The sequence below is a fragment of the Lepidochelys olivacea genome (assembly GCF_965140295.1).
Source record: "Lepidochelys olivacea isolate rLepOli2 genome assembly, chromosome: 1".
NCBI classification, from domain to species: domain Eukaryota; kingdom Metazoa; phylum Chordata; order Testudines; family Cheloniidae; genus Lepidochelys; species Lepidochelys olivacea.
In genome coordinates, this window is record NC_140411.1 from 246,930,520 (window position 1) to 247,074,698 (window position 144,179).

At 41.6% G+C, this 144,179-nt stretch overlaps 1 protein-coding gene across 1 annotated transcript; it reads right to left on the reverse strand.

Moving 5' to 3' along the window:
* Nucleotides 1–48,168: 48,168 nt before the first annotated feature.
* Nucleotides 48,169–98,859, reverse strand: SYT10 (synaptotagmin 10). Its single transcript, XM_084643858.1, has 7 exons — nucleotides 98,632–98,859; nucleotides 89,414–89,771; nucleotides 81,245–81,809; nucleotides 54,249–54,369; nucleotides 52,882–53,053; nucleotides 50,746–50,875; nucleotides 48,169–48,255 (listed from the first exon to the last, which is right to left on the reverse strand). The coding sequence occupies exons 1-7, from the start codon at nucleotides 98,783–98,785 to the stop codon at nucleotides 48,184–48,186; spliced, it is 1,572 nt and encodes a 523-aa protein (XP_084499984.1). The 5' UTR covers nucleotides 98,786–98,859; the 3' UTR covers nucleotides 48,169–48,183.
* Nucleotides 98,860–144,179: the final 45,320 nt, after the last annotated feature.

Genomic DNA, 144,179 nt, shown 5'->3' on the forward strand with positions numbered 1-144,179 from the left:
TTCTGACATTTGTACTGCGCTCTTCAACAGACACTCACCTCTCTCATCAGCATCTCTGAAACACAATGTATCTCATAAATAAAGTATCCCCTAGGTGCTGTTAACATTTGCAAGTCATTATGCGCCTTTGGAACTCTTCAACTGGAAAGTAGTGGCTTCTCTTTTCAAGGAGAATTCACCAAGGTTCTAGATAGTATGGGTTCAATTGTGTCCAACTCCTCCACTATAAGTGGGGGAAAGATGCAAGGAACTTCTGCCCTTTAGACCTACTGCTCAGAAAGCAGACCTAATGGGAGTCCTTAAATCTAGGGAGTGGAAGAACTTTATAGGGCTAGGACAGCAGTCAACACTAAACCATTCTAATAGGGTGGTAGAAGGGCAGCTGTAGCCATGTCCTTTCTCCACACCAGCCACCTTGAAAGAAGTCTGAAGAGTGACGCCCCCTTTACCCCCGCCAGCACCCTCGAAGGGTTAGCATGTTGTAACTCTACTCTGTGAGTGACGAAGTATCTCAGAAACTCCTGGAGAAGCGGTACAGCTCCGTAGCACCCAAAATACAGGGCTATAGATTAAGGACTTTTTGGCCCTAGTATTATTACACAGTAGCCAGAGTGTCAAAAATTGTTACAGTCCATGACCACATTGGAAATTGACTCCAATACTTTTGAACATTCTTGAAAATCTGTTTCTGCTGAATATACAATATTGGTCATTTACTGTTGCATATTTGTCCTCTAACTAGTTTGATTTAATTAGTTAGTCTCAGAAATCTAAATCTGCAATGCTGCAGCACCAAACCCACTGCTAGGAAATAAGAAATGCTGATGACTTGTAGGTGAAAGTAACAGCCACACAAGGTGAGTCCCATCAAACCAGCAGCATTTAATGAAGGTACTGTTAAATATTGCATTTGCTTACTAAACCACTTGGTGGTGTGTGAGTGTCAGTTGTAGGGAAAGTTAAGCTAGAAAAACTCTTAAAGTAAGCGCAACAGAAAAATCTATGGTGGCTTCTTTGCAGTGAAATATTGTTAGAGTTGGTGACACTGCAAGTGAACTGGTGCAGTAGACAAGGGTAAAATCTAACTATTTAACAGGCAGTCTCTTTATATTTGGTGTTTTTCTTAAGGCGCCAGCTGCTGGAGTTAGGGGACTGATTGAGAATCTCAGCTTTCATTTTTAAAAAGTTTCTAGCCCTCCTGCTTGCAGAGTAAAGTTTGAAAGGATGAAGCAAGTGCTGCCTAAATATTCAGAAACCAGAAAGTAAATAAAAAGAACCCCAACGTTATTAATTAAAAAAGGCTTCATGATTTTTAGTGGCCTGACTCATGATGTTTTGCTATTTGAGATTGTCAATAATGTGTATGAAACCAATGGTAAATACCAACTGTGTGACTATGGGGGTACCTCTCTAACCATAAGTAGCAGCACTCATTTCTACCCACTGCTGATCCATTATCAGCCACATCTTTTGCTTTGCCACATTGTTATTCTGGTAAACACCACATCTGAAAGGTGAGATCAGGAATGGATTCTTGGGGCTAGAAGATGTCAAGTATCCAAACGTCTCTACGTTACCGTCTGAAGTCCAGCTAGTCTATCCTAAAGGTGGCTGCACTTCAGTGATGGATGAAGTGATCCCTGTACAGCTGAAACTTAATTATCTGAATGTCTTGAGGGGGACTCACTCTAAATGTTCTGAGTGTTCAGAACACGATGACAAACACAGTAATTCTGTGGTTTAGAAAAGAAAGTGTAGAGAGATAATGTAACAAATCAGTTTTCAAGAGTCACAGGATGTGTTGACACATGTAGCAGATTGATTTCTCCAACAGAACTGCAACAATATCATTGGATACATTCTCTATTTTTGACTCTGTCAGAATAATTGAGTGGTCTCTGAAAATATTTTTTCTTTATTTTACATTATGAATTTAGATTCATACTTATACATTTGACTAATTTCATATTTTAAACTGGTGCAATACTGTGTGCTCAGTCTTTAAAGAAAGAAGACTGATTAGAGGCATTGACTAGAATCTTCAAAATCTATAATTCACCATTCCACATTTAGAAGAATGGGTGGATTAATGGAATGAGTAAATTGCCAAAACACAAATGTTTATACTCTATACTTTACTTTAATAACATCAACGTTTTAACCTTCCTTACATCCTCCATTAACCCCCCAGATTAGAGATGCACATTACATGTTTATATTGACAGAGAATGATCTTGTAAAGCTTAGTAGTTATCTACTTACAAAAGTGGCTTGGGACAGCACAAATTTGGTTTACCACATAGCCCAGCTAGCTCAAAACAATGACCTGACATGTGTTATCAGCCCCTGGCTCTGCTGTAATCTGGACTTCTTTGCCCCAGAATTTGCATTTTTTCCAAATTTAGTATAGATAGGTACCTACAGAGGCCTGGATTTTTAAGCTGCCTAGAAAACATTCCCACACTTCTCTGTATCTCTGCCTGAACATATGAAAAGAAAAGTCTGCACCTCCTTATAGCTTTGTGTATAACATTACTATAAAATGCCTAGTAAATTTTTGGAGGCTATATAAATAGCAGCATTCCCCTCTGTTTCCTTTTACTGCTGGCATGCAGTTTAAGTAGCTAAAATGTTGATAAAGAGAGAACGGCACATAAATTTCAGGAAAAAGTGGAATGGAGAAAGTGAAGGGGACTGTGAGCATATGGCTTAGGGTCACTCAGTTCAATAATGATTATAAAAAGAATAAAGTAGTTACAAGCCGTGGGCTTTAGCAGTTGGGTATTTCAGTGTGACTGTCAGTGTAAAGAAGATCTCCCAAACAAACACATAGAAAGAGACATGTATATCTTGCTTTGGTACAATGCATAAGAACTATAAGTGAAAACAAGAACAGAACCACGAGGCATACAGGACCAGCTCTAGTCACCAGCAAAGCAAGCACGTGCTTGAGGTGGCACAATTCCAGGGGCAGCATTCTGGCCACCCCCCCCCCCCGCTTTTTCTTTGCTTGGGCAGTTGTGTTCTTGGAGAGGCGAATTTTTTGCTTAGGGCTGCAAAAAACCTAGAGCCAGCCCTGTAGGCATAGCTACAACTATTAAGGAGGATAGGAAAGGAAAGCAATAGGATGTTTTGCTTCAGGGTGCAGCTTTTCACTACTTTATTGATGTCCCCTTTATTGTAGTAGCAGGTTTGGGGCATTTTCACTCTTAGCTCCCCTCCCACAAATGTATTCATGTGGTTTCACCTCTGTAACTAGCAAAATAATGCTAAATAAAACAGGAAGCTTTTTGCCTAAAATACAGGGTATTATCAGTGCTGTATGAGACACCCGCTGTAAGAACTTTATGTCTTGCACTTGTGGGGGGGGCGCGAGAGGGGGAAGAGAGTCTTGGATAATGTGGTTCCCACCCCTTACGATCATAGTTTGTTATTAGGTTTTACAAAAAGTCATATCCATGTAACTTGTTCTATAAATTTAGGCAACTGAAAACATGGTCTGTGATTACTTATTCCTCTGAAGCAAGCCTTTTCTAGGAATTGATCAGATTTGTTCATTGTGTCTGCAACATAGCCAAGTTTCTGAAGACCAGAACAAGAAACTAGCAGGAGTCACTTCAGTGTTTGTGTAAACAAACCAAACATTACCTCTCTTGAACTCCTTGTCTCTAAGGATTCAAGGAAATAGGGATGGAAACCTAGAAGAATACTGGGTTTGTTTCCTAGGTAACTAATTATCACTCAGACTGAAAGCTAGATTGAATTTGGAAGAAAGCCATGTTTCAAGTATTAAGACAGTATTGAAAAGAATCTCAGGGAAAATTAGTTAATATTCCTCCTCCTGATCTCAGAAGAAATGAGGAAGATCTGACTTTGTTAAAGATTCTTTTAAATTGCAACTAAATAGCCCAAAAGAAAAAAAACAGATTTTGCTGTTTAAAACATGGACTCGTTCATTGCTTACAGAATTTTCTCTCACCTATTATCACCTCCCTTAATTAAAAGGATAGACCTTGCTAACATTACTTATTCATTTCCCTCATCATCAGATTTAGTGTTGCAAACTAACATTAGATTATACCTCTAATAACCCTTACAGTTTTCCTGCTAGGACTATGTGAAAACATTAAAACTAATCATATGAATAACAGCTAGAATAATGACAGGTTTCAGAGTAACAGCCGTGTTAGTCTGTATTCACAAAAAGAAAAGGAGGACTTGTGGCACCTTAGAGACTAACCAATTTATTAGAGCATGAGCTTTCGTGAGCTACAGCTCACTTCCTCAGCTAGAATAATGTTGTAGTATGACTACAATTCAGTACATAGCCTTTCTCTAAGAAATCTAACAATCTAGCCAAAAGAGACAGTGCCATTAAATAGAACTAAGTCTCCACCAACCTTATTTCCCACCCCCCCCCATTCTCTCTCACACAAAGAGAATGCGCATGTCTCATCCTTCTGCTTTTATAGGAAACCAGTCTCTACTTCATGAGTTGATCAATTAATGATTGGACAAACCTGCCATGAGCTTCTAAAGCCTGGAGCACCCAGCTGCTATATTAAACTCAGTAGTTCCTGCTTTTTAAAGCTCCAGTGCATATTGATTTGCTTTGAAGGAGCAATGGCACTATTAGCCTAAGGTGGCCAAGGAACAGTGGAAAAATATGGAATCAATAAGAACATCTCCTCCTCAAACTTTCATTTTGCCCTTTAGCTGAACACCATAGGAGACTGATGCCCTCTAAATTATGTAGCGTTAGGTAAAACTTTCCAAAATTATTTAAAGTCTTAAAAAGCCAGAGCTCTGAGACCCAGTAGATAAGCATCCTGCCATTAGCTCAATAGCCCTTTGGTGCCAGAGTCTGATCTCAGTGAAGTCAATAGGAAAACTCCCATTTACTTTAATTGAAAAGAAGGAGTCCATGATGCTATACGAATGCTTAGGATTTGTATACTGCTTTACAACACCACCATGAGTTAGATGGTTAGGTATTCCAACTCTCAATTTTATAGAGAGGGAAGCAGAGACAGAAAGATAAAGTGATTTTGCCCAAAGCCACACAATGAGAAGTAGCAGAGTCAGGATTACAACCTTCTGAGTCCAGAATCTACTGTTCATAGTTCTAAAATAGTCCCTATATGAGGATTTCTAGCTATTTATTTATTCGTTGGGTTTCATTATGTTTCTAGGCTCCTGTAGTGGCAAGAACCATCCAGGACATACAGGGAAAGAGAGGTCATGTACTGGCTAAGTTATGAATTGTGACTTATTCACTGTGCTGTATTACTTGCATTGCATCCTGGTGATAATCACAGTGACTATTTATCTGTGACAGGGGACTGAACCAGAGATCTCCAGACAGTGGTGCTGGAACAATTTTTATAGTGAAGGTGCTGAAGGCAGAAACCAGGTATTCGGGTTATTACTTCTTCATGCCAGGGGGTGTGGCAGCACCCCCAGCACGCCTACTTCCAGCACCTATGTCTCCAGAGCTAACATCGTGCATAGCAGGAGCTAAAGAACCAGGCCCCAGGGCAGAGAGCTGTAACAGAGTCATATCTTCTGTGGATCAGGCACAGAAGAGGATGCATAATACACTGGAAAGTGAAATATGTATTTATCACAGAATTTTGTACAGTGTCCATCACCATAATATGCAAACACTTGAGTTGAGAATTTCCCTGTTCGACTCCATTTTTGAAATACAATTGCATAGCATTTCATCCACAACAGAGGTCAAAACCCTTAATTAAAGTATTCTTTCCTTGATGCATTGCTTACCATATCTATATTACATACTGGAGGAGCAGCATTTTAGGGCCAAAGCCTAAGGTCTTCACTCAATTTTTATTAAGTCTTTATTAGGACTTCAATAGGAGTTTTGCCTATATAAGTACTGAGTAAAACTGAATAAGGAGCTCAGGATTTAACTTGGATGCTTAACTGGGATGCTTTTGGACTTTCAGAAGACCAACATATATTTGTTCTTTCAGTGCAATATAAAGTTGTCAGGAGGAGTCAGACTCAGGTGGCATGCGATGATGATTCAAGAAAGCACAAAAGTTAAGTTTTCTCAATCCCTGCGTTATCAAGAATAGGGTCCGTTAACCAAAGAAATTTAGAGACAAGTCAGTATACAATTATTAACAATGACTAATGGTGCATGTTTATTATTCTATTTGTAGGTATTTTCTTTTCATTTTCTCCTTCACTCAACTCCTTATCCCACAGGGAAGCATTTTATATAACAGCATCTATGAATAATAATGTGATATGTAAGGCTTTCTGCAAACAAACAGGGTAAAGGAGTTCTGAGCATTATATGGAGTATTTTTAGATGCTATTGAGAGCACAACCGCAGGGTTCTAGAGACTGAAAATCTTTTCAGGTTCATTATGCTGCTCCGGTCATCTATAGAGGACAGGAGTGGGAGCAGGGGAAGTTACCAGGAAACAGATGGGGAAGAGAGGAAAGAAAAGGAAAAAAAAGGGATAATAGGAAGAAAAAGGAAGAGATTAAAAAAACAAACACAGAGAAGGTTCAGTCATCCTAGCCATTCGTGGTGACCAAACATGGGAAATGATTAAAGCTAGGCAATGCCTTCCCTTGGAATGGTAGTGATCTCTGCTAAATAATAGAGGTTGCTGTACTCTATATTTGGGCAACGCCAATGGCCCATTGTGCTCAGCTGCACACAGAAAGCAGGTAACCCAGGGAAGGGAGGTGGGGTTCCCTGAAAAGTGGTTCTGGTGACAGGAATTAAACTAGTGTAGCATGAATTTACTAACAATGCACATATAGCATGAGGAAAGTAAAGCAGCCTGAGATATCTTTAAAGTATCTGCCATAGTACCAACAGCCAGCTGAGTATACAAAATGGAAGCAGAGGAGCTGCGTGTCTTGATTTCATGAGCTGCATTTTCTCTCCGCATGTCCAGTGTGTGAATCACACTGGATGACTGTGTTCTGTATGGGGCCATGTTTCTATGGTTTCCACTGTTCATCTGATGGGTGAGACAACAACTATATATTGCTTTAGTGTCACAGCTTTTCTTTTAGGCATCCCCTCCAGACATATTGTCACCACCACCTTTACTGCCACCACCTTCAACTAGCAAGAGTGCTAAAGTATGTTATGAGAAGTGGCGGTGGGGGAAAAAAAGGAAAAAATACCCCCCTTTTTATATAAGCCCCCCACAAAAATGAAATAAATAATTTTCAAAAAGATTTAAATAAAAACATTTTTTTAATTTTGTTTTCGTTTTTTGACCAGCTCTAATTCAATCTCCCATTATGCAAAGTATTGGTCACATCAATGTATCTACAGCAAATGACTACAGCAAACTCTGCATCTTCTAACATAACAAAATACTGTAGCAAACCTCTACAACTAATAATGTCAGAAGGTGACTGTTTGAGGGTTAGTCTCATGTGTTTAGTGGGGGAAGGATGGTTAAGGCTGGTTTTGGAGCCAGCCATTCTGCTTTGTGATCTGTTTTATATGTTAGCTGTTGTAATGGTCCTTGTTTTGTGGGTCAGGTATATATGTAGCAAATGTAGCAATCTCAAAACAAAGTTTTCTTTGAATAAATACATAATAGTTTGGTTAAAATATATGCACATCATCACCTGTATTCTTTTTACTCTCCTACTGATATGAGTGCTTTTGTGGTTTCCTCTTAGCTCTGCTCATCTGTGCTTTTCCTTGTTAATATAAAACACGCAGTACAATGTGTGTGTGTATGTGTACACCCACCCCCAGACTCAATAAAGCAAAACATTATATTTATTCCTAGAATAATGGGATAATAAACTCAAAAAAATAAATAAATGTGCCATTCACAACAGTTAGGGAAATTACAGGTGTACAGAAATTCACAAATATTGGGAAGAAAAGGCTTTTAAAACAGTTAACACTTAACAAAAGGCAGTTGGGCATATCTGTTAACGTAGTCACTTTATAAGAGATGTAAATGCTTGTCTTTGAATCACACATCCAGCTGCACATGTATAGGGATCAAAACCTCAAAGATGATAAAAAGCCTTTAAAGTATTTTATTGTTAAGAAAGAGAGCAGGAAAAATAAAACAAAATAGCTTCTCTACAGGAAAGAGAACCAATCTTACAAGGAGTTACTGAAATGTATTAGTTTTGTGTGTTATCCTCTATTGACATGAAAGGATGAGGTGGAGGAGGGGATGCCTGGGGGCCCACCAAGGTGATATCTATGGAGAGAAGATAGATAGGATGTTCCAGTAGGCCATTGATGCAGTGGTCCAGTGCTGGGACAGCAATATCTCTGCCCAGAGTTCTGACACCCATTTAGGGGCCATTAGTCTATAAGGGTGGACCACTGAAACAGGAGGAAAGGTAAGCTTCTACTTCAGCCTGGAGGAGATAATGATCTGCCCACAGCACAAGTCTAATAAAATACCAGCTGAAATGCAGGTCAGATTCAGTGTCCCCCCCAGGTAAATGATACAATCCAGAAACCACTTGGGAACTGGTTTCCATAGAGCCCAGGAGGTATCAAGTCCTACAAGAATCATTGTCAGACTGGCTACTGAAGTCATAGAATCATAGCATATCAGGGTTGGAAGGGACCTCAGGAGGTCATCTAGTCCAACCCCCTGCTCAAAGCAGGATCAATCTCCAATTAAATCATCCCAGCCAGGGCTTTGTCAAGCCTGACCTTAAAAACTTCTAAGGAAGGAGATTCTACCACCTCCCTAGGTAACGCATTCCAGTATTTCACCACCCTCCTAGTGAAAAAGTTTTTCCTAATATCCAACCTAAACCTCCCCCACTGCAACCTGAGACCATTACTCCTTGTCCTGTCCTCTTCTACCACTGAGAATTAGTCTAGAACCATCCTCTCTGGAACCACCTCTCAGGTAGTTGAAAGCAGCTATCAAATCCCCCCTCATTCTTCTCTTCTGCAGACTAAACAATCCCAGTTCCCTCAGCCTCTCCTCATAAGTCATGTGTTCCAGATCCCTAATCATTTTTGTTGCCCTTCCCTGGACTCTCTCCAATTTATCCACATCCTTCTTGTAGTGTGGGGCCCAAAACTGGACACAGTACTCCAGATGAGGCCTCACCAATGTCAAATAGAGGGGAACGATCACGTCCCTTGATCTGCTCGCTGTTAGGATATAGATATTCAGGCCTGTCTGCAAAGGCCTGTACTTTAAGAATTTAGGTGTATTCTTATCGCTTGGCTAGTTCTAGAGGTATAAAAGAAAGAAATCACTGTCTGCCGGTGTAAGGGCCTTCTCTTACTGTGACAGTTTGTGGCCCTGTGTTTAGGCTCAGGCCTTTGGCTAAGCAGCAGAGGCAGCCATAAGCTGGGAAGCGAACGGTCACATCCTCACATTCCAAACTAGTCACATTGAAATAAGGTGCTATTGGGCTGTTAGGCACTATCAGGACAGGATTGTATTCCTATCACCTCCAGAGAAAGGGAAGTGCCTAGAAAATGTAAAAGGAAACTTAGTTTGATAGCATCCTGTCTGGCAAGAACTCACTTATCAATAGCTGGGATGTGAAACCCTCACTTCTGTATTGTCTTGTCATTATAGTTTCCACTTTGCTATTGTTTGTCTGTATAATCTCTGTCTGGTTCTGTGATTGTTCCTGTCTGCTGTATAATTAATTTTGCTGGATGTAAACTAATTAAGGTGGTGGGATATAATTGGTTACATAATCATGTTACAATATGTTAGGATTGGTTAGTTAAATTTCAGGAAAATGATTGGTTAAGGTATAGCTAAGCAGAACTCAAGTTTTACTATATAATCTGTAGTCAATGAGGAAGTGAGTGGGTGGGGGTGGGCGTGGGCATGGGCATGTGGGTAAGGGAGATGAGAACAGGGAATGGGGGTAAGAAAATTGGAATCATGTTTTGCTAAAGGGGGAAATGGGAACAGGGAATGGGAGTAAGGAAGTTGGAATCATGTTTGGCTAAGGGCAGGAATGGGAACAGGGACACAGGTGTAAGGCTCTGTGGTGTCAGAGCTGGGAAGGAGGATACTAAGGAAGGAAACTGGAATCATGCTTGCTGGAAGTTCACCCCAATAAACATCGAATTGTTTGCACCTTTGGACTTCGGGTATTGTTGCTCTCTGTTCATGCGAGAAGGACCAGGGAAGTAAGTGGGTGAAGGAATAAGCCCCCTAACACTCGCTATGCCCTTACTTATACATCCCAAAATGCCATTGGCCTTCTTGGCAACAAAGGCACACTGCTGACTCATATCCAGCTTCTGGTCCACTGTCACCCCTAAGTCCTTTTCCGCAGAACTGCTGCCTAGCCATTCGGTCCCTAGTCTGTAGCTGTGCATTGGGTTCTTCCGTCCTAAGTGCAGGACCCTGCACTTATCCTTATTGAACCTCATCAGATTTCTTTTGGCCCAATCCTCCAATTTGTCTAGGTCCCTCTGTATCCTATCCCTGCCACTCCTCCCAGTTTAGTATCATCCGCAAATTTGCTGAGAGTGCAATCCACACCATCCTCCAGATCATTTATGAAGATATTGAACAAAACCGGCCCCAGGACCGACCCCTGGGGCACTCCACTTGACACCGGCTGCCAACTAGACATGGAGCCATTGATCACCCGTTGAGCCCGACAATCTAGCCAACTTTCTACCCACCTTATAGTGCATTCATCCAGCCCATACTTCTTTAACTTGCTGACAAGAATACTGGGGGAGACCGTGTCAAAAGCTTTGCTAAAGTCAAGAAACAATACATCCACTGCTTTCCCTTCATCCACAGAACCAGTAATCTCATCATAGAAGGCGATTAGATTAGTCAGGCATGACCTTCCCTTGGTGAATCCATGCTGGCTGTTCCTGATCACTTTCCTCTCATGTAAGTGCTTCAGGATTGATTCTTTGAGGACCTGCTCCATGATTTTTCCGTGGACTGAGGTGAGGTTGACTGGCCTGTAGTTCCCAGGATCCTCCTTCTTCCCTTTTTTAAAGATTGGCACTACATTATCCTTTTTCCAGTCATCTGGGACTTCCCCCGTTCGCCACGAGTTTTCAAAGATAATGGCCAATGGCTCTGCAATCACAGCCGCTAATTCCTTTAGCACTCTCGGATGCAACTCGTCTGGCCCCATGGACTTGTGCAGGTCCAGCTTTTCTAAATAGTCCCTAACCACCTCTTTCTCCACAGAGGGCTGGCCATCTACTCCCCATGTTGTGATGCCCAGCGCAGCAGTCTGGGAGCTGACCTTGTTAGTGAAGACAGAGGCAAAAAAAGCATTGAGTCACTCGGAACAATAAGCTTGGATGACCCTATGACAGGGCAATATCCCACTCCTGTCTTCTGCTCCATCTACACAGACACAGAGACCTTCAGCTGCTAAAAACCGCAGTGCAGTTTATTTATATTTACTCTTCCCACCACCTTACTGAGCCATACACCATATTATTTACATATTATGAGTTTTCCCTCCGTTCTCTGCCCAGGAGAGGGAAGGTCTCTCTCTCTCTCCACTCAGAGCTTTAGTCTGCCTCTCTCCCCCTTGCTCTCCTCCTGTGCCTTCTTATACCTCCAGTGTAAATGGGCCAATTTGTTCATTAGTCCTCCCTCAGCCCATTAGTCGTTCCTCAGCCCATTCTAATGTAGTAACTGGGCTCCATTAAGTCCTCCCTGGGAGGGAATTAATTGGTGTTTAAGTGATGAGAGCACTGGCTCAGCTGTTGATTGCCAGCACCCTGTCACAACCCCAACTCCTGGCTCCAAAAGAGCTCATTTCACTACAGCAGCTGGCCTGGCGAGTAGCAGTTTAGACTGTGTGTCACTCGGATAATGGGACTTCTACATTAGTTTCATTCTGGGACTCACAAATAGATAGGCATGCTGAAATGAATCCCTCTTTGAGGTGGAACACATCCTACATCTGAGATCAAATACAAACAGCACAACTACTATTGATAAGCCTCTGGTGGGCTCATGTTGACAGAGTAACCATCTGGACAAAGCTGCACCAACACAGGGCCAGTTGGTTGGTCAAACCCAGCCTTGAGTATATGACTGAGGTCAACAATCCTCCATGATGAAACCAGTGATGGTGATAGATTAGCAACTGACAGTGCATTGACTCAAAAGCTCTGGCTCACTCTAGTGACTACTATTGACCAGGACTCTCAAGTGAAGATATGAGGTGGGAACTGATAGACAGAAAAGAAATGCCTGCTAGCCAGCCTGTGCTCAAATACTGGTATTTTCCTTCCCAGCTTTCCTGTGCAAATAGTGATCAGAGAAATGGAAGAAACTCTATTTTGGCATGACAGATCCAGAGTAATCAGTAAACGTGCTCCACCATTTCAGCCAGATAAATACGATCATTGAGAGACTGCAGCTATCAATGCTAGGTTTTTTTTTAATGAACCATAGAATGCAGTGCCATAGGCAGAACTCTCTTAATACATCAAACTAAAGTGAATCAAGTTAAATCACCATATACAAATTCACTTTCACCCCATGCCAGTGCATACCCCCACACCTCGTTCCCAATGCAGTTGCTGGACTCTTCTAACCCAGTTCAGACATTCTTTGGAAATACTGTCATTTCATAGTTCACGTATCAAAATATATCAACTATGGAATTTAAATGAAGATGGCACCTAGATATGGGCCACATCCAAAGTCTACTGCAGTCAGTAGGAGTCTATTGACTTTAATGAGCTTTGGCCCTAAATCTGTCCAGTAGCATTTTCTTTAAAAACTAAGATGAAGATATTATGAATATCAATTGTACTGTGCCTCACTTCTCAATTATGTTTCATTTATGTGCATTTCTTGTAGCTTTGCATGTGTGATCATTAAAGAGAATCAATGTATATTTCCCTGCCACCACATTAATGGACCTAATCCACTGAAATACAAGTCAGAAATGTCCAACTGAGAAGGGGAAAATTATAGTTCACAGTTTGCTCTTTAAATATGCCAATTAATTCTAAAGAAATCAATTTAACACCAGAAAACTTCAAAAAAGTCTCCTCAACCTGCAGAAAACATGTTCATAAATTCCAAGGAGGATGGAAAGAGAAAGAAGAAAGTATAAATTCAGTTGATTGTTACAAGATTTTTTCTCTCAAGTGTGTTGTTTTTCCATCTGTGTGTCGATTAAACCACTGTACTTAGAAAATGTTCTTGTTCAAGAAGAAAGTGTTCTCGTTTTAAAAGTGGATTTGCTGTTAGGAATATACCTCATGGGTCTCCTGTTTTAAAGCTTGTTTTTCTGTTATATGAATAGCCAAAGAAACATTGTAAAAGAGCTGTCTGACTTCAGCCATACAGATTCTGTCTACCTTGGGAAAAGCCTATAACTATAAAAGACAAGTAAGAGTACTTTAGCACTGAAAGGTCCTAATGGAAAACTAAACATGAAACCCAAGTAATTTCAAGGCTAATGCATTAACTATGTTAATTGGTAGTGCTCCTCCACCTCAAACACAATTGAATACATAGCTTTCTTTTTGTTTGTTTCCATAGTTTTATAGGCTTAAATTCTCTAGATTTGGAAACTGGTATTTTCAAAAGATGCTAATGGAGCGTGGCTCATCATTTTTATTGAATTTCAGTGGCATTTGGTTGGATCACTCCCTTAGGCTTCTTTGATAACACCAGCCATAAAGAACAGCCTAGTTGCTGGCTAGTTGTGCTATGAGAAAAGTGCTATGCTTGTGTGAATGGATGCAGCTCCACTGACTTCATAGTGGAGTTTTGCTCATATGCACCAGAAGAGAATTTGGCCAAACAGTTCACAGGCTGGGCCACGAAGGCGGTGTCTGAATCCAGATCTAGAATAGGTCAGGCTAGGATTCCAGAGTTAGGTTCACTGTTGAACCAAAGCTAAAGTCTGACTTTGACAAGGCCAGAGTTTTACAGAATTTCAGCCCTAAATGCCAGAAGTCTCATGAGATCAATGGAGCTGGTAAGATTTCCATCAAATCTATTCACCATATTGTGTTATTTCAACCACACTGTAACCCAAACTCTAGGAGTGTGTTCAGATCTAGAAATTAGAATCTGAACATTCATCTCTGAAAGTTTGAATTTGTGACTTTGGTTCTCCTTTAGAGTAAATTATACCCCACTTCGCTACTGTCCTAAAGGCACAGTCTCTGGGCCACATCCAGTGAAGTTATAGACAAGACAGTTTGGTCTTTCAAAAATAACTAAGCATTCCCTAGTAAACCAGGCACCATATGGAACAATCTTTTTCCTGCATTCGCAGAACACTGTTTTGAGCCTAGCCCCAAATGAAGTAAAATAGCATAGCGTAGTGATTTATTTAATAGTGTCTTCTTATTGTTATTAACTTTTTCATGTTTAAATACAAAGGACTAGATTCCTGAGGAGAGTTAGGCCCCTAAAGTGGCAGTTAGGCATCCAAATTCCAGCATCAGGCACCACTAGTATTCACAACCCCCGTCCCCTCCCGGCTGAGTTGCAGCCAAACCCTGAAGGCAACTAAACTCATTCGGCACCTAAGTGTTTGCAGTAAAAGTTCCATATTCATCTATGTTTCTGCCTCTAGCATGCACCTTGCAGGCTTGCTCTAGGTGTCTGGATGCTGAAGCCCCAGTGTAATTCTTGAACTGGAGGAAGAGGTGCTCCTTCTCCTAACTTGCCTGCAGGACCTGATCTGGTAGTCATGCTCATAGACTCATAGATATTAAGGTCATTATGATCATCTAGTCTGACCTCCTGCACAATGCAGGCCACAGAATCTCGCCCACCCACTCCTGCAATAAACCTCTCACCTATGTCTGAGCTATTGAAGTCCTCAGATCATGGTTTAAAGACTTCAAGGTGCAGAGAATCCTCCAGCAAGTGACCCATGCCACAGAGGAAGGTGAAAAACCTGCAGGGCCTCTTCCAATCTGCCCTGGAGGAAAATTCCTTCCCGACCCCAAATATGGTGATCAGCTGAACCCTGAGCATGTGAGCAAGATTCACCAGACAGATACCCAGGAAAGAATTCTCCATAGTAACTCAGATCCCACCCCATCTAACATCCCATCACAGGCCATTGGGCTTATTTACCATGAATAGTTAAAGATCAATTAATTGCCAAAATCATGTTATCCCATCATACCATCTTCTCCATAAACTTAACGAGTTTAATCTTGAAGCCAGATAGGTCTTTTGCCCCCACTGCTTCCCTTGGAAGGCTATTCCAAAACTTCACTCCTCTGATGGTTAGAAACCTTCGTCTAATTTCAAGTCTAAACTTTCCAATGACCAGTTTATATCAATTTGTTCTTGTGTCCACATTGGTACTGAGCTTAAATAATTCCTCTCCCTCTCTGGTATTTATCCCTCTGATATATTTATAGAGAGCAATCATATCTCTCCTCAACCTTCTTTTAGTTAGGCTAAACAAGCCAAGCTCCCTGAGTCTCCTTTCATAAGGCAAGTTTTCCATTCCTTGGATCATCCTAGTAGCCCTTCTCTGTACCTGTTCCAGTTTGAAGTCATCCTTCTTAAACAAGGGAGACCAGAACTGCACATAGTATTCCAGGTGAGGTCTCACCAGTGCCTTGTATAATGGTACTAACACCTCCTTATCTCTACTGGAAATACCTTGCCTGATGCATCCCAAGACCGCATTAGCTTTTTGCATGGCCATATCACATTGGCGGCTCAGTCATCCTGTGGTCAACCAATACTCCAAGGTCCTTCTCCTCCTCCGTTACTTCTAATTGAGCATGTCTAACTCCCCACAAAACAACTGGGGATGGTATATGTGAAGACAACTATCATAACTTTTGGCCCTGTCACAAGGGTGCTCACCCAGAGTGTGGGAGACCCTCCTCAGTTAAAGCCCCTGCTTCCTGCCTGAAGCGGAATAGGAAACTGCTACCATTCAGATGAGTGCCCTAACCATCGGGCTACCCTGATGTGGGGCTCCCTCAATATCGCCTGCTGAAGCTGTTCCACTGTGGATAAATAATTAAAGAGTTATTGGCGCAGGGGTCTGGATCCTGGGTCTTCAGCATCCTGGGTGAGCGCTCTAAGCAGCAGGCTTAGAGTCATTCTTCTGCAAGTGCTTTCTCTTGCTGGAAGAAGGATTCTCCAAAGTGAAATTTAATCCACTGTGAAACAGTTTCAACAGGATAGATTGCAGGAGCCCGCACATCAGAGTATCCCACAGTCCTGTGGTTCTGGCATTCACAGAAAGGTGGCAGAGCCATATTCATATACATTCTCCCCCTTAGGCAGAGGAGGGACTTGAACCAGGGGTCGCCCACTTCCCAAGTGATTACGCTAACCTGGAGCTAAAAGTTCTGAGCGAGTCCTCTCCTGGCTTCTTTCAGAAAATGCCCAGGTGCCTAACTCCCTCCGAGGGGCAGGGCTTTGGACATGCCCCTCTCCCTGTCACTGTGCATTGGCTACCTTAGGCAGGGAGCTGCCTAGTGTGCTGGCTTTTATGAATTCCATTCTGAGGTGCCTATATCTGCCCATTCATTGTGTAGGAAGCCGGAGTACCTAACCCAGGCTTTGTGAAGCTCAGTGATTTTCTAGGCACCTACAAGTTAGGGATGATGATACCCAGCATCATCATGCCTAAGTGTCTTTGTGAACATAGCCTCACATGCTAAAACTTTTGGATTAGACTCTGCCTAGCTGTAATATGGGTCCACAGCAGGGGCTAGAAAGGAGCAAGGAGCCTCTGCTTATCTTTGCACAGCCTATGTAAGGGCTGGACAGACTTTCAGTTTCTGCATTAACAGAGCTGACCAGGTATACATGGGGGAGTGTGTGCTTCAAACTGCATACAGGTGTAGCAGATTGTGCTCTCCCCTGCACACTGGGTTGCTCTTTTTGTTCTGTGTTTGTACAGCACCTAGGGCAATGGAGCCCTGGTCAGTGATGTCCTTGGTACTACCTCAATACAAATAATATAATATAATACAAATAAATAAATACAATACTAATTCTGCCTCCCTGAGGTAGAATGCCACAAGTGCACTCAAGGGAGTGATGTGGCAGCTGTGTACTAATGCAGGGCGAAAAATCAAAAGGTCTGATCAGGCCCGTTCCCGTTAGTGAATAAGAAGAATGCAAAGGATATGTTTTGAGCCTGTGACCTGCAAAAGGGAGCAGAGCATGTGAGCTCTTTGTTGGGAGAGTGCTGGCAAAGTAAAGATTTGCAGGATCAGGTCCTGGATTTGTAAATGCACTTTTTTTTTAACCCTCATATGTTGTTTGTCTATTTCCTAATCCTATTAGCTATCCATTTTTCTAAAAGACATGTTATTTTGGTAATGCACGTCAATTTTAGGTGTTTTTATGTGTTAGCAATTACTCACTATTTATAATGCATGCCGCCTGCTAATTAAGTGGTGAATGTTCAGATTGGTTGTTTACTAATCATATTATTTGACCTCTAACGAAGAAAGCTTTTCCTGGAGCTGTCAAATAGAAACATTTGGAAATAGCAGGTGTCAAGGTTCTTCCCCCACTCTGAACTGTAGGGTACAGATGTGGGGACCTGCATGAAAAACCTCCTAAGCTTATCTTTACCAGCTTAGGTCAAAACTTCCCCAAGGTACAAAATATTCCACCCGTTGTCCTTGGACTGGCCACTACCACCACCAAACTAATACTGGTTACTGGGGAAGAGCTGTTTGGACGCGTCCTTCCCCCCAAAATACTTCCCAAAACCTTGCACCCCACTTCCTGGACAAGGTTTGGTAAAAAGCCTCACCAATTTGCCTAGGTGACTACAGACCCAGACCCTTGGATCTTAAGAACAATGAACAATCCTCCCAACACTTGCACCCCCCCCTTTCCTGGGAAATGTTGGATAAAAAGCCTCACCAATTTGCATAGGTGACCACAGACCCAAACCCTTGGATCTGAGAACAATGAAAAAGCATTCAGTTTCTTACAAGAAGACTTTTAATAAAAATAGAAGTAAATAGAAATGAAGAAATCCCCCCTGTAAAATCAGGATGGTAGATATCTTACAGGGTAATTAGATTCAAAAGCATAGAGAACCCCTCTAGGCAAAACCTTAAGTTACAAAAAAGATACACAGACAGAAATAGTTATTCTATTCAGCACAATTCTTTTCTCAGCCATTTAAAGAAATCATAATCTAACACATACCTAGCTAGATTACTTACTAAAAGTTCTAAGACTCCATTCCTGGTCTATCCCCGACAAAGACCAGCATATAGACAGACACAGACCCTTTGTTTCTCTCCCTCCTCCCAGCTTTTGAAAGTATCTTGTCTCCTCATTGGTCATTTTGGTCAGGTGCCAGCGAGGTTACCGTTAGCTTCTTAACCCTTTACAGGTGAGAGGAGCTTTCCCCTGGCCAGGAGGGATTTCAAAGGGGTTTACCCTTCCCTTTATTTTTATGACAGCAGGTTTCAAGGTGTTTGGGCTAAAATTCAACTTTATGGGCTAAATTCTGCCCTGAGTTGCAGCCTGTGCAACCCCATGGAACTCAGTGGAGTCCAGGGGGATATGAATCACAGCAGAATTTGGCTCTATTGGGCTACGTAAAAAAGAAAAAAAATGCATGATAAAATAGATTATGGAGCACCCTACAGCAATGAGCTGGCTGCAGCCTAGTTTCCTCAGTCTGGGTTTCAAGGGGGCTGGAACTAAGCCATGAATCACCTGACAAGGGACTTGAAGCCACTAGGTGACCTGGCCGAGGGGTTTGGAACTTTATAAAAGGACACATTCTCCTCTGAGCTGGCTCTCACTTACCAGCCGTACACTGGCTGACAACAGGCGTACAGTGCAGGAGGAAGACGGGAGAAGGGGCAAACTTGCCTTACACACTGACTAGACTTAAGGACTCACATAGTCTCAGGGGAGCCGAACATGTAGGTTTACACTGTTTTTACCTAAAAATCTATAACCCTGGCTTGCTTTGAGAATAAAATTAACTGTGGGGTTTTGTCTCGTGTGCAAAGTCTGTGTGTTTTTCTTTGCTTTAACTGCCATGTGTTCCTCAAGGGGTTAAACAAATAATGCAGAGGCTTCACAGCTTCAGAGGAACCCTGCGGAGTAAGCAGTAGCTACTGAGGAGGCTTGGGAGAGCCAGTGTTAGTTTCAATGCCTAGGCAGCATACCTCAGAAAGTGATGCTGGACGGAGGATCTGCACCCTGAGACTGTGCCTAAAACAACATGGGATCCAGTAATTAGGATCCCAACACAACAGGCTGGAATGTGTCCACGAGGGAAACTGGTCTGGGTCGTAAAAGTGGTACTTCTAGAGACGTCATAAAAACATGGCAGTGGGTCCGCTATCCATTCAGCAGGTCAGATCTAAGTGGTTCTGAAGGAGACACTTGCAATTGGATACCCTGGGTTTGGCTCAACTCTAGGTAACATACCGGTTGATAGACAAAATCAAAGTGACTGTAGAGTAAGGACTCTGTGGAATTAAAGGAGAAGTTCTAACCTGGCTTCTGGTTTCGTGTCAACTTTTACTGATCTCACTTTAAAATCCCATCTGGGTAGTGGTGGGACAGCTTTTCATTTCCAATCCAACTCCTTTACTCTATTCGGGTGGTGCAAAAGAGCCAGACTCTGGCTAGAACTACCCCGTGGAGAATTCCCCTGGCAAGGGGTAAGCTCATGTGATATGAGTAGATATGGCTCTTCTCCCAATCACTCCCTCAGTCCTGGCCACTCCCAATCACTCCCCTCGCCTGGGAAAGTGGCAGAGAGACATGGAGTAGGGATGCTGTGCTGATCCTCATCTGTTGTATTGTCCTTTAGGGACCGTGTGCTGATGGCAAAAATTAGAGAAGCCTTAGGCTGCTCTGACACCAAGGCTGGGTCCAGCTAAAACAAGGCCACAGAATCAAGGAGCCATAACCAGCTGCCTGACTCCCACCTCTTACACTGAGCAGAGCTTGGATACAGGAAAGAGTTTTCTCTGACTCACCTACCAGAATAGTGCCCCTTAAACTACAAAATACTGGCTCATAACACACTCAGAAGGAAGAGTGCCACTAAATGAATCACCAACACTGCTTCCTGCAGCATCTGACTTCACTTAGATATCTTTGACTCTACTGTATATAGTCTGTCCAATAAACCGGGCTTTCTACACTCTTTCCTCCTTTCCTTGTTCCCCTGCATTAGAGTCAAGCCTGCTGCTTGGCTGTGGAAAGTATTCATTCTATATGTCTTGAAGCTATTTCTTTGTCCTCCCACATCTGACTCTGTCACCTTTTTAAATTACTGAATGGGAAGCTTCCCAGGCTGTCACTGTAAGAAACAAAGATGCCAGCCATGAAGCTCTTTTTCTGAGTAACACCCATAAGTTCTTTACATTTGTGCATCTGGCTGTAGACTTACACTGCCTTGCAGTTTGCTTCTGTCTCCCTTGAGTAGCTTAACAACAACGGAAACAGCAGCAGCGATCTGCTCTTCAGACTGATGGGCACTGGTGCTAGTTTCCGACAAAATGGAAATACACTGTACTGATCATAATGGTATATGCTTCCCTTGATTTCTCTTCCACTTTAGCCTGTTTTTTCCTGTTTACCTCTGAGGATCTCTTTGATCGATAACATGCAGTAGTCTAACAGAGGTTGAGCACAGATATGGTGACTATCTATTGCTGGGTCCTAAGAAATGCAACTCGTAGCATCTTTTGAAGGTTCTTGCCACTATATTTTTAGCTCAGTTGTTTTTGTTAATAAATAAATAAATAAATAAATGGCATAATGTACTGAGTAAGACTGAAGCTATTTTATTTGTGTGGATATTGGATAGGACTGTTTTATGCTTGCTGAATAACTTCAGGCTCACAGGACTAATAGCTAAGAATAAAGCTGGGCTATGGATTGCTTTATCCAAAGGCTTTGGGAAGAATTGCCTAACACAAACTATGTACCCTTGATAAATCATCAGCCAGCAGATGGAAAGTGATATATAGTTTAAAGAATGACATTTGGAAGCCCTTTATTGAATACATATATAGATATTGCAATGACCTCTGTAATACAGGGATTGTGACTTCCTGAGCAGATTATAAAGAAGTGCACAGGGTTGCAATCACTCTAACATTCCCATATTACTAACTGGGAGGGGGGCGGGGGATGCCTCAGCATGGAAAACCTGGGTTGAGAACCATTGTTTCAATATTTGAGCATAACAGATGCTAGATGACACTTGTTGTGTTGTTGAAAACTGTAAAAATTACAAGCTGTCACTTTAAATTGCAGGGATTTTCCTGCTCCTGCTTGCAGGCTAAGTGGCTCTGTAGGGAAGTGTGCAATCTGGCCCTAACAGCAGCACAATCAGCCTGCAGACAGCTGACGTATAGTAAGGTGGTGTGAGTTGAACCAGTCTGTTTTAGGAGCAGCCTGCTTTGTCTCTCCCTGTTTTGGGTGTGTGTGTGTCTTGCGTGCTATTCTGAATTCTCAGAAATAAAGCAATGTTACATTGCAACCTTCTAGAAAGAGTATTTATGTTTTTATCTAACTTCTCTGATGTGTGCCATGAAACATGACACTTATAAACAGGTGTGCTGAAAGTTAACCTGTGGTACTGTAAATTGGCATCAGATTCACTTGATCACCTAAAAGTATTACTTTGTTTTTGGCTTGTTGAGAAAATCTTTGTGGAGTCTCTAGGCAATATAGGGTGTTTCACACACCTTTAAATGTCTAAACATGTGTTTAGACTACGTACTAGGAAATACTGCAGGGGGGCTGCTTGGGGATTTTATTTTGTACGTGCCTTCAGAATGTTAATTGTCTTAGTTTCTCTTTTTGTGAAGTGCTACTAAATACATATAGGCGTTTCTTAAAGCTTCTGGAGTCAGATGACGGCATGAGCACCCCAGCTTCATTATAAAAAAGAGTCTAGTGCAGGCAAAAGCTTGAAAATGTGAACTCTAAAGGTTCCCAAACCACAGGGCAAATAAAATGAACCCAATGTGCTACTGCTACACTTCTGCAGAGCGTGCAGCATACTGTCTCCATGCTAATCCGGCCGACTGGTTGGCATGTGTGTGTGTGTGTGTGTGAGAGAGAGAGAGAGAGAGTGTGTAGGAGTGAAGCTATGACGCTGCCTCCTCTCCCTCTTATATTCCAAATGCTGTTGGTACTGCAACTGTGCTCAGCTGCTGCACAGGGAAGCAAAGGGTGTGTATGTAGTGGGGGCTGTTTACATCGTTCCCGAAAACAGTTTATTTAATGACAACTAGGACCACGGGGCTCGTTGTACAGTCAGATTTTTTCCTGCATTAGACATGCAGGCTGGAACCCGTAATTTTTGGTATTACCAGCTGAATAGAATCATAACATTTAATAACATACATAAGTACAAACTAAAGAGCACTCTTGACCTGTTTTGAGAAGAAATAGCAGATAATAGCTGTGTCGGTACATGAACCATTACGACAACATAATGTGTTCCAACAAGCTTTCCATGGGCACAAAACAATAATGCACTGACACTTCAAAACACTTCTTCTATGGTTTTTGGATGACATGGTACACTACTGAAATTGTATAAGAGTATTTCATCATTTTAAACCAAAATTTCATCTGTGCGCTCATAACATCTGCAATGAGATTATGAGTTTGACATTTCCCTGAACGTCATAAAGATGAGAACAATGGCAATAACTGGTAAGCATCAATCAAAACTTACTTTTTAAAAAAACTATTTTGTATTGAATTTTCAAACTGAATGAAGGGGCATGTTTTGAATAGCAGATTATACAAGCAACATCGCAGGGGATTCGGTATGTTTGCCGAGACCATAAACATTCCTAAAATGTAGGCTCCAAAACACTGTGCTATCTCACCAGGCAAGTGTAGTGAACCTGAAGAAAATGGTATCAGTTGAAATCATTAACTCTTTTCTTATGGAACAAGATTAAAGACTATTCTGGCTTTTGCACTGTTGCACAAGCTGGGAAGGTACAAGGAGTTTTATGCAATTCTTGTGTCAGGCAAAACGACAGTCCTTGGATTCTGGGGGAGCGGAGGAGAACAACCACCTCATGCCTCTGGGTACAGAAACGAACTCAAAGGGGCTGGGCAGTACTGAACAAGAAGTGCTGCTGAGGCATAAAGAGTGGAGCATACTGCACCATCTTAGTGGTTGATGAAGAGCATGTATCTCACCTGCATGCCCAGGAGGTCTTCTCCATTCCCAGTACTTGCTAGTAGTGGACATATTCTGGTCTACAGTAATGAGGGAGAGGTGAATAGGTTTGGCTGAAATAAAAACAACCTGGATGTTTGCCAAATATCTGAATAAAATCTGGCATACTTTTTGAGGGTTTTAGTCCAGTTATCAACAACCGTGTTGTTTACAGAACAGTCTGGGAAGTGTAAAATGGGTGGGTTAGGAGAACAAAACAATACTCCCAGCACAGGCTCTTCCAACCTTCTTAAGTAGAGCTTGTCAAACATTTTTAGGCAAAAATATTTTTCATCGAAAAATGGGGCTTGGATGACAACGACACTTTTCATAGAAAACATTCATTTTGGTTCAAATGTGTCATTTTTCAATATGGGTTTCTCCCCACATTCTCTCGGGTTTTCTTCTTTCTCCCCACTTTTTCCAGTGTGGAGGAAAAGGGATTTTTTTTTAAAAAAAATAAAATAAAAAATAAAGTGGATTTTTTCCCCACCAAAATTAAATGAGTAATTTTGATTTGTTTTCAAAACAAAAATTCCATTTAGAAAATGTTTATCAAAAAGTGAAAAAAAATCACAAATCATTTCAAAGAAAATTAAAAAAAACCCACTTTTTTCTTCTCCCCCACACACCCAATTTTCATGAAACACAGTAATCTTTTTTCTGTTCTACTCTTGATTCACTTGCCTTGGCCTGCTCCTAGCATGCCACCATCACTTTTCCCTGCATTGGCCTGTGCACTGTTCTGCAGCACTCAGAAGTGCTCATGCCCAGCTGCTGAGCCTAATCCACCCCGTACAGTCCCACAGCAGATTCTACGTGCCATGTAAGTCCTTGTACTGGCTTTTTGCATCACTGGTGAATTTCAACCCATCTGAGAATCTGATGGTCTGATCCAAAACCCATCCAAGAAAAGGCTTCCTGTGCATTCATTGGTCTTTGGACCAAGTCCTTAAAGCACCTTGCACCTTTTAAGATAAACCAAACCATTTCCCCTCTCACACAAGCGAGTTAATTTCCATTGGTTTCCTTTGATTCTCCTGTCCACATGATACTTGACACTGTTTTACTCACCTTTAAAAATATTTGGAAGACCACTCACACACTTATTAAGCTGTACATTTTCTATTCTCCTTTTCTATTTAGCAATTGCAAATACATTACATGAAGACAGAATAGGGCATGAAAGATGAGAGAGGAAAAGATGTTTGCTGTGATCTAGCTGACAGTGGTGCAATTAAACTGCCAGAAAAGAAAATACACGCTTTATTTGCCTAAGAGTGGTTTCAAGCTGAGAACATTTTGTCCTGCACATTTAAGGAAGTAATTAGCATATCTGGCATTGTAATAGCTTAGATGATAGGCATCAGGATATTAGTCACTGCAAATAACTGCAGTATGGAACTAAAGACCATTACAAGGATTGTTGTCTTATATCATTTGTTTGAAGAGTAAAAATATAAATAAATCTAAATAAATTAGAATGTGAAATTACATAGAGTTTTTTTTTTTTTGCAAACAGTCTTTGATTTCCTGTAATGATTTTTCAGTGCCCATTTCACCTCATTGCTCATCCTTTTTGAAAAACGGAAGTTGAATTTAATGGATAACCTCATGTGTCATTGGGTGCAGGAGTGACTTGAGGTTCCCAATCTGAAACTTTGCCTGAAGATGATGCAGATAGTCTTGGTTACAGCTGTAATCAATGCTGTGCTCAAGGCACCATGTTGTTAACATGATTTAAGAACATAAGAATGGCCACACTGGATCAGACCAAAGGTTCATCTAGCCCAGTATCCTGTCTTCTGACAGTGGTCAATGGCAGGTGCCCCAGAGGGAATGAACAGAACAGGTAATCATCAAGTGATCCATTCCTTGTCGCCCATTCCAGCTTCTGGCAAACAGAGGCTAGGGACACCATCTCTGCCCATCCTGGCTAATAGCCATTGATGGACCTATCCTCCAGGAACTTATCTAGTTCTTTTTTTAACACAAGCAATTCTTTAGATTGACTTAATCATAAAAACACAATAAAAATGAAGGCCTTAATCTCAGCTGTGCCAAGAGGAGGGGAATAGGTTTCAGTACATAATCTTCTGGCTTCCCTGATCTGTATGGCATGAGGGGGGAAAGTCAACCCCTGGAATAATTCAAGGCAGCCTCAGGTCATAAATCCCACACTAATTTTTTTCTGGGAACAAACTTCCAGTTACAAATAAACAAAACCAAGAAAACACCAAAAAACAAACCCAAAACAAAAGAACAATAGCAACAAAAACTCCTAACACCTGTTCCCTTTTCCAGACTCCCCCAATATATTCCTTCAATAAAACTCTCATGTAGTGTAATTCATTTGAGCCTTTAAGAATACTTTATTTTCTTGAATTTTCCAAAAGGATGTGCCATTTTCCATCTGAAGTTGCCAATATATGATTGGAATAGCAGATGTGAAACATAATACTAATGATATGCCAGGACAGATGTCTGAGGGTAAAGAATGGGGTGTTATTTAAAACAATTTTTAATTAGCTTTTTTTAAAAAAAACTTTTGTGCATTTAATCTCGTCTTAAGCTGGAACGTTTTCAAACTGTGAAACAAATAATTAAGGAAATGTTCACTGTGGGCCTAATTCTCTTCTCATTTACCGTACCAGTGTGATTCCTTCGACTTCAGTGGAGATATTCCTGATTTCCAGTGGTGCAAGATAGAGGTGAATCCAGTCCTCTATCTCTAGGTTTTGAAATGAAGTCTCCTTCTTTTTTCCCTTGAGTATAAGAATCCAAAATATTGTTGACATAGGGGGTGGAAGGTAGAAACAAAGACATTCATTTTAAGCATGGCACTTGTGCTAATATAACTCAATGCCCAGAAGCTCTAGAGGGGAATGAGCTCTCTGTTTCTTCTACTGAAGGAAAGGGGAAAGTGCTGCCATACATTGCTTCATTTGCATACGCTACCAAACCACAATTTCTCCATTGACACTGGGGAGTCACCGTAACAGTACATGAACTTGGATTTGGGGAGGGAGGGTAGGCTCAGAGAAGGGAACAAGCCCTTACCTTGCAACAATGAGCTCATTTCCAAGCAGCCAGGACTCAGCTCAATGGTCCTAAGTGCTCTTGCCTCCCTTCTGGCATCAGTTTCGCCGTACGAGACAATGCAGACTGAGGATTTTGCTGCAAGGGCTGTGGCAGATGGCAGCAGCAGAGCTGAATGGGCCCTGAGGAGGCCAGGCCCACCCAGCATCTTAATAAAGCTGAATTACTAAGATGGGTTTGGTGATGGCATCTCCTGGTGGGACCAGGCAAGCAGCTCTCTTGAAACTGGAGATGGACCGGCGAAAAGACACTTGGACTACTGCTGATCCAAACTGTGAGCGGGAGCTTAAGGATGGGTGAAGTGGGGTGGCCAAGGAATGGGACTTTCTCACTGGTGGCTGGGAGAGGAGTTAGCCAAAATTACTGCAAGGGGAGGGGGATCAATTGTATGCTTTATTTGCATATAAGTATTCTATGACTGTGTTTTCCCCAGTTAATGACTGTGTTCCCTTTCCCACAATAAAGGTTCTCTTGTTTGTACACAGTCTCAGAGCACTTGTGCCTGGGGACGTTCAGCCTGCTCAGGGCACCCCAGGAGCATGCATTTCGTTTCCATAGTTTCTGGGTACGGACTTGAGCTGGTATAGTTGTTTTTCTAGAGGGACCCTACATATATTGAACCCAGCCCTTTTTTGCTGCTGTGGATCACCTGGCAGAAGGGTTACACTAGATCAGAATGGATTTTAGGAGTCTTACATTTTGGTGATCTCAGTCTAGCCCTCTACTGGCAATCCACCTGTATCACAAAATACCATTTGTTACTGCCTTTCACATCGCTAGAGTTAAATCAGGAGAGTTCAGGTTGCCAAGAGTTATCTACAGTCTGTGTCCTTTCATCAAATAATTTATATGCTGTGGCACTTGTGTGATTTATGCTTTGTAGGGCCCTCAGCTGGGGAAAATTGCGGTAGCTCTGTTGAAATCAGAGGCACCACGGACATTTACACCAGCTGACAAGTGGCTCTCACTGTGCATTGTCCATAAGAGATTTTGTTTTAAATTAAAATTAGTTTGCTACTTTCCAGGGCACAATTATTACCCCAGATTTGTCAAGAAAGAGAAATTAAATGACAAGAAAAATATATTTTTTAAAATAAATAAAGTAAAAAAATGTGGTGGATGATCAAGCCATGTATGTGTGTAGCACTCGATCTGTAAAACTAGCAATGAAATGGAAACTAGAGCATAAAGTGAGTGCCATAGGAAAAGGAAACCCAAACAGATGGTGCTGTTTACCTATTGTACCCAGGCCTACAACTTTCACCCCAACCATTCTGAGATTTATACCATAGATCAGGGGTTCCCACATTTTTTTCCTGTGCCCTCCTTCTCCATGGGATTCACATAACAGCCCCCGCCCCTTCATCTCCTGCCCAGTTGGGGCACAAAGTGACTCACTGAGGCGAGTGGATGGCGCCCGCAATGGGTGGCAGCAAGACCTGGCTGTCGCAATCCCCGAAGCCCATGGCAGTGAAGTGCAGCTCAGCATGGAGCGGATCAGGGTTCATCATCCTCACTTCCCCTGCTCAGAGTGTTTCGCTGCCGCAGGCTCTGGAGAGTTTAAAATATGTGGGGCTGTGGCCGGCCAGGTGTCCGGGTCAGGGGAGTGGGGATACTGGGCGTTGCCTGTGGTCAGTGAGAGGAGGAAGGGGAAAGCAGCAGGCTGCTGCCAGGGCAGGGTGGATCTGTGCTAGGCAGGCCAATCGTGCAGTTTTAAGCCAGACAGCCCTGTTTATGTAAGAACACTGGACGTGGTTTTGTCCACTGTCATTGTGGATGCATGGAGGACGCCATTTTTCAGCGTGCACTGCTCACGCAAGTGGGGGAAGGGAAGGTCAATCTGCAAGATGGCATCCTCTGGGTCGGCCATTCATGCAACTGAAGGGATGTCCAATATTCTGAGGATACACCAGTGTCCACCCTAGAGCACGCTGTCCCCAATCCCAGATCCCTGAAGATTCCCAGCACACTCTCCTCACTGCTGCCTTGCCTTGGCCGGGACACCTGGCCAGCAGCAGCCTCGTGCCCTGCCTTCTGTACCCCTAATAACCTTGTTGTGCTCCCCTTGGGGGGAGGCATGCCCCACAGTCTTCCCTAGGTAGCAGAAATGCAGAAAGTTGCAAATGTTTATTAGCAGAAAGTAGATTGTCATTGTGATAAATGTCCCCAAAACAGGAACTTGAAAAAAATACATCTGTGTGACTCTGACCTATACGAAATGGCCTTCAAAACAGCTACAGGTCACACAGGTCTGTGCCTCAGCATCCTGTTGTTAGAAGCCAACATATAACGATAAATGTAAAGTAATGGGGGGTGGGAGGGGTAAAAAACAAAGCAAAATCAAGTCACTGAAAAGGCATTGCTGAATAAATATCTGCAGAAAATGCTAGTCCAAATACAGCATGAAATCAAAGGTGTGGACAACCCCTGTAAAGGATGGATTCCGGTTCATACTCATTTGGATTCACATGAATTTCATGTATCTGAATTTGCACCTCGCTTCCTGTTGCATGAGAGAATGTACAGTGCACGCAGCCCTGGCCTTAGGGCTCCTGGTCTTTGGAGTGAAGACAGAGGTAAAGGAAGAGGGGTGGTGAAGGTGCATAGAGTTCCTCCTTTTCTGTTAGAAGCAGATGGAGAGCTCCCTCACCTGACTTCCAGGGAAGCTCATGCTTCCTCAGACCTCCCACTTCTCCTTGGCTGGGTGCCATTTTGCAGCCAGAGGACTGTGCAGGGGAAGCAGCAGGAGGGACTGAACGGTTTCTGGAGCTCTCAGTCTTCCCAGCAGGTAAAGCAGCAGCAGCACCCAACAGTACTTCCCCCACACCCCTGAAGGTAGGTGGGAAGTGGTTGGCAAAGGGCAGGAAGCAGGCTAAGCGTGGCTCTGTCCACAATGAAGTACATATCTCTTGTGAAAACAGATCTGTCCCTGTGAATTTTATACAAATCCCTCTTTAGAAATGTCTTAATCTTCTAAAAAGCAGGACATTGGCTGCTCCCCATAGGCTTACCTAGCGGCAGCCTTAGGAAGGCTGAAAGAAACTGTAAACTTCTTTACATTGTAAGCTCAGTATTCTAATCTTCCTAACCCAAAGTGTCCAAAAATCATGATTCAGACCACCATATACCTGAGATTAACTTTAAAATCATCAGATTTTTTTAAAAAAATAATATTAAAACTTGGGTTCTTTTTATGTCTTTGGTTTTGGGGTTTTTTTTTGAGTCTTTAGGGTACACTTGGGGCTGCTTTCAGAGTTTGCTCCACAACCAGGATAAGAAGCTTACTTTTTAAAAAAATGAAAGCTGAGATTCTCATGTATTTGGATGACTCTGGGGACTGAGGCTTCATGAAAACCAACCCAACTCCCACCATCCCAAATATTGCAAGACTCACGATAAAATTGTAAAGGTTGGCAACTGTGTAAATTCCACAGGGTAAGGCCCATGTTTGTTTTGTGTCTTGTAGAGAACTAATCCTACTGTAGGGGTTTAACAAGCAAGGATTACACCAATAATGATAGCTGGTTAGCTCCAAATGTCATTATTGAAAAATGACTTACCAGTCAGTGTATGGTGGCAGACTTGCTCCTGCGAAACCGGAGTCCTGACATGCTAAGTTGGCCTTGCACTATTAGAAGTTAACCTAACTGAGGTCAATAGAATTAAAATAGTGAAAATGAGAAGTGAGTCAGGCCTATTAGTTGGGTGGTTAAAAACTGCTCCATTGAATCCTGTTTGCATAATAAGCCCTCCCGCCTTCCCAAATGTAGCTTTACATGTACAGAGAAGTTATTTGTCTTTGCATTTCTTTTCAGGGTGCTATTTGCTTGTTTGTGAGATTCAGTTGTACTTGAACTAAAATACTCACCATTTGAAGAAGGCCACTGTACACATTCAAGAACCAAATGGGAAAGTAGCTTCCTTGCTGTTTTGGTTTATTAAATCTAAATAATATGAAGTGACACTGAATAGTGAAAGTAATTTATGTGCCTGCTGTCACCCAGCATTACTACAGAAGATGGATGGTAAAACTCACTGTGTTTTTCTCTTTCCCAGGTAAACAGCTGAAGGAACTGTGCCTGTGTTTCTCCATTCTTGCCCAAGAGCATTTTGATTAATATTGTCATCAGCAAACCCCATACTAGTGGGACTCAAGAGGAAAATCACATTCCTGGTGACTAATTCAATACGGACAGCAGCAAGCAGTTTGAATGGAACAGAGAAAAAATATTTTTAGTAGATTTCTCATGAGTCTTTAACTGTAACTGGCACTTCGTAAGAGTTGTCATTTAGTAGACTATTCTCCATTTCTCAGAGAGCTTTCAGAGTGATAAAATGATAGGTTTTTGTCTTTTTCAGCACCTTGCCTTTTATAGTCTCCTGTGAAAAGTGATTTATTTTACGCTCCAACTCATTTGGGAGAAATCTGCTCTTCAGAAGCATCCACTGATCGCCAGGGATAAGGAGTTGAATTTGGATGAAATAAAAAAACAAGATGAACCTTTGACAGATTTGAACTGAACCAAACTCAAACCTTTTTCATGGACTGAACAAGTTTCCTTTCCTTGCCTTCTTTTATTTTAACAGCTCGTTGCTATCTAGTTTAGGTAAGAAATATTGCATCACAAGAGTAGCTAGGCAACGGCAAGCCTTATGTGGACATTTGCAGCTTCCACTGATGTCATGGGGAATTGCAGGTAATGGCACTTTACAGGATTTTGTTGGTGGTATTCATCCCTCAGTGGGAACCAGAAAGGCAATTCTGTGGGATTTGCAGTCTAACAAAGCTTTTGGCTAAGCTTATGTTAAGCAATACTAACGCTAGTACTGACTGTTACTTCCCAAGAATAATTACAGACAAAGAATTGGTTGGAGAATTCTTCTGCAATTTTTTAGCAAATACATTTGAGAGGAGAGGGGGAAAAACCCACCTGTAAACAATTTTCTAACAGCAACAGGTGTAAAATATCTTTAATACATTATTGATTATGAGATAGTTCTTTTTTTAGGGGCCAGGCCATGGCCTTGCCTATGTAGTCACCCAGAAGTGTAAGGGGGAATAAAATTCTACACTTCCTTACCTTATAGCTACTGGCATAGGGAATGGAGTGCGGGTTGCATGCCTTGTTCTTCCCCCCACTCAGTCAAATAAAGGGAAAGGGCAGGGAATGGGCCAAGCCTTGGTTCTGCCTCCCTTTCCCCAAGCAGCAGCCTGTGGAAATGAGTGAGGGTGAGGAGGTAGGAATCTGTTACTGATAAAGGACATAACAGATTATTGCACCTTGGAGCAAATGGGAAACAGGGAAGTAATTGTTACTTCATGAGTCCCAGTTCCTTCCCTTACTTTGTCCTAGGTTGGCATAACTTTGCACCACATTGTACAGGGTTAGATTGATAGGCACAATCTAGCCCTATAAATATTGAACCCAAAGAACTATGGAGAGGTGTCCTGTGGAATTCTTCAACAGCAATTATTTTGCGTGGATGAGCGATCACCCAGCACCCTCCTCTTGGTTCTTTCTGAAAGGGAAAAATGCAAAAATTCTTTCCTGAGCAATTCCATCAACCCCTAGTAGGGTCAGTAGCTGAGCCACAAAAGTCTAAATGATTCAAGATGGTCAGTTCCTGGACACATGGATAACTAAAAGTGTTATTCCTAAAGCTGGAAATTTTAGGCTGTAAAATAAATAAATCAATCCCATTTGATCATATGCTTTCACCATTATTCATACAGCAAATATTTCCAAAACATAGACTTTCAGCTTTTCCATTAAGTTTGTGAACTCACTGTTAATAATTTACCTTATGTTATTGAGTGTGCAGGGTGTCTCTCTCTGCTTGTGTGTATGGAACCTAACTTAAATAGTCAAATACAATTAAGAACTGATGTAAATATTTAAATCCAGGATCACTTGCAGGAAGCACACTGACACTATTACCAGAGAACGATGTCAATTGAAATTTATGCTTAATTCGCTGCACTCTGAAGACAATCACAATTTATATGAGCAGTCATGTTCTTTATGCAGTACAATGAATGCACACATTAGCTTGTATTACAACATCTTAGGCAGGTTATCACAATCAGCTAGCTGAGATCCATAAAGCACCAGAGATGGATAGTTTCAGAGAGCTTTTATTGCTGCATTAAAATTAGAATTTCCAAAGAATTAGGAAACACAACATATTCCTATTCAGGTACATGAACACCATCTGCCAAACTGCTCTGCTGCTATTGGTATTTGCAGGATTTACCCCCTAAAGCCAGGCCAGAGGGATTAGAGAGAGAGTAAACACATGACAGCCAAAGACTGATACTTAAGGGTACTGGCTGCTTGTGGGAGCCAGGTGGGATTGGCAAATGTATTATTTCACTTTTCTTGATCTGTTCTGGACTTTTCCTTCATTCTTTCCCTCAACAGTGGTTGCATCTTAGAAGTATATTAGACTATGTTTGAATTTATGATTAAGTGACTTTATTTCTTACTTTATGTTGTATTGCTGAAGAGAATTTGTGGTAAGAATACAATCTGTGGGCCAAATTCTGCTTTCAGTGTTAGCATTTGGATTATTCACTGTGAGTGGACAGTGAGAAATACCTTCCTTCTCTTGTTTTATTCCCTGTTTTCCTTTTGCTTGGTTGGTTATTTTGAATAGGTGTAAGATTGTCTGCAGCCGAGAAGGAAAAAGAGGGAATGAGTTTTCTTGTGTTTGTCTTGGATTGTTTTTGTGTGACTTATCTCTTGTGAGGATTCCCATTTTACAAAACAATGATCCCAAACCCTTTGAAGCCAACTGAAAGATTCCCATTGACCTCAACAGGTTTTTGGATCAGGAGCCAAGAGCATCTGGGCCCAAGTTGTTCTTTTGTTGTTGTTTGTTGGTGTTCATGGATGATGGCACTTAGTAGAAGGTTTTGGGCCGAGTGGGATTGGGTAGCCAAGGCAGTGTGGCTAGCAGGTTTGAAAATACCCCCAGGATAACTCTTTATAGCAGAGGTGACTCCTGGGCTATGAGAAGGCACCTTGCTTGAAGATAACAGGTTCAATAGTTTTAAAAAGTTGCAACTGTTTAGAACTGACAGTTGTGCCTTGGAACAGCATGACTATAACACAGGATCCTAAAGAACGGGATCAGGGAACTTAAAAGTTTATTATGCCTAATAATGCAGATTGCTTTAAACATATATAGTGGTAATGCAAGTATAGTAGAGGAATCAAGAACTCAAATGTCAGGAACTCCCAAATGTAAAGGATAAGTTAAATATCAAGATAACAGAGTTGTATTTTTCTTTTATATTTGCTTTTGGATAAAGTATAACATTTTAATTAGATTAGAATATGTATATTTTTGGCTAAAATTTGGGACAGTCTCTTGTGTATGGCTTTGGACTGAGAATCAAGAGGTTTGGATTTGGTTTCCAGTTTTGTCACAGTCTTCTGTGTGACTTATTGCTGACAGCAAGTATTTTTGTATTAGTGTGCCAGTATACAACATACAATTATGGAACAATTTAAATATTATTTATTCTTACTGGTTGAAAGATGGCCCACCAGGGGCCCAATCCAACTCCCATTAAGTCAATAGAAGTTGACTTTAATGGGAGCTGAATCAAAGTTCAATGGGACCACTTGTGGAATTAGGGCAAGAAAGATTTGGCCACCGCAATGTGTTCTAGGAAATATCAGGAAGTGCTTCCGCAGTATTACGAACCCCAAACACTCACAAGTCGTGACTCGGGCTATCAAAAGTCATGAGCTTGGCTTAAAAATTGTAAAGAATCTAAAAAATAATAAACTATGGGTGTTTTAATTTGCCTTCTGGCTCTTAAACCTTTAGGTTTCATGTTTTCCAGCTCCCCTCTGCTTCATGAGGTAGAAACTTACTTTTTTCAAAATCAAACCTGAAATTGTCAGCAATTACATGACCCCAGGAGCCAGAGTTTTAAGAAAAATACCTAATATTGCTAGACTCACGAAAATCTCATGAAAGGGCGGCTATGCTGCTTCTAAGTGGAGAACCAGAGCAGCTGATTTTCCAAAATAACTGGTAACACTCTTGGCAGTCAGGACCAGTCTGCCTGATGAATGTGACTATTTAGTGTATTAAACAGGAAATATTGAGATTAAAGGCAACATCAAAAAAGGAATGACGTTATTCTTTCTTAATAAGGACAAGCAACCTTTCAAGGGAAACTAAATCATCGGATCACACTTGTAAAGTGAATCCCCACCATGAAGCTCAAAATCAAATTGCATTTTCTGTCTTAAGCAAACATTTCACTTGGAACTGATGAATTTTGTGACACCAGCAATCAGAAGCATGATTGGAAACCCAATAGAAAATACCGCTACTCTCATTTAGGCAAAATCATCTGAGCATGGAATGGGGCAATTTGTGATACATTAAACTTTATTGCCATATTTTACAAACATTTTCTTGTACAATAAATATGGTATTCTTTTTTAAAATTTGCACACCACACAGTAAAACTCATTTTATTTTTTCCACGTAGAAATAAGCAGCTGATCGGGTGTAAAAAAAACCCACATGAAGTTGAAAGTAAAACTAATTCAGTCTGGGTTCTAATTGTAATAATACCATCTTTCTGAAAGACATGTAATGAAAAGTCAGTGACGACTGAGAATATAAGACCAGAATCATCATTTACCTCCACATTATGTAGTCACTTACACCAGTGCAAAGTTAGTGTAAAAAGAACCAAATCAGAATTTTCCTTTCTCTCTCACTGGTAGCAGTGTTTTAAACTTGAATAGGTGTAAAGGATAAGACAGTTGAGAATCGGGGACCTATGTTTCTGTGTCAGACTTACAGTTACTTATTTTTGAATATTTAAATTAGGTACTATTATTCTCAATATTACACGGAATAATGTTGTAGAAGAAATTGTGCAGAATAGTACTACACCAAATCCCCTTTGCTGCAGTGTGACTACTTGTTTAAATTTCTTCTTCATTCCCAGATGTGCTGATTTTTCCCCACCAACTCGTGGCAGAAATGTATGCCTTTATTTGATTATGTTCTTTGCCAAATTCATTTATGTAGGTCATCGGAACTTGAAATAGCAAATTTGTTAGAAGACAAAATGCTGAAGAAGTATTTTGGTACAGAGGATCAGTTCTCAACCCGGGCATTGGGGGTGGGGGGGGGTGTCACAAACACGTCTCAGAGGCTTATGAGCATTCTACCCTTCTCACCGTGATAAATAGAAGGGAGTTCCTGGCTAGGCCCTTGATCCTATACCATTCAAATCAATTGAAGGGTTTTTTAATTACTTGAATGGGAGCAGGATGAAGCCCTAGATGCAAAGAGGGCCCTGATACAGAAAGAAAGGAGAATCATCATGTGGAAAAGGATGAGACTTGCTGGTATAGCCATTTACTTAACTATGGCCCCAATCATGCAACTGATCGCAGATTCTGCATGGGCACACCACTGCATCAACTCAGGATGCCATTGAAGTCTGCAGGTCTCCATACAGGTTCAGCACTGCACCTGCACACAATCTCTTGCCAGACTGGGGCCTATATGTGTCTAACTCATGAACAAAACTCAGGAGAATGTGGGCCAAAAATCTCTGGTTACTTTCCACTGTTTGCTTTTTGTAAGAAAGACAAAAATGAATAATTTTAATCACTTTATTTCTTGTTCAAAATACATATGAAACAAATAGAATAAAATTATATTTCAAATGTGTTCTTTTCTTTTTCTTTTCTTTTTTTATAAAATTATCACAAACTGTACACTTCATAACATCTTTTGAGGTTTCATTGTTACATATTTTTTCAGAACTGACAAATAGATTCACACTTTCTAGAGAATACATTGTAAAAATACTGTAATGTGTTACATCTCTTAAAGGCTAGTGCAAAAACATTTACTATCAGTAATACAATTATATGCTGTCAAGTTTCACAAATGGCTGTTTAGCGCGTACAAAAAGCCAGTAACACGAGTTCCAAAAAGATTTTATTTTCTTTCCCCTCTATAATGCAGAAGCCATAGATATTGACTCGAACAATGGCTGGGTACCAAATCACAAACTGCATTTAAAAAGTCACACCATGAACACTGAATAAAAGGTACCAAAACAGTCAAGTATTTAATTTTAGATCCCAGTCAACCAATACCACATAGCAAGAAGAGACGAAAGCTTAGAATAACTCTGGAGTTCTTCATAGGCTACATAGATTTGGCAAAAGTTGTGATCTAATTGTAAAGATTATCTTAAAGGTAGGCAGTTTATTGGTGATTTTGGGCCTAATCCAATGCCCACTGAAGTCAGTGGAAGGATGTCAGTGGGATTAGAATGGGCTCTTAATTCTAAAATGTTTTAGATTTATATTTTGTATTTTAGCCCTCAACTTTTCCACAGGCCAGGAACCCAATCTTAACTTCCAACCTTTCAGGTCATTCGCTCTTGAAAGCGACTTCGCCATAAATAAACAAAATATTCTCTTGTGAAAAAAATAGAGTCCCAAAGGCTAAATCCTGTTCACATCACCTCATTCCCATGAGTAGTTCCACTGAAATCAATGGGCTGGAATATGATTTGTGTTACATGCCCTCTCAAAGGAGTAAGAGGTGTAAAGAACCCACTTTAGCTCCTACACAAATTAGTTGGGCTCTGATATGGAGTGCACAGGGTTAGGTGCCACTAACTTGGAGGGTGAGGAATAAGCAGAGATAGGTGGGGAATGGATGGAAACTTGACTCTACCTCCCACATCCTGGTTAGTGCAGCTGAGCTGGCATGAGGGCTGTTGTAATTTACTGCTAGTGTAGGGTAGGAGTAAGACTCTGATACAGCCGTCCATCTCTATTCAGCAAAGTAGTTTAGCAGGTGCTTAACTTTAGGCACATGCCCAAGTCCCAATGACTTTAATGGGACTTAAGTTTCATGTTTTTCTGTATAGGAAGAGACTTAAGCATGTGCTTAAATCTCCTAAATGACTGTCCCCAGATCAAAGCGGAAAGAGGGAAGGAACTGGGAACTGGAGGAGTGTCCTCCTGGTCTGCTCCTGGGGTGGTGCAAGTAGTTGCTACCCCTGGCTCAGGGCTGTGCCTATAAAGCCCCATTGAGACTGCTCGTGTGAGCAAGGTGGCAGTGTTTAGACCTACATTTGGAAGAAGCGAAGAAAATAAACAATCTGAAATATATATAATTTCTTAAATTAATAAGTAGTTTTCTACTTGGTATTCTTAGCAAAAGTATATTTTATTTCCTATTTTTCATAGAAATATATATTGAAAATAAGTGCTTCATGTTTGCTGTACAACAGGATGAACTAAGGGTGACACCGGAAAGGTCTACTCTGTCCAGACACACGCCGAGCTTCACTACTAATATGGCATCAGATGGAAAACTCTAGGCTACAATTAAAATAAAAGAGCCAATAAAGATATGTCTGACCTCGACACCAGGCTACAGACACCAGACATTTTTATTTACTGAATCAGGCAGCTGAGGCTTACATTGCTTGCCAATGCTAGTCAAATCAACACACGTGACAGGCAATAGTTCATACTCTAGAGATGCACTGAAGACTTGAATGTAAACTGAATTGGCAGCAAACCAGAAGCATCAATAGTGGAACCTTCAGAATTAATTCTGCTTGCCTCCAGTTGGTTTGCTGGGTTCGTTTCATGACATTTTTACCTTACTCGTATATTTTATCATATGCAGCCTGATCCAAAGCTCATTGAATTCAATGGGGATCTTTCAATTGATTTCAATGGGCTTTGGATCAGGTCCATGGGGCTGTGCTTCAGCCCCTTGTCATCTGTCTTGGTATTGCAAAGAAATGACATACTAAAAGGAATAATAGAAAACTGGACACTGCCTGAACACTCATTTTTACTGGGTACATATAATGGCAGAGATGTAAAATATGACTTGGACATTTAAACAAAACTCCAAACCTCTCATTTTAATTAATATAAAAACAATTACTTCAAATACAGAAAGAACAGCAGCTTACCTGCTTAAAAAAATCTTGGTGTGAAAGACTGCTACAATTTTTATATATTGCAACTAAAATGGTAACAGATTTTAATAAGCTTCCTTTACCAATGCAAAATATAAAAAAGTGTATTATTTTTAAAAGTATATTTATATCTTTTTAAAAAGCTAAATGGAATAACTTTGTGCTCTGTTCTTTCAATAATTATTAAAGCTGCAGTATTGTGTTATTTTGTGGTTTTATTGGGTTGAGGGTTTTTTTTTTCTTTTTGACAACAGAAAGGGTTGCAATTTTTTGTCCTACAAGTGTTTATCACTGAGAAGGCTTTCAAAGTACAGTGTACAGCTTTTTTCTTAGCATCTCATAAGAATAAATATTTCTGCTAACAGATTTTTAAAACCTTTCTTTGCATAATGTTATATCCCCTTCAGTTCATGAGTAGATCAATAGTACCACTTTTGCTGCTGGTAGATAACAAATTATCAAAGTTGCATCTCTTGTAATAAAAAGAGGATCACTTACTAACAACCCTCCTTGGGCAGGATTCTCATTTACTCCATTTGTGCATGAAGTGGTTTCAGAATCAGGCCTAAGGTCTTAAGAGGTTTCCCCTCAGGCACTGCTTTAATGTATACCACCTGGCTATGATGCACAATGGGTGTTGGCCAGTGGTGCCAATTCAGATTTTTCCTATGATGGGGTGGAGTGGGGAGGGTTTCTTTCCCTCCACCTGGGTCTCTGTTCTAGTTCTTGCTCCTCCGAGGGAGACCTGGCATCCATGTGGGACAGAGAGAGTCTCCCTTTCTCTTATCCACACTGTGCATGAGTTCGTGGCACCAGGAGTCAAGCAGGGTCCCCAGCCTCTGCTGTACAGGAATAGATACCCCATGTGCCAGTTTGCTGCACAACTCACTGATATTTGGCCTGGTCTCCCATCTGTACGGAGGAGCAATTGGGTCAAATTTCAGTGGCATTGTGACCATGCAGCTGGAGCAATGCTCCAGACCACTTCAGCACTAGCTATACTAATTTGGTACAAGACCACTGCTTAAAAATGGTCAGGCCATGCCCACCCTGGTTCTGTGGCCTCCGGAACTTGGAGCAAGTGCAAAAACCCTGGGCTAGGGGAGGCATTCACTCCCTCCAATCCCCAGTTGGCACCACTGCCCTCTGCCAGGTGAGAGTAGCCAGAGCGCAGTCGTGCACCAGCCAAGGCCACTTTCACCCTAACATGGAGCACAAAGGTCTACCAGTGTAGATTCAATTTCAGGACTGGGGCTTAAACACAGTGAAGCAGTACATTTCATATTCAGCAGTCCGACTATACCCTGATAATAAACGTGTACTGATTTGGGGGAACCTGACAGATGAGAAGGTTAAAAGGTTCAACAAATTAGTCAAGCCCCTGTGCTAAGGGAATAATTCAAGTCATTAGACTCTCTTATCCTCTCTAAAGCTGAAAAGGAACAAAAAAATAACATACCATAAAGTGTTCTTTGGAGGTTCATTCTAATCTCCTTCCTCATTTTCTGTGATAATCAAGGCTCCCTTCTGATAAAGAAGTCCACTCACACACACTCATGTGCTAAATACAATAAAATAATTAGATTTCGCAATTCTAGATCCCTTTTCATCCAAAGGTCCTCAGAGCTCTCCACAAACATTAATTAATTAAACCTCACAAAAACCCTGCAAAGTAATGACTCTATTAGAATCACTTCAACCTCTGCAGAAACACAGTCACCTCTGGGGTGAAACACTCACTGGTTAGCAGCAAACACCACCACTTTGCAACTGCTTAGGACAAGAGAAGAAGAACTCAGAATCCAATTGAACCTGTATATGTAACTTTAGATAGAAAAAACAAAATCAGTTGGAGTTTGGACTGGACACCAATCCCACTACCTCTATTCATACAGAAAGAGCTGTTGGATATTAAATGAGAAATACACTGTAATCAGGATTTCAGTTTTGTGAGTCCTCCTCAATAGGTGCATGATGGCTACACCCATTATCTTCCTTCTTCAGGAAGCTGTCACAGAAAACCATTGACCCTGCTCCAGTGAATCATGGTCATCAGAGGTGCAGTAAGCAGCATTACTCCCATCTCCTTCCCTTCCAGCAGGCAGCAGGAGAGGGAAACACACTATCCCTGTGCTGCTACTTGCTGCTAGATTGAGTGGCATGGTGACCCCTGCATTGTTCTGTGGCATTAGTCTATATAAACTATGGTTCAGATTGAAGAATGGTATCTTCTGAATCACATCAGCACTTACAATAGGTGCTTCCTAGTAGGTCTTCCATCCAAACACGCACCTGGTCTGTAGCGATTGGAAAATGTGCTGGGCTCATAGCACAGAAGGCTGGTCTGTTCTAATCTGTGCCAGCTGCCAATGCCATTAAAAACCATTGCAGTGGCAGGGGATCAGTGGGTCATGAGGAAGCTCTGGCTATGTCCCTTTTGCCCGAAGTATGCTGCAGCGGGGAGGGTAGGCACCGTTATGACACCACGTTAACACCTTCGAATCCTCTTTGCAGGGGAGCTAGAACTGCTGGGTTTAGGGACACTGCTTTAGGAATAGGCAAAGTACCTGCAGTATGGCTCAGGCCAACTGGCACAAACACAAGGCCATGGAGAATCAGACCCAAAATATTCACTTTTTTTATGGAAGTGGAGCTTGCTGCATATACATTTTGTGACTCAGTCCATACAATGTCACTTTACCCCTGCCTTTAATTTTGTTACTCTTTTTTTTTTTGACAAGCTTTTATAAAAATCAAGTGCTCTTCAGAGGCTCAATTGGCTCTTCTCCCCTCTCACCATGAGTTAGTGACTCGGATGCTAAAAAAGGGAGCTAAATGTCTTGTTATGCTGTTAAATCCTCATTTCCCTTTCTCCTTCATTTTCATGCAGCTCTCACTCTGGATTCATTTGATTAAACAACACAGGCCCCCACCTCCATAATCTTTCTCCCTTTCTCTGCTCCTAAAGGAGCTTGGCTTTCCAGGTGAAGAATATCAAAAATATTACTCTTACATTTTAAATAAAATCTCAAATATTTATCATTTTTATTTTTGGGGGGTAAAATATGTGCATCTACAACAGTGTGTTCAGGTGAAAACTTTTATTGACATTCATTTGGGATTGTCTGCATAATATATAAATGGCAAAGCTACCTGCGAGTGATGCAGCTGTCAGGGTTACAGGACTAACGGCAACTCTGTCCTCTTCCTGCGCGCGCCCCCTCAGGCATCAGGCCTCATGACTTTACCTCTCCTGGATGGAATTCCCGAATTCCCCCATTTTTAGACCAGGCCCTGGGCTACAACACCCTGTGTATTGACCATTCTTACCCAGCACATCTAAATGGGTTTAGTTATCTGTCGTTCTTCCCTTTGGGAGTCTGTGACCAGTGATGTAGATAATGGCCAAATCACTTCCATAAAACAAATGGATTGTTCATTTTGGCAGAAGGAAGAAAGCATTTAGAGAAAAAGAATTTTAAAATGCCCACAGTTTACATGCATGTCTATTTTACCTAACTGTTTGCCATACCCTGAGGTAATCTAGGCAGGCCTCACTTCTGCAGGCCCTTTCAGCGGGTGCCTGCACCTTAGTCTGGTTCCCATGAACAACTCCCCCATCTCCTGAGAGAAAGAGAAAGAGACCCTCACTGCTATAGTCCTTTTGTTTTTGTGTTCTCAGGCGGTGAGCTTTCTGAACAAAACTAGTTTTGCAGGTTGACTGGGGAGGAGGTAAAGTCTTCAAAGATAACAGTTCAGGCATTGTCCCTTAACAACTCTCAAGCATTTGAGGTGTGGTGTATCTTGAGTCATGCAATGTTTTTGGAGATGCTGTCTATCAGGTAAGACATAAAACCAAGGCCCTGAGCACTTACTGTCTTTAAGAACCTTGTAGCACTTTTCACAAGATAGGAGATATTAGTTCCATTTTCCTCTTTGGTATATAAATCCCTCATGTAGTTTCATTTGGATAGATTATTCTCTTGGATTTCCAGCCCTTATTTTCCTGTGTGTTGCTGAACAGCTGCCAACTTCTAACCCAGAAATGAGAGAAGGCATTTCTGTATATAAGAACTGAGTTCATTTCATATAATGCTTTGGGATGAAATGTACTGTATTAATGTAAGGTTTCAGAGTAGCAGCCGTGTTAGTCTGTATTCGCAAAAAGAAAAGTAGTACTTGTGGCACCTTAGAGACTAACCAGTTTATTTGAGCATAAGCTTTCGTGAGCTACAGCTCACTTCATCGGATGTAAGGTATCATTTGTCATGACTATGACAAAAGACAGTTCAGCATCTCACTTCATTCCTATACTTGCTGCTTCTGTTTCCCCTTCCCACAACCTTTCTAGGCACCCTCTTTATCACTGCCTCAATAGTGCATTGAGGCCCATCATGAAGAATGAATACACAGCATGAATATCACAAAGATTACCTGCTCTAAAGAAGTGTTTTGTTCCACCAACTTTGCAGTTGTGCGGTTCTTATCACAATCTCATCCTGGTTATTATCCTATGTTTTCAATAGCTCTGTATTCCATCATGTTTGGCAGTTGTACAATTTTCTAGAAGTTGAGTGCTTAGATTTTTGAATGATCCTCATAAGCCAGCTGGAAGTGAGTTTGTGAATAAAAGGTCAAAACTGGGTCTCGTTTCATATAAGAGGAACGAGGAGCCAAGAACATTTTCTCTCTAAAATATTCAATAATTCTACCCATCGCTGGCTTATCTGACTGACTTTAAATCATCTCTGGTCCAAAAGCTGCCTCACAATCTACTTAGCAATGCACATTTAGGTCATATTTTATGTCAACAGAATTTTCAAGCACATTCATTTGAATGCACACAAAACCCGTATTTTGAGTCAGGGAATCTCTCTTCCTATGTTTTTGTTTAGCATCTAGCACCAATGGAAGCCTATTTCTCATTGGGCTTCTGGATCCTATTGCATTGTAAATGCTAAATAATCATGATTACATATATTGTGTGTGTAAGTACTGGAGTATTTTCAAAAGTAGATTTTTGCATGCTCAGATAAATACTTTCTCAAATTTTGCTGGCATATTTATTGAACTCCTTTGAAAAGGTAGCTTTTTAAACACTAAAATAGTCCCGTTACATATGTAATGCTGCTATGGCTTCCCACAGGGCAAGTTACTGTAGACCAAGCCATGATCTGGGATTTTCAGTGCACTGTAGCAGCATCTACACGGGATATGTAGAGTAACACCCTGGTTTGCCGGGCAGTACCTTGCCAGGTAGATAAGCCCCTAGTGAGTGTTAATATAATTTCTTAAATTCTCCAACATTTATGCTTTTAAAAAATGATTTAAAGTGTTTATGTGCAAAGTATAAATCTACCAATGAAACTTATGAATCATCATAGACCGTTTATATCCCAGAAACCATCTAGGTACATATTTTCTTCATGGGTTAATCATCATCACCCTAGAAACTGATAGTCAAGGCTTCCAAATAGATAAAATAAAAGCCAACAGAAAATAAATGAAAATACAAAAGTAAGAGGAAAGGATGACTGGGTAAGGATTCCCTGGAAACTGAACAAATTGCTAAGCCTTATGGGTAGACGTGGTTAGAAATTAGTTTTTTCCTGAGAAAAACTTTGATGAAAATTAAAATTGCTTATTTTCATTGAAATGTTATTTCTGAATTTTTTGGTTTTAAACTGAATAATTTGCGGTTTTGATCACTGAAAACCAAAAGTATTTCAAGTTTTTGGATGTTTTGTTTTTTGATGAAAACCAGATAAGAATATGAAAATGGCCATAGTGAGTCAGACCAATGGTCCATCTAGCCCAGCATCATGTCTTGTGACAATGGCTGGTGCCATATTCTTCAGAGGGAATGAACAAAACAGGGCAATTCATTGAGTGAAGCACCTCCTGTTGCAAGTCCTAGATTCTAGCAGTCTGATGTTTAGGGGCATCCAGAGCATAATTTTCAACAAACGTGGAAATTTTTGAGAAAAAAAAATCCATTTAGTCAAAAAAGCCATTTTGATGGAAAATGTGTAACCTGATGTATTTATGGGTTACTGCAGTCCCTGCCCTGCCACTCAATCTAGCAACAGCTAGTAGCACAGAGATAGTGTATTTCCCTCTCCAGCTGCCTGCTGGAAGGGAAGGAAGTGGGAGTAATGCTGCTTCCTGAACCTCTGATGATCATGATACACTGGAGAAAGGTCAGAGGCTTTCTATGGCAGCTTCTTGAAGAAGAAAAATAATGGGTGTAGCCATCCTGCACCTATTGAGGAGGACTGAGAAGGGCTTTCATAGATTCTAAGGCCAGAAATCCTCTTGAGGCAGTACAGGGGAAAGTCAGTGTCAGATTACTGCTGCTTGAATACAAACCTGGTAGAGAAAAGGTTGTAGGAAAAAAGCGGCGAGGTGTTGGGAAGATGGAGGGGGAAGAGACAAGTCAGTGGAGTTTGGCAGATCTACAGTCCAGATTAAAGAGGGCGATGTGTGAACTGCATCAGCCCAGTTTCAGTGGCTATTTGTGAACATCTGCTTCTGTTTGTTTGCAGCCCCACTAGAAATCCAAACCTACCCTGGTTTTCAAGTTCCACTCAGACTTTTTGCATAGACCTACGGACAGCTTCATTGTTGTTCAAACAGTGTTTTATGGGTTTTTTTTTTTAACTCATTAGTATGGTGGGGAAACACTTCATTATTTACCCAAGAGACCAGAGTGGCTCATAGGAGAAATTTGCATTTGGGCTTTTCCATTTTATAGTGTATTATTGTAAGTATATATAAGAGCTGAACAATTTTTTTGGAGCCACTTAATCCATCATGTAACTACAGTTCATATGGGTGGAGTTTGCTGTTCTGAAAGCATTACAAATTCTGTAGTACAAAAAAATTTCTTATGAAAAATAATTTCTGTGCCCAGCCAATTCAAGGTAAATTAAGGCTTTTAGAAATGTGAGTTTTTCAAATGGCCAGATGTTATTGGAATATATTTTACACAAACCACTTGCTAAGTTTGATTGTGTTTAAATCAAAATAATATTTATGATATTTCGAATATGCAAATATAGGTAATCAAAACATTTCTTCAATTTTTTTGCACCTTGTCTACAAATTAAGCACAATTATGTTTCTTAAAAGCTGGAAGGAAAAGTTATTTATTCATTCACTGAGACTTTCTTTGCTAAGTTTTCACTCTAAGTGAACTTTTATGACAAAGGTGTACACTTTTAACATGGTGGTCTTCAGAAAAAATGGTATCATCTAAGGCTCCTAATCCTGCAAGAAGCTACACACGTGCATAACTTGTGAGAAATCCCCTTGAAAGGAATGGAATTGCTCACATGGTAAATGAAGCACAGACTTAACTTTGCAGGATCAATACTCAAAGGATCAATGAAAAAATAAACCATTTTACATTACTTAAATACATCACTGATAAGGGCACAATAAGAAAAACAGTCTATAATCTACAGCTAGATTTTTTTTGAAAGTCGGATGCCTAAATTTAAGTATTTCAACTCATATGAGTAGGCACCTAATTAAGCAGCCTGGTTTTTCAGAGGGGCAGAGCACCCATAAATCAAGTTTGGAAACACAAGCCATTAGTAATAATTTTATGAACAAAAAAAAGAGCACAAACTGGATTATTATTCCTTTGGTTCTGGATAATAATTTAAATCCAAGAAAGAGATCATTTAAATATCTTGCCACTTATAATAAAACATACATGATATTAATAGAAAATGATGAAACAGTTATAAACAAGATATTGTTCATTAGTGAACACTAATGCTACATTTGATTGTGAACTTGTTAGCTTTTTTTGGATATTAGATGCAAAAAAGTGCAAAGAATATGCAGTCAACTGTTACAGTACCACATTACAAAATAGTAACTTTTGGGGCACAAAACCCCATTTCCTATAATACTTTATATTAAGATAAATGTATACTCAAAATAGTTTTTGAATCTCGAGATATATAAGTATGTCTCTATATCAGCCTTGCAAAACTATCACGAAAATTTACCAGCCCAGGCACAAAATCTCATGATGATGATGGTGATGAAAACCAAATTACAGTTTACTCTCCTATTTAAAAAATTTACATGCCCAAGGCAAGTGGATGAGTAAAACTTTGCAAGGCTGTATGTATATATATTTATTTATTAAAATATAATCTTGAGGGTTAAAATACCATGGGACAAGAGGACCAAATCTCTAGAAGGAAACAGTTTCTATAGGATTCAGCAAAGGTGGCTTGCAACGAATTTTTTCAACCGTTGGTCCCTTTTTTTGTTTTTGTTTACAGTAATATAGAAAGATGGCCTATGTGTTTGTGTATGTAATTATTTTATGCTTGGTTTTACTAGAACATCAAGACTAACTTTCTGTGGTTTTTCTGGAGGAAATAATAGACATCTCAGAGCATGTTTACTGGGAGCTATCACACCCTAATTAAAAAGCTGGAGGTGATGGATTTTTATAAATAAATTATTTTTCCAAAATGTTAGTCACTGAAATAAATAGGTATTAACAGAGCCAACCAAACCCAAAAGATTTTTTTAAGTCTGAGTAAAAATCCCCTCCTCTCAGTTTTCATTCTCTTGACTTCTGTCATGTCAGAATTTGGTAGTTCTCCCAACATTACAGAGTTTTTCTGCATAAACAGGACATACATTTCTAATTTTAAGCTGTTTTGGGATTTGTTTTTAAACTGAAACCTTTCTGGCTTTCTTTATATGTCAAAAAGAAACAAGCAAACAAACAAACAGAAAAAAAGGAACAACCCTAATTAATTTTCCTATTGTAGCTCATCTTTAAAAGTCCAGGGCCCAGTCCTGCAGCCTTTTCTCTGTTCTTACTCAATACAGATTCTCTCACTGAGCTAAATTGGAGTTTTACTGAGACTTGGATCAATACTGCAAAGTAACGTGCTAGTATTTGTTCAGTTTTTTTAACCAACTAGCTTTAACTGATGCTCAGTTTGTATTTTTTTTCCTTGAATATTCTTGAGTTTACTAGCAGGAATGTTCTATGAGTTAGTAACATTTAAGTTTCTACCTCACTATATTGACAGAAGGCAAATTTCAAATTCATAATCCCAAGTATTTTCACTGGACGCCTGATTCTAAGAAAAACACTTATCCAGTCCTATTAAATTCATAGGAACAGAACAGAACCAATCCCATGCGAACAAGGCATCCAGTCAAAATAGCTTGGATATCAAATACCACATAGTTGTCTCCATAATGTCAGTAGGATTGTTGTAAGGGTTCAACTGCATGCATTCATTTGCAGGATATGGTCCATAGGACCTGAACTAAAACCAAATGAATTCAATAGGATCCTTTCCATTGACTTCAGTGGGTTCTGGTGCGGGCCCATGGTGAGCAAAGTAACATTCAAGACAATCATAGAGAAACTGGACATTATGTTGTTAGAATTGTTTTTTCCTAGTACATCAAAATCTGTAAACGTTTTCTTTAATGGTCATATACGGTTTAGTGCAAAATTTATAATTTATAGGCAAGTTACAAAATAAGTGCGGTATAGGACAATTTTGCTACTTTAAAAGGAATAGCATCATAAACTCCATTTATTTTCAAGTGCTAGTATATATGTATTTGTTTTTTTCTGATTTCCTTCCATCTGCAAAGAAACAGGTTGTATCAAAACAATACTTTATGACAGAGAGAAAAAGGAATATCTTTGCATAAGGAAGGAGTATTTTGGCTCAAGTGAAATTCATTCTTAAGAAATTATTAGAAACTCTAATATAAGACTTAGAACAGGAAGAAAATCTATTTTAATACAAAAATATGGATACAGTTCATCTCAGGAAGTCAAACCTTTTGTTAATGTAGGTGTGATGGACATGGAGCTTGGACACTGGATGTGATGAATCCGTTCTCGTGCCCTAGGGTGTAGGTGGTGGTTTTGGTGATGAACAAGACCCCTGGCTATCAAAACTGGTTGCCTGGCCAGGTAACTGAAAGAAAAGTTTTAGTTTTACAATCATCATCAGGTCTCTCCACTCATCATGGTTATTTCTGAGGATGAGAGAGTCATAAGGACCCTCTCCAAAAGATGGAGCTGAATTGTACCTCCAAATGAAAAAGACATTTTTAGAAAATGAAAACTTAATCTGAAGTAATTTTTATGCCTCAGTACACCCCTCCTGGAGAATTAACCATGGTAAGGAAACTCTTTTGGGGGGACCTCATAAGGACCCTCCCTGAATCATTCCATTTGGGTGTGGTTTGCTTCACCATCTACTGAGTTCTGTCTCCAAACCGTGCATATATGCTGGAGAATCCAGGAGGAGGCCAGGAACCTCTGTGCAGTGCCCTCTGAACTGTTCTGGCTCCAGCTTCCTCTCTCTCACACATTCCCTGAGAGTGTAGCTCCGGCAGACACTCCCCAGCTGCCACCGCCCTGGACGCTTCTTTAAGGGTGGTTCCCCACAGTAGAGGGAGCCATGAAATAGTCAGTGCTGCCTCAGGTTGTATCAGCTCTCAACTGGGTTATCTGCAAGGCTTGATTGAAGAGAAGGGGTGAACAACATTTGTCCCCCTGACCCTAATCCTAGCCTGCTCCCTAATGAACCCAGTCTGCACCTTCCCAGCCCGAAAGCCATGACTCCAATGGGTGTTATGGATCTGGAAGGATGTTGTCCTAAGACACTGAAGGGGATCTTCTCAAAGTTCACAGTTACACACAGAATTTTCCCTGCCTTAGGAGTAGAGGGTTCAAATAAGTGACTGTTTTAGCATTGCTGTATGTGGTGTGACAAAGCTCTGTCCTTGCCTCTATGGGTCCTGCATTTCCTGGCGGATTTCGCTAGCCTCAGAGGCTCACTGTGACCCTCCACGTAACCCTTCTTTCTCTAGAGACAAGGGTCACAGTCTACTGAGCCATTTTCATCATAAGCCAGCAAGGGAGGTGAGGAGAAGTTATCCTTCCTTGCACAGTCTCTGTTGTCTCCCAGTCTCAGTGATTAATCAGGGGGCAAAGGTGGGGGGGAGCCCGGGCCCACCCTCTACTCCGGGCTCCAGCCCAGGGACCCTAATAGTATAAACTATGGTAGCTGACCTTTTAGAAACATGACATGTACAATTCCCTGGGCTACTTCCCCCACAGCAGCCCTCACTTCCTCAAGCTCCACTTCACCCTTACCTCAGGGCCTCCTTCCTTGTGCCTGATACAGTGTGTACTACTCAGTCTCTCCAACAGAGCAACTTCCTCCCACAGCTCCTGACATGCACACTCACCTGACTGACAGGGAGGCTTTTAACTAGTTTCAGCCAGCCCCTGATTGGCTTCAGGTGTCCCAATCAACCTAGCATTCTCCCTGCCTTCTGGAAAGTTCTTAATTGGCCCCAGGTGTCTTAATTGACCTGGAGCAGCTGCCTTTTCACTTATCCTGGTACAAGGGATTTGTTTAGCTTGGAGCTAATATATCTATCTCCCACTACTTTTCTATAGCCATCTGGCCTTGCCCCGTCACAGTGGCTACTGGTGTGTAGCCTCAACTCAGCCTACTTAATGGAGAAATCTAAACTCAATATTTTAGTGACACAACTCTCTTTAATGCTAATGATTTCAGATAAGAAAATGATTGCCCTTGAAATATTTACATTTACTACTCCAAAGTAATTAAAAAAAAGGAGTTCTTTTGGCACCTTAGAGACTAAGAAATTTATCTGAGCATCCGATGAAGTGATCTGTAGCTCACGAAAGCTTATGCTCAAATAAATTTGCTAGTCTCTAAGGTGCCACAAGTACTCCTTTTCTTTTTGCGGATACAGACTAACATGGATGCTACTCTGAAACAAGTAATTTTAAGCAACCCTTGGTAATCTTAAAATAAACACTAGGTAGCTGCTAAGAAGATTTGAAAGAACTTTATATCAAAACCTTGAGAGCAGAGCAAGGCAACTTCTGAAGTGACATTTTCAGATCAAAATTAAAGCCCTAAATCAGAACCTCACTGATTAAAATAACAGCATAAATCAACAAAATCATTCTTTAGACATGAACTGAGTCATAGATTTCTTTTGACTGTCCACTATTTAGAGAAAATTCAATCCATAAACATAAGAAACTTCCTATTCAAGTGGAGTGCAGGAAGGTTTAGGAAGCGAAATGCATCCCTGAAGCCCAGGGTCAATTTCTGACCCCTGGCCTGCCCCAAAGTGGATCTCCATACCAGCCTTTTCAGGGCAGGGCAAGGTGCTTTTCTGCAGTATGTAAGGTATGCACAGGCATCCCCGCTTGGCCATTCAACCCTCTCTCCCCCTTCACACACAACTCTCATGCAAGATTTAAGTGGTGTGGAGGATCTTCCACAAGCTCCTCACATGGGGAGTGGTACCCACACCTTAGTGACTGTCATGATTCTCAGAGGCTCATGGAAATGAGTTATTAAATGCAGAGAGATGTAGCAACAAGTTGGCTATAGAGATATTCTACTTCTTACCTCTACCAATGGATGCCAATGAGTAATAGGTTTACGGGGGTAAGCCAGCATTTCATTCCAGTGATCTCTTCCAAGTCCTTCAGCATCAAGTCCTGTCCTACACACCCCGATCACCTCATTGTGTCCTACTCTGAGGATTACAGAAGGGCAGAGAAAGCTTTTCGTAATGCAGATAGATTTATTAACATCTTTGAACCATAATGCAGTTTGATTGGTTTAGCACAAAATGTTTTTGAAGATGCCCAAAGTGTGCACATTATTGTTATTAATCATATTTATTACAGGATGACTGAAAAATCCCAGTCAGGTTTGGGGCACCATTTTGTTAGGACCTATAAAATCACAGATGAAGAAATTGGCCCTGCCCTGGAAAGCTTACAGTTAGAGCCCTGCAAATCTGTGGATATCCACTTTAAATCCACAAATATCTGTGGATGCGGATAACCACGGACCATGTTCGCAGATTGGATGCAGATACAAATTTGGTATCTGTGCAGGGATCTACTTACAATCCAAAAGAACAGGCAAAGAGTTGGAGACAGGGATAACATACAAATAAATGACCATGGTTTTGAGTATGCAGTGTTGCGGCTGTGTTGGTCCCAGGATATTAAAGAGACAAGGTGGGTGAGGTAATATCTTTTATTGGATCAACAACTTCTTGGTGAGAGAGACAAGCTTTTTGAGAGTTTACACAGAGCTTTGCTTCGGGTCTGGGAAACTTACTTATTGTCACAGCTATTTCTGTATTGGAGCAGGTTCTCTCGGGGTATTTGGGTGGCCCATTCCATAAGATGATCTACTTCTCTGGTGGAGTGTCCTTGTTTGATGAAGGTGATTAAGTGTGTTAAGCTGTGTGTCCCAAACTTTCTCCTTAGAGCATATTCTATGGTATTTGAGTACCTGGCTGTAGCTAACAGATTTCTTGATGTATTTGGGGTGGTTACCGGACCTATAAAGGTAAGCATCGTGATCCATGGATTTCTTGTATATAGTTGTCTGTAGGTTTTGAGTGTCACAGGTTAGTTAGTTACATGTTTTGCTGTTGTGTTTTAAATTGTGGGGAGAGGGATGATGATGAGTAGGAATTGGAGGAATGAGGTCCATCCAGGATCCAAGAGTAACTGCTGATCTTAAGGTATATTTTTCATCTTTAGTCTGTCAGAATAATTAGAACCTCAGGTACAGAAACATAAAAGGTAGATCTATGCTTCTTATCAAGGCATTCAGGGGTGTAACCATGACTGGCAAAAATCTTAACACCAGCTAAATGCTTAATAGTGCTGACTCTAACATTGATCTATTGTGTGACCTTGATCAAGTCACTTTCTCTCTCTTTCTCATTTCTTCCCTCTGCAAACAGGCAGTGATACTTATCTTCCCCTATGACAAAGCCTTTAATTCTGAATGTCTCTGGAACTCATGAGTAATAGTAGGTGTGAGTGAAGTAGGCTCTGCCCAAGCACTATTCTGTCAATCCATTTCTAACATAACTTGCAACCCCCAGGCTATTTTACTCATAGGGATGACGTTGTCCCCTTTGTGCTAGGAAACTGGGAAAGGATGGGAGGGGATGGAGCTCTGCCCTTATCAGAACATAAGTGGGCGATGCAGTTGTGGGGTATTTCCCTCCTCTATATGGAGACAGGAAGTAGGCAGGGCCAGGGTAATTGACCTGAAGTAATGAGTCCCCTGGTTGAATTATCTGTAAGAATTTAACCCAGGGTCTATAGAGCTAAAATATTTTCTACTGCTTGAGCTAAAGGAATAACTCCATTCGCTGAAAGTTTTACAGACTTACAAACCCTTACACGGTCTAGCCACAGAGTCGCGGGGGGCGGGGGGAAGAGGGGAACGGAACGGACAAAGACTCACACTGTTAATGTGGGTTACATTTACATGACAATTTCCAGTCATGTTTAATTTTCTTCATACCATCATTAATGACACTGATAAACAGAAGTAAACACTGAAAGGTATGGTAGCTTTGAATCCTCCAGGAGAGGATTCAAAAGTGTTATTTTACTGACAGTGGATTTACTTAAAACACGAGGCAGTTAAAATAATAAATCAATTGCTATAATGAGGAAACCACTTGCTGAAGATTAATATTTTCAGGGGACAAATTGCACTTACCGATCATAGTCCATCACAGCAATGGAGAGGCTGACCTGGTCCACATTCTCTGGAGGGATATCGAAGATGATGGCCTCATTATATATTGGATTAAGTGTGTTTTTCTTTGTAGTTGTTTTCCGCTTTTTCAGCCTTCGACCCTCACACATCAGTGAGACTTTGACATATGGATCTGAGTAACAGGAAGTCATTTTCACACACTGGTCTCAATGCAGTTGAAATGTAAAGCAAAAGAGCAGCACATTCTTAGCAAGTGAACATTCAGGAAAACCTAAGTTGTATAGGTATTACTGACATAAGACAACCAGAGCTGTCTCTGCTGCAATTTCAATTTCCTGTCTACTCAAAAGAAGGTTCAAGCAGATAGAATAGATACACCCACCTCTACCTCACACTCAGCCAATAGCTCTAATGTTGACCTCTCCACCTTAACCAGTTCTCCTGAAGTTTTCCTGTGATAACCATATTAGTTAAAAAATAAAAGGAGGAGATTTTCAAAAGTGCAGAGGGCAGTTAGATACCTAACTCCAATTGAAAGTGAATGGGAGTTGTGTGTCTTTGAAAATCTCTCCCCATGTTTTAATGCTTCATTTTCTTTTAATTATCTTCTGCTATTATTTTAGCAGGATAGATTAATCCCCATTGTCCTACCCCTCCAGAAAGCAAAGCAAAACTTAACTAAAAAACAAACAAACAAACCCCAAAACTTTGTAGGTGAAAATCAAAGTACAATATAATGCCAACTGTATCAAAACTTTCCACTGGCTATAGAGATTTTTAATGCTCCACTAAAGGGGTGTCTTCTGAAGAGCATTTCCATTCTGAAAAGTGTCTTTGGTACAACAAGACTGTGGATTTACATGTTTGCCTCGCAGTGCTTTCTGTATCAAGTTTCAGTTTACAACTTTAAAACTAAAACAAAACAACAGTCCTGCAAACTCAGCCTGAACTCTAACAGCCAACCAGTGTTTTATCTTACTCAGCATCAAAATAATAAATGTTGGGATGGCCAAATTATACCCTCTCTTTCACCTGCATAATCCCATTGTCTTCAGTGAGTGCCCTCAGTGACTATTGCTTTCAATGGCTTTGCTTGGAATTGTTCGGAACTTTGTAAACAATTTCGTTGATCATGCAAAAGATTAAACAGAATCCTCATTTCACTCTTTCTGAGCCATGTTGTCTCTGCACAGCTAATAAAAAGAAAACGCAGGAAAAAAACAACCCCCATTTTTTCCACAAAACTGAGCAGATATGACTCAGCATATTCAAAATATACATATTTGTTGAGTAAGAAGTTGTTGTTTTAATATAGCTACTTTTCAGACCAGAACCCCACGTTGTTAAGTGAAAAGAAGAATACCCACCCGAAGCGCCAGTTACATCCATGGCTTTGAGATTTCTACATTTGATTACTGTTAACGTCATTCGCCCGGCAGTAGGTAAATAGCAAAGGGAAAACATGATTTCACCCAAATCTATGCTTTCCTAAAAAGGAGAAATATGGTTAGAATTTTGTGCATTATGCAAACAGTTCAAACAATCCAAAATTGTAGAATCATTCAAAAAATGAATGTGGAAACCTATTTTGCTGAAGATCCAATCTCATTTAGATGTGTTTATAAAGAGATTATAAATAAACTTTTCCAAAAAAAATTATTTGAAGTACAAAAAATAATTAGAAATGGAAGAATATTTTGGTGACTGGCTTTTGAGGTTCAGATTGAGGATTTTAGTTCAGGAACAACCTCAGAACTCTGATGTTCCAGGCTGGTGGGACCAGAGGCATGTTGCATTCAGAGTGAGGAACAAGGAATGCTGAATGTAGGATCCTTGCATGCCATGGCTCCTTGGAAGTCATGGAGAGATACTAATGTCAGCTCCGGAAGGGACTTCGTGTTCTACCCTCCCAGCCAGGCAGTAAGGTGGTGAGGTATCAGCCTAATGTATATTCACATAAATTAAGCCCATTCCACAAATGTGTGAACAATTTGTGTGGATGTGAAAAATTTGCCTCATTTTGTGAGCATTTAGAGAGGTCATTGAACTTGTAAAAGTCATCAACATGAAGCTCTTTACCATTTCCTTCTTCTGTGTTCTATTGGTCAGACAGAAGGAAGGAAAGAGCAAAGTAGCATTCTCTACACTATCTTGTTCCTTCCTGGGTGCAACACAACCTTTAGGAAGGTGATGTACAAACCTGGGAAAGATGGACAAAGTCCAAATAGAAAAGGAGTACTTGTGGCACCTTAGAGACTAACCAATTTATTTGAGCATAAGCTTTTGTGAACTACAGCTCACTTCATCGGATGCATACTGTGGAAAGTGTAGAAGATCTTTTTATCTATCAGAGGCTCGTTCACCTGCACATCCACCAATGTGATACATGCCATCATGTGCCAGCAATGCCCCTCTGCCATGTACATTGGTCAAACTGGACAATCTCTATGTAAAAGAATAAATGGACACAAATCAGATATCAAGAATTATAACATTCATAAACCAGTCGGAGAACACTTCAGTCTCTCTGGTCACGCAATTACAGACATGAAAGTTGCGATATTACAACAAAAAAACTTCAAAACCAGACTCCAGCGAGAGACTGTTGAATTGGAATTCATTTGCAAATTGGATACAATTAACTTAGGCTTGAATAGAGACTGGGAGTGGCTAAGTCATTATGCAAGGTAACCTATTTCCCCTTGTTTTTTCCTACCCCCCCTCCCGCCCCCAGACGTTCTTGTTAAACCCTGGATTTGTGCTGGAAATAGCCCATTTTGATTATCATACACATTGTAAGGAGAGTGATCACTTTAGATAAGCTATTACCAACAGGAGAGGTGTGTGTGGGGGGTGGGGGGGTAGGAGGGGAGAAAACCTGGATTTGTGCTGGAAATGACCCAACTTGATTATCATACACACTGTAAGGAGAGTGATCACTTTAGATAAGCTATTACCAGCAGGAGAGTGGGGTGGGGGGAGGTATTTTTTCATGCTTTGTGTGTATAAAAAGATCTTCTACACTTTCCACAGTATGCATCTGATGAAGTGAGCTGTAGCTCACGAAAGCTTATGCTCAAATAAATTGGTTAGTCTCTAAGGTGCCACAATTTCTTTTTGCGAATACAGACTAACATGGCTGTTACTCTGAAAAAAGTCCAAATAAAATTTCTTCCTATGGAACTTACTCATCACATTACATAGAGATATTATTTACATACAGGAGAGAGACACTGGCCAGAGATGGAACAAGGAAATAAACTGGCCCTGTTGCATAAATATGAAGCTTGAGAACTGAAGGATAAAAAAAAGAGATATGAATTATGGAGCCTTTCTCCCACGCATGTGTACAGTAATTTCCCTACAAACCAAATATATTTGACAGCAGATATGGTAGATATTGTTCAGGTATGTTTCTCCAGTGAAATCAACAAACAAACAAACACTTTTTAAACCTTAAAAACACAAAAATGGACAAAAAGAAAGTTGTATAGTAAGAACTAAAGGCTCAATCCAAGACTAACAGAAAATAAGGGAGGTCTTTCCATTGACTTCAAAGAGTTTTGGCTCAGGCATCAATACCTATAGTTATATGGATAGTGAGAGATGTGCTGTAGATACTTAATCTTAATACATTTGAAGTTGGCTTATAAATATCATGTTACTGGGCCATTTATGGTCAAACAATTATGGTACGTGGAGGAGAACATGAAACATTTTACCATAATATGCCGGATTAATAATGCCTGTGTAGAAGGTGATACACAGTATGTTGCTGATAATTATGGGCCAGATTGGGACTCTTCATTCACATTGGTGAGCAATTACTCTCATGAGTAGTTTCATTGACTTCAATGGGATTTAAATTTAAATATATGCTTAAGTACAGTCTTTTGCAAAGGTGGATGTAACCACGTCCTTCATTGCTTTTCTGAATCAGGGCCACTAATTGTAGCTCTAAATTTGAGAATGTAGGTTTCAGAATAGCTTTAAATTATTTCTTGTACTATTAATAAATACAAATAACTGACTGCCCATGTGTGTGAAAAAGCAAAAAATAGCATATAACTTAAAAATTGGATGGTGCCTGCCTGCGAGTCCCAGTGATAATTCAACCTGGTGACGAACAAAAAATGCTCTTGACCATGCTTGTAGTTGTTTTCTTTACTTCACAGTGACTCAACAGACTTTCTGAGCTTCAGAGTAACCCATAGACATAGTGACAATCTTGGAAGCTTATTTAGATTGAATTTTGTGCAGGTCATCTTATATCCCACTCACATATGAAATATGTTTTAGAGTAACAGCCGTGTTAGTCTGTATTCGCAAAAGAAAAGGAGTACTTGTGGCACTTTAGAGACTAACCAATTTATTTGAGCATAAGCTTTCGTGAGCTACAGCTCACTTCATCAGATGCATACTGTGGAAAATACAGAAGATGTTTTTATACGCACAGACCATGAAAAAATGGGTGTTTATCAAAACCTTTTGTAGTGATAAACACCCATTTTTTCATGGTCTGTGTGTATAAAAACATCTTCCGTATTTTCCACAGTATGCATCCGATGAAGTGAGCTGTAGCTCATGAAAGCTTATGCTCAAATAAATTGGTTAGTCTCTAAAGTGCCACAAGTACTCCTTTTCTTTTTGCACATATAAAATAGTTTCCTTGGGGTTTTGTTTTGAAAATTAATAGGTTAATAGGCATGTGCCTATGTAATTTTCATTGCTTGACAAAGGTTCCAAATATTTCAAAATGACTTTTGCTCACATTCAGTCCACATCAGATGGAATTGACCACTTCACCTCTTCTCATACCTCTTATTTTGTGACACATTACTTTCAATTTTATAAATTACAATGCATTAAAAACACTTCTGGAAAATATGAATAAAACATAAACAAATGAAAAGAGACATTTTTCCACCCATTCACAAAAGGAGTGAAACGCCTTAAATTACCTTTAACAGTTTTGTCATATCTGCATGTTTATTCTAATACAGCCCTTTCAGTTATTAGTACTAATTTACGTACATGGGGCCAGATTATGACCCATGTATTTGTATGCAGAAGGTCCTCTCTTTGCATGGATCCCACCCCATTACACATGGAAAGAGAGTGTAACTACCTTCATACCACCATCTCTTCCATGTCCCCTGCCCCCGCAACAAATACACTACAGATGCTTCTTAACATAGTCTAAGGTCCATGCTGGGGGAGGGGATAGAGATGGACTGGCCCAGGTAAGGGAGTGGGCTGGCCAGAGGAAAGACAAGTGGGACACACATCATCCTTCCATTTAGTCCTGTGGCTATTAAGAGAAAGAGCTAACATAGCCCAGGTGGTATGATCATTCCTAAATAGCCTTTAAGACCCATGACCACCTGGCTTACCTGAGGGCTACCACAGCCAAGGGGATGCCTTGGCAGAGTCTCTCTTTGGCTTTATCATGCATGTTAAGGTTTACAGCTATGATTTGTGATCTTAAATGGGAGTTTCTTTTTTAAATTAGATTTCCAAACACTTCTAATGGAAACAAATGAAACCACAGTTCCCAGAATACTCACGTAACCCAAAGTGTCGGAACGTTTGTATCATTCATTTTTTGTTAATGGCTATTTGTTTACTAAGCATGAGCAGGGTGCTCAGCACCATACCAAAAGTACAAATCAGACACAGATTGTTCCTGAAGTGCTTGTACAATTATAGCTGGGCAAAAATTAATGAAAGAAATTGCAAATGTTTTTCAAAATTTTAATGAAAAGTTGTAAGCAAAATTTCAAATTTACTAAAGGAGTTGACCACTCCATAAGCTAGTTGTAAAAACAGCAAAATATGTGGGGGGGAAACTTTCAAAAAATAAAAATCACAACATATTTTTTGGACTTTTCAAAATTGAGAATGTTTCCCCCTGCAGTTCTACTTACAATCTAAAACCCAAGCAAATATGGGGCAGGAAGATCCAGAGGATGATGGTTACTTAGATCTTTTAAAAACATTTCTTACAAATATCATAATTCAAGTGAGAGTGACATATTATGACTTTGTGATGTCTAATCTTTGGTTTAGTAGGCGATTGCTAGAATTATTCATGCATTAAAAAGCTGTCATTGAAAGTGCGTGGAGATGTAAGTGATATTGTAATGCAAGGGTGAGGGTGATATAGAATTATAGCACAAATTATGTTATATTTGGGATGGACACATTGTGCCCAATTCTTCCCTCAGAAAGCCAGATGTGGGGGTAATTTGTTATATTTGAATGGTAAGTTCTCATTGTACAGACTTGCAAATTCTTAGGATAGTTACTATGTCTTCCTCTCTGCATTCTGCAGTGCTTAATAAATAATAAATAAATAATAATTCATGGCTCTGGATCATCCCTTTTTCATCCATTTAAATATTCCATATACAATGTAGATGGAAAATGACCTTGAAAAATTACTATCCAAACACCCAGTATTTAACAATATGTTGGACATTGAAGGGAGTATGCAGGTTACCTTGAATATAAAGGAAAACATTATTTCTAAATTTCCAAAGTCTTCTCTGTTCCACATACTATTACATATATCACAGAAGGAAAACTGAGTCATCTGGGAAGCATGGATATCACAGGAAAAGTAGGCTATTTGGAATGGCCTACACCAGTTGTAGGAGTCTTATTCCATTGCAGTCCATTTATATGGTGACTGTCTAAAGTGACCATCAGTTAGGAATAGATTGCAGCTACTTTCAGCTATAGTACAGTAGATCTCTGTTCACCCAAGCCTCCATTAGCCAGCTTTCCATATTAAGTGAACAACCAGCACACACCCTGAATGGTTGCTGATGAAACAACTCCGTGATTGTGCAATGAAAAAGAGAACCTTTCATTTAAAACAACGCAAACTGTTCAATTTTTTCCAGCCATGATGAACATGAGTGCTGCTGTAACTACAGCTGTGCTGTATACAGTATTGTATTTTAATGTGGTACTTTATGCATATTATATATTCTTATTGTTGTTAGTTGTTACCATTGGTATTGCTGTTTGTTGCAGCTTAAAACGCTAATTTCTGCATTTTTAAAAACTGGTACTGGTTACGAGAAGTAACGTTTCGTGTATGCTGTAAATAAAGAAGAGCGCTATGTTTTAATGCTTTTCCGGGAGGGGGTCAGCTAGTTTAAAAGAAACTCTGCATCTTTAAACTAATGGATAGAAAGCTCTTAGCCCATTCTCCTGATTGTGCAAATTTTGGATTATCTGATCTGACCTTGGTCCCAATTAGGTCAGATGAATGGGGTTCTGCTGTGTGATAACTGCTCAGGTGATTTCACCCATTACATTGACATTTGTGCTCTGATGGCTGCACTGCTGGCCTATTGTAGAGCGAGTGTGCTTTAGAATCTTACTACTAGTAAATCTATTTTTTTTATTAAGCGTGTGCACAGTCATCTCGCCAAGTGATGGCATCTTCAGTGGCCTGATGCAGTTCTTCTAGGCCACCGCTGAACCTAATCAGCAGGCATTCGTCGACAATGTGCGTCATCGTCTGTGTTTCTCCACAGCTGCACAAAGGGCTGTCACGAAGGCCCCAGTGATACTGGTTGGCTGCACAGAGACCTTGTCCGGTCCAGAACCTGTTCAACAGGGACCATTGGTGATGGGGCAGGTCAAAACCAGGCGGGAAAATTGTGGGGTTGGCAACGAGGGACTGGTTGGGGATTATAACAGATATCCATTCCTCTTGCCAGAGTGTTTCTGCCCTAACATCCTGGTGTGGAAGATGAGATCATAATGTGCGACGTGATGGCAAACGTGCAGCTGGTGGTTTAAAAAGGTTAATGTGCAGTGGCAGGCTTGAGTTGGCGCATACTTTCTCCAGTAACTTGCTAGTGGCAACCTCTCGTCCAATATGAGGAGGAGCAATATTGCCCAGAACTGGGAGCCATGGGAGTGGAGTTGGATACAGGGTGTCAGAGGTGATACGCATGTTGGCATGTAACTACTTATCCACCAGTTTGGTGTGTGACGATCGGCTCCATACTGGTGCACAATACTCCACCACCAAATAAGAGGTGGCAAGAGGTGATGTCCGCAGAGGTGGGGCACGAGCACCCCATGACGAACCTGGCAGTTTGCTAAGAAGATTTATTTACTAAATAAATTAGTAAATCAGGCCCAAATGCTCTGTCCAATGTCTGGGGCAGTGCGGGGGGGGAGGGGGGGGAGGATATTTCCATCCAGGGTGCAGAGTGGCTGAAGAGCAGCTCCACAGAGGTTACTATGGCCCAGTGAGCCCTTTCATGGGACTTCCCGATCTCCACAGGCTGAAGGCTGTGTTTATGCCTAGAAGCAAGGCTCTATACCCTTGCATTGTCTACACATATATCCTCCAGAGTAGCTGCTGAACTGCATCCATGGAGCAGGAGGCTGGAGTTACCCTTAAATTATTAAATAATATATAGTATAATCAGTCTACCTGAGGGAAACTTATTGCCCTATGTCTTGTGACAACAAATGAGTTCTGAATAGACTGGAATAGATACCATCCCAAAGTATCTAATCTCATCTATGCCATTTATAATGTGTCCATCACTGAAGAATCAAGGTATCAGAATTGAAATGAATGTTTCACTGAGATAATCTGTAGATTCCATCTCAAGGTCCTCTGTCACTGGAGACTGATACCATAGTGGTGTCCAGAGAGAACTGGTATGCACAGATTGCCACGAATGACTTGGAATTCTCTTGCTCTCTGGGTTCAGTATAAGCCATTTCCATATGGTTTGGAACAGTCTCCTGATTTTCTATTTTTAATTTAATTGTGGTGGCACTGATATCTATGTGAGAGGCGTATTTTTGGTAAGTGTGGAATGGAGGTTACTAGTATTTTTGTTCTGTTCTTCTTTTATAGATCTGTTACGGCATGTGGTCCTGTTTCATATTTGTATTAATTATGTATATTTTGCTAAGATATCCAGTAGCATATGGGAACAAAAAATTAAAATGTATGATTATAATATATATGCTGGGAAGTGATTCATATAGGTGAAATCCATCCTTGTGCAGAGGAGTAGCACAAAGCCTATGCACCTCCTATTTTGAGGGCTTGAATAGTGCATATGTAAATGACACTAGCAAAGATAGAGTTTTTGTCCCCCTTTAGAAGCTGATACGCTACAGCTCTCAGCTACTAGTCAGGGTTCTTTAGCTCAAGCAGCGGAGGTTCATACTTTTAGTGCTGAAAGTCCCATGTTCAAACCCAGCTAATGGACCAAGCAAGGATGTATACGTACACACACAGAGAGACTACCATGAGATGTGGGTCTACATAGCTCCATCTACACTTGCAACTGTACACAGTTACATGTGTACTGTTATGCCATAACCCCCTTATTGTCCACATCTGAAGCCCTAAAACATGTCCCTGAAAGAGAGTAAAAAGCAAGAAAGCTAGTACACCAGAGGGGTGTGGGTAAGTGCATGCCTCTGCTGGGGCATAACCTCATACTCATTCTACAGTGTAGTGGAGATGAGGGTTAGGGGTGTGTACGAGGTCACAAGTATCAATAGTCTTCCAGGGCCATCCCTGTATTGAACCTTTTGCTGCCTCACCCTTAGGCAAAGGTCCCTGACCACCCTTGGTCAGCAGTAGTAGTGACCTGAGAACCTCAGAAAAGTTTTCTGGGTGAACTCTATCGATCAGCACAGGCAATCATGGAGCACATTCCAAGAGCTGCTGCCTGGTCTCTGGAGCACACCTGATCAATGTGTGGTCAGAATATACCATTCTTTACAACTTCACCCAACAGGAGCACAGACCAGTACCTGGAGATTTTTCAGAGGCTGGAGGAAACAGGCGTTTACTGGACTCCATCCTACTGCCAGGAGCTCATGAAGCACCTCAGACTCCTGTACCAAGGGTGAAGGACAAAGAGTTGCTCAGGGATGGGGTACGGGGGATCTAGCTCATGCCCATGCTCTGATAAGCTGGACTAGATGCTCTTCAGGGCTGCAAGAACAGAGTCTGAAGTGACTAGTGACTTATGACCCCATCCTCAACCCCACTGGCTTCATCATACAATGGGACACCAATGACAGGCATTGGGGACGTTGGAGGAATTCCTGGAGGAAGCCCTGGAAGTCATGGAGGAGGAGGAGCATGTGATTCTGCCTCTACCTGTCAGGCCTGGTTGAGGAAGCCCTCCCTGAGGAGCCTGAAAAGGACCCAGAGACACTGCAGGAACCAGAACCCAAGGCTGGTAAGTTACAATACACCCCCACACTCCCTGGAAATATTCCCTCTTGCTCCAGTGATACGTGCCTGAAACAGCCCCTTGCCTCCAGCCCCCTGCTCCAACCTGATATGATCCCCAAGCCAGACACAGCTGTAAACCAATTATTTTATTGAAATTCCATACACCACTGCAAAGTATTTAGCAGAAACTATAAGAGATAATTAAAAAGCAGTCACTGTGAACCTGTGCCTGTGTCTTTCTTGGTCAGCACTGAGACTGATAGCCCTTTGGCTGTGCAGACTGGAAAGGAGGGAGGGAGAGAGGGAGTGGGTTTGAAAGGGCCCAGGTGGGGAAAGAACAGTTTTGTGACATTTATGTTTGTTCAAAGACCCCAAACCACACATCCCACTTATCCCCCATCTTTCCATCCCCATATGAATGGGAGCTGCATGGAAGCAAGATGGGGGTGGTTGGTGGCTTGTGTGCTGGCCTGCCGATGTTTGGCAGTGGAAAGGGAACTGTTTGATTGTCCAGCGAAAGCCATAGTCATTCATTCTCCCTGTGACCATTTCAAATGTTTATTACTGTTCCCAGTCCCTGGTGTCTAGCCTCTCCCTGCACTGAGCCACCCTGCAGTAGCCAGCAGAAGATAGGGTGGGTGAAGCATCTGCTTTGCCAGTTGCACACACAAAGTGCTATGTCCCTTAGCAGTGGAGAGGTAACAGGCTTGAGGTGTTAGTCTGAAAGTTCAGGGAAGAAAATACACTTGCAGCACAGCTACCCATTTCCCTGTCCTTTTCCAATGCTGGTCGCTGGACATGGGGCCTGAACTTTCTGGTGATGCAGGGAAGGTTAGGGGGTGGGTGGATGTTCGTTGTGGTTCTTTGTTCCTCTTCCATGGAACTCTGTCTGCTAGCTTAAAATACAGTCAACTTCTTCTTGAATTACTTCCCAGTCCTGTAAGCATAATTCAGCAAATGTTTGGTGTAGGAGAGATTCAAGCTGGTTGTTCAGGTTCTGTGGCAGGGCAAATGTGTTTGGTTCACCTTTGTAGCTCTCCAAACCCCTCCACTCAGCAATATGTAGAGAGGTGACCTTCAGAAGAAACATTGCACTGGCATAGGAGGCCAGATCTCCTCCACAGGACTGGTAAACTACTGCTCTTTTCCATCCCAATACCTCAAACACTGCTTTGTTCTCCAAATGATGCCTGTCTTTTCAAGAACAAATAGATGCCTGGTAATGTACCCCCAAAAGGAACCAACCCCCACCCCAGATGGCTCCTTGATGCACTGTAAACATTACAACATTTTAATAACAGTACTGCAGGAACCTTACCATTATTTGCCTCAACTCCTTCCTTGTGGGCTGCAAAAGTTGTCTGAGAAGGAAGGATGCTGTAAACAGTTGCATTCCTGTGATATTAAAAAGTATCAACATTGTGGCCTTCAGGAGCACAGTTAAGTTGTGTGTGTGTTGGGGTGAGGGTGTTCATAGGTTCCTTCAAAAGAGAAATGAAATATAACACTACCCTTGTGTTTGACTCAGCAGGATGTTCTGATGCCAACGGGGTACCCATTCTGCCAGGAGGGCAGGAGCAGCACTGCAGAGACAGAGGAGGCAGGCAGACAGACTGGAGCATCTGCTCATTGCAATACACAAGAGAAGTCAGGAACAGTTTTGCTTTCTTTGGGCATGGAACAATCAAGCTCTTAGGCAGGGTGGGGCACTGATGAACCAGTTCCTGAATCTAGAGCAGGGGTCGGCAACCTTTCAGAAGTGGTGTGCCGAGTCTTCACTTATTCACTCTAATCTAAGGTTTCGCGTGCCCGTAATGCATTTTAACGTTTTTAGAAGGTCTTTTTCTATAAGTCTATAATATACAACTAAACTATTGTTGTATGTAAAGTAAATAAGGTTTTTAAAATGTTTAAGAAGCTTCATTTAAAATTATATTAATATGCAGAGCCCCCCGGACCGGTGGGCAGGACCCGGGCCGTGTGAGTGCTGCTGAAAATCAGCTCATGTGGTGCCTTCGGCACGCGTGCCATAGGTTGCCTACCCCTGCTCTAGAGTCATGCCACAGGGAATGGGAGTATGCCCCGTGGGTAAGAGGATCATGCACTCATGCAGTCACTAGTACAGCTGGGGGTGGAAAGCTTTTGAGACCCACCTGCTGCTGTTGCCTGGGAACAGGCAGCACCTCCTCCTCTCCCTACTCCTCTTCCAGGTGCCTCACAGGCTGCTGCTGATCCAACACTACCCACTCCACAGTGGGGAGGAACACGCTGATCTCCTGGCACAATACCCTTCGCCGGCACCCAAAAGCCCTCGCTGGGAGAACCCCTCCAAAGCATACAGATGTTGAAAAATGAGCCTGAGCCCCACCCATTAGCCCAGCCAGTGTTCATCCCTCACACTCCATGCAGGAGATGTCCCCTCATCTTCCCCACACTTTTTCTCTTCTAGTCTCCCCTTGTCAGGGGAAGGGGCAGGACAAGGAGACAGGTCCACAAAAGTAATGTTTGCACATTGCTCAGGGAATTTGATCCAGTTTTTGGTTCATTCGCAGTTCCGGTTAAAAACCTATTTTTGTTCTATGTTCCATAGACCTTTTAAATAAAAGTTATTGTTCACTTCACTTGTGTGGGCACCTTGCTTTCCGAGTATCATCAGTGAGATATTTCCCACACATTTGGGATGGGTCAGCAGGATGCATAGCAAATGACTATCAGTTCTGTAACTTTCTAATGCAATGATGCCATAGAAAGACAATGAATTTTCTGTCCCTCCCACAAATCCTTCCCCCCCGTTACCATGAATTTCCCAATGTTTAACAAAGAGAGAGAGAGAGAGAGAAAAGAGAGCAGGGTTTATGACAATGAACAAAGCTCTGAAAAAACTGTTGTTGTCCAATGCACCAGAACAAAAATCAGAGGAGTTTACTTAAAATGTCTTTATGGCTTTGTCAATAATTTAACTGACAATACAGAGAAAGGAAACAAAACTAAACTAATACTGAAGATGTCTTACGCTGAGCAGTGCTTTTATGACCCTTCTTCCTTCACCCTGTCAAACAGTTGCGACATGCCACCAGGGGAGTACTCCCACATAGCGGCTGATCAGTTCTGTGATCACTAGTTGCAGAAAAGATTGCGAAGAAGGAACAAGTGAACCCCCCCCAAAACCTTACAGAACTGTTTTTCAGTTACTTTCAGAATGATTAAGTAGTCCCCAGAGAGCACCATGAAACAGAGTTGTTAACCTATAACAAAAAGATCACTCAGTGCTGGCACTGAATTGCTTTTACACCCTCGAAACTGAAACCAAAACCACAGCCAAAGGGATTGACCCTGAGGAGGAACCCTCACATAATGGTCTGCCTTCATTTGGTACATTAACATGGGTGAAATTCTATGGCCTGCGTTGTGCAGGAGGTCAGACTAGATGATCATAACGGTCCCTTCTGACCTTAGTATCTATGAATCTATGACACATAAGCTGCAGGGATCAAAACCCACCAATGGATGCCACAACACAACTATATAGCAATGCTCTATTGAGCTTCTACAGCAGCACTGTAGCATCACATAACATCCTTTGGTGTCCCTTGGCACAGACCAAAGTCACCTTCTGTTCCCCCACTGTTCCATGGTGTGCAAGCAAATAGCACCACAAATGTCCCTTGCCCTCTAGGAGCTGTGTGCACATGTTTGGGATCTGGCTGCTTGTCTTGTGCCTGCTCAGTGCAGAAGTAGTCCCCCTTATCCTCACATAAATTGGGCAAGGCACAGCATACCACGATTATGCAAAATACATAGGACACATGGGTATCCAGAGGGGTCCGACAGTATCACCAGCAAGGTGTCAGCCTCCCAAATACACACTTGTAGCCAGACAGCCAGCCCCCCCCCACCTCAGACCAGCATTGCTGGAAACACAGGAGGAAGCCGGAACAGGGCACTTAACATATATTCCAGCACAGCCTTTGAAGCTGTGAAAGCACAGGTGTGCTGCTACAATGTGCCTCTGGGAACATATACAACAATTAAGCTCACAGCAGGCAGAGGCCCTGTGACAGACATGGCTCTTAGCCCCTACTAAATAGCGTGATGCACACACCCCAACATCCTAGATGGGAAAATATTTACCCTGATAAAAGGAATGTCCAGTAGTCGAAACTTATTGTTTCTCTCCCTTGCAAGTGTAAACTACTCTTGCGAAAGCTGGTGTCGCCCAGACAGACCAGCCTCAATTTGGCATAAGAAAGGAGAAAGAGAATAAAGGAGTACAGAGGTATAAGTAGGGGACCTACAGCATCATGATTTTTGAGTGCTTTTCACTATCTATCTGCTGGTCAGATAAGTGACAGCCTTCCAAGGCTTCTGCAGCTAAGAGGGTCCCTAAGCCTTGTCCCTTATTCGTCTTTCCGCGGAATTGAGTGACCGATCCTGGCTTGGCACCGCTGGAATCGAGAGATGCAAGGAGGGTAAGAAGCACCCACACCTGATCTCCTATCTTTAGTGTACACATATTTTGAAATAGAGCTCTATACTTTGTTTTCTTTCTTTGGGATTGTGGCTTCAGTTTTGTAACTTGTTTGTGTGTGTAACATCTCTACATTTAAATAAGTAGGCACTAGCAATTTTGTAACCACATGATTAGAATCTAGCTTAATAAATTTTGGTAACCATTTGTGCATAAGCCTGACTTGTTTTCTCTGGTTTACTGTAAAGCAGCCAACACAATTAAAGAACCTCAGCCGTTTTGGCTCTAAAGCCTGGCCATTAGGTGAGAGTACTAAGAGCCTAGCATTGAGTTGTGCCGCCTCCACGGGGCAAACTCTTGAGGCACCTGTCAGTCAATCCTGGCTGCCTGCTGCGAAGGAGCTCTGAGCTCTAGCAGTTAAAGTCACAGGTGTGGAGAGGCTCTTAGTGCTGCCATTGGGGCACCTGTCAGTCAGTACTGACTGCCCGCTGCGAAGGAGCTCTGAGCTCTAGCGGTTAAAGTCACGGGTGGTTAGGACCTTGGGGCATCCATCAGCCTAGCCCGGGCTGCCCGCCACGAAGGGACAGTGCGTCTTAGCGGTTAAAGTCACGGATGGTGTAAACGGGCATAGCTGGCACCTCACCAAGCATCCTTGGCCGTCGGCTAACAACACTCCACCATCATTCTGCAGCTACTTAGTCTGTAGCTGAATTCTCTTTTTCTTGGATCAGCAATGTTGGGATACAACTTCATGAGCCAAGTTAGGAATGGGTCTGTGGGGTGCCCCAAAATAAATGTCAGACCAGAAACACTGTATATAACCACGTCATTTCTGGGGAATAAAGTTCCTTCTTTCCCCCTGCAATACAATCCCAGTCCCCTGAGCACCCTGGCATCATGGACTTTTCCTGTGTCCCCAACATTGGTGATCATGCACCAACCACTGTGGTCCACCAAGACTTCAAGAATGAGTGAATTGTAACTTTTTGGTTCACATATTCACTTGCCCCCTTTGGTGGATAAAGTATTGGGATGTGTGTTCCCTCGATGGCCCCTGCATAGTTCAGAAACCCATTCCTCTGAAATCCAGCTACAATTACAGGGACCTGGGTGGATCTCAGTATTGATAGCCTGGCAAACCTATACAGCCACCACCCTGACAGTTGACTTCCCAACCTCAAATTGGTTTGCAACGTACCAGTAGCTGTCAGGTGCTGTAGCTACCCGCTTCTGTACTGGTACGGGTTTCTGAAATTGAGTGGCATGGCACTGGAGTGTTGGTGCCAACTCCTCACATAACTCCATGAAGGTTTGCTTCCTCATTTGGAAGTTCTGCAGCTACTGGTCATCCTTCCAGGTTTCCAAGACGATGTGGTCTGACCATGTTGTGCTGGCTTTCCAGGACCAGAAGTGGCAATCCAGCCATGAGCATACTACTGCAATCGCAGAATTCAATGTATCTGTTCCATGGGACTATAGTGGATTTTCGTTAATCCTCTCGGTCAGCTCTCTTCAGCATCTCAACTATTTCTGGACCAATTCCATCCAGTATAAGTGAATGAACCCACATGAACATTTGTCCTGCAAGCAGGAGCAGATCCACATCATCATGGACTTGGTTCTATGTCTTCCACATGGTTTGGTAGAAAGGAGAGGTGAGGGAGAGTTGCCATTGCCAACTGTGTGAAGGTAGCATCTAGTACCAGCAACACAAAGCCAGGCGATTCCCAGAGTGTCTCCTATGACATGCAGGTCCCTGGGATACTGTCCCTGCAATAGTAGTGCTGCCATCTTGTACCAAATATGGGGCAGCATGGATACAGGTATATATGCCTGTGCACAGTGTCTAGCTGTGCCCAGCACTGCATATGTAGACACTTGGCACTGGTATGGGTTCCATGTATTAGTAATACTTGGAAACGTACATGGGGTGTACATACAGATATAGCTTATATATTTTATTCACCCGCCCATAGTATTCTTTTCTAATAGTTTGGGTCCCTCTGGGTAACATTTTTGAAGGTGCCTAAATGACATAGTAGCCAAAGTCCCATTGACTTTGAATAAGTCATAGGCACCTAAATCACTTAGGTGCTCTTGAAAATTCTACCCTATATCACTTTATGTCACACCAGTTCACTAAGTTTTACCTCAGCCACCTGACCAGAATATCTCAGTGCTATCAGACTTCATAAAACCAAGGTGTAGATTGTCTGCAATGTTCACTTTTGTATCTCCAACACACTTGTTTATATGACCTGTGACTCAAGAGATACAAGCACAAAGAATTCCAGTCCACAGTTAATCAGATAAGTATTTATTTAACTATAACATCAAGAATTAAGCTTGCCAGAGTTTATTTTAGAAGCAGACTTTTATACTGAATGTTTTATTTTATTCATAATGGCTACAGGTTTTTTTCTTTTTTTTTTAGGCAACTCCAGTGAAGTTTTCCAAATTTCATTAGTGTATTGTGAGTTTTTCATCTTCTTAAATTAAATTAAGGTTTCAGTTAAGAGCTAGCCTTACTGAGAGATACTGCTTTACTTTCAGATCCACACTGCTCATAATGATTCACTGCCAAAGGCTTGCAATAACTTGTACGAAAAAAAAAAAGCAACACTGAGAACAGATACAATAAAACATCCACTTGGTGGTGAGTATCTTTTATCTATTTGTTTCCTTGTTTTGAACACAAGCCATTATACAGAACCGTGGAACTGAAACAATGGTAAGCACTATACCAGCTTACATTTATTTCTATTGCTCCCTGTTTACATGACTAGCCAATATATTTCTGTCATGGTGAGGCAAGAAAGAAATACAAAAATAGGAGAAACAAAATTCAAAATAAAGGTGTCCACTATTCATATCAACTCTATTATTTAACTATAAAATATAGATTCCTTAGACAGCATTAAATTCTTATCCTTCACCTAGGGACCAACTCTACAACCACTCCTAAGTGACCCTGAACATGTAAAACTCCTGTTAGGTTCAATGGGAGTTTTTTGAGTTCACTGTCTGTCAGCTGGGAGCTTGATCCAGGGGCCACTGAAATCAATGGATAGATTACCATTGTCTTGTAATCACTGTCATCTGGCCCACTGGAGAAAACTAAAGCTGCACCCATTCTCTACCTCTACCCACCTATGTGGGAGAGGTAGCAGCAATTCTGCAAATGCTGCTAGGCATGATGCAGGTAACCATGCAGAAGTGTAAGGAGGTGCCTCATACGCCCTTGTTCCCCGGTGGAGTGCCCAGGATGGTCCATGACATGGCCCTTAGGACTTTAGTTGCTGGAGAAAGCTTCACTCTTTCCCACTCAGACACAGACTTATGGGTTTTCCCAGTTGTTCTCAATGGTTTCCATATCAAATGTCTTCAGTACACAATTAAAAACACAGTTCTATAGCTGCAAGCCCTGCAAACTCAACTGGGAATCAAACAACGTCCTTTCCTACTCTGATAACATCATCAGAAATTCTAACCCAAATGAGGCATGTTGGTGATGTAGCTAACCTGAAGCCTGTATGCCTATTCCCTGCAATATCAGGGAAAGATATTGCAATAAGAATGTATTAATTCTGTTGATGGGAGAGCTGGGACAGATTCCATCTCACTTTCCAATAGCTTTGTGGGTTCTACAGTGCTAACAGGAAGAAAAAGCAAACAGGGAGCAGATCTGTGAAGTAAGAAGGCGTCATTTTTGCATTATCATTTTTCTGACCATAACTGTAGTCTAAGCAGTTACTGTATTGTCACATCATTATTTCCTCTCTGATTTTTCAAACTTCCCAAGTGACTCAAATTAACTCCTTCAGCAGCATTTTTCAGTTCACTACTGCCATGGGCTAGTTAGATATTACAAGGGCTTGGAACTTTATATTGTTTTATTCATGCTAGTTGGTGATTAATTGCTAGTATTAAAATAATAGCTATCCATTTAATTAATACTGAATTACAATGGACATCCCCTAGAATACTGCTGATGACAATAATACCATTCAGATTATTACAATGAAAACCAGAGGAATTCATAACTATTTTGGCTATTATTAATCAATATTTAGTGACTTTACCAGAAATTTTCTGTTAAATACAATGTAAATGTTTTTTTAATACTAGATATTGTGTGACAGTAAAATAGCAAAAATATTCGTGGGCAGCATTTTCTACTTCTATATGCCATTATGTAGATTTCTAGCAAACCATTTTACACATCTTCGTTATCACCACTTTTTGGTTCACTTTCCAAATGAATCTAATTTACGCTATTATTTTATTAAATAGTGAGTCCTTTTTTCAGTTCCACAAGATGACATTAAAAATACCTACAATGGTCTCATCTCCCTCATAGACAGTGAGCTCCAGCAGCATCAGTTAGCTCTAGTACAGTCTCTAGTTACATTATATGACACTATTTTGAAAATCCAAATGATTTAGGACCCTATTCTGCCACTTTTACTCACATTGAACAGTACCTTACTCTGGTATACTAACATTAATTTCAACAGAAAGCTGGCAGAATCCGTCATGAGATAGTTTGAAATGACAGGAAAGCACAAAAAAGATGTTTTCTGATTTTTAGGGACATTTCAATGTTCCTGGTTTCCACCAAAAAATGTCCGAATGAGTTTTAACATACAGAACAATTGCACATTCCAATATCCAATCAGGGAGTAAATAAAACAATGTTGAAAAATCAGATTATTTTGTGGGTTGGGTGGAAATTAAAGAGGCGATGGGCCTTGGCCTCCAAGAGCATGATAGAATTGCTCTCAGAATTAGGTTACAAAAATTATAACTGCACTAGAGGAACCAGTGTCATCTCAATGAAAGATTACATAGGACCCAAACTAACAATTGTGATGTTTGTCTGTCTGTGTATTATGAGCTCATCATTGTGGTATTTACCTTGTAAAAAATTACATGAAGTCACATGGGCTTTTCAAAAATGCCTCTGGCAGATAGGAGCACTAATCCTATTGACTTTCAATGGAATTTATTCTTTTCAAAACATCATCTCCAGATGATATTTTGTTCTCTTCCCTTTTCCAGGCACATGAATTTCATTCTTTTTTTCCTTCCCAGCATCATCTATTGACTTAGTTATTCTGCTGGGAGATTAGTGTTATTGTGGGAAGCTAGGCCATGGAGATGGGTTTTACGTTTTGACCTGAAGGCAGTGATGGCTGGTATTAAAAGCTGCTAATAGCGCAAACAACATCAGCATGTCCAATTAGCCTCTATCCATAACTACAAGAATAGCATCTGAAGCCTGAATAGGTCTAGAGCGAGGTATATGTGATTGCCCATTTTTAAAAAAATGTGGTATACAAACACTTACACCCTATTCAGTAATACCTTCCACTTATTCATATTCAAAGTGCTTGACAGACAATAATTAATCCCATATCACTGCTTTAGCTCTTGGATTTAATCTTCACTCACAATACTGTGTCTATAAGGATGCATATCTTGCACCATTACTATCTCCAGTTTACCTATGGAGAAACTTTGACACAGAGATGTTAGTGACTTATCCAAGGACAAAGGAGTCATTGTCATAGCTTGAACTAGGAGTCAAGAGTTTCTTGCTCCAAGTCCTTTAATCAGACCACTATATAGCATACCTCTTCCTATTGGTAGTCTGGTATCCAAACGTGCAGAGGCACACAAAGGTTAACCTGCATAGATTCTACATTTATATCAATAAAAAGCAGAGATTTTATCTTTACTTATACAGTACCCAGTACACTGAGGTGCCCATCCTCATGGAGGCCTTAGGAGCCTACTGTAATGTAAATGTAAATAGTATCAGCTATCGTTAATGTGGCATATGGATCAGATTTAGAAAGTATCAGAGGATGGAAGGTTATACAAGAACACTTAAACAGGGCTGGAAGGGGTTAACGTGGCCAGGTAAGCTATTGACTCCACAGGCTGCACCTGCAGGAAGAGCCAGGGAGCAAGAATTAATTGCAAGCAGGCTCAGCTGGGCAGGAAGAGGCAGAACCTATAAAGCCAGGAAGCTGGCAACAGATTGAGGCAGCAGTCACTCCCTGGGAAGAGGGAGGAGGGTTTGGAGCTGGTACTCCCAGAAAAAGTGGGGAACCAGGAGTGGTAGAAAGCAGTCCAGGTAAGAAGCAGTAGGGGTTGGGAGAGTGCAGCCCAGAACCGCTGGATTAAGGGTCCCTGGACTGGAACCCAGAGTAGAGGGCAAGCCGAGGTTCCCTTACCAGCCACTAAAGGATTGGCACCTGAGGCAGTGAATGGGAAGACTGTCCAGGACTGCTCAAAGAAAGACTCTGATAAACCCGGAAGTGGGAGGACAAAGGGTCAAGTCACGAAGAGAACCCTGTGGTTCCTGAAATGAGAGAGGAGCTGCAGACATGAGAAAGAGATGGTGTGACATTGTGTGACCACATGAAGGACGTTGATTATGAGAGCCAGAGTGACCAAGAGGAGGCTCCAGACAAGCAATGAGTGGAGCACCCCATGACAGATTTAGAAATATAAGAGTCCAACCCAGCAAGGACTTCACATGCCAAATTCTCATTAAGATGGAGTAGACTATTTCTTTTATTGGGGTTCTTTGCATATTTCTTTATATTAAAAACCATCAAAGTGCAGCTGGAAGGATTCATTTATTTTTTCATTGGTTGCCTTTCATTTTTTAAAAATCAGTGGATACAATGAGCATGTTTTGTGTGCATACTGGTTTCATTTTCTTGAACCTTGTTACAACAGATTAAGTGAAGTCTATGACTCCAACCTTGGAAAAGGGATGGCAATACACTTAGGCACTCTAAGGGAGCCGAATGTGACCGTATATGGACTCTCTCAAAAGCTTTGAATAAGAATCAGGTTCCATGGATCTAGAACATAAGATACTCCCAGAGCTTCCATATATCTGCAGCCCCTCATAAGGAGTCCAAGAATGCATCATTATCCTGGATATGGTGTTAATTTAAATTCTCAGCACATTTTACTGTTTCTATCAAATGGAATATCTTGATATCGTTGGGCATACTAAGAAATGTTACATAAAATATTTAAAATTCTCCATCTCTAAATTGACAACTATGTGTACGTATGCTTATGCTTGCAAAATGCATTGAGTTTCTTATAGTTTTCATTTATTAAAAATACTACATTTCTATGTGTAGTAAATATTACCTAGATGTATCTCTTGTATATAACTAATTTCTACTGTGTATGGTAAGAAAAATGACATAATAAAATCAATATTTTCTGTAATATAATTAATGCAAGTGTTCAAAAAAATTTCTTCTGTACATAACATATTGTTAGTTAGACATCTATTACAAAATTTCTGTGACTGGCTGAAGATTCCAACTCACACATTATCTTTTCTCAAATGAATATGTCCATAATAGTTGGGGGGGAACGGGAGAGCCAGTAAGCTGGTCTACACAGTGGGACAGGAAAGCTACATTAAAGTTAATTTAAGAAAGAAGATGAATACATTTCATGCTTTTGACCAGAAAATCCTGGTTGAACTACAGCATAGCTCTTGGAAAGACATCCAATCTTGATTTAGAGACTTTGAGTGATAGAGAATCCCCCATATTGCTATGTATATTGTTCTAATGGTTAATTACCCTCACTGTTAAAATGTTCACTTTATTCCTGGTCTGAATTTGTCTAGCTTCAGTTTCCAGCAATTGGATATCATTATCCCTTTTTCTGCTAGAACCAAGAAACCTGGCACCAGAAACCTTATCCCCATGTAGGTGTCTTTTAATGGAGAAAGGGGGACTAAGGGAATTCTTAGCCATACTCTACTTGCAGAACAGGATATGAATATTTGTCTGTGGGAGGGAGGTGGTCCTGGGAAGGCTTGAAAGTCTGAGGAGATGCGACTCACCCTTTATTTGGTGATCCCCAATCCCCAGATCCAGACCTAGGGTTGGCTCCCAGTTACCTACAGTGTCAGTAAATCTCTAGGCATGCTTCCTGTGTACTGGAAAGCATGCCTGGACCCATTGGCCAGAGGTAATAAACCCCACAAAACAAACAAACCTGTCCAAAACATGGGGAAGATGGGAGTGAGGCAAGGGGGAAAGAAGTATCAGAGGAATATACCTATGGGTGGTGTCTCATTCACCTTGCTCCTGCTTCAGACATTCAATTTTTAAAATTATCAGCTGATCACTAATACGGGCAGGCCAGCTTGTGATGAAATCCATTTCCACTAAAGCACATTCATGTACCCAAGCATAGCTTTTCTCATTCCACATTAATGGCACTAAAGGAAGCAGAAAAGTGCTTAAGTAAAAAAAAAAAAAAACTGTTCAAGGCGTAAAGTTTATTCTCAATGTCTGCTGAATCAGTTTGAGCACCTACTTCTCAAGGCATGACCCAAATCCTATGGACTTTACTTCCCGGATCCAAAACCTTTTGGCATCTTACCATTGACTTCACTAGACTTTTGAATAGGTTCTTAGAGTATAAATTCCTCATCTTATCTACTTAAGCATTGCTTAACCCAGTGCAGAATTGGACCCTCAGTCTTACAGTTTCTGCAATGTAAGAACTGGAAATCGTTAACACTAACCTGATTTTCATGAATATGAAATAGCTAAAATAAACTACAAAATAATCCAAAACACAAGTTCATGGTAGCACATTCCAGCTTGTATATGTTAGTGATTTATTATAGTATAGTTTTATTTTGCCAGTAAAAATAATCCAGTCAACTACTGAAAAAATGTTGTTAATAATTCAAAGATTCAAAAAGTCTATAAAGTCCCAATATGGCTATACATAACTACAAATTACTTTAATTTTCACATGTTCATTGGTAGTCATTTCTAAGTGGTAGCCACTTTGAAAACAGGCTATTTGCACTAATTCAATACTGTACATAAAGTTGTGTTTACAGTTATAAGCTCCTTGCTGAATGACTGAAGCTCAGAACACAGCCACTACTTCCTAAACTGCATACTTATGATTTGAAATTGTAAAATAGTGGTTCATTAACACTAAACAAGATACTACCACGCTAAACTAAGCACTATAATTAGGCGGGTTTTGTTTCTCAATGTGAGGAGAGTTGTACTAATATCAGCAGCCAAGAACAGCAATAATTCTCAGCTACATGCATATTAGTATGTCTCTCCCAGTAGCACCATTTGGTATGGCATTCTAGTCTGCCCAAAAAGATGTCCAATAAGTTTAGAATGACGAGATCATTTTGGTTTATCAAGTAAAAAGTTTGCATTTTTGCCTGGTCTAAAGGACCAACAAACATTTAAATGTAAAATCTCTCAAAACCCACCAGAATTAATAATAATAAAAAAGCAATGCCATTGGGCTTCTTTTCTGCAAAGAACTTAAGGCACTCATTGAAGTCAAAGCATGTGAAAGTTAAATACATACCTAAGTGCTTTGCTGGATCAAAGCCTATGCCAATGGAAAGCTGGGATTTTAAGTTTTAAGCCCTGAATGTTCATTGGAAACATAAAGAGATGTTAATATTTTTACCTCAGCTGTAATTTCAATTAAAGTCTAAAAGACCATTTGAGTCCCATTTGCTGCTGACATCATGAATATTTGCTGTTTCCACCTTCAAGAGGAAGACGTTTGACTTATTTAGATATTATAGTATGATATTTTCTCTACTTAGTCTGATTTGCTTGTGAAATCATCAGCAGTATGAGTCTCAAATGGCCTATTAGACTTCTCTAGAAGAGGGAGCCAGATGGTTTTCCTTTACCTTTTGTGTGACTAACTTAATTTTCAGATATTTAATATACGAAAACAAATGTATTAGCTAGTTGACACTCATGCTTTATCATCATCTATAGGTAGGGCCCTACCAAATTCATGGCCATGAAAAATGCATCAGGGACCGTGAAATATGGTCTTTTGTGTGCTTTTACCATACAGATTTCACAGGCGAGACCAGCGTTTCTCAAACTGGGGGTCCTGACCCAAAAGAGAGCTGCGGCGGGGGGGGGGGGTGGTCACAAGATTATTTTAGCGGGGTTGCGGTATTGCCACCCTTACTTCTGTGCTGCTGCCTTCAGAGTTGGGCAGCCAGAGACTGGCGGCTGCTGACTGAGGGCCCAGGTCTGCAGACAGCAGAGCAGAAGTAAGGGTGGCAATACCCTTCCATGCCATCCTTACTTCTGCGCTGCTGCTGGTGGTAGCTCTGCCTTCAGAGCTGGGCTCCCAGCCAGTGGCCCTGGCTCTCCAGCTGCTCAGCTCTGAAGGTAGCCACCACCAGCAGCAGTGCAGAAGTAGGGATGGCAGTACCTGCAACACCCCCTATAATAACCTTGCAATGCCCCTCCCAACTCCTGTTTGGGTCAGGACCCCTAAAATTACAACATCATGAAATTTCAGATTTAAATAGCTGAAATCATGAAATTTATGATTTAAAAAATCCTATGACTGTGAAATTGACCAAAATGGCCTCTGAATTTGGCGGGGCCTTATATATAGGTATATGTCTACACTGCAGTTAAACACCTATGGCTAGTCTGTGTCAGCTGACTCAAGCTGGGGCTGAGGGGCTGTTAAATTGCAGTGTAGATGTTCGGGCTTGGACTGGAGCTCAGGCCCTGAGACTCTTCCCCCCTGGCAGCATCCTGGAACTTAGGCTCCAGCATGAGCCCGAACATCTACACTGCAATTTTAAAGCCAAATAGCCCAAGCTGCAAGAGCCCAAGTCAGCTAACACAGGCCAGCCATAGGGGTTTAATTGCAAAGTAGATATACCCTTAGGTACTCAAATGGCACCTGTTATCATAGCATCTGATCTGAGTGCCTCACAATCTTTAAAGCATTTATCCTCAGAACACTCCTGGGCTGTATTATCATTTCAATTTTGTAGAATGAGGAACTGAGACAGAGACAGACTAAGGTCATGTCTAGACTTACCTCTGGAGCAATCGATCCAGAGGGGGTCGATTTACCACGTCTAGTGAAGACACGATAAATCGACCACCGAGTGCTCTCCCATCAACTCTGGTACGCCACCGGAGTGAGAAGCGTTGGCGGAGTCAACGGGGGAGTGTCAGCAGTCGACCTACCGCAGTGAAGACACCGTGGTAAGTAGATCTAAGTACGTTGACTTCAGCTCTGTTATTCATGTAGCTGAAGTTGCGTAACTTAGATCGATGCCCCACTAGTGTAGACCAGGCCTAAGTGCAACATCATCCAAGAAGCTTACAGAAGAGCAGGGAATTGAACCCAGGACCAAGGCTAGCATTCTGAATCATCCTTTCCATGTTTAAGATCCACTGTTTCATGTACTTGCCAGGCCAAAGAAATATTTTGGCAGTCTGTTAACTCTTCAGAGGTATTGGTACTGGACCTATGATCAGAAAGAAAGTAGGTCCCTGTATCCTACCCATATCTGCACCACTGAGCTGCACCCAGAAGCTAGAACCTCCAAAGCACTACCATCCACTTGAATCTAGCAGTACCCAGTGCCACCACTTCTGATATGCCTGTCCTGAGGGTGGAGAGAACAAAGGGGAGGGTGATTCCTTCCTCCCTGAGGTTTGTAGGGGTAAAAGAAAAGAGGAGTTGTCTTCCCACATTAAAGAGGAGGAATGCCTGCGGTAGCCTGTGGTTTGTAATTTGGCCAATCCACCCCTCTAAAAAATTGCATGAGTTCACCACTATATCCCAGCTCTTGCTTAGACTTTCAGTCAAGCTGATCACTTTGTTCAGGAGGAAATAAATTAAAATGCATATGAATGATTTTTTATTTTATTTAATTTTTAACTCCACTGGTATTGTACAGAAGAGAACAAACCATCCTAAACTTGTAGAATTAACTAGTGAATGTTTGGAAAACCCTTCAAGATCCTTGGAGGAAAGGTGCTATATAAGTGCAAAGCATTATCATCATCATGAAACAGACTGGCCTTCAAGAATAGACTTCTAAAAACAAAATAATATGCTCAAGAGGACTAAGAAAATGATGAAAAAAACAATTTCATATTCAGCCAAGAAATATTTTAATGTTACCTATGAACCTTTAAAGTCTGCACAATGTAGCAACCAGGGCTGACGCCAGAAAGGGCAGTGGAGCTAGCTGAGACAGTTGTTCCAGTCCTGTGCATGAGATGTTGGTGCTCACTGGTACCTCTAGTGGTGGGTCAGTGCTAATGCACTGCTCTCTAGAGCAGCACAGGGTCTCACTAAGTGCAACAGCAACAGGAGGCTAAGGTGGCGATGCCATTAGCAGCTGCAGCTGTAGAAGAGAGGCAGCAGCAGGTGACTGCTGAGGAGGTGCCAGGCAGTATGAAGAGAGCCTGAAATGAAGCCCTGAACAGACCCTGGCTATTCCAAGATCCTGGAAAAGGCGCAAAATGGAAGGCAGACTGGGAATGGAGAAAAACAGGGGCACAGGGGACACAAATGAAGGGAGACGTGAAAAGATGAAGGAGGGTGAAAAAAAACAGGGCAGAGAGACGAGGGTGTGTGTGTATGTGAGAGAGAGAGAGAGAGAGAGAGAGAGAGAGAGAGAGAGAGAAAAGGGCACAAATAGAGGGCAGAGAAAAGGGGGGAACAGCAAATGGAAGAAGGGAGCCAAGGCCATCAATGTGAAGGGGGAAGGAGGAAAACAACAAATGCGGGACAGAGACAAGGTAAGAGAGTGAGTCCTCTGGGAGAAAAGGGGAAAACAGAAAGGATGGTGTAGAGCTCCCACCTTGAGGGAGCAGCCCTGCTTGTGTTTTATCTCTTAGACCCACTAAATCTTAGGGGCAGCGCTGGCAGCAGCCCACCTCCTACCGAAAACGCATGGATAAGGAAGGCATATGGCTCAGAGTGACGTAGATCCCCTCAGTACAACAACATAACAGGAAGTTTCCTTATGAACAGTGTAGTATTTTAGAGAAAACTGATTTGTTTTCTGAAACCATCTATCTGATTCCGAGTGGAAAAGATGAGTTTGGCCTTTTGACCAGTAAAGATAAGGTTGGGAGGTAGCATTTGTTAGTAGTTGCAGCATGTCACCTATTTGCTTCTGTTCACAGGTGAATTTTATAGGCTACAGTTCTCACTTGAAACAGTAAACCAATTCTCTCTGTTTCGAAATGCTCCCCCATACGTCCTTCTGCTCTCTATCAACATTGAGTGTCTACAGTAGACATTAGCAACAAAGAATACATAGATATTTCATATAGGATACCCTGTGCATGGGACAGCTGTTAGAAATCATTTTAGACACTGGATCATCTTAACCTCCATCTCTTTTTTCATTTAGATTCCAATATGTGAAAGGCGGTTAATAATACCAAGGTGGTTTCATGGCATATTAGTACATGAACATTTTGAAGGACAATGTGGAAATGTACATATGTTTTGCTAACAGGAAAATATTAACTGTTCCTGTTAAACAGTGACACTTAGGGGTGTTTTATTTAATTAATAAATCTAATTTCCATTTGTGTAGTGTGTCATGAGAGTAACTATGTTCCCAGAAGAGTTTTTTTTAAATTACATTTCACGGCTTCCCAATCATCTTATTTTCCATGCTCAAAGGAAAACACTGGCAACTCTTTCTTTCAATCTGTGCTGATAGACAGTATATGCTTTCCATAAAGTACAAAGGAGAAATTAAAATATCATCAATTTGAACACTTTTGGGACACATTACTTACTGTGGTGGCACAGTGGATGTCTTTCCACACAGTGGCTTCCCTGGAGAGATCAGAGACTTCAAAAAAGTTATCAAGAATAACTTCCCCAATCATGTCATGTCTAGAAAATCTGTCAAAATCATATACACTGAAATGCAATTTCCTGTTGCTGAGCTGATCATAGGCTACAGGAAACTGAAAGGTTTCATCAAAGACAGGATTTAAAGTCTTTCTGTGAACCCGTGTCTGAAACTTCTTTTTCCTGTCTGGGAGAAGGTAAATCTTAACATACGGGTCTGAGGTTCCTGTGAAGTCTTTAGCAGGTAGCTCTAAGGCTTTGACAATGGTAACAACAAGGAGTTCATTTTCATAATCATACTGGAGAGTAAAGTTAAGTTTCCCACAGATTTTCACATCTTCTTGCTTGTCTTCCGCATCAACAGACTTCTGTTTATAGAGTTCTGGTTTTATTCGCCCAATGCTGGTTGTTGTCTCACCCCGTTGTAAAATCGGATCTGTCCCCATGTTAAAATCAACACTGGACACTTGCATCTGCCTTGGCAAGTGCCTCCTGAAAGAATTATGCCTGCACACACAAAAAATTAGCTTGGATTATCTCCATGAAAATGTATGGGTTTTCCCCAAATAAAAATAAGAACAAAAATTCTAAACAAATCAAAGCTTAGGTTTAAAAACAAAGAAATTGTTGTGGAAATCCAGCCTTGAACTAAGAATTACCATTAACACCATACAACATAATTTTACATGAAAATGGAACTTCTTATCCCAAAGGACACCCAATTTCCTAGCAATACAACACATACCTTGTTTTGAAAAATGTGTACCTGAAACTGCAGTAGAAATTATATGACTCCCCAAACTTCAGTAAGACTAAAACATCACTGTAAATTAATAACTTCATTTTTATGGTAAGTGCCATATGATTTTTTTTAATAATCAGAATTGGCCAGGACTTCAGTTTTATATCTCATAAAATCGGAACTCTAACCCTGATCCCTAGCACCATGCTGGGGTATTAGTACAGTGTTGTTACACAGGAAAAAGTACGGCCTACCACTCATCATCAACACTTCCTGTACCTCTTGGGCATTCCCTTGGAGGTTTTCCATCTAAGTATTTAAGAGGTTCAACACTTCTCAACTTGCGAGATCTGTAAAGATCATAAGGTACTAGGCCTGCAGGTAAAAGTACAGCATTTAAACAGTAGAGGCCCTGATCCTGTAAAGATATATACACGTGCTTAAATCTTTTCAGGATTAAGATTATAGTTGGATTCTCGACTGGTGATTTAACATTTTATTCTAGTCGTTCTACCATTTAAAGCTTTATTAGACATTTGTTTCTTCCATTTTTTCCTGCTTTCCTATTCATCCTACAGTGTGTCAGAAGATGAATTCACTTAATGATACCAAAAGAAATTATTTTTAAACCCTCCTAATTTGGATTGCAGTATAGTACATTCATGATACTTAAGGCCTTATGCTGTCTACAATAACAGTGGGAATTTTGCCATTGCCTTCAAAAAGAGTAGGATCTGGCCTATTATGTGTTTTACAGTAGTATAAACTGTAGGATAATATACTTACTATATTTAATCTGGTGAAGACTTTGTGTAACCTAAATGTCCATTTGATTTTTCTGCCATTATAAAATTTCCCTAGTAAGCTGTGCTGTAACAAAGTCACAGATTACTCCTATGACTACACTTATACTTAGTTGCCATTAAAAACCAATTTAATTGTCAGAATTTCCTCACTTTTGAACAATCTATTACTTATTAATGCCAGATGTAAATGTGCATTATTGCTCAGTTCTCCCCACTGTTCAGCATGCTGAAACCAAGAGGAGTCACAGCTGTATGTTTATTTCTTTAAACCAGGAAAACAAATTCTCCATTTGAAAATGATTATGAGTAATTTCATGGAAAATATTCTTATTTATGCTGTATGGGAGAGGCTGCACAATGAACAAAACTGCTGTGGATCCTCTGAGTGCTGCACCAAGGGGGCAATCTGCAGCCATTAAATAATGAACAAGAACATTTTCCATTCTGGATGCCTTAGGGGTGTTGACTGCAGGGAATGGTCTCAACACAGCCATAATTTGGATTTGAACTGGTTACAGGAAATCTCAGTATTTTAAACCTGAAAGTTAGATGACTAAAACACACTTCTGATCGCACACATTTCTGTGTCAGAGAGAAACTCTCAAGCTGAACCCTAACCAAATTTAAAAAAAATAGGTTAAATATAGGCTCAGGTGCCACAAATGTCCTCGAGTCCGCCTGCAAATTTGGAGGGATTTATAATCACACATTTTTCAAAAATGTTTTTCTCCTCCATGCTGTATGAAAAAGTCTACACAAACAACAGAAGACTCTGACTATGCAGTGGAAACTGTGAAATAAACTGCTGTCAGAGGAACAAAGTAAGCAAACTAGAAACATACAAAAAATGTTCTTTGATCTCTTGCATTTATAATAATCTGCGGTAGCATTTGTAAAAATAGTAGGTAACATTTTTTGAACAAATCTAATTTCTAAGTTGCAAGAGTCCTTTCAAAATTAAAAATATTCACACACACACACACACCCTGTAATATCCTCCAATGAAACTAGTCACTAGTTTTAAGTGTCACTTGATAAAACAGTGCAGCTGTAGGATTGCTCTCTGTGGGAACCAAGGCTCAGTAGCACTCTTACTCTACTAAGCCAATGCCCTAATTACACAGTACTTAGTGAATGTTCTGAGTCACAACTTTTCAACAAGACAGATAATTACTCTTTTAATTATTAAGGTGCTTCACTGTTGTCATGGCAACATAGTTACGTTCCTTTCTTCTGCAATAACAAAGGGATTAATGACTGTTATACTGAAGTGCAAGGATCTCAGCCAATCGCATTGTGGAGATGCTGCACAGTTACAGACTCATACCTCTACCAGGGCTTTCAGTGACAAGAGAGTGCAGGCCCATGCACTCTGATTCACTACTGCCCCTAAAATCGTCATCATAAATAATGATACTTAGCTCTTATATAGCATTTTTCATTCGTAGATTTGAAAGTGCTTAAAACTGGCATCCACATCCCCCAAACAAGAACGATTTCCTCAAATCATATGAAAAAAACTTTGTGTCATAAATGTTTACTCCCTAGATATTTTCCAGTAATAATATTAGTAATTATATAACAATTAGTAACATGACAGTGCTTTCTGTTAACTCAGTCAGACTCACACCCAAAGAAATAAGAGCAGACAGATGAGACTATGATTAAGGCACCGGACTGGAAGTCAGGATATATGAGTTCAATTATTAGCTCTTTTACAGACTTCCTGTGTGACCTTGGGCAAATCACTTAGTCCGTAGTTTAGCCAAACATATAAGTACATGCTTAACTTTAAACATGTGCTTAAGTTAATCCCTAGAATGGAACATAATCACATGCTTAAGTACTTTGCTGAGTATGGATAGACCTAAGGATGTGCTTAAGTACTTTGCTTTCGGATCATGGTGACTCAGTTCCTCATCTGTAAAATGGGGGTGGGGGTGGGTTTTGATAATACTCCTTTTCTCTCAAACTTAAGCTATCTTGTCCAGTTAGATTGTAAGGTATTCAGGGCCTCTTTGTATAATGGGGCTGCATTTTTAGTTGGGGCCTCTAGGCATTACTATAGTACAAATAATAAAGAGTAATAATTTGGCCTTTGGCTTTAGCGTTTACTTAACCCAATATAGGATTATTAACTTGCACAGAGAAAGCACATTCAAGTTATAAACTAATTATAAAATAATGAATAGTATAGAGCAGACAGTTTGGACACACTTATTTCTCCTTTTATATGGTACAAGGATATGGGGACTTACAATGAAATTGTAAGGCGGTAAGTTCGTCTGTTAATGGTTGCTCCAGCCATTAAGCATAAAGGTTTCTCTCTCTTATTTTTAATCATATCTAATGTAACTATTATGTTCTAATTATCTAAATAAATGTCTAATTATTTTTTCAATCCTAGACTCCTAGTCTGAATCCTACTGTGGTAATTAGTTCCATAGGTCAATTTTGCCCTGCATTTTTTCCCCATTTGATCAGCTTTAAATTTGTTGCCTTTCACTTTTGTTGAAAATTCCCTTGGTCTCGTATTATAAGCAAGGGTAAATAGATGCCCTCAATTTACCATAAATTATTTTGTGTACTTCTATCATCTCCCCTCTTATTCCTCTCCTCTCTAAACTGAACTGTCCCAGTCTTTTCAATATCTCCTCATAGCAAAGTCTCTCCATGCTACTAATGATTTTCATTTCTTCCTCTGGAACTCTTCTATTTTTGCTATATCTGTGTTGACTATAGTGGGAGTTCTTAGCTCAACACCTCTGAAAATCTGTTTGTACGCATGTCAACCTGGGCACCCAAAAATGAAGGTATCCAAAGTTAGAAAGCCACCTTTGCAGATTTGGCCTTAGTGACTTTCTCAAGATCACACAGTGAGTTAGTGGCAGAGTTAAAAATGGAATCTGAGTCTCCTCATAGTCTTGCATTCACCCTACTATGCAGTAGCTGCCTCCTGCAGATTTCAGCTGCCCCCTTCCTTTCTCTATTTTGATTAATTTCTTAAAAAGCAAATAATCTCTCCTGCAAAAGCTACTTTAAATTTTATTCCTACTTAGTTAATTTCAGCGGATGAGCTGGAGGAAGGAAAGAAGAGGAAAGAAAGAAGCTGGGCTGAAGTGGGATTGATTTGGGAGTGTCATGAAGTAGGAAAGAGGAATTTAATAATTTCCACCATGAGACCAACTTCTCTTTTAGAGATGCTATGGATTGTTCCTCTGGATAGTTTCAAGTCTCACTTTCTGTTATAGTGAATTAAATCAAGAGCTGTTTAATAAGCCCAGTTTAGATTTTTCAGTAGTTAAACTAAAGTTGCAAATGGCCAGAGGGCCACAAACTGCTTCTGAAAGGACTTCTGGTATCCTGGGGAAGAAAGAGACCAAACAATTCAAGATCTTTTTTAAAAAATGAAGTTAGATGAAATTTGTTAGAAAACAAATGTAGGTAAGAGTATTTGTAACTTACGCCCCCACTAAGAACTCCAGAATGGATGGCTATGTTACAATAAATAGCTCAAAATGATTTTTAAAAAGTTTTTTCCTTTCTGAAAATGTAAATGATCAGTAATCATTTACATATCATAAAAGTAAGAACATACGCTAGGGAGTGTGTTCCTGGGCCTCTAGTGAGTGTAGTTCTCAAGTGGATAAAGGTACAAACCCAAAATGTACCCAAGAGGTGCAACAATGCTGCAGAAATGTTCGTCCTGTTATAGTTTACTGCTTAGTTGGGATCCAGACACTGAAGAGTGACTTTTTTAATAAGTCAGCCTTCTTCATATTATTACAAGCTATGATAACGATACAAAATGTTCCAGTTAAGCTGAGAAACCTCATTTTTCTGAACATGTCTCTGTGTTAAAAATACTATCCAGAAATTGTGATCAGACACATTATTATGTTTTGAATAATGTATTATATGATTATAGTTATAATCAGTTAATATCATGCAGTTTGTTTGATTAATAATTAACTAATGCAAGAAGACCAACAATGTATCTCATTTGCATGACAGACTCCTGTCCAGATCGTCTGCTCTAAATATAAGTTCAGCATAGGTAATGGGGGCTATTAAGGGTTGGTTACACTCCCGAATTCTCTGCTCCAGTACAGGTTAGAGAAGCCTAGGAGCTACTCTAACTTTAGCCACCTGGCAAACTTTATTGATCAGCTATGCTCAGCTGGCAGATGGTCTGAGGGCAATGCGTTCTGGTCATTTTCTGTTGTGACATGCCCTTTCTGAATAGTCTTCTGCTGAGAGTGGTATAGAAGCCAGCTACACCACTTCTATGCTTGCTAGGGACTCTCCTACTGCTACAGGTATCCCAGTAAGGAAGCTGTAGCAAGATTCTCAGAGTGACACAAAAGGGACTGAGCAATCCAGAGAATTGACCTTTGTGTCTGCTCACCTGATATATAAAGTTTTGGGTCATGATAATTACACTACTGAATGTGAGAGGTTCAAGGAGCAGTAGGCAGACAGCTATATGAAACAAGTGTAGGTATGGGGAAAAGGTATTTGTAAATTCAGAAAGGACCATGTGGAAGGCTACTGTGAAGCTTTTATGGGGGATCTGATTCTAAAAATACACAAGAAAGTATTTTGTATGATAGACACTCAGCTTTGAGGGGAACCCTAAAAGGGCTATGTCTCCAAAGATCCTGCTGTCAAATGGCAGCTCCAAAGCCAGGAGAGATGAAAGGCCGATCTGAGTGAAGTTTTCCCCTTCATAATCTGGAATGAGCAAGAGAGAAAGACCCCCTGGAAACACTACCAGCTGATACAAGTGAGAAGAGGAGAAATAACTGCTTATATTCCTTAAGATTGTCCTCGGCTCCAAGACTTTTTATGGTTTTAGGGTCTGATCCAACGCCCATTAGAAATCTACAGGAATACTTCCATGGACTTGAATGGGCTTTGGATCAGGATCCTAGGAGTTGTTTCCTTTCCTATATGATACCACACGTAGTACTTGGGTTTGTTCTGCAGCTAGATATTTCTTCTATCTATTCATTGGAGGTTTACACTCCCTGATGGAGATTTTGGAGTGTGAGAAGTGATGGTATGGGCAAGAACCTTCCACTTAATATCAAATTATTCTATGTAATATTCTCGTCATGTTAAATGGTACCAACTTTGGTCTTTCTCTGGCCAGAATGACAGTTATGATTTCATGGATATCTCTCCAGCATTTTAAAAAAGTTCCATGTAACAAGTCAGATTCTGTGCTCTGCCTTTTAGGAAGTGGAGCACTGGACTTGGAGCCCAGATAAAGTGGGAGAAAAAGATTGCTTTAAGTCATCTGTGCATCCTCCTAATTCAAGGATGTTTAAGAGGATTGTGCAGTTCCTGGTGTGAGTGAGACCTTCCCTAAGGAATGTTTTGATTTATGACTGCCTCACATGGCTACTTCACAGCCTGGAACAGTAGCAGAACAAAGCACTCCAGCCACTCACCATCCCATTCAGAATACTCCCCCAGCAAATCCCTATGCTCAAGAGGTCAATATAAGGTTCTCTACGTACATATATACTGGGCATAAAGGGGCCACTGTGTGGGACAGAATCTGTCTCAAGATGTCATCTTCAACATTTGCCTGAACTGTTCATGTATTTTTGCTTCAGTTTCAAGTGTACATTGTACAAATCATTTATTGAGTAAAAATGCAATACTTTATATTTAGCATTTATTGTTTTCATTTATGTCATGATTCACAGCACACCTCTTCCCCGCTTTCATTTTCCCTGTGTCTAAAACACATTACTAAATTATTTCAGATGTAGTGATTGATGTTGCATTTCACTGTTTAAATGTCTCATGTACATTAAATACGTAAGTCACAAAAAATTCTATGATATTACAGGCACTACTACGTCACAATATATCTTTAGTTCACCATATATTGACATAATCCAGTACCTGAGATGGACAAACAGTTGGTATTCTCTAAATTGTACCAGGGCTTTCAGAGCTGCTTCAGGTTTATTAAAAAACCCTCTGTATTATAGGTGTAATGTATTAGGAATATTCCACAAAGAGGTATATTTTGTTGAGTGTGGAAATTTTAATCCTTTTAAAATGTCAATCCACATCTTAAAGAAATGTGCATCAACCACGTTTGTAATTTATTTTATGAGTCAAATTTTCAGTTGATGGAGCTGTAAAAATATGCATACCAATTGTACCTGAAAGCAGGAGATGTTCTATAAACTTGCCTGGCTCTGGTAAATTGCCCTAAAAGATCCTTCCTTAATAAAAGTTTGTATGGAAATGTGTCACAAGTACAAATACATTTTTAAGTACAATAGTGACAGACATAGACTTGATCTTTGCATTTATAAACAATGAAATATTTCAATTTAAATTTTTGAGAGAGTGTTCTTTATGGCTGTTTACTGAAAAATTTGCAGAAATGTTGATGCTTTGGCTTAATATGACTGTTTTCCCGAAAACGTGTAAGCACTGGACTGAGAACACTCCAATTTTGAGGCCTTAATTCACAACAAAACGCTCTGGCTCTTATCTATACTCCATAAATTACTATAAAACTGAGTTTTCCTTACCTGGATGAGGATGTAGGCTCAGTGATCTGTCTCTGCATGCGGGCATGTTTAATTAGATGTTCTTTCAATGCATTCTGGACTTCTGCTGGAATATCAGGTGAAGTGTGGCTAATTTTCATTGCAGCCTCAAGTACCTTCACTGAAGGTTTCCCATTTTCTTTAATTTCCTTTTTCTCGTTGGTTTCGAAAACCTCAGTAGGAGCACTACAGGTGCTTTGAGGGATATTACTGGTATTAGAAATAAGAGGTTTGCTTCTCCAGCATGGCCAACACAACTTCCAAAAGACAAATAGCGAGACTACCAGCAAGGCAAGCCCACAGAAGCTGACGACTACTGCTAGCAGACTGACTGAGATGTCTGCAAATAATCAAAAACAAAGATTGTCAAGACAGTCAAGCACAGAGAAAAAGAAACATGACACAAGTAAAGAAGCAGAAGATTTTAGATATTTCTCTTGTATAGAGCTTTCAGGATATGACAGATTAACATTTTCACTCTTGCAGATATCTAAACAATATACATTTTAAAAGTTTTGCCCACTGATAACAATTTAACTAAAATTCTATTAATTATTGCTTTGTTTACCAGCAAATGGCCAGTTTCTGCCAGTCTTACTCACACTAAAATGAATGGGTGCTAATCATTGAGAGGAAGCGTAGCCTGTCTTTCCATTGATTTTAGTGGGCTTTGGTTTAGGCCTTTGGTGGACTTTGTGTTAGGCCCTTGGGTTAGGCCCTGGCAAGAACTTTCATGGAGTAAAACCAAGAATGTATCTGACTCAAAAAATTAAATCACAGAAGCTATCTTCTTTGAGTACACATTAATAGATCATCATGTGCACCCTGGCAGATATATAGTTGTTCAGCATCTTCCAAACTTTAGTCACATTAAGAAATGTGCATTGGATGCATTGGAAACATGTCAGAAGCCCAAAGGCAATGCATAATTTGCATGAAATAGAACAGAATACAGCTGCTCTCTTTTTTAACAAGTATGGAGGTATGACCAGCACAGGCTAACATCTGAAAGCTGCTCAGATCAAGATGGCATTTAGCGTGCTGGTACCTGGAGTCTCCATGGGCTATCCCTCTGTACTGAAAATGAGGCTCACCACAGAGCACCTTGTAGACCATATGCTGCACTTTAGCTACCCCTGCTATCCAGCATTTGATTTGGCCTGCCACCATGGTGAACATGTCTAATAACATTACCAAAGTAAAAAAAACAGATTTCATCTCAGCTTTGTGAACAGATTCAAATTTCAAGGGAAGGTTGATGTTTGGTAGTGCCAGTAGGAGTCCTCATTAGGAGAGTTATTATATGAGACACACTTCAGTTTGATTTTTTTCAGTACCATGTTATATTTTAAAATATAGACTTAAAAATCCTCAAACCCCTTGTCTTTTGAAAAGGGCCTTTCACATGTTTTAAAATTATTCAATCGGCCCCAATTAAATCTTGTGGAGAATTCTTGTCCCTTAAGCCATTGCTGCTACTGCTTGCTCCAACAAGGGTTGACAGATCTACAGCTAATACTCTGCATCCAACGCTTCAGGCTCCATGCAGCTAAAATGAACCAGCTGAGAAGCACATTGAGCACCTTAAATACAAGTTTGCTAAAAAAATCACAGAAAGAAAAAATCCTTGAACTACACAGTGGTTCTATGAAATGGTATGTAACTCACTCTTCTCTTAGGGGGATTAGAAGTACAACTGAAATTAAAGAAGTTTGTTTTTTTAAACATTATAGTTATGATTTCCAGATACATATCTTTCAATAATAAATATTGAGCTCAAGGTCCATATACCATGATAAGTGATAACTGTACAAAAAGAAAAAAAAGAAAGGTTTAGAGCCTTGAGAAAATTTGGAAGGACCAGAAAAACCCTGGGGTTTAAACTAAGCCAAATCAAAATAAAAAGGGTACTTAAAAATCAAAACACAGAACATTTTATACTAGAGAAATGAAACAATTACAGAATTTTAGACATATATATTTTGGCTAGTTGTCTAAAATTCTGGAATTGTTCTATTTCTCCTGTATATAGAGATTTATCTCTTCATATATTAAGTAACCCTTTAGAACTAAATTGTGGCTTGCCCTTACATAGCCATGATGGAGTAAGAAGGGAGTAAGGAATTGTTCACTCCCCTTGTTTGGCTTGAAAAACTGAAATTGAAACCTGTGCTCTGGGAAGAACAGGCTAGGTTCACTTCTGAGTTGCTCCCAGTGAACTCACTGGAAAAGGGGTGAAGGAGCAGGCAGAATCACAGTTCCACCTTTCCTAACCTCACTCATCTAGTGGCCAATCACACAGCAGGAGATTTGAGGGCGCATACTGCATGCTTTAAATGGGTATAGGCAAATTACTCCCTCCTATGCAACTGAAGAGCTGCAGAGGGCATTGTGCCTCACAGAGGCAGAGTGTTTGCCAGGGCTACTCTGGGTGGGTGTTGCTTTGCTAGGTTCTAACCTCAGAGCTGAGACTAAATGCCAACATTTAGCCCTTAAAAATCCCTTTCAGATCAATTTTAAGATTAAAAAAATGCATATTGCTAATTTCTACCACACAACAAATTAACACATTACTACAGCTAATCATAACAATTGTGAAAAACAAACAAGTTTCAATGAGAATCATTCATTCTAAGGACAGAAGGGACCATTAGATCTTCTGTCTAGTCTGATCTGTATTTCACAGGCCATTCAGTTTCAGTAACTAATTTGAATTTGTCTGACTTCAGCTTCCAGCCATAGGTTCATTATGCCTTTCTCCACTCGAGTAAAGAGCCCTTTAGTACCCATCATTTTCTATCCATGAAAGTAATTATACACTGTAATCAAGTTGTTTCTCAAACTTTTTGAGCTTTCCAAATCCTATGTATCAAACAGGAAATGTCGCCTATAATGTCTTTTTCACAGAAAGTTTGATTTGATAAGAGAAAATATCAAGAGACATTTCTTCAGACAGGAGTCTCTTCGTATGCCCATCAAGGAAGTTTAGTACTTAAGGCTGAATCTGTCAACAGGAATGGATTGTATTCCCTATATGTCAATAGTGTGCTATTTGTCCCTAACTAAGACTTAAAGATAGAGACAAAATTAAGAGCCTAATTTAATTTTTGGATGCAGATGGATGTACATTAATTCTGTTATGGCAAAAGTCATGGGTGTCTGTATTCTGAAATGGCTGTTCTAACCTGCTCTGGGTTCAAAGATGGGTCAGGAAATTGGGGACCTGTAATCAGCTCCCTGACAGTCTCATCCCCGCAGCTGCATTCAGCCATTTACCTTTGATGGTGTCTAGAATAGGGCATCTCAAGTTTTGTTCTTATGCTTCACAATATCTTATAAGAGCTGTGGATTGCATTTAGCATTCCTGTCCTCATGTTGTGCTATGGGTGAAAGCATGTGCAGATTGAAGTCAATCACAGATCTCCCATTGACTTCAATAGGGCCAGGATTTCACCTCGGGTATTTTTTGTACAGCATCCAATCATTTGCCATGATTTCATCTCCACAAGCTAATAAGAGTTTATGATTGCAATTACCTGTCATTTTTCTGTTGGTTTTCCAATTAAAATGACTCCTTCAAGCTGTTGTATCTTTGGGCCATTTTGTATTTCTCATTTGAGTTTGTCACATTTATTTTTGGAAATGCAAAGTGACTGAGTAGTATTTACTTCAAATTCTTCTTCCTGTAGCTCCTGGCTTTCACTGTTTATAGGCACCCTTGAAAATACATCCACTACAAAAAGCTTATTGTCAGCCAGTATTTCACATTAAACAAGTACTCCATGAAATTTCATGATCATTTTCTGGATTCTAGACAGTGCTTTGCACAATAATTTCTGTAATAGAGCATCCAACAATTTATGGTCCATATCGACTTCAGTTGATTTCAGCTCATAAAATCATCCACTACCAAACACACTGCCTGCATTTCCTTTTCAATCTGAATGTAGTTTCGTTATATTTCAGTGCTTTGGAAACATATCTCACTGTTAACCCACTCTGTTGGCATCTGAATTTGCTCAATAAGTACTTTTAGGTTATTGCTCACTGCTAATGGACCTGATGGTTGCACATATTTTTGGTGGCACACTGGGATATATATGAATGTGTGATTCATTATCTCTTGAGAGAATAACAATCCAGTCATCAAATATATTTTTCATCCTGAGCAGCAGACAAGTTACATATCCATTTGATCATTGGTACTTTCAGATTGCCTTTTAACCCAAGCATCCACAAGACTTTCCTTTTTCACTATTTCAGATTCTACTTAACAGTGTGTCGTTATCTATGTAGTCTATAGGAAGTGGGTAATGTCCTATTAAATAGTTTGAGAGTCCTCTAGGGTATGTCTACACAGGGATAAAAAAAAAAACCCATGGCTGGCCTGTGTCAGCTGATTCAGGTTCGTGGGGCTCGGGCTTTGGGGCAAAAAAATTGCTGTGTAGATGTTCAGGCTTGGGCTGGAGCCCAAACCCTGGGACCCTACGAGGGTGGAGGGTCCCTGGGCTCAATCTTTCAGCACATAATTCTCATGTCCACGGATGTACATACTGCTATTTAAATGTTCTGTATTCAAGTGTTTAGATATTTAAATATGTTAACATTGTTAATATTTTAACAACAAATGTGTGTTTGCATTACTTTTCTGGTGTCAGTAAATATTAAATTATGTTTGCTAACAGGGTTTAATTAGTGGGATTGTTTTTAATTTAATCTGAGTGTAAATTCAGTTGATGAGCATCATCTGACAGCAATGGTTTGAAGAGGAAGAAGTGTTTGCAAATAAATGCAAATGCTCCTTCAAAAATCAGTCATTAATTGAAATTCACATTCACGTTCTAGCTGTGAGAGAAAAGATTATCTCAATTAAATTGCATGGTCAAATGCAATAATTGAAGAAAGACCAACACTGACCATCGACTTTCAAGTATGATAGCATACATAATATGGACATTTAATACAGGTTTTCGTTTGTATGATCATTCATAAAAGGCATTCACTATATTAAAAGAAAGGCAAAAGCTCAGATTATGCAAGCAATGTCCTGTATCACCCAATGACATCTTGCACTGCTAAGGAATATAACTATTCTGTCTGTAGAGACATGGTTACTTTCAAACACAAATTACGTTATAGTACAATTGATAGTAATCTTAATGAACACTGATGCTCAAGTAGAAGTATACATGGCTACAGAAAAAGCTTCCCATTCTTCAATGGAGAGATGAAAAAATGTGGAGGAGGAGGAAATCACTTTTTCATTCATGTCTCTTTGGAGTAGAGTGCCTACTATTCCATATTTGTGGTGGTTCATTGATATGATTTTACTAATATGAGCCAACTAATATGATCTCTTAAGCATCCTATATGACACTCTAATAATTTTGGACTAGATTCTGCCACCCTTATTCATGTTGAGTAGTTCCTTATTTGGCAAGTAGTCCCCTTGATATTAGTGGGACTATTTACTAGTACTACTCTCTGAATATGGTACTACATGACAAAAGTGGCAGAACTTGGGTATGACTATCTAACTTTTGGCCTGATCCCGCTGCTTTTCTTCAAATGAAACTCTGCTGTGGTCATGGGCAGATTGTGAACCCCTTACAATAAATGAACAGCCTCTCACAGAAGTAATCCCGATGACTTTAATAGCACTACTCATGGAGCAACTGTTCACCACTGAGAGTTAGGGGTTTGCGGTCCAGCACCCAGTGAGTTCAGTGGAAGTTTTGCTTGAAGAAGAAGAAGAAATGCTGGATCATGTCTTTTATCAGTGCATTAGTGGTCTCATTTAATGTAAGGAACAGTTTAAAAATGTTAGTGAGTTTTAAAACACACATCTACATATTGATGAGAAATGAAGAAAATGTCATACTACAGAAAAGAATGCCTTTATTTTAAAACATGCTTTATGTTTATTCATGTGAAGATGCCCTAAGATTCTATAGCTTATTAAAATGATGTAGATATACTCAAGACAATGTATTTGCTGAAGAGAAGTTAAAAATTTATCAAGCATTCATCAAATGGAAGACATGTAATCTAATATCCTGATAATTTAGAAAATACATTCTCTAGCATTATTTTTTATGTAAGATGTGTTTCTAGTAATCTTATGAGCAAGCAATTTTATATTCTCACCTCAGCCATTTTTACTTCATGACAAATTGTTATTGCCACAGAATACAAAATTTAAAATCCCAGGCCTTTTGGCAAACAGCTGCAAATTGGTTAAGCATTATGAATTTAAAATACTGATAAAATTGCTGGCTTTGAAGAAATGCTAAAAATGAAGGTATGCAATCTAATATGAAAACAGGTGCTGAATTTAAATGTCTAAACAGGATAATTTGCTTTATCAGTACCTTGGAGAGCACCTTTGTATCTTTCATATATTATTCCTTTATATTACATTTATGTTTGTTAAAATAAAATTAATAATGACCCTCAAAAATTAATATACAGTGCACTAGGTGCTCTTTTACCACAAGTAAAGCAACCCTACTGTAAGATTTTGAAGCTCAACACCAACTACATCTCCATTTGATATGATTCAATCTGGATCAAGATAATTAACATATGATGGATTATAACAAATATGCTAAAATATACTATATTTAATTAAAAATGCTAGTGGGAATACTGTGTAGTTCAACCAAATGAAAAATAATCAATCACATCCACTAGCAACACTTTCGCATACACAATCTATTAATCTGTCTATCCATTTATAGCGTGTACTATATTGTATGTATTCCTCGCGCACACAGACACATTGAAATACATACACCTCTTCTCCCCCCCACCCCCGCTTCCCCTCCCCACCCCGCCATCGATGCAGATAAACTTCCTGCTGGATTCTGTTCCCACTGGAAACTTTGGGACTTTTCCCACAACTCCAACAGCAGTAGAATCACTTCCTTTGTTCTTGGCTCAGGTAAATAACCACATAAAATGATCCAGAGGCGCCAGCTAGCGTTAACTTGATTAGAGAGATTTCATTATGGATCCTTGCATTCAAGGTGTGTAAATACACCTTAGAATAAAACTTGGCACACGGTGCCGTAGCCTATGAGAAAGAACTAGAAGGGTGGTTGTTGTTATGGTTGTTTTGGTTTTGTCAACAGGAGTTGGAAAAAAAATTAGATCCTCATTCCTCTCTCTTTTTAGGTGGGAAGTTTCTCTGTTCTGAAGTGGAATTGTTGAGTGCTATAAAACTCCACCTTACTGCTGAATATGCACTAAAGACTTTGGGCATTAAAAGAAAAAAAAAACAAACAGGTGGGACATTTATACTACTGCTATTGCTCTTCATAATGATTTTTAAACTACATGTTTATTATTTTTCTCTGTTGTTCAGGTCTCGCCTGCGAGAGCATAAGAATAAAGCACCAAAAATGAGCTTAATTTTTAAACGCTCCCTTTAAAAACATTACCATAGGAAAGGCAACGGAATCATGAACTATGACAAAGTAAGGTGAGAGAGCTGAACTGAGCCAGAAACCTGGGACAATGCAGAAATTAATCAGAAATTCATTCCCTAACCTTGATGTGCCGTGGTACAAATAGTAAGTGTCCAAATATGGTACCACTTGAGCTCCGTTAACTAGGCAAAACAAGACAATTTCACCTTTGATAGATTATCTTGCTTCTGAGGATTTAAATCAGTCCCTTATTTTCTTCAAGTCTTCCCTGATGGATCCTAGAACAGATCTGACCCCAAAGCACTTCACTGAATCTACAGGTTTCCATTTGTACATTCCCATGAAACCTAGGCAATGTAAAATACACACCCTTAACAACAACTTCACCCGTAAACGAGGGCTCATCCTATGGGACTATTTTATTAAAATAACTGTTCCTTTCATTCATAAAACTTGGTGTTGCCAGGCTTTATGGCTTTATCATCAGTAAGCGATCGCTGCAACAGCTGGTCATCCAGAAACAGCCGAAAGTGCACACAAAGGTATATTGATGGATTGGTTTGGGGTCCCCCAGGATATTTTTCTCCCATAACTATAACACAATATACCTTTTTTCATAGTTAAAACTTCAACAACAAAAATCGGGTTTTCACATTAAAAAACATCTAAACACCGTGTCTCGGCTCTGTGAATAGGGTTCCTGTCCATTTCCTTCCCTCCACTCCCTCTAAATCTTGAGCAATGTTATGTACAGCAAGCCTTCATTTGAAGCGCTTCCAATTCATACAACCTGTTGGCTTAGTGGCTGCCCGACTGAAAACCTGTGCTCGAAATATCGCAAGGAAAAATAAGGGCCACTGGGAAGAACAGAGAAGGGGAGACGTGGGGTAAATCATACATGTAGACTAACACTTCCTTCCCCCGGAACATACACCATTGTTTATAACACTAAACCAGCAGCCTCTTCCCCCTTCCTATCGGTGCAACAGGAGCAAATAGTTTTCCAGCCTTAAGAAAGGAAAATTTCCTTGCAGATAAAGCACGAAACAATTAACAATGGAAGTTCAAGTGTGTGTGCGCGGGAGGGGAAGACTAGCACTGGAAAGAGGGGAAAGGAGATGGGATACAAGGCGGGATATTTCCTGTTGCACAAATCCAACCAACTGTTGGGCTTTCACTCTGGGGGTGATTCTCTCTCTCTCTCTCTCTTTCCTCCACTCCCTGTCCCCTGATCCAAGGTCCTGACGCCCCCCCCCCCCAGCAGCATTTTCCTTTCCTTTGTACTTCTCGTCCTCACGCTCTGCAGCATCGCTACAACAGCAGCCCCTCCGCACAACGTCGGAACCTTCCCGGAGCTCTGCTTTATAATCAGCGCCGTGCAGAGCAAATGAGACTCTTGGGCACCAGCGTTTGCTGTGCTTGCGCTGAGTGCGGTCCTGAGCACTTGAAGACAAACTGCTTCTGGTTATTGTTATTTTAACATGGATTCTCCCACCGCCCGCCCCCCTCCACCTTCATAGGCAAAGCAAAGAAAAAGTTCAACTTTCCGAACGCCCACACAACCTGCTGCCGCTGCTATTAGTAGATAACCGTCCCACACGGGTGTTCCCCCCTCTTTGCACCAAGGAAGCGAAGCAGAGGCAAGGAGCAGAGTGAGGGGGACGGGGGACTGGGTGGGGGGGGGAGAGGGTAGTGGAAAGAAGCTGGGGGGAAGCAGCAGAAGACGAGAGAGGAACAGGAGAGGGGGGATCTGCAGAGAGTCCACTGTACCTGTGCTGCCTATACCTTGCTTGGTGGTCTCCAAGGGGAAGAAGATGCCTGAACATTTCTCCCGCTCCACCTGTCCCCCCAGGCACAGCTCTGAGATGATCTGCAGCGCCTTGTGACACAGGCTCCCCACACCATCCTCCTTGTGGAAACTCATCTTCTTCTTCTTCTTCTTCTTCTTCTTCTCTAAGCCATCGCTTGCCTGGGAAGGGTTTTCTGGATGTCACTAAAAAGCCACCCAGCTACCAAGTCACCATCCCCGGAAGGAAAAAAAAAAAAAGAAAAAGAAAAGGGGAGAGGGAAGAGCAGCGAGAGAGCCAGTGCAATTGACACGTTGCAAGTGAATCAAGGCTCTCATCAGTAAAGGGGGGGGGGCGCAAGAGGGGAGGGAAAAAAAAAAGGAGGGAAACAAAATAAGCATTCACTTAGCAACGCCTTTTGTGCCTAGCAGGCTTCGGTAGGCAGCGGCGTCCAATGGCAGCAGAGCGCGGGCGCTTGCACTGGGAGGGATACAGGTGGCGGCAGCGCCGGGCGGGATGGCAAGGCCCCGGGGCAGTCCGTGTCCTTGCGTGTCCCCGGGGGCGGGAGGAGCAGCCTGGCTCGCGGAGCTTTGAGGGGCGCCGCTCTCCAAGGACACTTCTTGCCTCTGTGCCGTGCCCTGGCCCCTCGCTGACACATCCCAGTCCCCTCAGGGTTTCCCCCACCCAAGCAGGAGCTGGGTGGGGCGGGCGAGGGGGGGAATGAAATATGACACTCCCCTTCTTTACTGGGGGGAGAAGGGACCCCTTACATGCACATTCACCGTAGTCCTCTGTTGAATGTCAAAGGTTGCCTTTCATAGCCCTGGGTGCTGCATGCCTGAGCTCAGACTGTGCAAGAACAGAAAGGAAATTGGGTTTTCCTGTTTTGTTTGATGTGAAACTCCTTGGTTTCCAATTCACACTTGATGGAACATGCTGAGATTATTTTTAAACACACTCGTCTTAATTTGGTGAAATCTTCATTTGTTCAAATGGCATGGATACTATAACCTTGCATAACACATGCACAGCAGTATCAGAGGACTTCACTCACCAGATCACCACAGGAGCTCTGGTGTTTAACTAATTCTTTACTTGTAAAGATATTATTAGGCTTGAAACTGTCCAGTTACTAAACAAGTTAATGTCTTACAGGTGCTTCATCACAGATTTAGATGTTCTTGATACTTTGTGCATACTTGATCATTTTTAAAAAGTCCAACACAGTTTCATTCTCAGTTCAGAGGGTTCAATAGTTTTAAATAAGGAATCCACTGTTTAGGGGAATTAAGGCTTTATACTATTACATTAATAAACTCCTTAACAACTACAAAGCATTTTATATAGTGATGAAATATAGTCTATTCCATGACTTGTGTATATTTTTCAATGCTAATCGCTGTTCATTAGGCATAGGTTAAAAATAATTTTGGTAGCAGTTTGCTTAAACAGCCACTAGTCTGCTCTAGTTTGCTACTTGGATTCTTGTGCTTCATGAGCAAGAACAGTTAACTTGTTCATTATTGAACTTTTTTCCAGTATGGAATTTTTAATCTCTCACTGTCAAGTTAATTTATAATTGATTTCTAATAAAATGTAAAAATCGATAATGTTCCTCCTGCAATTTTTTTATGCATAGACAATTAAGAACATACATTGTTTAAGTATTGTACAGTATTTCTATTTTCCATTCTGAAAGTTATGTATTTTGAATATAGAGGATATGAATGTGTGTGTAAAAATAAGTTTTGTTAGATGAAGGCATATACATTTATGCATATTAATTCATATACATTTACTTTTCTGTTTTCTTAGCAAACTAGTGTAGGACTTAGCACACCTGTAATACAAGAAAAAATGCCAGGTTTTCTATAATGTCTTTACTTTTCTATGTCCAGATAATTTTCTGGGAACTACATACAATGTTAGGATTCCTAGCATAGCACATCTGGTCAAAGAACTGTACAATCATAGCTGAAGCTCCATTTAATCTTTATATAGACAAATATATATGATTAAGTAAAATATATTTTAGGGATACAAACTTTATGTACGTCTTTCATTAAAAGTGAAGGAAACTATACCCTTCAGATTTGAAAATATGAATAATTATTCATTGTTAGATTTAGAGCTCAGTACACAAAATAATGTCACACATCACTGATTAATAATTAAGGAGTCTGTTCACTTCTAAGGGTATGCCTATGCTGCAATGGAAGCCCAGATCTGTGGGACTGGAGCCCACAGACTCAGTGTTTGTAAGCCTGTGCTTGAATGTACACCCTGAATATTGACCCTAAGGTTAGAATTTCTGGACCTGGATTTCACACTGATGTGTCCACACTGCACTACACAAACCTGAGTCAAACCAGCCTATCCCAGGCTTCCTAGTGCCCTCTCCAGCTCTACCACTCTAGCCCTTTGTGCACAGTGGGACAATTTGACTGTCCATCCTGTGGCACTTTATAGGAAGTTGTCACAGCCTGCCAGCGCATCCAACTGAACCTGTCTTTTGGGTCTTCACGCTCCAAGCAACCAGAGCCAGCAACATGGAGGCAATACCATTTGAAGAAATTGTCCTGCTTTCACTCTTGTGTCAGGAAATTGGCATAGCAGGCATGAGGCTGTGGTGGACATTTTGGCAGCATTTTCTAACCTGCCGAAGGCAGCTGTCAGAAGAGGACAAAGATGATGACAAAACAAATATAGCAGACTTGAACTGGCTGATACTGCCCATGATTGTTAGTGTAGCTGCTGATGCCCCTGATGAAGACTGGTCTTTCTGGAGCAGGGCCACAAGTACAGACTGGTGGGATCACATCACTGTATGGACCTGGGACGAGCAGCAATTGCTACAGAACTTTTGCATGAAGAAAGTGACATTTCTGGAGTTTTGTGAGCAGCTTGCCCTGATTATCCAGTGGGAGGACGCTCCCACAAGGGTGGTCATGCTGGTCCAGAAACGGGTTGCGATAACAATCTGGAAGCTGTCTACCCCAGACTGCCACAGGTCCATTGCTAACCAGTTGGGTGTTAGCAAGTTGGCTGTGGTGGTGGAGATTTCTGAGGTGTGTGATTTACCCAAAGGTGGTGGGCATAAACAATGTCCCTGAAGTCACTGCTGGTTTTGAGAGAATGGGGTTTCCTAACTAAACCAGGACCACGGATGGGACCCATGTGCCCATAGTTTATCCTCCTCAAGGAGCACATGAGCACATAAACCATAAATGATACTACACTCCATTGTTATACAGGACCTTGTTGACCACAGAGGCCACAGTTTTTGGATGCCAGAATGGGCTGAACTGAAAAATTCATGTCAGGGTTCTCTGCTGATTGGGAGTATACATTCATAGACAGACTGGGACACTATCGCCAACAAATGACAGTGTCATAAATGGAATTATTGTCCCCACCATTGTGCTGGGGGACCCCGGGTACACGCTATTACTTATGAAAGCATACTCTGATATCAGAGGTCTTGGCAAAAGAAGGTTTAATTACATTCTCAGTAGGTTTAGAATGGTGGTTGGGCTTTTGGCAGATTGAAAGCCCACTGGCACTGTTGACGGAACGGTTTGGATTCCATTGTCATCAATGTTGTCCACATTATTGTGGCTTGCTGTCGCCTCCACAATTTTTGTGACTCTAAAGGTGAGCCATTTGCCCTTGAGTGACAATAATGGAGTACTGAACTGTACACTCAGCCAAAAAGTGCCTCTGTCATAGAATCAAGAGGCTTTGTACACCCACATTCTGTCTCTGTGTGAACAATGGAAGAGGGAGAATGGTATGTTGATTAATCTATTTGTACAGCAATGTTAACAGTAAATGAAGTACTGTCTGCGTACGGTGTTAGTGTGTGGGGAGGGAATGTGATTGTCATGAATTTTTAGTCATGGTTTAGATGATTGCTTATGTAATGGGGGGGGGCATTGCCTTTTGTGACATGAACTGTGGATTTTCATTATGGATTGATCTGAAAAGATGTATTGAGAAATTGTGTTTGGATACAACTTCCTAGATGTGCCTTATTATGTCTTTATCTTTATTCTTTCAATGCACTTAGTGTACATGATAGGATACAGTGAAGGTAATGAACTTTCTTAATGACAAATGTTAACATGGCTGTATTACAAAAAACAAAGAAAATAAAACAATGTTAAAGAATTGTCAGGCAGGCCAGCTGCCATTAAAACACCAAAGCTAGTAATGAATCAAAGCACATAACAAATACTGAGCAGTGCAAAACAGTGTAACTAATGCAAACAAATAAATTCCCTACTTCTGCATGTCTCCTGGCCCCATTCTACTTTCCCTTTCTACCACGTTCAGCATGCACTTGGCACTAAATGACAGTGGAAGACTGCAGGGGTTATGTGTGCCCTGTCCAATTAGCATTCACTCCCACTTTTAGGGGCAACCCAACCATAGTATTCACCAATGCATTCCTGGTCTGTGGAGAGGTACTGTGGAGGGGACTCAGGATGTGGTGCAGGAGCCTGACCATGGCCATTAGTGCAAGCAGCAAACATGTCTTTCTGCTGTGTTCTGCTCTGCTCCCTCTTCCTCCTTCAGTCACCATTCCTGGTCTAGAAACTACACTGCAAATCTCTCCTATACTCTGCAATCTGTCTGTGCCTTTTCCCTAGCCGTGAATCCTTTTCCCTTTGGTACTGTACCTGCTTGTTGGCCCTATCCAAGATATTCACCATAAGTTCATCATGGACAGGCATCCTTTCGGACTGCTTCATGACTGTTCAAAATCCCTGGCTCTTGCTAGGCTGCAGAAGTGGAAAGGCCTGAAAATAGACATCAAATAGTACATTATTATCTCAGTACTTCAGAAAAGGTTAAGTACATCCTCAGAAAAAGTTACATTTTGAATCGCAAGGCAAAAAAAAAAACCTTTCTAAAACTCAGCTTCAATATATTCTGAGAGCAACGCTTACGATCCCAGGTGCTCTGTGCACATAACACAGTTAAGCAGAGTGAAAAGGCTGAGAATGGTAAGGTGAAATTTACAAATGCTATATGTTTAAAAGTTACAGACCATTTTAGCCTTGGTGTCTGTGGGTGTTTACTTCCTAAGCTTTTTCAGTCTTTTCAGGCATTCCACCTTCTGGAGGATAACAATCCTAGAGGTTCCTGAATGGCAAAGGAACATTCTGCTCCAAGCTACTGATTGGAAGCCAGCTGTGTATGCCTCGGAGGTTTTCAAGTTTATGATGACCGAGCAACACATCTATTAGTGGAGTGGGCTGATGTCCTACAGAGGAGGGCCTGAAAAATATACTCTTCCCTGAAATGTGACTATCTATATGAAGTTCCTTCTACAGGAGAAGTTTTCAGCTATGAGCTGTGATTGGGTGAAAATTCATGGGGAAAATCAACAGGATGCTGTGCTAGAGTCCACATGTATTACTGCCTCTGTGTAAACTGCTGAAAACTCTCTGCATTCCTGCCGTTACTGGGTGCAGCTACAATTTATGATACAGCCTGCTCTGACTACATCTACCTATGGACTACACGCAAACAAACATGACAATATGGACTCTCAAAGAACTTCATAGCCAGCCCCCCTCCTCCTTGGCACATTTCTGGACTGCATAAACCCAATTCTCTAAAATACAGCAAGGATTTAGTCATCCATGCGCTATATTTTCCCACACCCTGCATACAGCAGATGATTCATTGTGCTGTGGGATGGCCGATTTGCATGATGTGGTGTACTAAAAGGGTAGCACCCCACCAAATCTTTGTAATAATGTGCAAATATCTAGTAAAAAGTTTAATGTTAAATGCTTGTTTAACTGCTACCTATGGCTTGTAATAACAATGCATTAGGTCATAACTCAGAAATCCCTCCCATTCATATATTAAACAACAGGCATGGAGCCAGACACATCCAGATGCAGAAGTAGTCTGGAGCCTTCTGCTGCCAGTTCTGAAGCAGGCTGATCTTCCAGGATGGGGGTCATCAAACAGCTCCTCTGGGTATGGGCCCAGGATGAGCTGCAGCTGCTTTGGTGGCAAAGCCTGCTGGGGGACCGACAGGGGACACCAGAGTCACTTGATTTGGCAGCTGCTGGCTCCCCTCTAGTGCTGTACGAGATCTGGAGGTCAGAAGGTTGTCATCCTGGTTGACTGAGCTATTGTACCCGACACTCAGTGAAAGTCCTTATAAAAAAGGCAGGATGATGGGGAGTTCCCAAAAGTGTGGTTCTTACACCTGGCTTTCCAGGAATTGCTCTTGATCTGCTTAATCAGCTCCCTGCACTGGTCACTGTTCCATTTAATCCCCAGTGCTTCCAGATTGTCCGTTATTTTTTGGCACATGTGGTCATTTCTGGTGCTCTTACTGAAGTTGAACATCTTACTTACCTAGCACCAGAGATTTATGAGACTCTGACTGTGGTGCCATGACCAGGTAGCAGCATGCTTGGCAAAGGACTACTTCTTCTTGGTGGCCATAGCTAATGCAGGAGATGGTTCATTTTGTTTGCAGTTCGGTGGTTGGAATGAAATGGAAGAGTTAAATGCCAAACAGCTGTACTAGAACCAGGGGGTTTGCTTCCCTATCCTGGGAGCTGATTGGCTAGTCTTGGGATAGAAAGGGCAAGGAACACTGACCCATGGGATAGTGTTGGCAGACTCTCAGGACATGAATCTGGGCATCCAGGCACAAGCTGCATCCACCTTGCAGTTTGGACCCAGTGGGACTTGGGCTCGGATCCTGCCCCCCCAGGTCCCAGGTCCTGAGGGCTTACTGGCCCGAGTCAGACAGATTTGCATGTAGATGTAAAGGGGGGTTGGGCTTGAGCTGGAGTCTGAGCCCAGGCTTACATTGCAATGTAGACATACCCTAAAGCCATATGCATAGCTCTTACTGAAGTTAATGGGAGGTATGAATATGCACAGAGGGAAGATGATAAATCTGTCTAGAACTCCTAGTGTTAATAGAAGTAAAGATTGAGTATTACTTTGTCTTACACTCAGGAAGTCCACATTCAGTTCTGAGCTCTGCCACAGACTACCTGTGTGACATCTGTGCTCCATTGATATCACTGAGTGTTTTTCCACTGAATTCAACAGAGCATAGGTGCTGGAACTAGGGGATCTGGGGGTGCTGCAGCATTTCCTGGCTTGAAGTGGTTTCCATCATATACAGCAGGGGTCTCAAACTCAGTTTACCTTAGGGCCAGTGCCAGCCCTCAAATCCTCCCAGCGGACCAATAATGTTACTCATGCCACGCAGAACCCACCCCCCAAAACTCCACCCCCCACCTGCCTAAGGCTCTGGGAGGGAGTTTGGGTGGGGGAGGAGGTCTGGGGTAGGGGATTGGGGTGCAGGCTCTGGGAGGGAGTTTGGGTGCAGAAGGGGGGAGATGTTGGGCTCTGGGAGGGAGTTTGGATGGGGGAGGGTGTCTGGGGTGCAGGCACTGGGCTGGGGAGGAGGTGGGGATGCAGGAGGAGGGGGATGAGGTGTGGGCTCTGAGAGGGAGTTTGGGGTGGGTAGGGGGTGTGTGGGAAAGGGGTGGAGGTGCAGGCTCTGGAAGGGGGTCGGGGGCTGTGGTGCCTACCTGGGGCTCCAAGGCAGGGCGGGCCAGGGTGGGCTGCTGCCCCCAGGCACTGCCCCCGCAGCTTCCCTTTTGCCACAGGGGCACTTGGGGCGGGGGCAGCATGCGGAGGCACAGCCCCGCCCCACCCTGGGGCTGCAGGGAGGGGCTGGCAGACACATGGAGTGGGCATGTAGATGCTGCTCAGCTCTGCTGCACTGCCAGGGCCCCTGGCCATTGTGGAGCATCCAGGGGTGACCCGGGGAGAGACCCAGCCCCAAAACTGCTGGAGCCCCACAACCCACATTGGGGAGGTTCGTGGGCTGCAGGTGGCCCGCGGGCCATGAGTTTAAGACCCCGATATACAGTTTGGTTCAATGGCTCTCAGCACCCCTATTATAAAAATTGTTCCAGCACCCCTGCCACAGAGTCAAATTTTCATCACATATAAGATGGGAATAAAAATATTTCCCTTCTCCTACCCTTTGTATGTCTTGTCTATTTAGATTATAAGCTTTTGGGAGCAGGGTGTCAGGGGACTGGGTCATAGACAGTTAGGCCTGTGACGAGTTCGGTCACATAGCTCCCCCTTCAGACTATCACCTGATGTGCTGGAATTACCTCTGAGCCCGTTTTCCCTGCCAGCTTGGGACTCCAGAACCATGCCTTATTGATCCAGACATGCTAGCCTGCTGCAACACAGACCCAGGTCTGGTCCATGCCCCCAAAGCTGCTCAGCAGGTTACCTGCCTCCAGAACCCAGACACCCAATTCCCAATGGGATCCAAACCCCAAATCAATCAGTTTTACTCTGTATAAAGCTTATACAGGGTAAACTCATAAATTGTCCACCCTCTGTAACAGTGATAGAGAGGTATGCACAGCTGTTTGCTCTCCCAGGTATTGATCACTTACTCTGGGCTAATTAATAAACAAAAGTGATTTTATTAAATATAAAAAGTAGGATTTAAGTGGTTTCAAGTAATAACAAAACAAAGTCAGTCACAAAGCAAAATAAAGCAAAAACATGCAAGTCTAAGCCGAATACATTAAGAAACTGATTACAGATAATATCTCATCCTCAGAGATGTTCCAATAAGCTTCTTTCACAGACTAGACTCCTTCCTAGTCTGGGCCCAATCCTTTCCCCTGGTACAGTCCTTGTTAGTTCTAGCAGACATCTTAGGTGGAAAACTGAGGCTTTCTCATGACTGGAAACCCCCCTTTGTTCTCTTCCACCCCATTTTATAGCTTTGGCACAAGGTGGGAATCTTTTGTCTCTCTGGGTCCCCCCCAAATGGAAAAGTACGAGATTTAAGATGGATTCCAGTATCAGGTAACATGATCACATATCCTGTGAGACCCTAGCCTCCATTCTTCCTGGGCTGGCCCACAGGAAGGTTTGTAAGTAAACAGAGCCATTTACAACCAATTGTCCTCGTCAATGGGAGCCATCAAGATTCTAAACCATCATTAATGGCCCACACTTTGTATAATTACATTAGGACTTCAGAGTTATATTTCATATTTCTAGCTTCAGATACAAGAATGATACATGTATACAAATAGGAGGAACACATTCAGTAGTTTATAACCTTTGTTATGATACCTTACAAGAGACCTTTTGCATAAAGCACATTCCAGTTACATCATATTCACACTCATAAGGATATTTCCATAAAACATATGGAGTGCAATGTCACAAGGTCTAGTGGCCAGAATCTGAATGTCAGAGCCCAAAGTCAAAGCAGAATTAGAGGCAGGGGTCAGATCTGCGGTCAGAGTCCTAATGCCAGGGCTAAGGGTTGAGACAATGTCAGAGTCGGGAATCAGAGTCAACCATCAGACTTGGATTACCTGGAGTTGAGAGCAAAGCTGATTCCAAGGCAGAAGTAAGTCTGGGACAGGACTGGAATAAGATTGGGTGCAGGGCAGCGTCTAGGCTAGAACAGTGGAGGAGCAGTACGTGGAGTAAAGTGACCACAGGGAGGTAGAGAATCCATAATCATGTGTGTTGAGCAGTCAGCATGCTACTGCTGCTGCTGGGTTTACGAATTGGCCTGCTAGCTTCCTCAGCTAATCTAGCAGCATAGCTGACCTGTTAGGCTGTCAGAGGCTGAGCAGGCACAGCTGCAGGGCCTTACTCCTGACCCGGGTCCTTCTCTTACTATGTTTACGGACAGTGCCCATCACAATGGCACCTTGATCTCTTTTGGGGCCCCTCTGCACTGCCATAATTCACTTACTGATTATTGTTATTAAGCACCTATGTAGGGTATAACACAAAACAATTAAAAAAGAAAATTGTACATGGTTGTTTTTTAAAAGGTTATTAAGCCTGGGAATTTCAAAGGAAGCAAAGAGAGGTAGGTTCCTAATTAGTTGGACACCTAACTTCCTTCAGTTCTTTTGAAAATCTCAGCTTGAAACCCTTGCAGTTTGTAAGGGTGCAAAATAAATCTGTAATTACTCCTATCCCTTTATCGAATGCATCTGCATTCTAAATCAGAAACCTGGATATAAACTTTTTGAATTCATCAGGGTAAAAAAAAAGTGTTGCTGAGAGATTAGCTAAATGAATGATACTAATGGCTGGATGTGTTAGAGCTATCTTGTCCTCAGTCCTGTGAAGCCATACATTTTGCTGTTGGGAAGAGGTTGTTTATACAAGGTGATTCCTTTTTTGTTTATTCAGGGGATTAATTTGGAAATATTTAATGAGAATAAGAGTCATAGCGTTCCCCTCAAACTTGTCCTTTCAATGGAAAATCATGAATCTGAATTGGAAGTGGTATGAAAGCTTTTCATTTTTTCCTAGCTGGTTGACCTCACAATTTCATCACATGCCCTTGTGTCCAAGAAGCTTGATTATTGCATTTCTCTCTTCGTAGGGCTCTCTGTAAGGCTGCTTCATTACTTGTAGCTTGTTCAGAATGCAGTGGGATGATTACTCCTTGGTTCAAGCTGTGATCATATTATGTCCTACCTGTACTTGTAAGGTTGACTACCAGTAATTGGCAAATTTATATTGGGTCTACTGTTTTGTTTTTTTTAAAGGCTATAAGTGTTGACACTGGCTAGAAATTTGCTCTTTGAACTTTCTAATGGCCATTATCTGTGCTCACAAAACTGATGTCAGATTAAACTAGCCTGGGATGCTGAAGACCTGGGATCAATCCCCTGCTCTACTGGAAATTTCCTATGTAACCTTAGACCAGAACCTGGGGAGTTTATTCAATGCCATATGGATGGATGCAGGGCAGAGGTGAACAATGAATGTTATAATTTTGGACTTCAAGAGTCAGGGTTAGATTCTCAGCTGGTGAAACTGGCATAGCTCCATAGATTTCTATGGGGAAGCATGGTGGTCTACAAGGTAGGGAGTCAAAGAGACGTGGATTTTATTCCTGGCTCTGCCATTGACCTGTAGTGTTACTTTGGAGACGTCATGTTACTTCTCTGTGCTTCTATTTCCCCTCTTACCCTTTGTGTGTTTTTTCAATTTAGATCATAAGTTTTTCAGCACAGAGATTCTATCTCACTGTGTGTTTGTACAGAGCTTAACACAGTGGAGTCCTGATCTTGGTTGGTACCTGTAGGTGCTACTAGAACACAGATAAGGGCTTGTCTACACAAATACTTAGTTCATGGCAAGCTGGGATGTAAATCTACCCCACAGTAGTCTGCCATATGCTAAACGTCCTTGCTGCCATACACTAAAAGTTCTGGAGTGATCTTTGATCTACTCCCCTTTCAAAGCAGAGTAGTTCAAAGTGTACTACATAATTTTTCATGTATGGCAGCAGGATCCGCACAGACAAAAGGGGCATGGCTACACTTGCAGATGTAGAGCGCTGTGAGTTAAACCAGCCCTTGGAGAGCACAGTAGGAAAAGTGCTGCAGTGTGTTCACACTGTCAGATTCAAGCGCGGCTACATTAGCAGCTCTTGCAATGCCACAGAGAGCAGTGCATTGTGGTAGCTATCCCAGTGTTCAAGTGGTTGCAACATGCTTTTCAAATGGGGGGGGTGGAGTGTCACAGGGAGTGTGTGGGGGGAGAGAGTTGCTTTTTTGGGTTCTGAGTGTGTGTCATCATGCTCTCTTGTAACTTGAGACAGCAGCAGACCCCACTCCCCAGCCTCTCTCTCACACACTCACAGCAAGCAGCATTCCACAGTAATGGCTTGCTTTGTTCTGGTGCAGATAAGCATGCCGGCTGTCAGAAACGGAGCTTTGAAATGGCATATCCACATTCCTACAGCCGAGTTCAAAACAATGACCAGAGTGGCCACTTGTCTTAAGGGATTATGTGACGTTTCTGGAGGCCGATCACAGCACAGTAATGCAACACCTTGTTCACACTGATGCCTGGGCATTTCAGCCAAGGCGCAGCAAGCGTTATGCTTCTTGTGCAGGTGGAGTACCAGGACCGCTCCAGCTGCAGAGTCCAGGCGCGCTAAGTGCCTTGCCAGTGTGGACGGGTCGGGAGTTAGGGCACCCGGGGCTGCTTTAATGTGCTCCAATTTGCAAGTGTAGCCAAGCCCTTCGTGTGCAGCAGGGTAGGTTTACACTCCAGCTAGCTGCGAACTAAGGCCTGGTCTACACTAGAAACTTACATTGGTATAGCTACATCACTCAGTGGTGTGAAAAATCCACACCCCTGAGAGATGTAGCCACACCAACCTAACACCCAGTATAGATGGTGCTGGTTGATGAAAGAATTCTTTTGTTGACCTAGTTACTGCCTCTCAGGGAGGTGAATTATTTACACCGAAGGGAGAATCCCTCTTGTTGGTATAGGTAGTATCTACACTGAAGCACTCAGTGGCCCAGCTGCATCGCTGTAGCATTTTAAATGTAGACATACCCTAAGTATTCATGTAGACAAGCCCAAATCAGTTTACTGCAGCTGAGAATCTGGCTCTCATAATTTCTTTGGTTTAAGGATCAATAACTGGGAATATACAAAACAAGCAACAAAACTGGAGAAAGTTACAAATTTCATCTTCAGGTTTTTAATTTATCTGTAAAAAAGTTAAGTAAAAATGATTACATACACGTTCACTTTTAACTGGATTATCTTTTGAAATGGATTTTTAAAACTATATAGCAAAACTCCAAGGCACTAAGGATTGCTTTAGCTTGCCTGAACATTTTTAACCCTCTAATTTTGAATAAGAAGTGTCTTTCACTGCTAATGTAATAAAAAATAGCTGTCTGATAGGCATTATTGCAGTTATAAAGCAATCCACAGGGCAGAGCCTGTCAAAGCTGAGCATTCCAAACAAGAAAATTTTGAACAAAGGTTGTCATAAAGAGTGGAATGGTATCTGCAATAACAGACTAACACATTATGGCTGTAGGGTATGGGAATGCTGCTTTCATTCATTCATTTGCTTTCAAGATAAAGGGATGTGGATGAGATCACTTCGGTCAGAATTTGAACTCCACTCATGAGGTGAAAGTTAGTGCACTAAGTCACTGCATGAGATAATTGTGTCATCCTCTTTTCTGACATCAAGAGATAACTGTTCACTTTGCTTTGTGATCCTATAGCTGAAGGTCAGAATTATTCTAATTCTTTGAGACAGTTCTAAATGTACATGGAGAGAGATGGCCTTGTGGTTAAGACATTGGAGAGTGACTCGGTAGTTCCAGGTTCAAATCCCAACTCTAGCACAGTGTTGTTGTAGCCATGTCGGTCCCAGGATATGAGAGAGGCAAGGTGGGTGAGATAATACCTTTTAATGGACCAGCTTCTGTTGGCGGAAGGGACAAGCTTTCAAGTTTCACAAAGAGACCGAAAGAAGAGCTCTATGAACTTCACACACCAAGGTGTAGATGGTGTGACCTAGTAGTTAGAGGAGACTCAGAGGGGAAAAACAGAGGTGTGATCAGAAGGCAAACCAATGGTTGGAGCCAGGAGTCAAAACGGAACCGAAAGCCAGAACTAGAGTCATGGTCAGGAGACAAGCCAGTGCTCAGAGCCAGGAATCAGGAGTTCAGTGCTAGGCAGAGATTAGGGCTGGAGTAGAGCAGGCCGGGGTTGGAGCAAGGGCTGGACAGGAAGTAGGTCTGGCACAGCTGCAGGCTTGGAAAGCATCGAGCAACTACTTTGCTGTTGTTGCTACAGGGCTACAGCAGTGATGTGTTGGCTCTTCTGACCAATCAAGGACGACAGTCTCTCAGTGAGGGCCCACCCAGTTGAGCTCATTGAGTTGCTAGATGACTGAGCCCACAGGCAGCTGAGTTCCTAATGGTGAAGCTCAAAAGCTTTTCTCATACACGAACAGAAGTTGGGTCCAATAAAAGATATTACCTCTAGCACAGTCTCTCTTGTGAATTTAGGGAAATTGCTTTATTTCTCTCAACTCCGCCATCTGTAAAATGGGTACAATAATCATTCCTTTCTCCCATCCTGTGTCTTTCTTGTCCATTGAGATTATGAACTCTTTTGAGCAGGGGTTGTCCCTTAGCCCTGGTCTACACTAGGACTTTAGGTCAAATTTAGCAGCATTAAATTGATGTAAACCTGCACCCGTCTACACGATGAAGCCCTTTATTTCGACTTAAAGGGCTCTTAAAATCGATTTCCTTACTCCACCCCTGACAAGTGGATTAGCGCTTAAGTCGGCCTTGCCGGCTCGAATTTGGGGTACTGTGGACACAATTCGACGGTATTGGCCTCCGGGAGCTATCCCAGAGTGCTCCATTGTGACCGCTCTGGACAGCATTCTCAACTCAGATGCACTGGCCAGGTAGACAGGAAAAGAACCGTGAACTTTTGAATCTCATTTCCTGTTTGGCCAGCGTGGCAAGCTGCAGGTGACCATGCAGAGCTCATCAGCAGAGGTGACCATGATGGAGTCCCAGAATCGCAAAAGAGCTCCAGCATGGACCGAACGGGAGGTACGGGATCCGATCGCTGTTTGGGGAGAGGAATCCATGCTATCAGAACTCCGTTCCAGTTTTAGAAATGCCAAAACCTTTGTCAAAATCTCCCAGGGCATGAAGGACAGAGGCCATAACAGGGACCCGAAGCAGTGCCGCGTGAAACTGAAGGAGCTGAGGCAAGCCTACCAGAAAACCAGAGAGGCGAACGGCCGCTCTGGGTCAGAGCCCCAAACATGCCGCTTCTATGATGAGCTGCATGCCATTTTAGGGGGTTCAGCCACCACTACCCCAGCCGTGTTGTTTGACTCCTTCAATGGAGATGGAGGCAATATGGAAGCAGGTTTTGGGGACGAAGAAGATGATGATGATGATGATGATGAGGTTGTAGATAGCTCACAGCAAGCAAGCGGAGAAACCGGTTTTCCCGACAGCCAGGAACTGTTTCTCACCCTGGACCTGGAGCCAGTACCCCCCGAACCCACCCAAGGCTGCCTCCTGGACCCAGCAGGCGGAGAAGGGACCTCCGGTGAGTGTACCTTTTAAAATACTATACATGGTTTAAAAGCAAGCATGTGAAAGGATTACTTTGCCCTGGCATTCGCGGCTCTCCTGGATGTACTCCCAAAGCCTTTGCAAAAGGTTTCTGGGGAGGGCAGCCTTATTGCGTCCTTCATGGTAGGACACTTTACCACTCCAGGCCAGTAACACGTACTTGGGAATCATTGTACAACAAAGCATTGCAGTGTATGTTTGCTGGCGTTCAAACAACATCCGTTCTTTATCTCTCTGTGTTATCCTCAGGAGAGTGAGATATAATTCATGGTCACCTGGTTGAAATAGAGTGCTTTTCTTCAGGGGACACTCAGAGGAGCCCATTCCTGCTGGGCTGTTTGCCTGTGGCTAAACAAAAATGTTCCCTGCTGTTAGCCACAGAGGGGGGGGAAGGTTGAGGGGGTAGCCACATGGTGGGGGGAGGCAAAATGCGACCTTGTAACGAAAGCACATGTGCTATGTATGTAATGTTAACAGCAAGTTTTACCCTGAAAGAGTGTAGCCACTGTTTTATAAAATGTGTCTTTTTAAATACCGCTGTCCCTTTTTTTTCTCCACCAGCTGCATGTGTTTCAATGATCACAGGATCTTCTCCTTCCCAGAGGCTAGTGAAGCTTAGAAAGAAAAAAAAATGCACTCGCGATGAAATGTTCTCCGAGCTCATGCTGTCCTCCCACACTGACAGAGAACAGACGAATGCATGGAGGCAAATAATGTCAGAGTGCAGGAAAGCACAAAATGACCGGGAGGAGAGGTGGCGGGCTGAAGAGAGTAAGTGGCAGGCTGAAGACAGGGCTGAAGCTCAAATGTGGCGGCAGCGTGATGAGAGGAGGCAGGATTCAATGCTGAGGCTGCTGGAGGACCAAACCAGTATGCTCCAGTGTATGGTTGAGCTGCAGCAAAGGCAGCTGAAGCACAGACTGCCACTACAGCCCCTGTGTAACCAACTGCCCTCCTCCCCAAGTTCCATAGCCTCCACACCCAGACGCCCAAGAACTTGGTGGGGGGGGCCTCCGGCCAACCAGCCACTCCACCACAGAGGATTGCCCCCCAAAAAGAAGGCTGTCATTCAATAAATTTTAAAGTTGTAAACTTTTAAAGTGCTGTGTGGCATTTTCCTTCCCTCCTCCACCACCCCTCCTGGGCTACCTTGGTAGTCATCCCCCTATTTGTGTGATGAATGAATAAAGAATGCATGAATGTGAAGCAACAATGACTTTATTGCCTCTGCAAGTGGTGATTGAAGGGAGGAGGGGAGGGTGGCTAGCTTACAGGGAAGTAGAGTGAACCAAGGGGCGGGGGTTTCATCAAGGAGAAACAAACAGAACTTTCACACCGTAGCCTGGCCAGTCATGAAACTGGTTTTCAAAGCTTCTCGGATGCGTACCGCACCCTCCTGTGCTCTTCTAACTGCCCTGGTGTCTGGCTGCGCATAACCAGCAGCCAGGCGATTTGCCTCAACCTCCCACCCCGCCATAAACATCTCCCCCTTACTCTCACAGATATTGTGGAGCACACAGCAAGCAGTAATAACAGTGGGAATATTGGTTTCGCTGAGGTCTAAGCAAGTCAGTAAACTGCGCCAGCGCACCTTTAAACGTCCAAATGCACATTCTACCACCATTCTGCACTTGCTCAGCCTGTAGTTGAACAGCTCCTGACTACTGTCCAGGCTGCCTGTGTACGGCTTCATGAGCCATGGCATTAAGGGGTAGGCTGGGTCCCCAAGGATACATATAGGCATTTCAACATCCCCAACAGTTATTTTCTGGTCTGGAAATAAAGTCCCTTCCTGCAGCTTTTGAAACAGACCAGAGTTACTGAAGATGCGAGTGTCATGTACCTTTCCCGGCCATCCCACGTTGATGTTGGTGAAACGTCCCTTGCGATCCACCAGAGCTTGCAGCACTATTGAAAAGTACCCCTTGCGGTTTATGTACTCGGCGGCTTGGTGCTCCGGTGCCAAGATAGGGATATGGATTCCGTCTATGGCCCCACCACAGTTAGGGAATCCCATTGCAGCAAAGCCATCCACTATGACCTGCACATTTCCCAGGGTCACTACCCTTGATATCAGCAGATCTTTGATTGCGTGGGCTACTTGCATCACAGCAGCCCCCACAGTAGATTTGCCCACTCCAAATTGATTCCCAACTGACCGGTAGCTGTCTGGCGTTGCAAGCTTCCACAGAGCTATCGCCACTCGCTTCTCAACTGTGAGGGCTGCTCTCATCTTGGTATTCATGCGCCTCAGGGCAGGGGAAAGCAAGTCACAAAGTTCCATGAAAGTGCCCTTACGCATGCGAAAGTTTCACAGCCAATGGGAATCGTCCCAGACCTGCAACACTATGCAGTCCCACCAGTCTGTGCTTGTTTCCCGAGCCCAGAATCAGCGTTCCACAGCATGAACCTGTCCCATTAGCACCATGATGCATGCATGGGCAGGGCCCATGCTTTCAGAGAAATCTGTGTCCATGTCCTGATCACTCACGTGACTGCGCTGACGTCGCCTCCTCGCCCGGTATCGCTTTGCCAGGTTCTGGTGCTGCATATACTGCTGGATAATGCGTGTGGGGTTTAATGTGCTCCTAATTGCCAAAGTGAGCTGAGCGGCCTCCATGCTTGCCTTGGTATGGCGTCCGCACAGAAAAAAGGCGCAGAATGATTGTCTGCCATTACTCTGATGGAGGGAGGGGCAACTGACGACACAGCTTACAGGGTTGGCTTCAGGGAGCTAAAATCAACAAAGGGGGTGTCTTTACATCAAGGAGTATTTCAGGCAGGACTTCACAGAGGGTTCCAATAAGAAATGGTGCACCTAAGTTATCGTTCTTATTGGAACAAGGAGGTTAGCCTGGCCTCTGATTGATACATGGCTAGATTTACCTCGCTGCACCTTCTCTGTGAGTGACTGCAGTTTGACCTACAGGAATGAGTCCCCTAGACAGGGGAGGAGGCAAATGAGTACAAAACAAATCTGGTCTATTTCTTGTTTTGATCCATTCCATCTATCTTTTACATGTTTGGCTGGCAGCAGACGGTGCAGAAGGACTGCATGCCATCCACATCTCATGGCTGCTCGGCAGAAGATGGTACAGTACGACTGCTAGCCATCCTCATCTCTTGCCTGCCCGGCAGAAGATGGTACAATACGATTGCTAGCCATCCTCATCTCTTGCCTGCCCAGCAGAAGATGGTACAGTACGACTGCTAGCAATTCGTATCGCCTGCCTGCTCACCATAAGACGGTTCAATAGGACTGACTGCAGGACTAAAGAGAATGACCTGGTCAAGTCACTCCAAATTTAGTCCCTGCGCCCATGTCTGCCCAGGTGCTCCCAGCCGACGTGGCCAGGAGCACCTCGGACACGATGAGGACGGCTACCAGTCGTATTGCACCGTCTGCTGCCACAAGGCAAGGGGTTGCTGCTACTGTGTAGCAATGCCGTACCGCGTCTGCCAGCACCCAGGAGACATAGGGTGACGGTTACCTGAGCGGGCTCCATGCTTGCCGTGGTATGGTGTCTGCACAGGTAATTCAGGAAAAAAGGCACGAAACAATTGTCTGCCCTTGCTTTCACGGAGGGAGGGAAGGAACATGGGCCTGACGATATGTACCCAGAACCACCCACGACAATGTTTTAGCCCCATCAGGCATTGGGATCTCAACCCAGAATTCCAATGGGCAGCGGAGACTGCGGGAACTGTGGGATAGCTATCCACAGTGCAATGCTCCGGAAGTTGACTCTAGCCTCGGTACTGTGGAAGCACTCCGCCGAGTTAATGCACTTAATGCACTTAGAGCATTTTCTGTGGGGACACACACACTCGAATATATAAAACCGATTTCTAAAAAACCGACTTCTATAAATTTGACCTTATTCCATAGTGTAGACATACCCTTAGTGTCAGAGGTGGTCAAGAATTGCTTCAATTTTCACTCACATCAAAATTTGAAATGTCAATTTTTGATTTTCCCCCCCTCACCCCATCTGTATGTGCTATGTATTAGTACAGGTTCTTAGTTGATATCTCCAGGCTCTACCTTAATACATGTAACAGACGTGTATACACACTTTGTATAAATGCATGTTGGCCTGATTTTCAAAAGGCTGAGTATACACAGCTCCCATCGATTTTTAAAGAGTTTGGTGCTGTTATTATTCTGATTTAAATTCCATTGGGTTAGACAAAGCAGTGAAGGTCTCATAGGACTTTTACAGATACCTGAAATAAGAGCCACATAATGCTTGAGTTTTTCTAGAAATGTTTCTCAAAAAGACTTATAGCACAGAATAATTTATGGAGATTTAGGAGAAGATATTTTTGCTTAAGATTAATGTTTAGGGAGAGGAGAGGAGATGATTACTAAAATCTTTTATTTCCAGTTGCCTTTGTACATGATCAGTTATTTTGACATCTCAAAGTCTTGAGTCCTCTACGCATAGTTGTTTGCTTTCCAGTTACTAGTTGGTGATTAAATAAAAAATGCTTGTCTGATAATTCATTAAAGTGTGATATGATCTTTCCTGTGGCAATTTGAGCTGAAGTAATAAGCACGGAATTGGGAGTCAAAAGGTCCTGATATCTAATTCTGGCTCTTAGACTGATTGTGTGGACTCAGTTGCCTCATCTGTAAAATTAGCATCACAACAACATTTACCTATCTATTTACAGCAAAAGAGGTTGTGTAGATTAATTTGTTAATGGTAGTAAAATGCTTTGAGCAAGTAAAGTGATATATAAATGCTAAATATTAATATTATTACCTGAAAAAACCTACGCTAGCTGACCTCTTACCATAAAAACAAAGATGGGTAAGGCCTTCTGTCTTGGTGGCAGCTAACCCAGCTCATGCTGGTTTTGGAAATTTAGCCATTCCTCCATCATAAATTACTGACAAGCTTGTGACAGCTAATGAGAGGCCACAGACCTTAGTGAGGCAGCAACAACTTCTATCCTGTGGTGACAGAGAGATGGACCTTATTTTCATTTGGGGGCGCTGAGAAGTCTGGCTATGGTAGATCTTCTAGAACTTCCCTCACCTGACAAGTTGCCCCTCAGGTAAAGTTTCTTGAGATATAAGGGGGTTATTGTATCATCTGTCACTTAGCAGGAATGCTTCCTTGTCTGGGCCCTCTTAGGCCCCACTCACAGAACTCTGGACCTGCCCTATCTCTTTCTGGGAACCTCTCATGTGCTGTTCAACAAACAGAGGAATGGAAGGTTCACACCAAAAATAGTAAACCCAAGCATGTATGTAGGAGACTGTAGTTATAGAAATACACTCTGTTACAGCAGGTAGCATGTTAATAACGTTGGCCCTTCTTTTCTTTCATCATGGAAAGGAACGATGACTTACTACTGAAATTTCTTCAGCTAGAGATAAGAAAACCATGTTGGCCCAATGCTGTGGTTTGGAAAATACACATGGTTGAAAGATTCATTAAAAAGAATAATAAAAATTGTTTTTTTCAAAATTTTCCCGGGAAAATGTCAGGGCCAGATTCCCCAGTGTACTTTGACTGCTCTGATGATACAAAGAAATCAAGAACCTGAGTGAAGTAAAGTTTAAGGCTTGATTTCATAGAATCATAGAATTATAGAATATCAGGGTTGGAAGGGACCCCTGAAGGTCATCTAGTCCAACCCCCTGCTCGAAGCAGGACCAATTCCCAGTTAAATCATCCCAGCCAGGGCTTTGTCAAGCCTGACCTTAAAAACCTCTAAGGAAGGAGATTCTACCACCTCCCTAGGTAACGCATTCCAGTGTTTCACCACCCTCTTAGTGAAAAAGTTTTTCCTAATATCCAATCTAAACCTCCCCCACTGCAACTTGAGACCATTACTCCTCGTTCTGTCATCTGCTACCATTGAGAACAGTCTAGAGCCATCCTCTTTGGAACCCCCTTTCAGGTAGTTGAAAGCAGCTATCAAATCCCCCCTCATTCTTCTCTCCTGCAGGCTAAACAATCCCAGCTCCCTCAGCCTCTCCTCATAAGTCATGAGGATTTGTGTCATTAAAGCAGCACAAAGCACCCAGACTGTACTGGTGAATTTGGCCCATCATCTAATACATTACAATGTCTGCAAGCCAGTCAAATTGCCAAGGGCATGCTCCTTATTTACTTCTAAAAGTTAATACAGTATAACTACATCCCGTCCAAAAAACAGTTAATTGATTTATCCAATAATTTTGTTTCGCTCTTACAATGTCTCAATCATAAGAACTGAAAAAGGAATTCTGTCTCCCATTTTGACTTCCAGAATGTTTCATTTGGAAGTCCACCAAGAAGGATTCTGTGGCCCACTGGTCCTGATCCTGGTCTTATTAAAGTTAAGAACTGAATTAATTTCTTATCACTAAATATAATGGGAGCATGATTAGACCATATAGACCACAGGGCAAGACTCATTGAGCCAATTCATAGTAGTATGGTTAAATAAACATTAATTATGATAAACAGTTCTGCTTGGCTATGGTACATTAAGAAGCTTTCTCTCTAAGGCAATCAGAATAAAATAGGTCAAATAATTGTGCAGTGAATCTGTTATCTGCTGCAGCAGTATCCACTGGACAAAATTACTACATATATATCAGTCATTTCGTTCAGCATAATAAAAATAATTAGACCTGAACGTTGCTTTAAAAATGCATCAGTTCTGCCTTGACATTTATTCTTGATAAATGAGCTTCACTTCAGCATTTGTGTAGCAGCAGGAGACCTTTATCTTGTGACATTGTTCTATTCCATTGACATTATTTCTTAATTATCACTGCCATCACTAGTTTGGAGCCCTGCATGTTATTGGCGAAATTCAGCTTTGGCTGAAGTGGGCACGACACTGTTCGATCTCAATGGGAACTGTGCTTGCTATGCCAGGGTGGAACGGGGTACTCTGTTCTCAGGCACTGTTTGTATGGATTGAGCTTTGTATATTTACTGCAAATTCTTGAAAATTAGTACAAAAATTAATTTTAAAAATAAGAAGCCACATAATACAAATCTCTTGGCCAGATCCTGGTCCCTGTATTTGTCCCTTTTACACTATTCTGTTGGCACCAAGGGGAAGGAAAGCTGCCTTAACAGGGCAACCAGTGTAGCCATCTCCTTGGTGGGCTGGGGACTGGAGCTGGAATGTGGTGCTTCTGGTGAGGAGCTGTCCCAAGGGATAACTGAAAATAAATCAAATTCTCTCTGTTGTGCTCAAGCCTTTAGTACCTGAAAAACTGCTGCATAATAATTTTGCTTGGCCAACAATCTGCTCAAATGTGAAATATTTCCTTTACAAATCCTGAGAGAACCCAGTAGCCTGTGTCCACTTCCCTAGTAGATCTTGATAAATAAATAGTTAGACAAAAAGGGTGTCAAGGTTCCTTCCCCACTCTGAACTTTAGGGTACAGATGTGGGGACCTGCATGAAAACCTCCTAAGCTTACTTTTACCAGTTTAGGTTAAAACTTCCCCAAGGTACAAACTATTTTACCTTTTGTTCCTGGACCTTATTGCTGCCACCACCAAGCATCTAACAAAAATAACAGGGAAAGAGCCCACTTGGAAACGTCTTTCCCCCCATGATCCCCCCAAGCTCTACACCCCCTTTCCTGGGGAAGGCTTGATAAAAATCCTCACCAATTTGCATAGGTGAACACAGACCCAAACCACTGGATCTTAAGAACAATGAAAAAGCAATCAGGTTCTTAAAAGAAGAATTTTAACTGAAGAAAAAGTAAAAGAATCACCTCTGTAAAATCAGGATGGTAAATACCTTACAGGGTAATCAGATTCAAAACATAGATGGAAAGGAGTACTTGTGGCACCTTAGTAATCCTTTTTTTTTTGCGAATACAGACTATCACGGCTGCTACTGTGAAACCTGTCAAAACATAGAGAATCCCTCTAGGCAAAACCTTAAGTTACAAAAAGACACAAAAACAGGAATATACATTCCATTCAGCACAACTTATTTTATCAGCCATTTAAACAAAACAGAATCTAGCACATATCTAACTAGATTGCTTATTAACTCTTTACAGGAGTTCTCACCTGCATTCCTGCTCTGGTCCCGGCAAAAGCAACACACAGACAGAGAGAACCCTTTGTTTCTCCCCCCTCCAGCTTTGAAAGTATCTTGTCTCCTCATTGGTCATTTTGGTCAGGTGCCAGCGAGGTTATCTTAGCTTCTTAACCCTTTACAGGTGAAAGGGTTTTTCCTCTGGCCAGGAGGTATTTAAAGTTGTTTACCCTTCCCTTTATATTTATGACAAATGGCTATATTGAAAAAGAAACATAGCCACCTAGAAAAATCACTGAGATTCACAAAGCCTGGGTTGAGTGCCTAAGCTTCTGGTACAATGAATGGGGAGAGGTGCCTTAGAATGGATTCACAAAGCCAGCACACTTAGAGGCTTACATTCTTGTGCGTGCACACACCTACACACACACGCACACACTCTCTCTCTGCGCCAATGTTGAAACTGCTGCACTGTGGATAAATAATGAAAGATTCATTGGAAGGGGCATATGGGGTGCGGGAGGAAGAGAACAAGAGAATTACTCTGTAGCTTGGTGGTTACAGTACTCATCTGGAGATGGGAAACCCAAGATCCTGCTCCACTTAATTTTTAATGTATTTATTCAGAGTGGAACAGCTTCAACGGGAGAGACTGAGGGAGCACCACATCAGCATATCCCATAGCTGAATGGTTATAGACACCCCCTGGGAGGTGGTAAATGGTTGTTCAAATCCCTTCTTCCCACCAGGTGAGTAGCCTAATCACTGGGCTAAAAGATATGAGGGATGTCCTCCTTTTCTCCTCCCCAGCTGTTTTGTGTAAGCTCATGCCTAGGACCCTGCTTCGGTAGGCGAAGTCTGAGCATGTGGACAACTATCCATCTTCTCTTGATTTGTGGATCACTCTGGGGCTTAGACATCTGGATGGCTGTTGTGAGGCTGCAGTGAGCATGCTCAGAGGCAGAAACATGGGCACCTAGGGAACTTTTACTGCAAGAGGGAGGTGTTGAGCTAGTTTAGATGCCTATAAGTTGTGGGGGCAGCTGAATGGGGGTTTTGTGAATCCCAATGGCGCCTGATTCTAGGATTTAGGTGCCAAAAGTGGCAGTTAGGAGACTAGGTCCTTTGTGAGTCCAGCCAAAAGACACTGTTTGTTCTCTGATTTTGTGATAATCAATCAGCCATTAATCTCCAATTAAAAGGAATCTACAATCATTCTAATGGACACGGCCTCAGTTTGACATAACCTATCATTTCCAGCTTTTCCCCCCTTCACTTCTCTCATTTTAACCGACACTCTTGCTTGAGTTTACATGCAGAGTTTACAAACCACAGACTAGACATAAATATGACGTTTTTGTAGCATACAGGGGACATTTACCTGCCTGTGGAGTCTGGCATACAGATTCCCATTAGCGACCAGATTGCAGCTGTTACTCATTGTGAGCGCATAAAGGATGAATGCTGATCATGTGCCCATCACCCCAGTTGGGCCAGGCCCCAACTTCTCTCTCCCCCAGCTGACAGGATGGGCAGGTCTGGTGCAATGGCAGAAGTGTGCTGCACCCACATAAAAGGGAATAGCTTCCCCTCCACCTGTGTACTAGGAAGCTTTAAGAGTCAGTGTTGCTCCCAGACCACCCCCTTTATGGGGTACGGTGGCTTTGCAAATGGCACAGATAATCCTAATTAAATTGCTAACCAAGCATACCTCAAACTCCTGTCTATTAGTCACCAAATTATATGTCCTAATACACAACCTTTAAGTGGTTCAGCAGTGTTGAAGAAATCTAAAGTATACTGCAATACCCCTTAGCCATAGGTACTAGTTATTATTAAGGCTATTTCTTATTAGGGTTACTTCACTTGAGATCAACTATACTGTTTTGTGTTTGTTACCTGTTTTAAAACTGCATTAATAAAACTCCATTAATAGATCCTCTCCTCAGGGATGTCTCTGTCCGAACCACATGCTCCTATGCACCTGCCGGCTTTCCCCAGCCCTTAGTTTAACAAATGCTCTATGACCTTTTTAATTTTAAGTGCCAGCAATCTGGTTCTCTTTTGGTTTAGGTGGAGCCCATCCTTCCTGTATAGGCTCCCCCTTTCCAAAATGTCTCCCCGGTTCCTAATAAATCTAAACCCCTCCTCCCTATGCTACCATGGAGGTCCTGGACTTCAATCTCTTACCTAACAACCTAAATTTGGCCTCCAGGATCTCTATCCTATCCTTCCTATGTCATACTGTGGTACTGTGACAAAGTTCGTCCTCTGCTTTGGTGGGTCCTGTGCTTATTGGCGGATTTGCTCACCTCAGAGGTTCACGGCAGCCCTCAGTTTGGCCACTTTTGTGGCTCAAATCTGCCGTTCACTCAGTTAGCCTCATCACTGGCTAGCATGGGAAAAAAAAGAGTAAGAACAATCCCACAGTTTCTGCTGATCCACCTAGTGGATTGGGGAACAGGCCAGAGACCTTCTCCTCTGGTGCAACCCACAGTACAGGTCAATTCCTCTAGTATCAAGTAGGGAGTTGGGGGAATGGAGGGATGGGGGGAACCCGGGCCCACCCTCTACTCCGGGTTCCAGCCCAGGGCCCTGTGGATTGCAGCTGTCTACAATGGCTCCTGTAACAGCTGCACTATAGCTACAACTCCCTGGGCTACTTCCCCATGGCCTCCTCCCAACACCTTCTTTATTCTCACCACAGGATCTTCCTCTTGATGTCTGATAATGCTTGTACGTCTCAGTGTTCCAGTAGTATGCCTTCTCACTCTCAGGTTCTTGCGCCTCTTGCTCCCAGCTCCTTGCATGCACACCACAAACTAAAGTGAGCTCCTTTTTAAACCCAGGTGCCCTGATTAGCCTGCCTGTCTTAATTGATTCTGGCAGCTTCTTGATTGGCTGCAAGTGTTCTAATCAGCTAGTCTGCCTTAATTTTTTCCAGAAAGTTCCTGACTGTTCTGGAACCTTCCCTGTTATCTTACCCAGGGAAAAGGGACCTACTTAACCTGGGGCTAATATATCTGCCTTCTATCACTCTCCTGTAGCTATCTGGCCTGACCCTGTCACAGTACCTACATGTACCATGACCACCAGCTCCTCCCCAGCACTACACATAAGTCTATCTAGATGTCTCGAGAGATCTGCAACCTTCGCACCAGGCAAGCAAGTCACCACACAGTTCTCCTAGTCATTGCAAATCCAGCTATTTATGTTTCTAATGATCAAAACACCCATTACTAATCACAGAATCATAGAATATCAGGGTTGGAAGGGACCTCAGGAGGTCATCTAGTCCAATCCCCTTCTCAAAGCAGGACCAATCCCCAACTAAATCATCCCAGCCAGGCCTTTGTCAAGCCTGACCTTAAAAACTTCAAAGGAAGGAGATTCCACCACCTCCCTAGGTAACGCATTCCAGTGTTTCACCACCCTCCTTGTGAAAAAGTTTTTCCTAATATCCAGCCTAAACCTCCCGCACTGCAACTTGAGACCATTACTCCTCGTTCTGTCATCTGCTACCACTGAGAACAGTCTAGATCCATCCTCTTTGGAACCCCCTTTCAGGTAGTTGAAAGCAGCTATCAAATCCCCCCTCCCCCTTCTTCTCTTCCGCAGACTAAACAATCCCAGTTCCCTCAGCCTCTCCTCATAAGTCATGTGTTCCAGTCCCCTAATCATTTTTGTTGCCCTCAGCTGGACACTTTCCAATTTTTTCACATCCTTCTTGTAGTGTGGGGCCCAAAACTAGACACAGTACTCCAGATGAGGCCACGCCAATGTCGAATAGAGGGGAATGATCACGTCCCTCGATCTGCTGGCAATGCCTCTACTTATACAGCCCAAAATGCCATTGGCCTTCTTGGCAATGAGGGCACACTGTTGACTCATATCCAGCTTCTCGTCCACTGTAACCCCTAGGTCGTTTTATGCAGAACTGCTGCCTAGCCTGTGTAGCTATCTGAGAGGCGGGCAGTGCACAAGGCCTGGATGGTATTCAGCTAACAGATGTGAAGGAAATAAAGTGTAAAATAGCAGAAATACTGACTTGAATATGAGATCTAGCCTTTGAGACCACCGTCTACTAATGTGGTGAGAATTACAGACCAGTAGGCTTTCCTCAAGTCTGGGGGAATTGATTAATAAAATAACAGAGGACAGAATAGTACTAAAATGGTAGATTAGTATAAACTGACTGTCAAAAAACGCATCTTCTGTAAGGAAAAGTCATGCCTTGTCTAACTAAGAAGGAAAACAATCACAGGGTAAAGGCAAAAAGCCCTAAGCATTGATTAAAAAGTAGTGATACAGGAAGTAAAAAAAAATCATAGTGGAAAGAAGTTAACAGAAGTGGACCCCAGAGATTGATATTGGCCCTAGTGTTCTTTATTAATTACTATAGTAGGTAGTGGATAGTGAACTAGTGAAGTTTGCTGGTTAAATTAATATGTAATTATTTAGAACCAATAGTAGGAAGTGTGACAGTTTTTATATTATGAATGGGAAGGGTCTGTGATTAAATTGTATTAGTTGGGAGTTTTGGAATTCTCTAGATAGTTTCCTTTCATAAAAGGAATAACAAACAGTTGTTCTTGGTAGCTGTGACCAAACAGTATTTATACTTAGTGTTCTATAGCAAACTTAATTTTTGAGCAATATTACAGCAAAAAGCCAGAATAGTCATTTCATTTTTATTGTTAGATAAAAAAGATGTCTAACTTTAGATTTCTCAGTGCAGAAACTTCAACTATACATTCTTCTTACTTTTTCTGATCTATAACCATTGGATAGTCTCACAACAATATTGAAGTTAGGTGTTTTCTATCTCCTTCAAATAACTTACAATCTATTAATGTGATACAGTACTCATTTAGGACCTAAATCCAAAACCTGTGGAAGTCACTAGAAAGACTCTCGCTAACTTTTAGATAAAGTGTCTGTTATTGAAAAAAATGCACCAATTTGTTGTTACATAATTAGAGATAATTAAAACAATATTGAGAGGAATACAATCCAAACAAAAACAAGAGAGTCATGTAAAATGTATTTTTGAAATACACCAGTTTCAAAGCCTCACATATCGATAAAGTCTTCTATCTTTTAATAATGCACCACCTGCAACTGCCTATTTTAATATATTTTGTAGGTATTGTACTTTTAAATTTAAATAATTAATATCTTCATCTTAGTTTTCAGCAGAGGGCCTTTGGAACAAATCATAGATCAAAATAATACGCAAAAAGACACAGACCGTACACATGGTATTCATCAAAGCCTCTCCTGTACTTTGAACAAGGCTACTACTTATTTACATCTGTTTAAAATGTAAAACAATTGTTCTGAAGGATAAAACTTTCTAAAAACTTGAGCTTACTTCTATATTTGTACTCATACTCTCCTAAGTCTTTCACAGCATGATGTAAGTAACCTATTAAACTTCACCACAAAGTAGTTTGTTCATTTTTATGGATTAACTAGCTATATCTGATAAAAAATTTAACAACTTTTTAATGAACTAAGTCTGTCTTCCTGTCTACAGACATAATGAATGGTGTGTATACAAGTCCCTGCAATAGAAATTCTTCTTTTTCTTAATGCATTAAAAAATGCATAGGAGAAAACATTCTGGGTTTATTTCCAGCAAAAATTAACTGTTACTATAAAGAATGAGGTCCTGATTCCTTACATGTGTTACTCCAGCTTTTACAGCAGTGTAACTTGACTGATATCTGGAAATCATCAAAATACAACACCAAAACCAAACTCAAAATTTATCAGAGCTGTGTACTTTCAAAACTACTTTATAGTGCAGAATGCTGGGGAATGAGAAAGTATGACATGTCCAAACTGTCTTCATTCTATATAACCTGCCTCAGAAAAATCCTCCTTATCTTTTGGCCCAGAACAATCTCAAACCAAGATCTATTGACACGGTGCAACCAAGAGGATCCGAGCACCATCGTTGCCAGGAGATGGACCAGTCACGTGCTTCAGACGGCAACTGATTCCATCACCAGTGTAGCAATAAGATGGACACCTGAAGGCAAGCGAAAACAAGGCCGCCCGAAAACAACAGGGTGAAGAGCTGTGGAAGCCGAGCTGAAAAACCTGGGGCACAGCTGGGGAACCGTTGAAAGACTTGCCAGAAACAGGCAGGAGTGGAGGAGCTTCGTCACTGCCCTAAACACCAGAGGTATAATAGGAACATGATGATGATGAACTTCACTGAAAATATTTACACCAGCATAAAACGGAAGTAATGTTGGGCCAAAAAAAATGTTACACTTCATAAAGAAAACACTGAATATTCAAATTAATTTTTAGAAAAATGCTAATGTTTATATTAATGTTCAGTAAAAGAATCTAAGTGTCTCACTTAGACACGTTGGAATGCATTTGAAACATAACTTTCAGACAAAAAATTCTCTTGAATCCTTTTAATTGGAATACCAATTGTGCATAATAGCTTTATTTTATTATTTTAAATAATCATTTTTATTCTATAAAGAAAAAAAGTTTTGCTCCCTTACACTCTGCCTGCAAATAGCCTAACTAATTTTTTTGAAAAATATGTATTATATATTTTCACAAATGGAAATCTTTTGGGCCTGATTTTTAATGGAACATCAACCCAGCTCAGCATAAGCACACAATCTTTGTACAGCTATAAATGTGTATACACACATATACACACACACATTTCAGGCACAGTAGCATTTTTGTGACCAGGTGAAAAGTTTATGACATCTATGTGACAGGTAATGATTTTGTGCATGAACAGTTTCCTGCTTACGCAGGTGTTATAATGTATTATATATTACCCCTGCTTTGTGAGTGCTAAAAAAAAAAGTGCTTACGAATATGTTTGTTTGTGCGTGCGCATAAGTGAAGTGTCACTGTCTATTCCTTTCCTTCTAGCTGGTTTCCCACACAATATAAATGTGATTATTTTTCACCTTTACCGTGCCTTAGTGCAGGGGTTCTCAAACTTCATTGCACTGTGACCCCCTTCCAGGGCCAGATTAAGACCTTTAGAGGCCCTAAACACTGAAAAGATTATGGTTCCCCCTCCATATGTAATTCAATATAAACACAATACTATACCCTAAAATAAAAATTTATTTTTCGAAATAAACACAAAACTTACACGTATGCTGAAATTAAAATAGTTTCTTTCTAGATTTTCTGATTGCAAAATCTTATATCAAAATTCTGGATAAGTTCATCGAAGCTGACTCGACGAAGCATGTCCTCTTCCATACACAATAGGGAAAGTGAATCAAATCTGTCCTGATACATTGTTGTTCTCTGAGGGTTTTTTATTCTTTTCAGCTGAGAAAAAGAGCATTCTGCGGAGCAGTTAGTAATCATCAATGTTAGAAAAATACGTAGTGCGATCTCTACATTCAGAAATACACATTATATTCCGTCTTTCAATATTGTGTCATGAAGACCAATGTGACTGAATTTCATTTTTCCTGTTTCATTAAACTTTGCATGCATATAACAGTGGAACTGCCGTACTTCTCCACAGAGATTCATGTTCAAGTCAACAGGGTATGAGTCAACTAGCTTTTGGGAACCTTGTGAATATTGTTCGTCAGATAAGACCATATCGTTTAGAAAAGAAAAATGTACTTGATACTTCTTTCTACACTTCACCTCTCCTCTTCATATGAGCTTCAAGTGTATCAATTATAGCATAGTAAGTAGATAGGTGAAATTTGTCTGTAGGATTCAATGCTGTTTCTGTTGCACTGCTATCATTTGCTTGTTTTTTCCTGATTCGCTTGCGGGACAGGGCTTCTTTGTAGTTAGTATCAGGCAAGGTATCTTTTGAAATCATTCCTCAAAGTGTGTAAGTGGTCTGCTAATGATTGACAGAGGTCTGCACATGTTTTCACATCCAATTCTTTTTCTTGGAGAGCTTGACTTGTGTGGTAAAAGTGTTGTAAAATTCCATTCCACATGGTCAACATGAATACAAACCCTAGTTCTTGCATCTTGTTTGCAATGTTTTCTGCCTCTCGTATAGTTTCTCCCTTTTGTGATTGGTCTTCAGCTATACTTTCTAATGCATCCATATGCATCCATATCCATATCCTACTCAAAGATTATGCATCCATAATCTTTGAGTAGGCCTCCCGAATTGCACTTGTTGCCACTGCATGTGCCTGAAAGCGAGTATTAGAAAGAGCTTTCAACACATGATCATTGCCCAAATATGTTTTAAGAACTGCCCATCGGTGTGTTGAGGCAGAGAAAAATGTATAAAGTAACTGGACTGTTGAGAAAAAACTTACTGCCACCGGACAACGATCAACAGCACCGCGGCCAACCAGATTGAGAGAGTGTGCAGCACATGGTATGAATATGGCATATTTGTTCTGTTCTAAAAGCTTCTTCTGCAGTCCTTGATAACGCCCTGACGTGTTGGCAGTGTTGTCATCAGACTGACCTCTGCACTTTGAGAAATCTAGTTTGCAAACTTGGCACAGATAATGCAGTACTTGATTTGCCATTTCTTCACCAGTGTGGCTTTTCAAATTGAGGAATGTTATAAATCGTTCAACTGGTTTTCCATCTGTGGGAGACACATATCTTAGTACAATACTCAACTGATCAACGTGTGAAAGATCAAGTGTAGAGACGACAGACAAACTGAAGTACCCAGCAGTACTTATTTCATCCACAATAGCTGAACGAACTTTGTCACTCATTAGACCAATGAGTTCATCACATATTGTCATACATAAGTCATACATAAGTATGATGGGTTACCTTTGCCAACATTCCCATATTTTGAGATATGGCCTGCTAAAAATGGGTCAGACTGAGCCAGAAGCTCCAACAATCCCAAGAAATTTCCATTCTGCAATGATCCAAATGTGTCATTTGATCCGCGGAAAGGCAGACCACGTTCAGCTAATGTTTGAATAACAGCTATAACATGCTGCAAGACATGTTGCCAGTATTCACACTTCCCTTTAATTTGTTCTTCCAAATTTTGTATCAGTCCAAAGCCCTGTCTTTGATTTAAATATGTCAACATTGAATCTTTGTGAATAGTGCTATTTTTATGTTGTTCAATTAAAATAGTATTCCGCCAGTCACTAAATCCAACTGCAGCAAACTGGGATGTTGAAGGTTTATATGCAAAAAGTTTGCAAACAAAACAGTACACAGACCCTGTTGAATCACAGAATCATAGATTATCAGGGTTGGAGCAGGGGGTTGGACTAGATGACCTCCTGTGGTCCCTTCCAACCCTGATATTCTATGATTCTATGAAGGGACCTCAGGAGGTCATCTAGTCAAACCCCCTGCTCAAAGCAGGACAAATCCCCAACTAAATCATCCCAGCCAGGGCTTTGTCAAGCCCGACCTTAAAAACTTCTGAGGAAGGAGATTCCACCAACTCCCTAGGTAACGCATTCCAGTGTTTCACCACCCTCCTCGTGAAAAAGTTTTTCCTAATATCCAACCTAAACCACCCGCACTGCAACTTGAGACCATTACTCCTCGTTCTGTCATCTGCTACCACTGAGAACAGTCTAGATCCATCCTCTTTGGAACCCCTTTCAGGTAGTTGAAAGCAGCTATCAAATCCCCCCACCCCCTTCTTCTCTTCCGCAGACTAAACAATCCCAGTTCCCTCAGCCTCTCCTCATAAGTCATGTGTTCCTGTCCCCTAATCATTTTTGTTGCCCTCTGCTGGACGTTTTCCAATTTTTTCACATCCTTCTTGTAGTGTGGGCCCCAAAACTGGACAAAGTACTCCAGATGAGGCCTCACCAATGTCGAATAGAGGGGAATGATTATGTCTCTCTATTTGCTGGCAATGCCCCTACTTATACATCCCAAAATGCCATTGGTCTTCTTGGCAATAAGGGCACACTGTTGACTCATATCCAGCTTCTTGTCCACTGTAACCCCTAGGTCCTTTTCTGCAGAACTGCTGCCTAGCCATTCAGTCCCTAGTCTCTGGCAGTGTGTGGGATTCTTCTGTTTAAAGTGCAGGACTCTTATACTGCGAACTAGACATGGAGCCATTGATCACTACCCGTTGAGCCCGACAATCTAGCCAGCTTTCTATCCACCTTATCGTCCATTCATCCAGCCCATACTTCTTTAATTTACTGGCAAGAATACTGTGGGAGACAGTGTCAAAAGCTTTGCTAAAGTCAAGCAACAACATATCCACTGCTTTCCCCTCATCCACAGAGCCAGTTATCTCATCATAGAAGGCAATTAGATTAGTCAGGCATGACTTGCCCTTGGTGAATCCATGTTGACTGTTCCTGATCACTTTCCTCTCCTCTTAGTGCTTCAGAATTGATTCCTTGAGGACCTGCTCCATGATTTTTCCAGGGACTGAGGTGAGGCTGACTGGCCTGTAGTTCCCAGGATCCTCCTTCTTCCCTTTTTTAAAGATGGGCACTACATTAGCCTTTTTCCAGTTGTCTGGGACCTCCCCTGATTGCCATGAGTTTTCAAAGTTAATGGCCAATGGCTCTGCAATCACATCCGCCAACTCCTTTAGCACTCTTGGATGCAGCGCATCCGGCCCCATGGACTTGTGCTCATCCAGCTTTTCTTAATAGACCTGAACCACTTCTTTCTTCACAGAGGGCTGGTCACCTCCTCCCCATGCTGTGCTGCCCAGTGCAGCAATTTGGGAGCTGACCTTGTTCGTGAAGACAAAGGCAAAAAAAGCATTTGAGTACCTTAGCTTTTTCCACTTCCTCTGTCACTAGGTTGCCTCCCTCATTCAGTAAGGGGCCCATAGTTTCCTTGACTTTCTTCTTGTTGCTAACATGCCTGAAGAAACTCTTCTTGTTACTCTTAACATCTCTTGCTACCTGCAACTCCAGGTGTAATTTGGCCTTCCTGATTTCACTCCTGCATGCCCAAGCAATATTTTTATACTCTTCCCTGGTCATTTGTCCAATTTTCCACTTCTAATAAGCTTCTTTTTTGTGTTTAAGATCAGCAACGATTTCACTGTTAAGCCAAGCTAGTCGCCTGCCATATTTACTTTTCTTTCTACATATCAGGATGGTTTGTCCCTGTAACCTCAATAAGGATTCTTTAAAATACAGCCAGCTCTCCTGGACTCCTTTCCCCCCATGTTATTCTCCCAGGGAATCCTGCCCATCAGATCCCTGAGGTTGTCAAAGTCTGCTTTTCTGAAGTCCAGGGTCTGTATTCTGCTGCTCTCCTTTCTTCCCTGTGTCAGGATCCTGAACTCGACCATCTCATGGTCACTGCCTCCCAGGTTCCCATCCACTTTTGCTTCCCCTACTAATTCTTCCCTGTTTGTGAGCAGCAGGTCAAGAAGAGCTCCGCCCCTTGTTGGTTCCTCCAGCATTGACTTCCACGATTCGACAGTCTTTACCCAGGCTTTTTCCTTCTTCAGAGAGGATGGACGAAAACACCACTTGCGCCTCAAACTCCTTTATCCTTCTTCCCAGAGCCATGTAGTCCGCAATGATCTGCTCAAGGTCATTCTTGGCAGTATCATTGGTGCCCACGTGATGGTGTTGATGGTGAATACAGTAGCCATCCTCAGGTGTATTTCTCACCATTCGCTTTCATGCCGAAAAATATTTTTTGTGGACAATATCTTGTTTGTTTGCCATTGGTAAAAGTCGGACGTGATTTCTCAAATGGCCCTGTGTGCTGTTGACAGTCATTTGGTCCACGATCTACCCAGTAAGCTATATCATCGGGACTGAAATCAACCCACATACCAGGATCTTTTCTCCTATTATTTACAGCATGAGCAGGTTCAGTCTCTGACACGTCCACACCTTCTAGAACAATGTCTGTTTTACCACCAGAAATAGGATGATCAGTTACAGTTTCTGACACATCCACATGTTCTGGAATGGTGGAATGGTGTTCACCAATAGAAGAAGGGTCAGTTTCTGAAACACCTATAGGTTTTGGAACGATATCTGTGCTACTGAGAGAAGATGTTGCTTCTGATGGATTCGCTTTGAAAAATGATGTCAGCTTTGGAATATTTTGGAAAATTTCACTAGTTTTTTGTTTCTTTTCTTCTGCCAGTTTACGTTTCTGTGCTCCACTCAGTTGGTTACATTTCATCCTGCCCCTTATCTCAGTTATCTGAACTTAAAAATAAAAAAATTACATAATGTACAATATTTTTATGTGTGTGTATATATATATATATATATATATATGTGTAAGAAAGAAAAAAATGAATCAAGTACGTATAACTCAGAAGAAAATATCAATAATAAAATATAAATTTATTGCAATACATGACAGGATCTGATTTCCTCACATTATTTCGATCTACGTTAGTAGGATGCCCCCTGGTTTAGGTGGGGATAAGTAATAAAAAGAGAACAGAAAAATGGGGGAAGAGTGTGTAGTGGAGTGTAAGGAAGTCTAACAAACTTCTGATTTTTCCCATGATGACTACTTCGATGCTTTTTTTGAAATATCAAATATCAAATTTTTTCAAAACAAAAATCTCATTTTTTTTGGTGCCCCCTGCTTTGCTGGTGCCCTAAGCATGTGCTTAGTCTGCCTATTGAGTAATCCAGCCCTGCCCCCTTCTGACAACAAAAATTACTACATGACCCTAGGAGGGGGACCGAAGCCTAAGCCCTCCCCCCCGCAGGTCCCGCTGCCCCAGGTCGGGGGGAAGGAGAGGTCAAATCCCAAGCCCCCCAGCAAGGGGGTCCAAAGCCGAAGCCCAAGGGCTTCAGTTCCAGGCAGGGGGCCTAAGCCCTGTGCCTTGGCCACCCAGGGCTGAAGCCCTCGGTCTTCCACTTTGTCCCCAGGTGGTGGGGCTTGGGCTTCAGCCCTGGGCCCCAGCAAGTCTAATGCTTGCCCTGGTGACCCCATTAAAAGTGGGTCGTGACCCACAGTTTGAGAACCGCTGCCTTAGTGAAATGTACTTGGATGTTTATGTAAGAACATAGGGCCATGACCTACAAGGTACTGTTGGAAACTCAAATCCCCTAAGTATCCACAAAAGAGGTGCAACAAACAAATCAACTTTCCTGCACCATTCCATAGTATGCCTCAAATTTGATGTGAAATTATAGCCTCTAGGGTGAGAAGGCAATTCAGCCTCCATGTCCATTAACTGCTGGGCATGACTTTTGAGAAATTGTGATGTTGAGGCCAGTCCTTAGTATGCTAGACATGAAGGTGAATGACTAAAAGTATTAGCTTTAGTTAAGATGCTGTGGACTTTCCCCACACAACTTTACAGTACACTCATGAATTTTAGTACCCTTCTATTTTAGTATGAAGCCTTTATTGAGCTGACACTATTAATCATGCTGCACTATGCAGAAGTTCTTTGAAGCTGACCAGTGTGAACTAGGAAGAGATGATCAAACTCATTTTTATTTGTGACCTAGGCTGGCACTAGAATTTGAAGCTAAACTGACAGAAGTGAAAAGCTAGAGTGCTAATCCACGGTTACCTAGCTTCCAATCTTGCCTCACATACTTTAAAGGTTTTAGTCAGTGCTGTATCACTGTGACAGAAGCTCAAGGCTTTTATCAATTGCCTAGTCCTGTTTATTTAGGTATTGTCTTTAAATATGCTGTAGTCCTGAAAAGAACTTTATTATCTGTGCTCCATGTCCAAAAAGTAATTACTCTGAAATTAAAATAGGACACAATTTCTCAAGAGAAGAAAACAGTTTGTGCTTTAGCATTACTGGAGAAAATATTTATTCATTACAAACTCATTTCAATGGGTTTTGTAAATGTATGCACTGTTTTTGAAGAGCTAGGGCACCCAGTCAGAAGAATGTATACACGGGGATGCTGCTTGAAATATTAGACTTTAATTCTTTTTACCCCTGCAGATTTAAACTACAGTGCTATAATATTGCACTATAATTCACAAACTAAACAGAATATTAACTATTTATTGTTTTAGTTTATGTATAGGTTGTAAAAAATCACATAACAAGGCCAAAAACACTTGCCTCAGTCACCCCCAAAATTCCTGTTGAATAATTCTTGAGCTATAGATTGTGCATGAAAGGTTTGTTACAAGTATTTTAAATTTGAACAGTGTTAGTTAGTTTTAAATATTTATGTATGACACTTGATAAATATAGGTTTCCCATTTGGATAAGTGTAACTTTTAAAAACAGATATGCAGTGTGATTACTAATGTTTCTTAGTTCTTGTAATGAGGTTAGTCCGGCTGCAGGAGTCTTCTTCTTTGGCCTTTGTGAGGGCAGAAACAACATAGTTAGTTGTCAGCCCAAGCCCTAGGTCAGGGTGGGGCATGGTGAGTCAGGGGTTCAGGCCCTCAGGCAGGGGCTGAGCAACAACAGTATATAATAGTGTGTCCAGGACCTTGGTCAGGGAGGGGCAATGGTGAGTCAGGTGCTCAGGCCCTAAGGCAGGGGCTGAGCAACAACAGTTTATCAACCATGTGCCCAGACACTGGGTCTGGGTGAGGGGAAGACTGCCACCCGTGAGTTGAGTGGCAGGGGGGACCCAGGCCCTCCCACTCCACTGCGTCCCAGCCTGGGGCCCCAGCAGCAGCAGAAGACCTGCTGCTGCATCAGTGGGTATCCTGACATGGGTTCTGGCAGTGCTACAGCCAGACTAGGGTCAGCAGTCCCTGGGCTACTTCCGGACTCCCCCTCTTGAGGTACCTGTGTCAGGCTGGTGTCCTCAGGGGGGTCCAGAACCACAGGTTCCTCGGGATTGCTGGTGCAGGGCAGGCTCGGCAACTCCTCCAGGTAGCTGGCCTGGGGCAAGCCTGGACAGCCCTTGGGTCCACTGCAGGTTGCTGGGGCTTTCCAACCAGGAGGTAGGCCAGAGGCGTCTGGTCTCCCCGGCGCCTGCTCTCTCAGTGAGCTCTGGGGTCGGGCCTTTATACTTCCTATGCCACACCTGAGCCTCTGGGGGGCGAGCTCAGAGCTCCCTGGCTCCACCCACTCTGTTGTCTAGAGGGGCTCGTTTCTCTCTGAGGCGGTGGGGACCCACACCGCCTCACTACCGTTCTCAATTTACTTTCCACAGATATTCTCTAATTTTTACATAAAATTCAGTGTTTTATTGTCTATTCCTGCCAGTAAACTAGTTTGTTACAATATTCAAATATAAAAAGGGGCATGAATACAGTGATAGCAAATGAATATTCATGGACATAGTTTTGCACTGTTTGCTCAGATCTAGGCTGGACCAGATGCTTTTTGACCAATGGAATAATTTTTCACAGTTGAAATAAATATTTCTAATGTTAATATTTTTAACAACCATAGGAACACACACTTTATTTGCACTGGAAAAATTTAAAATGGATGTAAAACAAGAATAATCCTGCTGCACAATGCTGTGTACAGTGACAGCACTAAAAAATGTTAGATTAAAAGAAGGCCTTTAATCAGGTTAAAAAAAAGAGTCAGATTTTCATCACTGAAAACATTATTTTAATCTTGGCAGAATTCAATTTTTTTTTAATAATAGCTGATACTGATTTTTTTAAGGATTTTTTTCTATTTTTATCTATTTGAATTTTCTGTTGCACAAAATTATGGGGTTTAATCATTTTTAAATTATCTATTTACATTTTCACAGTTGTGGGATATTATGGCAGGGTCAGGCAATTGGGGGCAAACAATTTTTTAATCACAGATGTTGAAATTCAAAGAGTTAATACACAATATTGTCAATGTCATGTGTCAAAATATACAGAGTAAATATCCTTAAATCCAACTCTAATAAGTTCTCAAGCAGCATTTTTATTGCTTTGCTCAGCTGTAAATGTCTATTATTATTATTGATAGAAATATTTTTTCATTGGCTTGTGTGTGTACAGTGAAATTGACATTTATCGTCATTTACTAATAAAAATCTAATTCTATCAAACCAATAGTTCCTCATTTTTCCATCCCTATTTACATTGTTCATGTCATTGTCCTCACCCAACTACAATTGCAAAGTACCTTGTATTTTTTTTTAAATCATGGTGTCACAGCTGCTTAGATAAATAAATGAGCAAATGATTGTGTGACTGCAGAATGAGGGAGCATAGACAGGTGTTCTGTCATAGAGTAGTCTTCGAAGTGTGAATGAGCGTTGATGGATGTCATAAAAGCCCAAGGTCTTCAGACCACTGTTGGAGAAACTTGCAAATGATTATGTTAGAGAAAAGTAACAAATAAATCTACTGTATAGATAGCTTTTGCTTTCAATATGGGAAAGTCAGACGTGTCAGCAGGAACAAGAGCAAAGCCTTGATTCTGCAATTGACTGCAGCACCCACTCAGAGACACATTGATAGAACCCCTGGGGCTATGCAGAACCTATCAAATGAGAGTCAGGTGCAGGATTGGGGTCTGAGTTTGTGCTAATTAAAACCCACTGCTTTAAAAAAATATAGTCAAACTACATTCACAGTCCATTTACACAGTGTAAGCATCCCAATGTATCTGTATTATAGAGACTGAATTAGCTCAAAGTATTGTTAATGAGCTAGAATACATAGCCTTAGGAACATAGCAACTGCCATTCTGGAGCAGACCAATAGCTCATGTAGTTTGGTACCCTCTCTCAGACCATAGTCAACTAATTCCACATGGATTAACTCAAGCAATCTCAGAGCCGTTAGCAATTATCTTTGAGAACACAATGACGGGTGAGGTCCCAGAGGAGTGGAGGGGGGGAAACAGTACTTATCTTTAAAAAGGGGAGCAAAGAGGACCCAGGAATTCTAGATCAGTCAGCCTAACTTCAATACCTGGAAAGATACTAGAACAAATTATTAAACAATTATTTTGTTAGCACCTAGAGGATAATAGGATTATTAGGAATAGCCAGCATGGATTTGTCAAAAACAAATCATTCCAAACCTGTCTAATTTCCTTCTTTGACAGGGTTACTGGACTAGTGGAAGCAAGGAACTGGTAGATGTGATATACTGATTGTAGTAAGGCTTTTGACACGTCCAACATGACATTCTCATAAGCAAACTAGTGAAATGGGACCTAGATGAAATCACTGTAAGGTGGGTGCACAGTTGATTGAAAAAGCATACTACAAGACTAGTTATCAATGGTTCACTGTCAAAGTGTCAGGGTTATCTAGTGGGATATACCATGAGGTGGATAAACCCCACAGTGGAGAGACAGGGGTTCAGGAACAACTCTAGCCCTAGGAAGCCCCACCCTAGCAGGCCTGCTGGGCATGCTTCAGTTGAAGAATGGATTTAAAAGAGAGTCTTCAGCGCAGTAGGGCAGTGGTTGGAGAGAGAGAGCTGCACTCACAGTTATGGAGGGTCTATTCCAAGAGGGTGTCCCCAGAAGGAGGGCAGTTGCATGAAGCTGAGACTCCTTAGCCTGCAGAGGCCTGTGAACTGAGTGGCAAGGGGTAATCTCAAATCAGGATGCACCCTCAGAAGGAAAAGAGCAGTAAGAAGAGACCCCAGGGTGGGGGCCACAGTCAGCGGATGACAGGTAGCCTACTAAAAATGACAGGTAACGGATACCTTCCTTATGGTGCCTAAGAGGGACCCCGGTTGGTCCCAGAGTGGAAGGGCCCAAGTTCCTCTACCCTGACCACTAGGCGGTTTCATTAATGACATGGATAATGGAGTGGAGTGCATGTTTATACAATTTGCAGGTGATATTGGGCTGAAAGGGGCTACAAACACATTGGAAGATAGAATTAGAATTCAAAATGACCTTGATAAATTGGAGAATTGGTCTGAAATCAAGATGAAATTCAATAAAGACAAGTGCAAAGTACTACTCTTAGGAAGGAAAAAAAATCAAATGCATAACTAAAATATGGGAAATAACTAGCTAGGTGGCAGTGCTGCTAAAAAGGATCTCGGGCTTATAGTGGATCACAAAGTGAATACAAGTCAAAGAATGTGATGCATTTGTGAAACAGGCTATTGGGTGAATTAACAGGAATGTCATATGTTAAACACAGAAGGTAATTGTCTTGCTCTACTTGGCACTGATGGGGCCTCAGTTGGAGTACTATGTCTAGTTTTGAGCACCACACTTTATACAGTTTATCCACATCTTTCCTAGAATCCAGAGGACAGCAACAAAAATAATAAGAGGTTTAGAAAATCTGACCTATAAGGAAAGGTTAAAAAACCTAGGCATGTTTAGTCTTGAGAAAAGAAAACTGAGGGGGGACGTGATAACTGTGATGGGTTCGGTCACAGAGACCCCCTTGGGACTGTCACCTTATGTGCTGAAACTACCTCCAAGCCCATTTTCTTTGTCAGCCGGGGACTCCAGAACCCTGTCTTGTAGAATCAGACACGCTAGCCTGCTGCAACACAGACCCACGGTCTAAACCACACCCACAAAGCGGCAGACTTAACTGAAAACAGCTCAGCAAGTACTCCTGTCTCCAGCACCCAGACACCCAGCTCAATGGGATCCAAAACCCAAATAAATCTATTTTATTCTGTATAAAGCTTATACAGGGTAAACTCAAAAATTGCCCACCCTCTGTAAAATTGATAGAGAGATATGCATAGCTGTTTGCTCCCCCAGGTATTAATCACTTACTCTGGGTTAATTAATAAACAAAAGTAAGTAAAAAAGATAGGATGTTGGTGGTTCCAAGTAATAACAGACAGAACAAAGTAAGTTACCAAGCAAAATAAAACAAAATACGCAAGTCTAAGCCTAATACATTAAGAAACTGAATACAGGTAAATCTCACCCTTAGAGATGTTCCAATAAGCTTCTTTCACAGACTAGACTCCTTCCTAGTTTGGGTCCAATCCTTTCCCCTTGTACAGACCTTGTTAGTTCTAGCTCAGGTGGCAACTCGGCGATTTCTCATGACTGGAAACCCTCTTGTTCTGTTCCACTCCCTTTTATAGCTTTGGCACAAGACGGGAATCTTTTGTCTCTCTGGGTCCCCACCCCTCCTTCTAAATGGAAAAGCACCAGGTTTAAGATGGATTCCAGTACCGGGTGACATGGTCACATGTCCTGAGAGATCCTAAGCCTCCATTCTTCCTGGCCTGACTCACATGAACACAGGAAGGCTTACAAGTAAACAGAGCCATTTACAACCAATTGTCCTAGTCAATGGGAGCCATCAAGATTCTAAACCACCATTAATGGCACACACTTTGCATAATTACAATAGGACTTCAGCATTATATTTCATATTTCTAGTATTAGATACAAGAATGATACATACATACAAATAGGATGAACACACTCAGTAGATAAGCTTTGTAATGATACCTTACAAGAGAGCTTTTGCATGAAGCACATTCCAGTTCCTTTATATTCACACTTGTTAGCATATTTTCATAAAACATATGGAGTACAACATCACAATAACAGTCTTCAAATATGATAAGGGCTGTTATAGAGAGGATGGTGATCAACTGTTCTTCATGTCCACTGATGGCTGGACAAGTGGTAATGGATTTAATCTGCTTAATATTAATGGTCTAGCTCTACTTGGTCCTGCCTCACCACAGAGCAGCGGAGTTGCTGACTCCTCAAAATCCCTTCCAGCCCCACATTTCCATGATTCTACCATATGGGTAAAAACTGCCACCATGGACAATTATAGAAAATCCTTCCCATGAGTGTTTTGTAAACTCCAAGTAATTGTTCTTAGAGCATAAGCCAAGAAATGAGGATTTATATCCCTAATATATATTTATCTTGTCTAATACAAGAGTAGATATTATTCATATAAATAATAGGGTTTATATATATAATCCCACCAACCTCTTGGCTTCCAAATGTTTGTGGCAGTGAATTCCACAGGTTAATTCTACAGATCCCTAACTTTAGGTTACCAAATCAATGTTATCTTGGTTAGTGACCCAGCTTTGTTAGTGTTTGTCAGCTACTTGGGGATCTAGTGGAAATTAGTTACTCTTTGTTAATTCCCAGGAGCCAAAACAGCACTACAAAACTTGTAACAATAAAAACTTTTTGGCAGCCTCTTCTGAGAGGCCAAGGACTGGATGGGCATGGATCATAGACCAGTCCCTACACCTACAGGAAAGCCTGGAAACTACAGCTGTGCAAACCTTTCCAAGTTTGAAGCATGCATGGATATATTTTCATCTGAATCCGTGCCCACACATTTTTGCTGGCAGCATTGACTGCAAGTATTTTAATAGGGAAGCCCATTGTGTGCATACTCAGACTAGCACAGTGATATCATTGTTGGTATCACAGAGATGTTCAGGACTGGCCTCTGGGGCTTGATGCACCCGTGGCCATAGGCTCCCGCACTATGAAGGAGTTAGAAATGCAAAGAAAAATCTCAGCTTCTTAAAAACAAAGAGGCAAGACAAATCAAACCAAACGCACAGCAGAACCAGTTTTCTTGTGAAGAGAGCATAAAGCATAAACCAACACAAATAGACTAGTAAGTTTGAAGACCTGTCACTGATATCTGTCACTGTCACTGATTTCTCCAGAAGGTCATAGGGCATTTGTGTTGCACAATACATCCACCCAAGGCTGGTTCCTGAGAATACCAGGGACAGATAAATTTGTGACTGAGGAGCGAAGAGCTGCCTGGGCGGACACTGATAGCACTAGGGTGACCACAAACTCCTCAGCCTGTTGTTTAAAGCTAAGCTACCTTCAGGCGAGTGGCACTGTGAATTCTGGGAGCACAGCCATCAATGCTCTGATAAGCAGTGTCAGACTAGTGCAGCAGCTTCTGCAATTGATACTACTAAGTCAGAGGTTTTCAACCTGTGGTCCGTGTACCCTAGGGAGGGGGGTCCACAGAATGTCTAAGATTTCCAAAGGGGTCTGCACCTCCATTCAAAATTTTGTAGGGGTCTGCAAATGAAAAAGTTAAAAACCACTGTACTAGATCACTGCTAGAAACATAAGCCAAAATCTTCAAATGTGCCCACTAATTTGGGATGCCTCTATTTCCTTTTCTGCTCATCTGGAGACACTTAGGGCATGTCTACACTGCAATTAAAAACCCGTGGCTGGCCCATGGCAGCTGGCTCAGACAGTGGGGCTGTTTAATTGCAGCGTAGACGTACTGGCTCGGGCTGGAGCCTAGGTTCTAGGGCACTGCCAGGAGGAAGGGTCCCAGAGCTCTGGCTGCAGCCTGAATTGAAATGTCTACATTGCAACTGAACAGCTCTGCAGCCTGAGCCCAAGTCAGATGGCCCGTCCAGCTCCAGGTTTAACTGCAGCAAAGACATACCCTTAGGGTACATCTACACAGCAAGTAGCTGCAAGTCTCAGAACCTTGGTTGACAGGCTCACACTACAGCCCTAAAAATGGCTGTGTGGAGATTGCAGCCTGGGCTGGAGTTCAGGCTCTGAAGCTTAGGAAAGAGGGTGGGCTTCAGATCCTGAGCTCCAATGTCTCCACCGTTATTTTTAGCCCAATAGCGTGAGCCCCATGTGCCCACGTTTGTTAACCCTGGCTCTGAGAGTATCTACTGTGGGCTGCCACTCACTGTGTAGATGTACCCTTAGGGACTGACATTTCACAAGTGCTGAGCGCTCAGTTGAAGTCAGTGGCAGCTGTTGGGTACTCAGCACCTCTGAAAAATCAGGCCTGAAATGGCTCAAGCTGGGAACCCAGAATCAGGGGTCACTTTTGAAAATTCTCACTGGAGGCTACATAAGTCTTCTGTTGCTATGAGAATATTTCTTTGTCAATCATGTATACCACAGAATAAAATCTTTACTTTAAAGCATGAGTTGTTTTTTTTAACTACAGACAAAAGGGGGAAAAAAGTCCCTTGTCTCAGAATACACTTCTCCACTTACACAAGTGGAATCTTCAGATATACATATTATCACATGCACGTTTCTTCTGTACTAAATTGGCTAAGAGAACTTACCTAAACAGACATTCCCACTCTGAAAAAATTGAGTCAAGATGGCTTTTGCTGTCCCTCCTGATCTAGTGAGGTAGGCTTAGCCCCCTGGGGATGCACATGAAATACTATGTGACTTCCTCTGACTGAAAACAGCTGTTTACATGGATTCTGTACATATGTTCCAGAACTCATTATCCCTTTGGTTACTAGCAAACAGTATTGTGCCAACCAAAAACAAACAAACAGTTAGATCAAATGGAGTATTACAATATAGTGCAGGACTATTCATTGGCAAGCTCAGTATAAGGAAGCTTGGAAAGCTTCTGCCTTTGCTGTGACCTCTCCCTCAATAAATGGAGGATTTCAATGTGTGTAGGGACGTCAGTTTGGCACGTTCCACCAGTATTAGTTCACGTTGTTTTCTGAAATGCTAAAGTGTACAAAAGGCTAATGCATTTCAATAGAAATATCAAAGAGCAGGGCTGTTTCTGAAATGTTACAGCTCAAAGTGGACATTTCTTTGAGAGTCTATTCTTTCACAGTGGCTATTATTCCTTTGAAACTGGCCTGGAATTTTGCATGCAGCCAAGCGGGGGGCAAAATCCATGATCTGTCCACAAGTCATTGTGCATTTGAAGTATTAATTGTTTAATTTACACATTTGCTTAAAAATAATTCTATT

Excerpts from the sequence above, each read along its gene's own strand:
- SYT10 (XM_084643858.1), bottom strand. The coding sequence starts at position 98,785 with ATGAGTTTCCACAAGGAGGATGGTGTGGGGAGCCTGTGTCACAAGGCG. Across the intron at positions 89,772-98,631 it reads GCAAGGTATAGGCAGCACAG|ACATCTCAGTCAGTCTGCTA; the intron begins GTACAGTGGACT and ends GATTATTTGCAG. Across the intron at positions 50,876-52,881 it reads GCTGTGATGGACTATGATCG|AGTAGGACACAATGAGGTGA; the intron begins GTAAGTGCAATT and ends TGTAATCCTCAG.